At 45.8% G+C, this 129,649-nt stretch overlaps 11 protein-coding genes and 1 long non-coding RNA gene across 24 annotated transcripts in view; 5 read left to right on the top strand and 7 right to left on the bottom strand.

Annotated features, from left to right (window-relative positions):
- Positions 1–5,630, bottom strand: part of LOC114867987 (uncharacterized) — a 9,418-nt gene extending 3,788 nt beyond the window's left edge. The window contains exons 1-5 of one of the 2 annotated variants that reach the window (XM_029171214.3): positions 4,338–5,630; positions 3,412–3,645; positions 2,778–2,934; positions 1,622–1,751; positions 515–1,406 (exon numbers count right to left, since the gene is read on the bottom strand). In XM_029171214.3, coding sequence (XP_029027047.3) covers positions 1,216–1,406; positions 1,622–1,751; positions 2,778–2,934; positions 3,412–3,645; positions 4,338–5,608 — 1,983 coding nt within the window. In that variant the 5' untranslated portion in view covers positions 5,609–5,630 and the 3' untranslated portion in view covers positions 515–1,215. Of the gene's footprint in view, positions 1–514; positions 1,407–1,621; positions 1,752–2,777; positions 2,935–3,411; positions 3,646–4,337 lie in introns of those variants that run through there. The other variant, XM_055514105.1, reaches the window with a different exon arrangement.
- A 3,544-nt stretch (positions 5,631–9,174) lies between these two features.
- On the bottom strand, positions 9,175–27,173 carry ttc12 (tetratricopeptide repeat domain 12). The gene is made up of 21 exons (XM_029171213.3): positions 27,013–27,173; positions 26,425–26,579; positions 26,076–26,097; positions 25,016–25,093; positions 24,788–24,909; positions 20,999–21,058; positions 20,843–20,914; positions 20,408–20,468; positions 19,340–19,528; positions 17,384–17,453; positions 16,494–16,582; positions 16,112–16,280; positions 15,789–15,884; positions 15,121–15,184; positions 14,797–14,931; positions 14,592–14,684; positions 14,248–14,316; positions 13,618–13,719; positions 12,703–12,802; positions 12,256–12,484; positions 9,175–12,047 (listed from the first exon to the last, which is right to left on the bottom strand). Exons 1-21 carry the CDS (start codon positions 27,062–27,064, stop codon positions 11,978–11,980), a joined length of 2,097 nt encoding a protein of 698 aa, XP_029027046.1. The 5' UTR covers positions 27,065–27,173; the 3' UTR covers positions 9,175–11,977.
- Positions 27,174–37,097: 9,924 nt separating this feature from the next.
- On the top strand, positions 37,098–38,499 carry LOC121202686 (uncharacterized). The gene is made up of 2 exons (XR_005898512.2): positions 37,098–37,360; positions 37,556–38,499. It is a non-coding gene; the product is annotated as an uncharacterized LOC121202686 (long non-coding RNA).
- On the bottom strand, positions 38,487–51,237 carry si:dkey-103g5.4 (uncharacterized). Of its 8 annotated transcripts, none has more exons than XM_041073542.2 (33): positions 50,695–51,232; positions 50,397–50,620; positions 49,860–50,021; positions 49,352–49,531; positions 49,028–49,136; positions 48,857–48,949; positions 48,566–48,773; positions 48,313–48,475; positions 47,981–48,169; positions 47,734–47,908; positions 47,248–47,390; positions 46,558–46,734; positions 46,302–46,432; positions 46,065–46,222; positions 45,704–45,931; positions 45,294–45,632; positions 45,071–45,219; positions 44,637–44,898; positions 43,492–43,662; positions 43,251–43,408; positions 43,017–43,157; positions 42,622–42,763; positions 42,382–42,518; positions 42,182–42,307; positions 41,883–42,060; positions 41,605–41,703; positions 41,083–41,211; positions 40,741–40,893; positions 40,326–40,477; positions 40,003–40,089; positions 39,050–39,196; positions 38,746–38,925; positions 38,487–38,590 (listed from the first exon to the last, which is right to left on the bottom strand). In XM_041073542.2, the coding sequence occupies exons 1-33, from the start codon at positions 50,807–50,809 to the stop codon at positions 38,501–38,503; spliced, it is 5,295 nt and encodes a 1,764-aa protein (XP_040929476.2). In that variant the 5' UTR covers positions 50,810–51,232; the 3' UTR covers positions 38,487–38,500. The 8 variants fall into 8 exon arrangements, 7 of the variants coding, with proteins under 7 accessions (XP_040929476.2, XP_029027514.3, XP_040929477.2 ...); XM_029171681.3 differs by having other exon boundaries at positions 41,605–41,724; positions 50,695–51,231; XM_041073543.2 differs by lacking the exon at positions 38,487–38,590 and having other exon boundaries at positions 38,754–38,953; positions 41,605–41,724; positions 50,695–51,236.
- Positions 51,238–52,172: 935 nt separating this feature from the next.
- Positions 52,173–53,686, top strand: zgc:162608 (uncharacterized protein LOC100037332 homolog). Its single transcript, XM_029172392.3, has 4 exons — positions 52,173–52,265; positions 52,390–52,450; positions 52,535–52,628; positions 52,736–53,686. The coding sequence occupies exons 1-4, from the start codon at positions 52,227–52,229 to the stop codon at positions 53,595–53,597; spliced, it is 1,056 nt and encodes a 351-aa protein (XP_029028225.1). The 5' UTR covers positions 52,173–52,226; the 3' UTR covers positions 53,598–53,686.
- A 145-nt stretch (positions 53,687–53,831) lies between these two features.
- Positions 53,832–57,614, bottom strand: LOC114868629 (zona pellucida-like domain-containing protein 1). 2 transcript variants are annotated; one of them, XM_029172391.3, is made up of 11 exons: positions 56,222–57,614; positions 56,007–56,125; positions 55,697–55,923; positions 55,399–55,586; positions 55,249–55,321; positions 55,053–55,150; positions 54,835–54,918; positions 54,580–54,748; positions 54,357–54,456; positions 54,242–54,268; positions 53,832–54,152 (listed from the first exon to the last, which is right to left on the bottom strand). In XM_029172391.3, the coding sequence occupies exons 2-11, from the start codon at positions 56,098–56,100 to the stop codon at positions 54,025–54,027; spliced, it is 1,188 nt and encodes a 395-aa protein (XP_029028224.1). In that variant the 5' UTR covers positions 56,101–56,125; positions 56,222–57,614; the 3' UTR covers positions 53,832–54,024. The 2 variants fall into 2 exon arrangements, with proteins under 2 accessions (XP_029028224.1, XP_029028223.1); XM_029172390.3 differs by having other exon boundaries at positions 56,007–57,614.
- Positions 57,615–58,550: 936 nt separating this feature from the next.
- Positions 58,551–63,663, top strand: laynb (layilin b). Of its 2 annotated transcripts, none has more exons than XM_029171126.3 (7): positions 58,551–59,043; positions 60,978–61,284; positions 61,489–61,643; positions 62,223–62,267; positions 62,351–62,428; positions 62,538–62,643; positions 62,732–63,663. In XM_029171126.3, exons 1-7 carry the CDS (start codon positions 58,914–58,916, stop codon positions 63,024–63,026), a joined length of 1,116 nt encoding a protein of 371 aa, XP_029026959.1. In that variant the 5' UTR covers positions 58,551–58,913; the 3' UTR covers positions 63,027–63,663. The 2 variants fall into 2 exon arrangements, with proteins under 2 accessions (XP_029026959.1, XP_029026958.1); XM_029171125.3 differs by lacking the exon at positions 58,551–59,043 and adding an exon at positions 59,076–60,224.
- An 851-nt stretch (positions 63,664–64,514) lies between these two features.
- On the top strand, positions 64,515–94,276 carry sik2b (salt-inducible kinase 2b). Of its 2 annotated transcripts, XM_029171120.3 has the most exons (15): positions 64,515–65,030; positions 68,097–68,213; positions 70,720–70,783; positions 77,070–77,231; positions 81,700–81,824; positions 82,045–82,168; positions 84,363–84,589; positions 84,674–84,826; positions 85,230–85,388; positions 86,919–87,150; positions 87,231–87,524; positions 88,718–88,875; positions 89,645–89,758; positions 89,904–89,992; positions 90,187–94,276. In XM_029171120.3, the coding sequence occupies exons 1-15, from the start codon at positions 64,893–64,895 to the stop codon at positions 90,809–90,811; spliced, it is 2,781 nt and encodes a 926-aa protein (XP_029026953.1). In that variant the 5' UTR covers positions 64,515–64,892; the 3' UTR covers positions 90,812–94,276. The 2 variants fall into 2 exon arrangements, with proteins under 2 accessions (XP_029026953.1, XP_029026955.1); XM_029171122.3 differs by lacking the exons at positions 89,645–89,758; positions 89,904–89,992 and having other exon boundaries at positions 90,187–90,457.
- Positions 94,277–98,184: 3,908 nt separating this feature from the next.
- On the bottom strand, positions 98,185–107,347 carry ppp2r1bb (protein phosphatase 2, regulatory subunit A, beta b). The gene is made up of 15 exons (XM_029171124.3): positions 107,188–107,347; positions 106,527–106,617; positions 106,263–106,363; positions 105,709–105,941; positions 105,438–105,585; positions 105,193–105,348; positions 103,866–103,980; positions 103,685–103,755; positions 102,548–102,682; positions 101,825–101,998; positions 101,579–101,639; positions 100,137–100,291; positions 99,916–100,058; positions 99,715–99,806; positions 98,185–99,602 (listed from the first exon to the last, which is right to left on the bottom strand). Exons 1-15 carry the CDS (start codon positions 107,263–107,265, stop codon positions 99,586–99,588), a joined length of 1,770 nt encoding a protein of 589 aa, XP_029026957.1. The 5' UTR covers positions 107,266–107,347; the 3' UTR covers positions 98,185–99,585.
- A 398-nt stretch (positions 107,348–107,745) lies between these two features.
- Positions 107,746–109,088, top strand: med29 (mediator complex subunit 29). Its single transcript, XM_029171130.3, has 4 exons — positions 107,746–107,942; positions 108,055–108,113; positions 108,252–108,336; positions 108,564–109,088. Exons 1-4 carry the CDS (start codon positions 107,781–107,783, stop codon positions 108,789–108,791), a joined length of 534 nt encoding a protein of 177 aa, XP_029026963.1. The 5' UTR covers positions 107,746–107,780; the 3' UTR covers positions 108,792–109,088.
- A 1,525-nt stretch (positions 109,089–110,613) lies between these two features.
- Positions 110,614–116,088, bottom strand: mlf1 (myeloid leukemia factor 1). Its single transcript, XM_029171128.2, has 7 exons — positions 115,869–116,088; positions 114,993–115,155; positions 111,774–111,857; positions 111,566–111,694; positions 111,274–111,433; positions 111,000–111,138; positions 110,614–110,715 (listed from the first exon to the last, which is right to left on the bottom strand). Exons 1-7 carry the CDS (start codon positions 115,913–115,915, stop codon positions 110,649–110,651), a joined length of 789 nt encoding a protein of 262 aa, XP_029026961.1. The 5' UTR covers positions 115,916–116,088; the 3' UTR covers positions 110,614–110,648.
- A 788-nt stretch (positions 116,089–116,876) lies between these two features.
- The window catches only part of rsrc1 (arginine/serine-rich coiled-coil 1), an 86,591-nt gene continuing 73,818 nt past the window's right edge, over positions 116,877–129,649 (bottom strand). The window contains exons 8-10 of one of the 2 annotated variants that reach the window (XM_029171127.3): positions 120,556–120,662; positions 118,449–118,556; positions 116,877–117,206 (exon numbers count right to left, since the gene is read on the bottom strand). In XM_029171127.3, the coding sequence (XP_029026960.1) occupies positions 117,114–117,206; positions 118,449–118,556; positions 120,556–120,662 (308 nt within the window). In that variant the 3' untranslated portion in view covers positions 116,877–117,113. The other variant, XM_055514255.1, reaches the window with a different exon arrangement.

Genomic DNA, 129,649 nt, shown 5'->3' with positions numbered 1-129,649 from the left:
AAGCCTAAAAACGGAGCTGGTTGAGCTGCATATATTACTCACTGAAATAGAAGTGATAAATCTTGGATCCAAAAAACATTTTATTGGATCAGTTTTTTTTACAAAAGCCCAGTAGAGAAAACGATGTGTTCCAGGACCAGTATGCCCACACTCGCTGTTTATGAGTTTCTCCCAACATCACTGCTGGTGAGCTGAGCGTACAAACAGTCAGGGTTCCGGTCTCGTCTCCTCCCAGACGGTGATTGGCAGGTTCACTATATGTGACAAACTCTTGACTAGTCTGTCATTACAAATATGTGACGGCATGCAATTCAGACCGGTGCCGTATTGAAAGTGATACAGAAGTGTTACTGGGTCCAACCTATTAAGATTTCCACCATGAGTTGCTTCTCACTCAGACATGAAGCTGACACGTTTGGATACCGTCAGATTAATGGAAGCGAGCAAACGCCTGAAAGGTGCTCATGCAAGTTTTGATATTTCACTCCAGTGGGACACAAATACTCAAAAGGGAACTGCTGCATTCAACTTTTATTAGGTAAAGCTTTGATTCTACTATGAGCTGCGCACCTAAAGCAGCAAAAGTCATGGGTTCAAAGGAGGAACTGAAGTCAGAGTTAGTAACAGTTTCATTTAAAATGAAAGAAGATGATTATATGTTTTGTATAATTCATAAAATCATAGTAATGGCCCATTTATGCGCTGGCATTGGTTCAAACTAACATCGCAGGAGGTTCTTATGTGTTTCTATTAATAATAAATGGGATTAAACTCTCCTAAGCCATTTGATACATAATGTCTACACAGTTTACTGCAGGGGCTCATAAAACTGCCAAGGCACAAATATACACATTATATTAAACCACTATTAACAGTATCAATCTCAAAGGTGGATACAAAGAGTATTGATTTGTTGCCACTCATGGTAAATAAAGGGATCAGAGCAGCTTTCCTATGTGGGGGTGGTGTTTATTTCCAGAGGATGGTAATAGACTGCTCTTGGTTAAGTGTGAAATTTGCCTGCAACAGCTGTGTCACCTATGAGAGGAGGTGTGAATTGGATTTCTCTTCATCGCCTAGTCTGGCCCATGCCGGCCGCCCCCTGCTCTGTGGCTAATGCGATCGACTGCTCTACTGTCTGCTGACTAATGCAATTGTCTGCGGCTATTTCGCGGAGGACGTGATCGGCGGAGTCGCCGGGCAGCTCCTCCGCGGTCACGGCAGGACGCGCTCGCCCCCCGGGCGCATGCAGCTGCAGCAGGCGGCCGGCGGTGCAGCCGCGGGGCGGAGGGGCCAGATGGCCCGGCGCCGGTAGGCCAGCCAGACCAGCAGCAGCGCGGCGGTGACGAGGCCGGAGCCCACCACCAGGCTGACGATGACCAGAGCCAGGTCCAGCTCGGACGGCCCTGGAAATAGGACAGAGGTGTGCAACTGCGCGTACTGTCGCTGTGGAGGCGGCCCCGTACGCTATATTTGCACAGACATGGCTCTTTTTCACTATGCTATAGATAGACATGATCTAGCTCTCATTTCCTGCCCTGCAGCACTTCCCATGGTCGCCCTGCTATCACAGATGGATCTTTTTTTTTTTGTTTTGTGTTGAGGCCCGGCTAATAATTACCTATCTCCTCCAGGAAGGTGGCATTCCTCACTTCTTTCAACATGGGACCGAAGGATATGCGATTTCTGAGATTGGTAACAATAGCATCTGGACCCTCCGCGGGAAACGCACTGCGCCGCTCGGGGCACTCCTGTAAAACGGAGAATATGTAGCGAGGAACATGAAAAATGACGGAGACGCTAATAAGTAATTAACTTTTTAGAAGGAAGGATGGTTTCTCATCAAAGATAGCAAGAACAATGCACAGAGACGGTCCTTTAAAGGCAGCAGGTGCACCTCTCTGATAAATGTGCCTCTTTGTGGAATAAAAGTCCTAGAGAACTGGAAATAAAACTTTAGGTTAAGAGCAGCAGTCCTTCACTCTGAGCTGAGCTGTTCCAACAAGGTAGGTGACATATTGCAGCATTTCTATAACATATAAACAACTAATAGATTAACCCCAAGAGGACCGTATAATGACTTTTAACTGTCTGCTCCAGGAGAAAATGAATAAATAATTGAAGAGGAAAAAAACCTCTGGTCTTTGAAGTGGTGGAAGAGACGGCGGCTGCTGCAGAAGCTCCTCGGAGGCAGACATCAATATCTGCAGAGTGTGTCCTGCGTCTCACCTCCGTCCTCTAGCAGCGCGCTTGTCAGGCGTCTCGCTTTTTGTGGCGTCATTAAATCAGAGGCGGCAGTTAGGTTGAGCATCCCCTGCTACTCTGAAAGTGTTGTGCAACTTCTGTACAGACCTTATCTGACCTTTAAAGAGCACACCAACGTGACAGATGTTTAGGCTGTGTGTGTTTTGGCTGTCAGCCGCAGCCATTACATCTCTCTCTCTCTCTCTGCATTTGGAAAGTGGTTCTCTATAACTGTGGCAGGATATTTTAATCAGACTACACCCTCCCTTTTCACTGCTAAATCGGGAAAAAAACCCTTATCCTCCTCCTTTCAAATACTCCTTTGCTTCCTCTTGGTTCCTGGATCCTATTCTGCCAAACACTCATTTACCCGTTCACCGGTTTCCTGCTCACCTTGGTCTCCTTGTTTGCTTTGTTCCTCGGCATATTCGCATCAGCCTGTCTCGCCTCTTTTTCATCGTGTTTCACTTCACGTCACCAAATTGAAATCGCCCCCATCCTCCCATACTCTCGCATGCGTTACGCCGCCTTACCCTTTCGCAGTCGGAGCGGTTCCTCAGGCAGACGCTCAGATCGCAGTGTAAGTACACCGCCGAGTAATTAATCATTTGGAAGAGACTGATGGTGAAGCTGGCACTGGTTGACAAGGCGCTGGGCAGCAGCGTGATCCCCACTGGCTCGGCTGCTAACCTGAGGCAGCAACACAAACACGCGGTCCAACCTTAGCAGAGTAATTTCCTTTGAAAGAAAATGGGAAGTGTCTAAGGAGAAGCAGTAAAAAGTGAGATTGTGCTGCAGGGAAACGTTCCTTCCTGTGTCTACAAGCAGACCAGCAGTCAGTATTTTATACTCAGCTGCACTGAAAGCAGCTATTGGACAGACTCGGAATTCAGCATCACTATCTAGATACACTTCACCGGCATTAGGATTTTCTACAGCCTGACTCAGCACTTACGCAGCCAATTATTCCAGGTGTAAATACTTTTATACGTGTTCCTTTCAGATACAGAGTAATGGGCAGCATGTTCCTTAGAGTGTCTGCATTCATGCCGTCGCTAAGTGAGCATCCAGCCTAGCGACGCCGGCTAACAGCAATGACTGCGTCGGTCAGATTTCTATCAGACGACACAGAGCCCGATGAGTAGCATTTACGCTAGGGGGAAAAACCTGGAGAAGAGGCAGCAGGTGGAGCTGGTGAGGTCAGGCTGCACGGTCGGGGACAGGCAGCAGGAGGTGACCTCCAGGTTGATCAGGCTGCTGTTGGTCTTCAGGTTGATGCTGACTCGGAGGTTCCCCAGAACCGGCACAGCGTCGCCGGGTTCCACGTCTCTGCCCAGGTTCAGACTCATCTCCGCTGTGTAGTTTCCACTGCCACACAGGTCCTCTGTAACCTCTGTCACACTGGGCAGACGAATGCAATTTGCTTAGCGGCACGTTAGGAAGGAGGAATTAGGAATTATTAGCTGTTTTAGGTCGGGAAATTAGCGATCAATCAAGCAATTACCAAACTGCTCGATCTCAGTTCGCTTTTATCAAATAGTCGCTCTGCCCTGCAATGAAAATCATCTTCCCCTTTAAAACCTGCTTGAACCACATGCTCTCATCCATCACAATGAGTGATTCCACTGCTTGAGTGCTTTGACAAATAATGAGCAGGCTCCATTCTGCCCTGTTGCAGCACAAAAAGGCTTTGAAAATTCAAGTTACAATGCAATTTGGATTATGCTCATAATATTCACCTGTGATGTCCAGTATGGATCAAAGGTCGTGACCCTACCATGATGACCTCCTCCTTTATTTGGTGCTTTAGCATGCTAACGTTCGAGAAGTAGCATGAGATGCAAACGTTTATAATTCTGCAGGTGTTTGTCATAAATCACAGCACCTGCTATTTAAATATTGGATTTAAAAGTAGCCTAAATGCACCTTCAGGAACATCTTTCATCACTGCCCGACAACATAAATCCATGGAAAAGATAAAGCAGACCTCTCTGATGGATTATCTTATTCGCACCATAACGTCTCCCCCTCTAATTCATTAATGCATGATTAATAGATAATGCTAGAATAACACAGTTACACAGTGAAATTACCCAGAGAGATACAGATGAGGTGGGGTCCGTCTCCTGTGCTTCAGTGCTGGCAGCTCCGGCTCAGGTCCTGGCTCCAGTAACAGCCTGCGCCCAGACTCTTGAACTGGTGTCGCGTTCACTGACCTCACGGCGCTTTGGGCGCCGTCACCCTCTTCCGCCCCCACCCTTGTTTGTGTTTCCCCGTTGGTCTCGGTGAGCGGAGTCCAGTCGAGCAGTGTCGCCTCCGTTGTATTAAACCTTTGAGCTTCTGTGTGAGAGCGTCTTTGTCTAGTTTTCTCTGCGGTCTCGCGTGTCAAACGGCCCACATCAACAAAGGCCCCCAGTGTTTTTGCTGAAGGTTTATCTGTCGTCCTCGTGGCATTTTCTCTCGTAAACCTATCAACAGTGGCGACATCAGATGTCCTGGTGACCGGTGAAACCGCGGCACCGCTGACTTTGGCAGATGGTGGTGTCCCCTTTCCAGGTTCTGCATGTTTCCCGTCCTGTGGCCCACCGTTGAACCGATGCACAGTAACAGGATGTGTCGCTGCCGGGGCGCCGGGTGGGGCAGATGTTCTGTGCCCAGGCCCAGATGTTCTATTGATCCATACCCTACGCTCAGCACGTCCAACCGGGAAAGACTTCCCAGTAGCTTTCTCACTCGTCAGCTCTAATTCCTGAGATTCTCTGGGTTTGGGACCATCTATCCGAGCGGCCAGAGACACAAAGTCATTGTCCGTGGTAGTGATTATCTGAAGTTCAGATGCAGCGTCCGATACCTGGTTGCCAGGCTGCTGTGTGGACGTATTGGAAACCTTTAGATCACTTCTGGAACCACTCTGTGGAACAGCAACAGCGCTGTCGCCAACGTTTTGCCTTCCAGGTATTTCCGCTGCAACGCTCCCTGCCTCCAAATAAGCACGGGTCATCGCGTAATTAGCATTTATTTGGGGCATTTCAGGCACCAAGTCATCTGGCTCAGGAAATGCTGCGCTCTCAGCGCCATCATTTGGATCGGGCTCAAACGAGGCCAAGTCGCTGGGAACAGGCAGGAGCGGCTGAGCCTGTTCAGTCCTGTGGGTGGGCTGAGTGCTTCTTTCATTATGGCCTCCTAACTGGGATAGATGGTTATTGCTCAGGGTTGATTTCACCTCTTTGTCCGCAGCGTCGGGCCGATCTATGTTAAATGGGTTATTGTGGTCTTTGTCATTAACGCTTTCTGCTGCTAGTTCGTCAGTCTGGCTCGCTGACACGGGGCTGAAGTCGTCAGCGCCGTCCGTGCTTGGCTTCATTTGCTTTGTCACCACATCTGGATGTTCGGCCGCCGCGGACGCGCTTGATTGCGCGCCGACGTTCTTCTCTGTGTGATTTGTGTCCCAAGCGTGGCTTAGACGCGACTCCGCATGGCCGCTCCCATTGTTTGCATACCCGTCCTCCAGCGTCTCCTCCTCGGAGCCTGATCCTGTTATCGCTGTCAGGCTGTAGGCGCCAGGTGAGCCGTCAGCTCCTAACAGCGAGGAATTAAGGCGGACGGACGCGCTGCTGGGAGATAATTGATCGTGCTTCGCTTTAGGGCTCATTGTTGCCATTAGGGTCCGTGCAGGTCGCTGCCTGTTATCATCAACAGGAGGATGCCGAGCATGTGAATGAGCTGACAGCTGAAATGAGCACTTGTGGCCTGGAGTCATGTGGAAGGGGGGGGCGGGGGAGGTCTGAGCGGCAGGCTGCCCTTGACGAGGCCGACCCGCGGAGACGCGGGCCTCCGATGACGAGGTCTCGGCCGCGAGTGGCCGGGTGGATGAGGCGCTGTACATGTGCTGAGGCGCAGCAGGGTTCACGGACGTAGATGCATTTACATCGTGAGTCAAGTTAGAGGTTAAAGGCTCCTTGACTCTAGATTCATATATATGCTCTAGTCCATTCATGGCCTGTATGAGTGAATCTGACTCAGAGACCGGCAACCTGAATTCACGCCTATGATTCGAGATGCTGTGAATGATTGATGAGCTGAGAGCAGAACTATTCACCGTAATGTGGGGCTGAGCTTTCAGGAACCCAGCTGCGAGCGACGTCATATTACTGAAACTGTTTGGCACCGGATCAGCCGGTTCCGTTGGCTCCCACGCATCAACGAGCTTTAAAGCCCCGGCTCCTGACGCGCGTTTTGGGACCGTTTTGTGGACGGTGGCGACGGAGAAAGTATCTTGAGGAACTTTGTTCTGAGCGCTCGCAGTGAGTGCAGACGTGTCTCCGGGCTTTGCAATCACAGCCCCGTGGGGGGGCGGACGGGCGTCGAACCGGGCCGTCGGTCTTGATCTCAGACTTGAGGCTAGTTGCGCGTGATTGCTTGTCACTTTGTAGGAAAATGCCTTATTTTTCATTTCCACGTTCCGTGCCGTGTTTCCAGCCAGATAAATGCCCTTTTGCTCCGTGGCCTCCAACCGTTTAATCAAACCGTGGCAGGGAGAAGAGTTTATAACAGTGTGCCCTTTGTCTCTGTTAAGTTCCTCAGAATCAGTATTAGCCCCTGGGGGAACATTTGTCACATCCTCTCTCCCAATTTTCCCGTTATGTAGAAGGTCTTTCTCTGTTGCTGTTTCCTCTCGTCTGGCGTCTGCTCCTCCTTTTGTCAAACACCCTCCCGGGTTTGCAGCAGCAGCAGCAGCAGCAGCAGCAGCAGAATGGTTTCCTGTGAGGTTTCCAGTGTTTATCATAGTGGTGTCTTTTCTTTCAGCATCCTCTTCTATGTTCTGCCTCTCCCTGTCCTCACTTCCTCTTTCTAACTTGTCCAAGTTGAATAATTCCTCTGTCCTGTTCCTTGACTCATTATCCTCCTCACTCTGTGACTCCTGCCTCTCTCTGCTGTCTGTCATTCCCTCCCCGTGCTCGATAACGTCCTGATCTTCTGTAGCTAAATTCCAAACCCGCTCGCTCTTATCTCCCAGCTTCAGATTGTGGACTATTTGCGACTCTCTGCCTAAACCTGTGTTGTGTCGTGCAAAAAACGGGGGTGTTGTCACATCTAAAGTTTTCTCCTGAGTGATTTTTGACTGAGCCTCAGAAAATCTATGCATTGTCAATCTCCCAGAGGATGACTTTCTTAATACCGGGGTTAGTGTCAACATGGATGCGACATCATCTGGCTCCTGTCTTGATCCTGAGAGGAGTGTCACAGGCGCGTCGCTTTCTGGGGTTGTAAAGGTTGGAAATTGTGGTTCTTCCATCGTTGTTTTTTCCGCAGGGCCTGAGGGATAAACACTGGGCTGTTGAACAATGCTGTTTAAAGTGGTAAATGTGGGCGAGTCCTGCGTCTTTGTGGCTGCGGATGTAAACTGGATGGCAGCATCCTTTGGTAAGAAAGTCAGCGTGAGCTCTTTGGTGTGAGCGCTTGGTTTAGCAGGCGTTTGGCTCCTCAATGCGGAGATCAAAGACGCAGCTCCTCCTGTCAGAGAGTGAGACTCAGGGTCTTTGACTGCAGAAGTGGTCGGCTCGCCGAAGCTAAAGGCTACTGCTGTCCTATGAGCTTCAATCAAGCTCATTCGCGCGGTTGGTTGTGATGCAGCGCTGTGATCACCGCCGCGGTGGAAAACACTTTTCTGAGAGCTGAGGGCGGCTGCAGCGATGACAGGTGTGTTACTCACTGACCCGCCGCTGACCTCCAAAGGTCGGTGAAGAAGAAATGTGGTTTTGAAGTTTGCTGTGAGACTAGGATGCGATTTCAAATGTGGGGGCACGGTGCTCACTTGTTTTACAGATGTCTCTTGTTCCCTGTTTCTCTCCGGTTTCATTTCGGTAACGGTCAGGGTTTCTTCTTGTTTTCTGCCTGATTTTGCACGTAGACCCTGATATGAGGCCGTAAACTCCTGGAAATCGGACGTGAGCCCCTCACTAAGAGAGCTGGAGGAGACAGTAGGTGAAAGCGCGGGCTGGTGGATAATGGATTGCACTGTGGCAGGCGGAGACTTGTTCCTTTTCGGGGTTGAAATCTCCTTTTCATCCTTGCCTTGAGCTTGTTTGTCAGCGTTGTCATGCGGCAGCGCCGCCAAGTTATCAATTACATGGGGATGAGATGCAGATAGGACTGGAAGCCCTCTGTCAGCAGATGCGAGAGGAATAGAGTCGCTGCCACTCTGACTTCTGTTAACATGCGGTGAGTGGAGCCAAAGAGAGGATTTCACTGCATCTGTGGATAAATTGACTCCTGGCTCAGAGGTGTTATTCATCATTGATTCAAATGCAGCTTGAGCAGCAGAGAGGAGGGTCCTCTCGTTATTAGGGATCAGCGGCATCTCTGCCTGTGCGTGAGCCCTGGTAGCTGTTGGCCTGCCTTTCTGCGCCGGGAGCAGCTTCGGCGGCTGTTTGCGCGGCGAGGCGGTCACAGTCACCGCCTCTGTCGTTTGTATTCTCTCCCGACGCGGCGTCGGACTGGTGGCGGGCGAGGCCTCCTCTGGAATCTTGGCAGCGACTGCCGCCACGTGTCGATACGCGTTTTGTGTTGGCGGCGCTTCGGTGCCATGACCAATCGTGTTCTCCTTTCTCCAAATGCGATCCTTTGTGACAGTTGAGCCTTTTGTTTGTTCTGTGTGATAACCTTGGGAATCTTTTTCTGCCCTGACTACAAAGAAAAAGAAAACAACACGTCACTCAGGTTTCGTTGCCAAAGTCCGTCCTTGCTGCAAACCACCATGTAGAAAAATATTTCATAAGATATTTTAGAGTCGTGGATCAATGATGTGCTGTCACTTGGCACTACATTTAAAGAGTTTTTTAAATGAGTAATTGATTGAAGCTTATTTCAGCAATTTAAAGTGATTAAAGTGGTGTTAACATTGTTTGTTGCAAGATTGAATGAACTACATTCATCAATTCACAGAATTATTATGCCAATATTACATCAATGTCTACATTTAAGACATACTGTATTAACCAAGGTCAAAATAACAGCCATTGTGTGCCGACAGTATTGAAGTAGAGCCATTTAGATTTAACACCAGCAGGAGTTCTCCGTTCTCATGATTAACAGGTCAAACCTACAATACAAAATATTGATTCAGTTCCATTCACCCTCATGCTGACTGCAATGAATCATATATATTATCACATTATTATAGTCAACAACAATACACAAAGATTGACTGACTTTTTGGACTTGGCTTAAGTTTATGTCTCTATAATTAAGAAAACCTATTCAGGTTTTAAACACTGGAGGTGATATGAGGAATATTTTGATTAATGGGTCCATTTAATAATAATAATAATACCACATATTGTCTCCAATGTGTCCAAGGACACATCCTTGCAATGACAATGCAGTTAAAATGATTCATTTCCGCCGTCTGCAGAACTTCGTAATAGTCACACTATGATCAGGGAACATTACGGATGGATTTATGCCTTTCTGTCAACGGGCCCTAGTGAGCTCTGGAGCTGATGTATAGTTCAGCGTTCAATTTTTGCTTGGCATAGATCATAGATTGGCGCATCGTGAGATCTGTGTACCATACATTATCTGACAGGTTCAGTAATAGTGATCATCTTCACCTTCTTATGCCTCAAAATATAAATTTGCTCAAAGCTGCAGCAGAACTCACAATAAACCGCTGAATGTTCTGAGTGTCCAAACAGAAAAAATGTGGACACATTAGCTTGGACTGTGATCGATATTTGCTTTCTGATTTAGATGCACTAATGTTTATTCAAACACTTAATTCAGGTCTCGTTATTAATTTATATGATAAACAAGAACAGGAATGAAAACATTGGTGTCAAGTGCACAGAATAAATGATCAGACAGCGTGGGAGGTGAACAGATTAATCCACGTTGACACTGCTGTTTGTAGCAGGGTTTTTACATCATACACTAATTACACAACATATTGTAGTATGTCTGGCAACGAGGCAGAACTGTTGAATGAACTGAAAATGTAGGTGTAACCAGCTAAATAGTAAATGTAAAATGTAAACACAAGTCACAATGTATACTTTTCTGACACAAATATTTAGTAGCAGTGACACAAATGAGCAACACAACAAAAGAGCACATACCAGTAAGCAGGACAAGTCCCAGTGTGACAGAATAAACGCTCCTCATTTCTCTTGAGTCCTGTTTATAATACTGTACCCCAGGTCCATGTGAAAAACCTGTTCTTATAGCAGCTTAGTCCCACTGAGCAGAAGGTATCAGGTGTTATCAGAGCATCATCCTGTACAAGGAGCTTTTGTCTTCATTAGTTTTCATGGATTACATTTCCTTTTTGTACATGCGCTGTATAGTTGTAAAGGATGCATTTATTTCTTAATTGAACTGAGCTATTTGAATTAATACTCTAGCATAAGTTTCTGTCTTTTAAGCGCATGATGTTCCCATTAACCTTTTTTTCACATCTTTAAAAACTGCTAAAACACCAAATATAATTGGCTTCAAATATCACCAAGGTTTGTATTTTTGCATGTAATGTACTGTACTGTTACACTGGTCTCTCCCTGCACAAGTACAATCTGAGTTCACTACCAGTTAATAAGTAAATCTTTAATAGTAATTGTAGTTTTGCTGCTCTAGTAAAGCTGTGACATAGACAGTGACTGTGGGAAGCACATAAACCACGCCTCTCTGCAGGGGACATGCAGCAGACGGGCAGACCAAGCTCAGAATTTTGTGCCATCAATGTGCCCGGCAGCAAACGACACCACTCACACACTGTGCTTGAAATTACTTCTAACTAGATAAAACTTAAAAAGAATGTGCGATAACTTTGCTGTGGATGGGTTTGCCAGAGGCCAGTTGCACTTCACAATGTATTGGAAAAGGGAGGTGGGGTACAGTGGGGAGATGAGGGCAGGCCATTGTTGTCTATAAATATTGCATTTAACATATATAGTATAATATATACAGTATATATTACTATAGGAACTCACAGTATAATACTGTAAGATGGATGCAGTACTGTACCTTGTGGATGTCATTGACACATTGACAGAAGCAGAAGCATCAGAGCCTCATCAGACCAAAGGACAAAGGAGGCTGTTTTTTGGCTGGGAGCAATAGTTTATAACGTCTGGGACTTTACAAGCCTATAAGACATCACAGTGGGTAAGCTAGCCAAGTTATTGCTCTGACCTTCACGCGAAGGTTGGTTCAACATTCGAGGAGTGAGCGCGGAGACATGCAGATGGCCGAGTTCAAACTCAGCCCTGCTCTCTGGAAAGGCTCTAAATGAGGAAAATGTGAAAGGCCAGCACAAAATAAAATGTCCTTTAGGACATCTAACTTAGAAGAATGGGATATTAATGTGAGATAGAGTTGTTTTAGCTGGAGCTACAGCTCTGTCGCAAACAAATTTGTAGAAGTGAACTTTTCAGTGGTTTCTTGTTACTTGTATTCAGTATCCATTAAAAATTCACATAGGCAATAGAAAAGAAGCCAATACTGGTGCTGATGTTTATGGCTTTATGTAGATTAGGTAATTAGAAGCAGAATTTTATCCAAATGAATTAAATGAACAGACTTAACTCTAACTTCCCTACCAAACAACATACTTCTGAAAAATGCTGGAATAGTAATTACTGAGCTACAAAGAGAAAAACGTCTATTAGTACCGACATTGTATTGCCACTAAGCATACAACAGACAACTATGCTGAAACGTGTCATTGTCACGAGGGTCAGGCGATGAGCTTCAAACAGGAGTGCAGAATCTCAATTCCATGCAGTTCCCTAAGTTTCTTCATGTGTCTGGAAATTAAGAGAAGTCATTTTAATGTGGTTCTATACAGCAGTTATAGCTATTACCATGAAAAAGCATATTTATCCAATTACCCCATGCCCAGAATGTAATAAGTGCGGTGATTATAATATTAAACTAGTCTATCAATGCTCCTTCAGATTAGTTTGTGCACTGTAATCAACAGCAGGTGGTTCATAGCGTGGTGTGAGGGGGCACCTGGGCTCAGATTGACACAGCTTCCCCAGAGCAATCGCCGCGTTTCGCTGCACAGCTGTCCTCTCCGCATCCCCTGCAGCGCGGCGCAGCAGCAGCAGCACAATATCAGTTCCCAGCAGGTTGCTTGCAGTTCCCTCCAGCTGTAGGCAGTGAGCCAAGCACAGGGCTGCGTTTCCTGACACCGTTTCATCACAGCCGGAGCTCAGCAAGCGACGTAAAATGGACAGTTCTGTGAAGAATGATAAAGGAACAGCGGATAAGGAGCATAATGTAATACCAAACATGAGAACCACCACTGCACTCAATCACATGAATACGAAACAACAAAAAACTGTACCCACACACACACAAGCACTTGATTTGCATATTAGGTCAACCCTCAATTTTTATTCATGGACTAATAGAGGAGCTAGTAAAGGTTATGCTAACATGCCAGTCATTTCTCACTTTTATCAGACTTCACCAGCTCCTCTCGTGCCAAATGACTGGCAGCGGTGCACACTGTCAGAGTCTTAATGGCATACTTAGTGGCAGTTTGCCCTGTTCCCTGGGAGGAGACAAAAATAACAGCAACATGTTAAAAAGTAGCACATGTGGCTGTAAAACTCCACCGTGTTGACAACCGTATACCATGTTGTGTGAAACTCGATCCGTTGTTTATGTTTTGTTATTGTTATTCATAGGGTTCAGGATTATAGTAGAATAATAGTTTTGATTTTGATATATGTTTATCCCTGTGAGGAAATGGTTTCTTTCAGTTTGGTTTTGTGTTACAATGATAATGAATGATTAATAATAATTGCCGTGCTCCTTGAAATGGATTTGTTTATAAAAGAATGGCTGTTATTCCTGAATAGTTAATGTCAGAGCACCTCATTTAAAGCTGAAAGTATTGACTCTTTCACATCATTGAGTGTTTCATTTTAAATGTAATGTGGCAGTTTACAAAAGGACTAAGTTTGTGAAAACTGTTTAGTTTTTCATTATTTGTGGCACCTGTAGCACAAAACACAGTACATGCATGTAGGCTGTGAGAACAGCTGATAAAATGTTTTAAAAGAATCCTGTTTTACACCAGATTCAGCATGCAGCGACTGGACAGGCAGACAGACAGACCACGGCCCCTCCTTACAGTGCTAACGCGGACATGGACAATGATTATGCGGTCTTTGTGGAAAATATCGATGTGGAGATCTGTTCTCTCCAGCTCCAAATACAAAGTGTCTTATGTAGATGACATTTGACTTTTTAGAATTTAGAAAGCCAACAAAACAGGCGGCAGGGAAATAAAATAGTGTAAAAGTATAATACAAAAGTGTTATTTATATTCACAAACTGTGGTATGTCAAAGTTATACAGTACCTTCAGCAACCGACGCATGGTTTGGACAACATCCCCCTGAATAGCACGCCTAACAGCCTCGGAGGACTGCGGGAGGACAGTGCTCAGCACGCCTGTGGCTCTCTGAAGGACAGGCAGAAATACTGGTATTAGAAACAGGGAAAATACTGTAGAAAACAAAGAAAAGTAGAACAAGAAGGAAACAGCAAAGAATCAGTTGCCATAGCATAGAATCAAGAGATATGGAAAGAACGTTAGTAAAGAGAAAAGACAACAAAGTCTCCTACTGGAGACAAAGAGAATGATACAGAATGGTAGGAAACAGTGGAAGCTAGAACCAAATTCAGAAAATCTGAAGGTGCAAACAAGACTAAGAATAAAGCTTACTGTGAAAGTGACAATATGCTGTAGTTATGCGAAAAGTGGTCTGAGTAAGATTTAGTGGAGTGAGGACAAACTACATGAGAGGTTCATGGCTAAGAATAAATCAGCTTTAAAAGGTCACAGACTGTAGGTGTAGGCTTTGTTTTAGGGGCACAAAGGAAAACCTTGGGCTAATACACAACTTTCATTTGTCAGCAGACATCGCTTTAGATCATACTGTAGCATAATGCTACTGTAGATAGTAGTACCAGTAGCAGTTTTACTCACTGTTATAACTCTTCCATCACTATCCTTCAGCAGGCTCAGACAACAGTCACACAGTGAGACAGCATGCTCCTACAAACAGGCATGGACAGACAGATTGGCAAAACCCTGAACTATAATTCAGCTAGACCTTGTCTCAGAAATATAATCGCCATCTATCAAATAATACAGTAAACAAGAAGAAATAGGCAGGTTTTACACAACATTTTTTTAGGAACTGAGACCATAGTGCATGTGAAAAAAAACTGGTTCAAGTGTACAGCGGGAGACGGTACTTTTAATGATGTACTGTAGTTGAGTGAAAATCCATAGTTTAGGTAATCAGGGCCACACATCTCCTTCCTTACCCTGATGACAGAAGTGGTTATGGAAGAAAGGATGATGATCAAGCCGAGCATGGGGTAGAGAATGTCTTTGTATTCATTAGAAATGCAATGCTTCTGCAATGACAACCCACAGGTTAGAATATGAACAAAGTTCATACAGTGAGCGCACATATGTCAGCAATTTGTATTTCTCCATTCATTCAAAATAGCATGCAATCGTACTAACCACAGCTTCCAGAAAGGCATCCCAGCACCCTGGATCATGAGCAAGAGTGTGGAGGATGACATCATCCCGAGCCAGATGGCCAATAGCTGATATCAGTGGTGGAAGGAGATGCTGATTGGACTTACTGATATTACCCTGAAAATCAGAAACAGATGTTGGTTCAGATATACACACACACACACACACACACACACACACACACACACACACACACACACACACACACACACACACACACACACAAACACACACACACACACACACACACACACACACACAAACACACACACACACACACACACAAACACAAAACACTTATCTTACCATTACTGTTGTAAATGGCACAGTGACTGTGTCTGTCAGCTCTTTTCTTAACTGAATGCAAAATCTGTGTAAGGAAAAAAAACACATTTTAACATATTGTTTATGAAAGAATGTTGCATGCTTTCATGAAAATACTGTAAGTGCTACTGCTTAAGAGAAATGTTTAAGATTTAAAATGTTTGAAATTTGTTTTGAACAGCTTATTTTAAGTTATACATATTTAGCACTGAAAGTTAAACTCTGATGGAGTGAAGTGTTGTAAATTTAGGATATAGCACATTTTTGTTGAGAAACTCTCACTGTGACATAGAAAAAGCTCTCCCAGTTCACTGTTTGACACCTTGACTTATTTCATGCTGTGCTCGACAGCCAGGGTTGTCCTTTCATGTCTATTTTCATGAGCCATCAGAGAGGGAAACAGGTTGAGAATGGCCTTTTGCCATCAAGTGACATTAACACTTAGGTAGCACTTGCTGATTTATTAAAATATGCCACACTTCCTATGTCACAGAGGACCTTTCCAGAAGTGTTTCTAATACACACATGTGATCTTATCTTGTTAATTAGTCTGAATCATTAATCATCTAAAATTACTGTACTGTATGTATCTCCTTTTCCAGAAACGTGAAAATGGTTTAAGGACATTTGTTTTGGCACTGTATTAGTACCTCTTTTCTCCTGCAAAAGTCTCCAGGATCTTGCCTGCTGAGTTCTCCTGTAGTTGCTCGATCTTTGAAATGGACGTTATGAGGTTCCGCACTAATCTTAAGGTCCAGTATACACGCAGAGTGACAAAGAATGAGAGAAAGTACTAAAATGAATAAAAAGTAATAAAGCCAAACTTGATAAAGTAATTCCACTCATTTGAAATGCACTTTAAACAAATGTGTAAAAAATTAAAGAGATGTGATCTTGTTTTCTGATTTCACGGTATTCATTTTGGCATTGTGCCTCTTCTAACGAGTTAATTACTGTTCAATAAAGAACTTACATGTGAACATCCAGGTTGTCAGTTGCCAAACATCTGCCGTGTGGCGTCTGTGAGTACAGAGACAGCAGCGTTAAGCATTCCTTCTGTACCGCAACATGTTCTGACGTTACCAGGCGAACAATGGCGTGTCTGAAGACTGGACATCGCATCAGCAGCTTTTGGTTTTCGTCTGAAAGCACAGCGAGGGGGGCAGGTGAAAAAAAAAAAAAAGAGTTTTGATGGAAATTACATGGTTTGTTTGTAATAACAATTCACAAGAGATGACATATTTTTAGTTAGATGAATGAATAAAATAAATGAATCTATTTAATGTTTATTCCTTTCAGCTGATGAAGTTAAATCGCTATTTAGAAACTGAAGTTGTTGTAAATGATCCACATACCATTACTGCAACAAATAACTGTCCATAACTTCAGGACAGACAAACATAACTCCTGGCTGCTTGGATCCTCAGATTTCTGCAACAGACAACTGTGAAAAAACAAACTTTGTTTTTAGTCCCCTTGAGTTTTTTCATATAAAGAACATCTTGTACTAATCAGTTGTTTGTATCCAAATGCTAAGTATTCACTCTGTGTTCCTGAGCTTATGGTAAGACCAGGTAGACAGCACTGATAGGAGATCTACCGTGTCACATTTCTGTTCTGTGCTGTGCCTTTTGCCAGCTGAAGCTTGATTTTACTGTACAGTATATATAAAGTTTGACCCTTTTTGTAGTGATATTAGTCGCTCTCCTACCTGAAGCACTTTGCAATAAAAGAGGAACTTATTTGAGGTTTTCTCTATGATAATGCCTCTTCAGATTATAATCACACTGGCCTTCTCTGATACTCCATTCACAAGCTGTAGCTTTCAGTTGGTGTGGGGCTTAACAGAAGTATCCCTGGCTATTTTCATCAAGCTCAGACTGTAATTTCTTCTCAGACAACTTGAATAATGACAGTGCTAACAATGGACTAGATGGAAAGTATGAGACAAGTTAATAATAACCCTACTGATCTGACATGAGGGAGTCATAATTTGTATCTTGTGCTAAACACACCCTCTTTCTGGGACAAAACACAGGGCCTTTGCTCGTTTCAGCATCCACTTCAATCTCCAGCGTGATCACGGTTTCCTCTTTGGGCTATCACATGAACAACCAAAGGGACAGAGGGCGGACAATAATCTCTGTAGTTTAAGCCATCATTGTCTCTGTGTATCCTTTCTCTGGATCCATCTGTCAAAGCCCCTCCGAGGGCTGACAGCCACCTCTCCCTCTGGTCTCCTTACCTCCTCACTGTGTCATTGGTGCTGATGATACTAAAGCCATTGTTTAGCCTGAAAAGGGTCTGGCCTGTACCTGTTAAAAGAGAACAGCAGATACCGTACAGGACTTTAAAAAGGCCACACTGTAAATAGTATCATCACCAGTTAGTCTCAAGGTTTTAGAGAAACACATGGTCACATTTTAGTTGGGCTTGCCTTATTGACCGGTGTACTGTCAAGGGACAGTGAGTCAGAAAGCAATAAATAAAACAAACTGAGAGAGTAAAGTAAGGGATGGGTGATGTTCTGTGTACAGAAAGAGGAGAAAGCAGAGCTTTAGGGGAGAACAATTGTCAGCTCTGTTGATATTCTTTTATTTTGTACCACTGAATGGATTGTCAGATGGTCTGACCTTCATCCACTTGTTTCTTCAAAATGCTTCTGTTGAAAACCAATGGCCAATTTTCATTTGTTATTTTCCAGAATATATAAATGTATTTTTACTTTTGTGAGTTTCAAGACATTTCAGGGAGCATTTAGGATTGTCTTTACAATGTCTTTGAGAGTACCTAAAAAAACCCCGATGCAAACGATAGAAGAGAAAGAAAGAAGGGTTCATTTATGCTATTCTGTGGGGGCCATTGAATGTCTTAATAAATAAAAAATAAACATTTAACATTACGATATGGTGCAGTGCACGGTAAAGCTTTTTGGTTGTGGACAAAAATGTTCACAGTCATTCCATCCATAAATCCATTCAGCCTTTCCACTGTGTTACCAGTACGCTGTGTGAAAGGCAAAGGGTTGTAACATGTCAGAAGTACTTTAAAAAACGACTACTCTTCAGGGGACCATCGCCACTGACTATCATTTATATCATCATTTATGCTGCTCGTGGCCGGTGTTAAAAAAGGAGAGCTGAGTCAAAGTCATTTCTTGGGTCAAAAACATTCGCAAAAATATCCACAGCTGACAGATGAGAGGTGGACAAGCTGGTAAAGAGGAACTGCTGCCTGCCCCACTTTTCACGCAGGTTTAACTAAACTTTTTATCTGAATTATTAAAGACTTCTCTAGTTTTTAGCATCTCCCTGGATTTTGCATTACTGTAGAAAATAAGCTCTGTGACAAAACATGCCTTTGATCCCTAAATATTTATTGTGAATACATATATATAAACTGCATATACTGTATACAGTACTAATAATCCCTGTCCATCTAGAGAACCTCTGCTACACTGTCAGCAATCTACAGAGCTCATAGACAGGTACCACCGTTCATTTACTGACAGGGGCTGAGTGCCACCAAGCTTATGGAAGGGAGACCTGCTATCACGGGTGTTTCATTAAATTGCACCCAGACAGGTCCATCAGGTTGTAACAGTGGTTTCTGCCATCCCAACACACCCCTGCTATATCTACCTTTTGACAGCAAATACTGCTAACATTGCCTGCAAAGCATGTACTTTACACTTTCTAACGTATAAATAGTCATTATGCCGTACTTCAGCTAACTAATGGAATTTCTGGCTTAGAAAAGCCAACTCTGCAATTCAGCGAGCACATTACATCAGCATTGACAGGCTTTGGGAATGTCTAATTCTGCAAGTTGAAATGATGAGATCACAGATCAAATAAAACATCCACTTTATGAAACACTTTAAATGTGGTTTCATTGTGGCACATGGTGCAATAAAATACAATGTATTACCTCCTTCCACAAAGTGACCTATGAGGTAGCACTGACATTTTGCTCTTTCACACTGCTTTTATAGTCTAGATTGAAAATTTGCTCACTGTGACAAGCAAATGGAGCAAGGAATTTGGTGATGGATGGTGCTGAGCTGCACATCTTCCACTAAAGAACAACTGATAAAAACGTGTTTGTTGCAGGTTATCTTGAGCTGATGCAGAGCACTTATTTACTTACAGAAACAAACCAACAAACTAAAGCAATTGTGCAAACCTAGAAGGACACTCACAGTCAGTAATGGTGTGTGAAAGGATTTCCAGTCCTCCACAGTAAAATAAAGGCATCTGACCAGGACTTGAAAGCTTCTCCAGCAGTAGAGGTACTGTTGTGGAGTTCCCTTCCCCTTTTTCAAACGTCTTCCTGGCATTCATCTCCTGAGTTTCTCTGTCTTCTTCCAAATCCACCTGGATCAGGTATTCTGAATCGAGAAAGAAAAAGGGTAAAAGAGGGAAGCAGAGAAATTGGACCATAACAGAAAACAACGTTATTCTACAGTACCTGACCCTTGCCTGTTGGTCTGAATACATGTAAATTATAGGCAGATTTCAGATGATACGTAAACGTAATGGCAAGTTTTATGACCTACAATAAAAATCACAATTTCTGTAAATCACAGTAAAAGGTGATGTCATAGCCACAAAGCAAAGGATGGACAGGTTCTATAAGAAACTTCTTTTCAAGGTATTTTTTAATTAAAATCTATAGCACTAAACACAATTTCACTGCTAAGAAAACCAAGTTAGATCAAGGTTTGTTTGTTGTAGGTCAACTTTATAACTGCAATAAGGAATAATTGCATTAGAGAAGATGCTGCCTGGTGATAGTCAGTGTGTGAGGGGTCACAAAGGCCATGATAATGACAGTAAAAACCTCTCTAATGTCTAGCTTTGTGGTCACTCAGTCCAACTGACTGAAAAACAGAAAAAATACTGTGTTTGTTCCATTCGAATCAATTGTGCCTTCATTTGCAAGTGTATATCAGAAATGTACCTAGACTAGACTTTTGTGTTGCCTCACATTGCCTTTGCCTGGATAACACAAAAAACAAAGAGGGAAAACAGAAGAAGCCCCATAATGGAACTAAAGCCAGACAACAATTATCCCAGCACTTTTACTCCCTGCAGTCTGTATTTACCATTTACAGTACAGCCTTCTTATGCTTTATGTACTGTAATATTATTAAAACTGAATCGTGTGAGAGAGTAAAATGACGCACGACACCTAAGATGTCAATACAAAAGTTGACACATACAAAACTTTAAGCTTTCTAAACCAATCTCACAAAGACTGTAGTTACCTTTCGCCATTTTCTCCTTCCCAGGTTCAATTTCCATTATGTTTTTAAAGCAGTTTCTAGCCTGAAAAAGAAGGTTTCATTTGTAACATATTATATGGTACAGCCACTGAATGTGTCTCTTACACACAATAGAAATCAATATCTTTGTACAATATACAGTATAAATACAAAGGTGTGGGATATGAAAAAGTATGATGCATTTTTCAAAAATTGTTTTTGAGATAGGTACAAGGTGTCAAGGCAATGGATTGTTGTAAAACACTGATTACTTTGTATGCTACTTTTATAGCGTATACAAATATCCCTTTTAACCTGTTGCAGTCATACAATTTTTCTTTCTGCTGGTTAGAATACTTTTTGTAAGAAGAACAAGAAAGGTGTACAAAAGGCAGGTGTGAATAGCTATAATCACACCCGATAAGCACTTATGCTCACCTCATCATATTTCTTCAATATCAAATATGCTTTGCCCATGTGTACATAAGCCTTTATGCATCTATCATTACACTGAGAGAGAAAGAAAGAATGTGATCAGCAGCACATCTTCAAATGATCTTTACTATTTTTCTGTTGACCAGCACTAGGCCTTACCTTCAGAGCCCATTCACAGTCAGCTATGGCCTCCTCGTACTTTTTCAGCTTTATGTAGGCCTGAATGGATTACAAACATGGGACAGGTACAGTGTAGTAACTCCGCACAAAAAACATCTCAACCACTCTTTCCAAAAATAAACTAGGGCAGCATTCTGAGTCGCTAATATGCTTTCAGTCATTTTCAACTGAGCTTTGTGAACTATGAATTGGCCTTGAGGTTTTGCTGTTACAGTACAAACATTACAGTGAGTAGAGGCCACAAATCAGTGTTTTTATCCATCCATCCATCCATCCATTTTCATCCGCTTATCCGGGGCCGGGTCGCGGGGGCAGCAGTCTAAGCAGAGAGTTCCAGACTTCCCTCTCCCTGGACACTTCCTCCAGCTCTTCCGGTGGGACCCCAAGACGTTCCCAGGCCAGCCGAGAGACGTAGTCTCTCCAGCGAGTCCTAGGTCTTCCTCGGGGCCTCCTACCGGTGGGACATGCCCGGAACACCTCCCCAGGGAGGCGTCCAGGAGGCATCCGAACTAGATGCCCGAGCCACCTCAGCTGGCTCCTCTCGATGTGGAGGAGCAGCGACTCTACTCCGAGCTCCTCCCGGGTGACAGAGCTCCTCACCTTATCTCTAAGGGAGCGCCCAGCCACCCTGCGGAGGAAGCTCATTTCAGCCGCTTGTATCCTTGACCTTGCCCTTTCGGTCATGACCCAAAGCTCATGACCATAGGTGAGGGTAGGAACGTAGATTGACCGGTAAATTGAGAGCTTTGCCTTTCGGCTCAGCTCCCTCTTCACCACGACGGACCGATACACCGACCGCATTACTGCAGCCGCCGTACCGATCCGTCTGTCAAACTCACGCTCCCTCCTTCCCTCACTCGTGAACAAGACCCCAAGATACTTAAACTCCTCCACTTGAGGCAGGAACTCTTCTCCAACCTGGAGAGAGCAAACCACCTTTTTCCGGTCGAGAACCATGGCCTCAGATTTGGAGGAACTGATTCTCATCCCAGCCGCTTCACACTCAGCTGCAAACCGCACCAGCGCACGCTGGAGGTCCTGGCCTGATGAAGCCAACAGGACAACATCATCTGCAAAAAGCAGAGATGCAATCCTGTGGTCCCCAAACCAGACCCCCTCCGGCCCCTGGCTGCGCCTAGAAATTCTGTCCATAAAAATAATGAACAGAACCGGTGACAAAGGGCAGCCCTGCCGAAGTCCAACATGCACCGGGAACAGGTCTGACTTATTGCTGGCAATGCGAACCAAGCTCCTGCTCCGGTTGTACAGAGACCGAACAGCCCTTAGCAAAGGGCCCTGGACTCCATACTCCCGGAGCACCCCCCACAGGATGTCACGAGGGACGCGGTCGAATGCCTTCTCCAGATCCACAAAGCACATGTAGACTGGTTGGGCAAACTCCCACAAACCCTCAAGCACCCTGCTGAGGGTATAAAGCTGGTCCAGCGTTCCACGACCAGGCCGAAAACCACATTGTTCCTCCTGTATCCGAGGTTCGACTATCGGCCGAATTCTCCTCTCCAGTACCCTGGCATAGACTTTCCCAGGGAGGCTGAGAAGTGTGATCCCCCTATAGTTGGAACACACTCTCCTGTCCCCCTTTTTGTAAAGAGGGACAACCACCCCGGTTGTCCAGTCCAGAGGAACTGTCCCCCTCCTCCACGCGATGTTGCAGAGGCGTGTCACCCAAGACAGCCCCACAACATCCAGAGACTTGAGGTACTCAGGACGGATCTCATCCACCCCCGCTGCTCTGCCACCGAGGAGCTTACTAACTACCTCGGTGACCTCAGCCTGGGTGATGGGCGAGTCCGCCTCTGAGTCCCCTGCCTCTGCTTCCTCAGCAGAAGGCATGTCGGAGGGGTTGAGGAGATCCTCAAAGTACTCCTTCCACCGTCCGATAACATCCCCAGTTGAGGTCAACAGCTCCCCACCTCCACTGAAAACAGAGTTGGTAAAGAACTGCTTCCCCCTCCTGAGGCGCCGGACGGTTTGCCAGAATCTCTTTGAGGCCGAGCGACAGTCCTCCTCCATGGCCTCCCCGAACTCCTCCCAAGCCCGAGTTTTTGCCTCCGCAACGGCACGGGCTGCAGCACGCTTGGCCTGCCGGTACCCATCAGCTGCCTCAGGAGTCCTACAGGTCAACCATACCTGGTAGGACTCCTTCTTCAGCTTGATGGCGTCCCTTACCTCCGGCGTCCACCACCGGGTTCGGGGATTACCACCACGACAGGCACCGGAGACCCTGCGTCCACAGCTCCGAACGGCCGCGTTGACAATGGAGACGGAGAACATGGTCCACTCGGACTCTATGTCTCCCACCTCCCTCGGAATCTGGTCGAAGCTCTCCCGGAGGTGTGAGTTAAAGGTCCGTCTGACAGAGGGTTCAGCCAGGCGTTCCCAACAGACCCTCACAATACATTTGGGCCTGCCAAGTCGTTCCAGCCTCCTTCTCTGCCAGCGGATCCTACTCACCACCAGGTGGTGATCAGTTGACAGCTCAGCCCCTCTCTTCACCCGAGTATCCAAAACATATGGCCGAAGGTCAGGTGAAACGACTACAAAGTCTATCATCGACCTCCGGCCTAGGGTGTCCTGGTGCCATGTGCACTGATGGACACCGTTATGTTCGAACATGGTGTTAGTAATGGCCAAACTGTGCCTAGCACAGAAGTCAAATAACATAACACCATTCGGGTTCAGATCAGGGAGGCCGTTCCTCCCAATCACGCCTCTCCAGGTATCACTGTCGTTACCTACGTGGGCATTGAAATCTCCCAGAAGAACGATGGGGTCCCCAGTTGGAGCGCTTTCCAACACTCCCTCCAGGGACCCCAAGAAGGCCGGGTACTCCACACTGCCATTCGGCCTGTAAGCACGAATGACGGTGAGTGACCTATCCCCCACCCGAAGGCGCAGGGAAGCGACCCTCTCGTCCACCGGGGAAAACTCCAACACATGGCGACTAAGCTGGGGAGCTATGAGCAAGCCCACACCAGCCCGCCGCCTCTCACCGCAGGCAACTCCAGAGTAGAAAAGGGTCCAGCCCCTCTCAAGGAGTTGGGTTCCAGAGCCCAGGCTGTGTGTGGAGGTGAGCCCGACTATTTCTAGCCGGTACCGCTCGACCTCCTGCACAAGCTCAGGCTCCTTTCCCCCCAGTGACGTGACATTCCATGTCCCAATAACCAGATTGGTTATCCAGGGATTGGGGCGCCCAGGCTCCCGCCTTCGACTGCCGCCCAATCCACTCTGCACCGGCCCCCTACGGTTCCTCCCGCGGATGGTGGGTCCACTTGAGGACGGCCCCACGTCGCTCTTTCGGGCTGTGCCCGGCCGGGCCCCGTGGGAATAGGCCCGGCCACCAGGCGCTCGCATACGAGCCCCAACCCCGGGCCTGGCTCCAGGGTGGGGCCCCGGCTGCGCCATACCGGGCGACGTCTCTGGCCTTGGTGGTTTGTCTTTCATAGGGGGGTTGTGAACCGCTCTTAGTCTGGCCCGTCGCCCAGGACCTGTTTGCCTTGGGAGACCCTACCAGGGGCATTTAGCCCCCGACAACATAGCTCCCGGGGTCATTCGGGCACACAAACTCCTCCACCACGGTAAGGCAGCGGTTCAGGGAGGTGTTTTTAAACAACTGTAATTTATTATTGGCATAATAAAGAATAAAAAAAGAGATGAATTCACAGGATTAGACTTTCCTACAATGTGTGTTTTTGTTCTAAAACATTTAAAAGACAGACACAGGAAACATAAGAAAAAGATATTCACTTGTGCACGGTTTGTGTATAATGTCTGCATGTCCCGTAGCTCTGCCAAACCATCACTGTAATACTTCACAGCTGTTTCATAGTCTTCTTGAGCATAAGCCTCATTCCCCTTGTCTTTAAGTGCTACAGTAACACAAACAGAAGAACATTTTAAATGCATTGTGCCAGTTCAACAAGGCGCAAAATGCAACAAGCTATTTGGCTCCAAAGGGAACAAAACATCACAGACCAACAGCCTTTTTCTCTTTAGCAATCCTCCTCACTCTCCTTTCTTCAGCATCTTTCTCCATGGTTGTCATGAAATGCTCTTGTAAGAATGAAAAAAAATAAATGCTTGGAATGAGTTCAGAAAAAAAAAAAAAAAAAATATATATATATATATATATATATATATATATATATATATATATATATATATATATATATATATATATATATATATATCCCTCTTTAGTGCTTAAATGTGCTTCTTAAGACACGCGCTCTAAGGTCAATGTAATAAATATAATTAAAGGAGAAACTAAAAGGAACTTGTGGTATAATAATTCTTCTAGTGTATGCCAAATTTAAGGCTCTAAATCAAACCAAGTCAACTACTGCTATTTATCAAAGTTTTTATGTCGTACATTTACTCAATTATGTACTGGACACTAAGTAAACTAGGTGTTTTTGTAGAAATATAACACCTTTGTGACCTAAACAATTATCAATTGACAGAGACATTTTAATTTAGATTCCTTATACAATGAAATCAATACTAGATATAAGTCATGCCCAATAATTTATATCCAGTAATATGGCAATGCCCTCCTCAATATGACAGTTTGACAGTTTAATATGCAAGTGAAGAGCTGAAGAGTCCAACCTCTGCCAAGTGAACTGAAAAAAGAACAGGTGCCTGAATGGGTCTCATGGCAGATATTGCAAAACATAGCCCTATCAATATGAAAATTTCAGAAGGCACTTTCCTATCAAGGACATACAATATACTGTACCATCTATCTCTCCTTATACTATAGTGCCACCAATCTCCAGGCAAGTCTGCAGCCTCCATCCTGTTTTTCCATGATGCATGGGAACCTTGTTAGAAGTTAAGGCTGCTGCTGTTCACTCCAGACAGCAGAAATCTCAAGTGAAGCAAACTGCATGTCTTACAGTTGCATTTGTTCAGGCAGGCGGTTGGAAAAGGGCTCATCTCATCTGAACTATTCCCCTTAATTTGTCATAGGAAATATCTGCTTGAACAGAGGATCAATTAATGCAAAGGACACTCAGAGATTGCCACTTACCTGGATTTTCATTGTGTGAACCCTGTAAATCAAGAAAGAAATAATTAAAACATTATTTACAAAAACTCCTCCTTCCTTGTTATAACTGACTACATATTTACAACAAGAGAAAACATGCCCGTGTAATTAGCTATTAGATCACACACCTCGATTAAAATGCCAATACAATCTCTTTCTTATAAAGTGACATATAGAAAGCATGCATCATGCAGCAATAAGGGGCAAAAAGAACAGAACCAGCAAGAGAAAGACAGACTGGGTCACAGACAACATGATCGAGACTGAGAGTGACAGAGTGCAAAAGCAGGAGTACAATTGTGTGCGGGTGACCTTGCATGCATGTCTTTACCAAGGAAGGCTGGAGTGGTGGGTTCGAGTTGATTGTAGTCTTGTTGACTTTGGTCCTGCAGGGTTCATCCAAGGCAGCGATGTAGCAATCAGCCTCTTTTATTGCCTTTTGCTGGAGTTCAACATCAGGGGATTTTAAATGCCCCACTAGCTCAGCTGAAATAATATAGTGATATATTGTATAATCAGAATATGTACGATGCATCCCATATACTTTGCCTAAAAAACATTCTTATTTACACAATTGTGCTTTCACGCTACACATTACAATGTGACCTAGTTATGCTATAAGGGCCAAAACACACTTCATATACAGCCAAATACAGATTAATTGAATGGTCGCTGCTTGGCTAATGACGACATAACATCTTAGCTAGTTTTGACTACATACTGTAGCAACTGTAGCAATTAGTAACAATAATTTGACAATGTACCACAACAAATTAATTGTGGGTTAGCAAATTAACTATAGTTAATTATAGCAGCACTAGCTAACTAAAATAACTCGCTAACAATTAGCTACAGAGAATATTCGTGGATATGAGGTTAATGTTAATGATTGCTGATGTTCATGGCACGTGTTACTTACTTATTATGTCAACGTTGTTCAAAAAGCGATCGAGGTCTTCAAGCTTTTCCATACTGGCTTCGTCCTCTGCTAAGCAGAACTTTGTTTCATAAGCTACTAATGTTATATAGCCGACTTTCCCCACAGGCGTCTCAGCGTGGAGTTACCATAGAGACTGGATGCCTTCACGGACGCTCGTAATCCCCGCGTTTGAATCTTTGACGCTCATGTCTACTAGTTAAATGCGCTTTAGATATGATCGGAAAATGTACGAACATGTGCAAAACAAAATTTTCCGGATGAAACTTACTCAAGATATGTAAGAAAATTTATTTTTACGTTTGTCAGGAGAGGAACCGGTCAAGACACAGCTGGCACAGTGGAGTGGCAGGTGTGTCCTGAACGCCTCTTCTATTTAACAGTGCATATCACTTGCTACATAATTTCTGTGTTCACTTTTACATTGTTATCATTGTGTAACACAAATAGGCTAGATTCATGCTCCTTAATAACTGCTGTGCTCACAGCTTTGGATCCAATCTAAACAACACCCCTGTCAAAGGTGCAGTGTTTATTGATGTGCTGTGAGCTCAGTACCGAGAGGCCAGAGAAACGTCCACCCATAAATCTCCAGACTTCCGTGAAACCGCTGTGCATGTTGGCATAAGAGCATATTACACTTTGAACTGCAACAGATCAATAGTGCCTCCCTGTGGCTAAAACTCATGAAGAGACACAACACACGTACTGTAAACTCAACTTGAAATATTTGTTAGCATGGCAGAAAAAATTTAGAGGTCTTTGAAACATCCAGAAAAACAAACAGGGCAAATATGTGCAGGCAAAGGCCAAACACCGGCAACAAGTAAGAAACAAGGGCACAATTAAAGAGAAAATAGATGCGGCAAGATCTGTGCTCTGGGACCACAGAGGAGCTAATAAAAGTAATGTTTCTACACTAGTTTATGTAGAAACATGTACAGTGGCTGTCAGTCAGGGCTGAATGGCAGGACAGGTGTGCAGACAGACCAGGAAAGTGGCAGAGGAACAGCCTGGAAAAGGTTTATTGAAACTGCACATTCTGAAAGTTGAGATATTTTCAAATCAGGGAACTTGTGCGCACACAGCAAGTGCGTCTCACATACAATAACAGCTCAAACGACGTACACGCTGCGCATAGATAGACATTGTTTATAGATGTATGTGACCGGATATGGGTTTAGGGGGAGTGTGAGAGGATCTAGCTCTCCCACAATGAGTTCACTCCCCCACAGCAATCAGTAGCAGGCCTCTCCTAAATGACATACTGCATCACATGCCATCATTGATTAAATGGTTTCCGCTTTGTCTATCTGTAGTCAGTATATCGGCTCATAACTCCACTTTGTCTTTTGAGGTTGTCAAGTAAAATGAACACAGTATCATAAAAACACAGGATTTCCCAGCAAATGTGTTTTTATAGTGTACATTAAAATGAAAACCTAAAAGTGAGTACGTGTGTTTACTAAGTCCTGGAATGTGGGTGTGGCTTCAGAGCTTGTGTGGCTGTGGCATCAATAGAGGTTTTCTCTGCAGCACAGTTACGCAACAGGAAACAGGCAAGAATGCTCTGGTTAGTCTGAAATACTTTTTCCACATATCTTGTGAAAATGCTCATCATGAACTAGTGTCTTCTATCTGAACTATTTCAAAGTTGCAGATGAAAATTGCAATTATCGTATATGAAAAAGCAAGGCTTTCCTTTTTTAAACAGTGCTTGTTTACTTAGTCTGTTAATAGTGGAGAACATGAAACATGAGGGCTGGACTGATTTCCTGAATAAGTAAAACTCACAAAATCATTCTCTCTTATATAAAAAGCATTTACTTGCCTATTCCAATTAGTTAGAAGAAGCTAACAGTAAAATTTGGCATTTACTATACAACAAACTGTTGTGTGAACAAATCTAAACAGGAAATAAAGTGATGTGTTTAGAGAGCTGTAGATTTCAAAAGGATGTTTTAGAAAAGTGGATGTTTTAAAATTTTAACAGTTGATGTTGATTTGCTTAATATGTTGACTGAGGTGTTTGCTTAAGCATTAATTTAACATTTAATAGCCAGATAGGATATACTTTTAGAAAGAACCTGGGTCACAATTACAATACTTCACCTTTCATGCACTTTCGATTTGCTCAAATATTTCAATAGAATGAATCTGCTAAGCTGTCCAGTGAGTTCCCAGAAAGAGTGCCTTCTAAATGTCATACGCCCACACATGTGTGGTTTCAAGACGTCTTCTATTACATGCTTTTTATTCTACTGTTTGAATCATCCATTCATAAAAGTGTATGATGATCTATTACACTGTCTGTATTACACTGTTAGTCTAGATAAGTTAAGTTTACTTAAAACTTAGAAAACTTAAGTGAACTCAACTTTAAAAATTAGGAGACTGATATGTTTATTTTGAAGCTAATACAGTACATTAAATGCAATGTTCATTTAACTTAAACTCTTTACAGTTTTTCTCAGTCGCTTTAGTACAATTCTCAGATCAGAATGAAATTCTCAAAACTATTTGTTCAATCTTCACATCACATCATGATGTCACGTGTGCACATCATATAAGCAGTTTCTCACTACTTTGAACAAGTTGCAAATGCTTTGGTATATTCATGCAAATGATTATGTACAATTCTCTGCTCTTTGCTACATTATCAATTGTTTATGTCATGTTGATCAAAATGTATTATATAGTTCACTTTGCAATAGTCTTACTCCTCAAAACATCTAGTCATTAGTTCATCGTATAAGTCTATAACTGCAAAATGGTTGACCAAGTTGTCATAATGTGACAAACATATTTCTATACATCTCTATTATATGTTTTTTTCTAAATCCTGTCATGTCCTGATTTGGTCAATTGCTCTCAGGTGACTTAACTTTCTCTAACAAAGGTGCATCTCAATAATCATCAACTGGCAAGTATATATATGTCAGAGAGCGGCAATGAACGGACCCACATGCACAGCGATGAGACGATAGACAAGGAGATGCGGTCAGACTGATATTTAATCCAAAACTCAGGTCACAACGGTCCGGGGTCATACACAGGTAACAGTAGATAATCCAGACAGCCGTGGCAGGCAGGGATAAGGCAGGCTCAGAGTCAACGAACTGGAACAACGGTAACATACAAACAACGATCTGGCAACTGGAGTCTGTGAGGGGTGGATGCTATATACCGGTGTGATTAGTTAACTGCTAACAGGTGTGTCATGATCCGGGGACTGAACTGAGAAAACAGGAAGTACTTTCAGTATAAAAGCGGAAGCTAACACAATGACCAGGAGCCGGAGGTGTTACACAAAGTGAAAACAGGAGCTACTGCGTTGAACAGGAAACAATAAACAAAACCAAAACCCAGATCGTGACAATATATATATATATATGGCTGGAGCACAACACAATGTTCTATCTCTGACCATGGTGTGCTTACACATATTCCCATAATTGGTCCATACAACACAGAGCATCTTATATCCTGAAGAAGAGAGGGGTCAGAGTGGAGATCACCTGCCAAAGTATTTGATAGTTTGGGACAATGTGAGTTTTCATCACTCCAATATCATCAGCCATTGGAATGGAAAGTTTATGATCACCAGCCACATAAACAAATGACCCTCCTGGCTGCCATTGTCCAGTCTCTTGCAATCAAACAAAAAGGTGTAACTTACATTTTACAGTAATTGTCATCTAAACTTTAGCCATATGTCAGAACCTCCCTCCAAAGTACACAGTAATATTGACAACATGACTAAGTATTTTGACTGGCTTGTTCATAGACAATGACACAAGGACTTGATGTTCTGACGCCACTGACACATTCAATGACATAAACATTTAGTTTTGAGAGATGAACTAAAGATTTTGAGCAAGTTACAGGCTTTTGCAAGAAATCCACAGTGTTTTGCTGTTTGTACAAATTGTTTTGAGAAATGCACACACATATTTGCAAACTTCAATTCTCATCCGAGAATTGTACTAAAGCGACTGAGAAAAACTGTATTTCTGACCATGCTGTGCTTACACATATTCCCATAACTGGTCCATACAACATAGAGCATCTTATCACCTTTTTAGAAACTCTCTACAGAGATCTCATCCCTGAAGAAGAGAGGGGTCAGAGTGGAGATCACCTGCCAAAATATGTGATAGTTTGGTACAATGTGAGTTCTCATCACTCCACCACCACCATTAGGCATCAGGATGGAAAGTTATGATCACCAGCCACAAAAACAAATGACCCTCCTGGCTGCCATTGTCCAGTCTCTTGGTGTAAAAAAAAGGTGTAACTTACATTTTACAGTAATTGTCATCAAAATCATAGCTATGGTTTACATCAGAACCTCTCTCCAAAATACACAGTTATATTGACAACATGATTAAGTAATTTGACTGTCTTGTTCGTAGACAAGACAGAAGGACTTGACATTCTGATGGCACTGACATGTTCAGTGACATAGAGCCTTAGTTTTGAGAGATGAACTAAAGATTTTGAGCATTAGACAGACTTTTGCAAGAAATCCATAGTGTTTTTTCTGTTTGTACAAATTGTTTTGAGAAATGCACACACATATTTGCAAACTTCAATTCTGATCTGAGAATTGTACTAAAGCGACTAAGATAAACTGTAATATTATCAACTCATCTGCAAGACTACTCCCCTTAAAACTTTACATTCAGTGCAATAATTATCAAATTGATTTAATTTAATTTAAATCATTTAACCAGGCCACTGTTCATCCATCCATCCATCCATCCATCTTCATCCGCTTATCCGGAGCTGGGTCACGGGGCAGTAGTCTAAGAAGAGAGCTCCAGGCATCCCTCTCCCTGAACACTTCCCTAAGCTCTTCTGGTGGGATCCCAAAGCATTGAGCCAGCCAAAAGACATAGTGCCTACAGTGTGTTCTGTGTCTTCCCAGGGGTCCCCTACCGGTGGACGCTGTGGACAGTGCCTCTGGACTGGTTAAAGGGGGGTTTTGTCCCTCTTTATAAAAAGGACAGTACATAGGGTGAGGAGCTCTGTCACCTGGGAAGAGCTTGGAGTACAGTCGCTGCTCCTCCACATCGGGAGGAGCCCGCTGAGGTGGTTCCTGGATGCCTCCCCTGGGAAGTGTTCTGGGCATGTCCCACCAGTAGGAGGCCCCAGGATTAGACCACTGAAATTGTCATAGTTGGGGTTTTGTCATGCATTTCCTTTTTTATTTTGTAGTTATTTCTGGTTTCTGTTCAGTCATGTCTTTTTCTGCTTTACGTTTTAGTCACGTGATCACACAGCTGTTTACCATCCGGTCATTTACTCCAGTACTTAAGCACCTGCACTTACCTTAGTTTCCTGCCAGATCATCAGAGTTTTGTTCCGTGCTTGCTATCGTTCTGCCTGTCTGACCACGTCAAGTTTTTGGATCATCCATACCGGTACCGTAGCCGGAGCCTGTATGTGTTTTGGCCAGTTGCCTGCCACTGCCATTAAACATCCTTTTATTGAGCTGAACGTCTCCTGAAGCTGTGCGTGTGGGCCTGCCATCTACAATCACATCGTTCCCGTGACAGAAATCATAAAAAACAGAACACAATCAAAATAAATGTATTCTTCTTCTTCTGAAAAGACTAGCATATGTCACTCATTTAAATATAATAAACTGAAGCCCCCCTTGTAATGTAATTCTCAACCAGACATACTGTAACTATACTATACAATATACTATGTATGCAGTACCAAACAGATGAGTAAGATCACAAACTAAGAACTGAAATTTGTAGCATTATTTTCTATTCTAGTTGGTTTTATTAACTAGTTGGTTTTGAATTTTAGGAGAAAGTTTACTTCTACCCAGCTTGAGCATTACAGCAGCTGTTTTCACGTATTTAGGGTAGTCCAGGATGAGGGCAAGTTGGCCAGTTCACCAATCACCACAGGATGAATCCCACTCTGAATGGGTTGATCTGGGGATTTTTTGGCTCCCAGTGGTGGTTCACTGTACGAGTCCTTGTCTATCACATCCTAAAAGGTCTTCAAGAACACAGAATGATCATCCCCCAAGATGAGTGGAAGTCCACTAAGTCAAAGGCATCTAATGTCTGTTGGCTCAGGAGTCTGAAACACACAACACAGCAACTTAAAGGAAATCGTCACCGATTTTCAATGGGGGTTAACCAAAACGATGTTGCAGTAATATTTAAGAATGAAGAGACGCACTATTAATTCTATGCAGAGAATTTATCATTTACTCCTCCGGTAAGACGCCTCGCAGATGGTTTGCCGTGTGCTCAAAATCTATAACTAGTGCTTCCTGGTTTTCTCTGTACTGTACCTGCCTCAGTCAGACTGAAAGGGGGCGGGCCAGGCTGAGAGGGGGCGGGGCCAGCCTGCTGGATCAAAACTGCTCTGTCCACCATTGTTGTTCCTCATGTGCGTGTACAGCACTAATATTCAATGAGCGGAGGTGCCGCTGTAGATTATTTCCAAGACAGTGAGTTCTTCAGCACAGTCTTATGTTCGTGGTTAGTTGTATAAGCCAGAGTACCCCGCCCCCGGTTTCCCTTTTTCCTATTTCGTTTTGAAAGTGGAGAAAAGCAGAATGAGTAAATCAGTAAATGGCAAATGTGTTTTACCGATTTACGGAAACGAAACACAGCATAAAAAGACGTTATTCAATTTTCATTTTACAAATGAAAAATGAATTGCGCTTCATACACCCTAAACGTTTGTAGATTCAGTTGTGCTTCTTTCAGAGTAAAAACATGATGCATCTGACTCTAGGCTGCTGCAGCATGTCAGGGCAGCTTTGTGCGGTGAACTCTGGCTCATACAACTAACCACAAATACCAGGCTGCTGAAGTACTCGCTGTGTATATGCAAATTAGGCCTTAATAATTGATTGGTAAATCATTGTGTTGTTGTATCCACTTAGTTTCAGTACATACATACAGTACAGTTTCAGTTTTTCCTCCATAGATTATGAAATCTTACTACTAACTAAAAGCAAGTATTGTACTAAAAGAAAGTATTGTACTTCAGTAGAATTAGAAAGTAGAAAAAAAGTAGATGCCTTTTTCCAATCTAATAAATCAAAATGTTCAGAACGTTAAAAATCAAAACAAAGGTTTTCTTATTTATTTGATGTATTTACATTTTCTGTTTCTCCACAGGTGTTCACCTATTCAAAGAGACTGTATTTGAGAAGGGACATTTCAGTTGGGACCATCGTTCAGTTATCAATATTCATAGAGCATCCCTACTAATCTGGCTAAAATTACTACCTTTATTACACAAAAATGTGTTGCACTGACCCTCTGGTCTCAAAAGCCCCGCCCCACAGGCCCAGCTCCTCAGCTGTTGCGCCACCTCTTTCAACACCTAGAGTGCAGGGGAGAATTGGGAAATTGAAGCAACACAAAGAATAAGGAATTGGGTCACACCGACACACGTTCCGTATGCATGTAAAAAGAGGTAATTGGTATAAGCATCCTGTCATTGGATGCTGAAAAGTTAATTCATGCATCAACAAATGACTGCTTACTAACAAGCTGTCCCAAAAGGTCCAGTCACTTCTTAATAATGCACGCAGGGCTTCAAACATTCCTTTGCTGAGAGATGAGCTGATTTGTTAAGCTGCTACTTTTAGACTGCTGAGGAACCTCCTCGTCATTTTCCTACACACTGTTGTCCTGTGCTGCTCGAGTGGGGCTTGGGGGGTCAAACCTGACTTTGTAAAGCGTCTTGCAATGACTTTTGTTGTGAATTGACAGTTCTGTATAATAGCAAACTGGAAGGCATCCAATTTTTTTTCTAAAGCCTCCTCCCTTATATCCTGTTGCTGCCCACTCTGTAAAAAAAACAAAGTTGGAGACGCCCTGGGAGCCCATTTGCTGGCTTCGCAGTGATAATGTGTTTTTTTCTCTCGCTCTCTAAAGTGACTGCCTCTCGTCCTCAGAAAAACATGAAACCACACCCATGAAACATAAAGGCGCCATGAGCCACTGAACATGCACTGTAGCCAAGCAAGCAGGACTCCCATCCACTTGACGAGAGACAGAGAGCCACTATGGAAGGAGGCCAGATTCGCTCTAACGTCCCATCTTACCTAGGATGGTCCATCTTCAACACTCTGTGTTGCTGTCTGCCTTTGGGCATCGCTGCTATCGTCTATTCCTGTAATGTAGGTATCTTTGTTTTTCTTTTTATATTATTCAATTCTGTTTACATTCTCAGTTTAGGTAAAGAGGCTTGTGTTTTCCTAAATGTCTGCAAAATGTTACCAGTTAGGTCAGTCCTGCTGAAAACCTAAAAGGTTTATCTGGAAGCTGATAAACTGCCTGAATAAACACCGTGGACCTATTTTTGTCCACTCCAGGTTCAAAATGCTAACACCATCGGAGCAGTGGCCAATGCTGAGAGCGCATCCAGCACTGCCAAGAAGCTGAACATCATCGCGACTGTCTTAGGACTAATTCTCCTCATCATTATCATCGTCCTCCAATTCACTCTCGCGCCCAAACATTAAAAATCTGTGGTTTCCCTTTTCGCCAGTAATCGTGATGGACTCGAAAAAAGCTATTTCTTACTGTGGGCCTCCCCTCACCCACCTACTAAACAGAATCAGATGTGGAGCACCCCTTGACACGCATGTGTTTTTCTTTGAAATGATAATAATCAGAAAAGAACATTGTTGCGACATTGTGCAACGGGATTAAGGCATTTAAAAACCATATTCATATGATAACTTGTGCTTCTTAGTTGCTTTCTTTGGGTGATTCGTATGTACAAAAGCTAAATAACTGTGTTTTATTTTGTGATGCAAAATAAAATTGTTCAAAATTTGAGTTTAAATGATGTGGTTTGTTAAAATCTTTTAAAATGCAGCTGATAACTGTGTTATGGTGATTTACCAATGTTATTGAGTATATTGCATTTAGAAGTTGCTGCATCATCTATCTGATAATATTTAAAACATTTAACACCTTTTTGCATCAGCTGTTTATGAACTGACATAGTAATCTTAAAACACAAGATTTCCCAGCAGTTGTGGTAATGGTTTATTTAGTTGTAAACTGTTTTCATAACTGGATTTTTTTTACAGCGTACACAAAATTAGAAACAACAAAAAAAAGCCATTACATGTGTTTACTCAATCTGGTCTTTGCATGTTGTTGTGGCTTCAGAGCGTTTCTGTCTCAAAAGTCCCTCAAGCTGCTCAGACAGAGGCGCTTCTCTCTGCCTCTCGTGAAGTTCTAGAAAATTCCTGGGCCCCTTAATGGCAAGCAGACATGTAACAGGATCCCACACACTAGTAAAACGCTAGCTCCCATACATTCTACTGAAACGTTAGCTCTGTTACACACTACAGAAAACGTTTCACTAGTATGTATGACAGGATTTCACTAGTGTGCATGAGAGCTAACTTTTCACTTGCGTGTGTGCGAGGATAATTCTGAATTATGTCCCACACGGCACCTCAAAGGGGAGAATTGGGAAATGAAAGCAACACAAAGAATAAGGAATTGGGTCACTCCGACACACGTTCCGTATGCATGTAAAAAGAGCTAATTGGTATAAGCATCCTGTCATTGGATGCTGAAAAGTCAATTCATCCATCTGAGGCTGGACCACTGACTGCTCCAGTCACTTCTTAATAATGCACGCGGGGCTTCAAACATTCCTTTGCTGAGAGATGAGCTGATTTGTTAAGCTGCTACTTTTAGACTGCTGGGGAACCTCTTTTTCCTCCCCTCTGTTGTCTTGTGCTGCTCAAGTGGGGGTTGGGGGGTTAAACCTGACTTTGTAAAGCGTCTTGCAATGACTTTTGGTGTATATTGGCACTTCTGTATAATAGCAAACTAAGTACGACGTAAAGTCAATAAAATACAAACTTTACTTCCAGGTTACAATTTATCAACAATAAAAAAGCTTTTACTGTATGTGACTCGTGGAAGGCATCCAATTTTTTTCTAAAGCCTCCTCCCTTATATCCTGTTGCTGCCCACTCCGTAAAAAAAACAAAGTTGGAGACGCCCTGGGAGCCCATTTGCTGGCTTCGCAGTGATAATGTGTTTTTTTTCTCCCGCTCTCTAAAGTGACTGCCTCTCGTCCTCAGAAAAACATGAAACCACACCCATGAAACATAAAGGCGCCATGAGCCACTGAACATGCACTGTAGCCAAGCAAGCAGGACTCCCATCCACTTGACGAGAGACAGAGAGCCACTATGGAAGGAGGCCAGATTCGCTCTAATGTCCCATCCCACCTAGGATGGTCCATCTTCAACACTCTGTGTTGCTGTCTGCCTTTGGGCATCGCTGCTATCGTCTATTCCTGTAATGTAGGTATCTTTGTTTTTCTTTTTATATTATTTAATTCTGTTTACATTTTCAGTTTAGGTAAAGTGGCTTACGTTTTCCTAAATGTCTGCAAAATGTTACCAGTTAGGTCAGTCCTGCTGAAAACCTAAAAGGTTTATCTGGAAGCTGATAAACTGCCTGAATAAACACCGTGGACCTATTTTTGCCCACTCCAGGTTCAGAATGCTAACACCATTGGAGCAGTGGCCAATGCTGAGAGCGCATCCAGGACTGCCAAGAAGCTGAACATCATCGCGACTGTCTTAGGACTAATTCTCCTCATCATTATCATGGTGATCAAATTCACTCTCGGGAATAGTCAGTAAAAATCTGAGGTTCCTCTTTTTGCCAGTAATTGTGATGGACTCGGAGAAAAATATTTCTTACTGTGTGCCTCCCCTCACCCACCTACTAAACAGAAGCAGATGTGGAACACCCCTCGCATGCGTTTGTCTTTGAAATGATAATAATCAGATAAAAAAATTCGTTGCAACATTGTGCAACCAGATTAAGGCATTTAAAAACCGTATTCATATGATAACTCGTGCTTCTTAGTTGCTTTCTTTGGGTGATTTCTATGTAAAAAAGCTAAATAACTGTGCCGACACTTAAGCTTGCGTTTATGTAATGGAAACAAACAAATTTTTTAAATTTTTTGATGCAAAATAACAGTGTTCAAAATTTGAGTTTAAATGAAGGATGTGGTTTATATGTTGGCTGTGGGCTTCCCCTCACCCACCTCACAAGGGGAAGCAGATGTTTAGCACACCTCGCACGTACGTGCAACAAGATTAAGGCATTTGAAAACCACTTTCTTATGATAACTCCTGCTTCTTAGTTGCTTTCTTTGTGTGATTTGTATCTACAAAAGCTAAACAACTGTGCAGACACTTAAGCTTGCATTTATATAATGTAACCAACCAAAGTGCAAATATAAACTTGTTCAAAATTTGAGTTTAAATGAAGGATGTGGTTTATATGTTGACATCTTTTAAAATGCAGCTGATAATTGTGTAATGGTGATTTGCCAATGTAATTCAGTGTATTGTATATTGTAGAGTATATTCACAATGTACTGTACACTAAATTAGAAAAAACAAAATAAAAGCCAGTACATGTGTTTAATCGATCTTCTCTCTCAAAAGTCCCTCAAGCTCAGACAGAGAGACCGCACTGTGCTTCTTGTGAAGTTCCGCAAATTCCTGGGCCCCCTAATAGCAAGCAGACACACAACAGGAAACAGGCAACGACAATACCATAAGTCACGTGTTTCTCAAGTTACAACTGCAGAGTGTTTCGAGAAATGAACATACAGTCAAAGTAATCCGCTATAAATGTGCAGTTATGGAGAGTGGTTTGCGCTTACGTGTTCAAACAGCCCTCCTCTACTTAGTCTGGTGAGCCTGGAGGCTAGAGAGGCTGTGGTCCCTTTTAGGTCCCCTGAATGATCTTGGTCTTGAAAGCAACTGCTGAAATTGGACTCCAGTCCGGAGGGAATTATGCCGAGCCTGGCCTCAAACAGCTCCTCCAAACTGGCCTGCAGTAACTGGGACGCGAAATGAACCATACTGGATCTAAATGATCGTCAAAGTTCTGCTTCATTTAAAATTTCATGTCTTTTTTGCGCTGATGGCTAATGATTCATGCATACTTTCGCTATTTGCGTGTACCTTGAAGAAAAGCCTGCGGAAGGCAGGACGGGAGTCGGAGCACATGTCCTTACTTGCGATATGGGACAGACAATGGATGAGCAGCAGAGAGAAGCCGCCCACCGACTGGAGCCTGTGGCGCCGCACGAAGAGGGTCTCTTCTGCCTCCTGTCAGGCGCAATCGGCAACACTCATTTCAAGGCTACTTGCACTCATTAAAATTGATTAAGACACATGACCTTGTGTTGTTCAGACTTGAACCACTGGATGAACAGATATGATTCACTGTCCAGGAAAACCAAACGCTTGCCATTTCCCTCGCGATTAGAAATGAGCAGAGCTGAAAAGCCCTGTATGTGACAGGAAATGCGTTCTTCCAGAATAGAACATGTAAACAGTAAAAGGAAATAGCAGGCAGTTATCAGATGCATTCTAGTTTGACCTTCTACTGTCAAAACTGCAGCCCCTCATTTGTTAATGAACTGGCGCTGGACAAGCAGTGGAACAAAAGGAGGGAGGTATGTGCAGCAAAAGTGCAGGCGGGCCTCACAAAGCTGGGTAGGAAAAACATTCCAGGAGGAGTTTTTCTCTCAAATTTTTGTTCCTATTACAGATTACAAGCACTTTTCACTCATAACATTTGATCTTCTGTGTCAACGTGTGCAGAAATCATGAGTGATCACTAACACGCATCTGTGTGTTGGTACACATCTCTCTGCCATTACACAATGCTGCCCTGCCAGTAAAAAGAGACTGAAAAGACACAAGGAGGTGTGTCTTTAAGTGCGAGTGGAAAATCTGGAGGCGATTCCAGTAAAAAATCTGTCACAAGAGGCTGCTGACGTTTGGGAAGCTGAGCAAAGTTACTGGACACGCGTTTACAGTTTAATAGTCTTTACAATCCAGAAACTCTAGTCTTTGAGCAAACTGGAGATGGCTAAAGAACTGAAATATCTGCATCTTGCTGAGGTTACCTGAAAGAAGAAGGAATTTCTGAAGGCGTTGCTGTAGTAGTTGTTGATCGGGAGGCTAGAAGCTATTTGAAGCGAGATGATTGGAGTCTGGAAAACATGCACACGGGCACACGGTCAAACGCTGAACAAGTCAAAGTCCAAGCTTCTCTCCTGTTTCTCAGGCTGCACAGAGTCTCACAGGAAAACAGGATGATTCAATTAGGACTGAGATATGATGCGATTAAAGGATCGCCAAGGACCAGGCCCCTCAGTACACAGTACAAGAGTAAACAGTCACAGCTGTTACATATTCTATAGATGACGTCGTCAGTCTTGACACCAACCAGCTTGAGATGATGTAATGCATGCATGAGATAGAGTCCGTGCTGGTACACCAGGAACTCTCTGGGGCTGAGGACCGACGGGTCCAAAGGGATCAGCTCTCCCTCACACTCCCACTGAGCATCAAGGATGTCCATGAAAGTATTGCATCTGTCTGGATAAGAAAATACAAACTTAACTGTCAACATTTCAGACCTTTACACTGTTTTTCCACTCAAATAAAGCTCCACTAGGGTCCGGAGAATCCTCCACCTGTATGGACTGTAGTCAATCTGTTTGTTTTCCTTTGAGGGTCCCTAGAGGTTAATCCTCTGGCGACCACAAATGTGTAGTCATGACATTTTCTATTTCAAACACCCCCTGGAGTTGTTAAAAGTGGGGCTGTTAAAAATAGACAACACAATGCGATGCACCGACCGTCTGGTCTGAGAAGCCCCGTCCCACAGGCCCAGGTCTTCAGCTGTTGCTCCACCGCTTTCAGCACTTGGAACGCAGGCGAGAGCTGGAGCAGCTTAGCCCAGTCCTCTGCAGGGTTGTGTGCAGGGCGAGGCTCCTTCACAGACTGGCTCTCTGTCACCAAATTCAGGATTATTCTACTGCCGATTATCAGTAAGATAGAAGTTCAAAACGCATCAAGCGTCTTTTGTCTTCCTGCTGAGAGCAAAAATCAATACTAATTTCGAATCTGTCTGTTCGGAGTAAAGCTTTAGCGGCCACTGGGATTTAACGTTCGCTAATATAATTTGTGTTCAGCTTCACCTTGTGAGTAAATGCCAGAGGATGCAGTGTGTCTTTGTGAGCTGCGCGTCTGTGCAGAGCTGGGCTCCAGAGCGGGGTCCGGGGCCTGGGCTACGTTTACAGGCTCGCGTAAGGTCTGGGTGGAGATCCCTTAATGGAAATAAATGAAACTATCAGAAGAAACATCCCCTCGAGCAACTGCAGGTTTTCCTTTATCAGCGGATCAGAGATTATATCTGCTGCGTTTCCTCTGTTGCCGACTGCTTCACTGCCGTACAGGCAACATTGTGTATTAACACTTGTCAGAATCAAAATTCATTCATGTTCATTCAGCCTCATTTATAATTGATCTGTTTCATGCTTCCACTCTATCGCTTATTTCCTGAGATTGAAGACACAGAAAAACAAATTTCTGGTACCATAACAAATGAAATATTTAACTCCAGGACACGTGAGCGACACTGAAAGAATGCAGATGTTTCCGCCTCTACGTGTGTCGCGTGTCTGCGGTCCGCGCTATCACGAGGCTGGAGTGCTGTATACCTTTCACCACAGGCACGGAGACAGTCCAGACTCCAGAGGCCGCCTCCAGTCCACACGTCTGCTTTGTTGGTGGAACCGCAGCATGTCCAAAATCGAAACCTTTAAAGTCAACAGGCTTTACTGAAAAGAACAAACCACATCAAAACGGCCTTCGAGTGAGAACAGACAACAGTCATTTAAAATACTAGAAGTGAAAAGTATAGTTACAAAATAATTAATTAGTACAAACTAAACGTGTTAGTGGTGATGGTGATGTAGTGATTGTAGTGGTTTGATACCAGAGATTTGCTGATGGGATGGGCTGGAGGGCAATTTGTCTTCCAGAAGCTGTTTCAGTGTCTCCAAAAGAGGCAGCGTTTTCTGCTTGAGAAAACCCATGACCTTTGCTGCCGTTACGTGCCCACTGCTCTGAACTAGACCATACTCCTTGTACCAGAAGTTCCCACACAGTACAGCCTAGACACACACACACACACACACACACACACACACACACACACACACACACACACACACACCTCTCATTGTTACCTGCGTCCCATATTAGGCTTTATCTAGCATTCTGTGTTTGTCTGACCTGAGCCGTGTCTGCACGGAGCTGAGAGAGTTGCCTGACAAAGTGCAGCATGCTGAGAGCGGTCTCCAGTTCTGTCTGTCTGGAACTCGTCTGCTCCCACAACTCCTTCAGCCTCAGTTTTCTCGCCTGGACGCCAGAGAATTCATCAGTTTGTTCGAGAATAAACCCCTCACCTCGGACCGAGGTGGAATTTTTCCCACCGATGCCTGGGCTCTTTCCTGCGTTGGCCATTTTTCTTGCTCTTGCTGCAGCTGCTCTACGCACACGTCCAGCTTATCAAGGCCCGACACGAGCTCCGAGTGCCAAACCCACTGCTGATCCCACTCGTCCTTATCACCTGCACGCAAAGACAATGCAATCTGTATCAAGCATCCGGCTTTGGTGCTGTCATTTTCTCTGTGCTCCCCCTCTTCGTCCGGCCAACTCATCGGTAACTTTACCCTGCGTGAGGATGTGGACCACATGGCCTGGCAGGATCACAGCCAAGTGGGAGTGCTGGCCCGCTCTCCTCTGGGCCTCGGCCTGCGCCGAATCCTGCAGCTCCGCGGCCGCCTCCCTCAGCTGCCTCCCCGACCACTGGACCTGCAGCGGACACGTGCTTAGATGCAAGAACCAGCACACAAACACACAAGCACACAAATACACAAACGCACAAGCACACAGGGCTTGTGGGTTTTCAGTTCAGCAGTATGGCTGAACTGGACATGAAGGGGTTACCAGGACTCCTGTCCAACGCCCACATTCACAGCTTCATGCTGTAAAAAGGCTCAACCTCCTTAAGTTTCTCCTCCTCAAAAGCGAGTGCTTGGAAGTTACCTAAATCAAAGCGTCTGACCTGTGAAGAGTCGGCTTTCGTGACTTGAAAGAGACCCTGGAACAAAGCAGCATCCAGATCCGAGAGCACGTCCTCCTCCCGCTGCCGCTGCTGCTGCCAGTAAGTGTTCCGCGCGCACACCTCCCTCTGCAGAGCCTCCACCTGTCATTCGACAGCAGCAACAACAGCATCGCATCGCACAATTCTCGCCTCGTCCTTCAGGTCACACAAAAATAAAACCCGTCGCATCTCCACCTGGATGCTATCGGTTCGATCCACCACCGTTAGCCAGTAGCAGGCTGTGAGGGGCACGATGCTTTTCCTGGACACATCCAGCCTGGCTCCGACCACCGGGGCCAACACACCTGTCACTGGGTCCACAGTGTGGGCGCCGTAACGGATCGGCACCAGGCCTGTGAGGAAAAGGGAACAAGCGTCTTATTGGGTATTTGTAAAAAAGCAAAGTGGGTTTGCAATAAGTTGTGTTAGACTTTACCTTTTCCTTCAGGGTCCTGCATGGTCCCTGCCAGTGGCACCGTGCTCCCAGAGATTGGATCAGTCTGAGACCCCAGCACAGGTACACTAAGACCAGAACCCACCGGGTCGGGGTACTCCATCCCCAGCAGAGCCGGGACGCACACATCTGAGCCTGGGAGACGGATCTCCCCTGGTTTAAACAGCGCAGGAGAAATTATGAGTGATTTCAAAAACACGTTGCATGTGCATGTCAAGTTCATTTAAAACTCTTGATCTGCAGGGTTTTGAACGTTGCCTAGGCAAAAGAGACCGTTCGCCTCAGTGCAGACTGCATAATCATATCCAGATGTGACCCGCAGCCTCGCTAGCAATCAGCCTTTGTTTGCGTTAGGAGTGGATGGAGCCAGTGAGAAGCTGTAAGCTGTGAGGAACATGTCAAAATGAAGGCTCAGCTAACAATAACACATGAAGCCGTTGCATGCCAGGAGCGTGAGCGCGCCTCAAACTGGAGACCGCCTGTGATACAGTGAAGCAAGTGAGCTGAAATCTCTCTCCAACTACATTTACAGGCGTTGCTAAATTCAAAAAGGCTAAACGAAAGACGAGGTAGACATAAAGTAATATGACTGTAAATGTTTGGGAGGTCTAGCAAGACAAACGTAAAGCTAAACGAACAGCAGATTAACCAGGAGAGCACACGGGATCGTACGACAACAATAAGCCTGAGAACTGACGCGCTGCCATCACTGCAGCCAAACAACCAGGAAGGCGGAGACATAAACACAAGAACGTTTTGGAGCCACTTGCATATAAACATCCTTCATTTTCTCAGGGTACAGAGATGCTGCATTGACTATAAGGCCCTTATCTTGCTGGAATTTTGTGGGTAAAGCAGCTCGGTTATAAAATGTGATATAGTGTGTGTTGTGTGGGAGAAACAGGTCAAACACTAAGCTTATGCAGCTGCTGGTAACAAATAAAGGTCCTATGAAAATGTAGGAAATGCCTTTGTCCTTGGGCTCAGGGACACTTTCCAAGGCCTGTCCAGAGCTAAGGGAAAAATATGAGTCAGTCATTGTTAGTGGAGGCAGTTGATTTAGGGACAACACCTGATGCTTAAAAGAAGTTTAGAAGTCGCGGCGTTATAAAAGAAACCTGTCTCACCCAGCGCCCCTCCGTCCTGCTGCACACCCGCAGCCCAGTCCAGCAGCATCTCCAGCCTGGCCTGCAGCTGCAGCAGGCCGTGCAGGCTCCGCCCCCAGGCCTGCTGCAGCTCCTGGGCGGCGGCGCCGAGGCCGTCCCGCCGCCTGCTCCCTCGGTCGCCCACCGAGCCGCGGGGCGGCTGGTGCCGCAGCGAGGGGTCCGAGCCCCACTCGCCAGTCAGCGGTTTGAGGAGCTGCAACACTTTGAACATTGCTGCCAGAACCTGAGGAGATCCAACAGAGCGAGCTTTTATTTTGACTTGTAAACATCTAGATGAGTTAGTTGATGGGAACTGGTCTGTTCAGCATAATCAGGTCAGTTGTTGAATGTCACCTCATACATATATTTTTGAATATGCATCTTATTATTATGTAACCCGGTGTCCAGTGGAGCACCTTGCTGTCTAGTAAAGCCTGGTATCCTCCTGCATTAGGCACCACTGTTGCACCACTCATGCTGGCCCCTCCTACTCTCAGCATACGCCCACTCAGAGGATCCACGAAGGACTCGTACAGCAGCAGGCCCCCTACTGGCAACACAGCTCCTACCACAAAGGAAAATAGGACTCAGGGGTTCTGAGAAACCTCTTGCCATAGTTACATTAGATCTGACTGGTACCTGTTACTGGATCTAGAGCGACACCAACGGTGAGCACGACGTTGCCCGTCCGGGGATCCAGCATGGGGTAACCGATCTGTATGGGCTGCGGCAGGCGGGTGATGGGGCAGACGTGGAGTCCTCCCAGCGGGTAAAGCTGCCCAGTCTGGGGGTGGATGGTTACACCCAGCGTGGGCACTGGGACCCCTGTGTCTGGATCGGCCATGGGAGCTCCGAGCTGCGGCCTATGGCCGGGCCTCAGGCCTCGGAGTCGAGTGGTGGGCAGAGGCTGGTCCGACTGGCAGCGGACTGGGTAAGGAATGAATGGAAGCAATGGGCTGTCCCACTTCCTGCTGTCGTCTGGGGTCAAGAATGACACAGAACAATCATAGCTGCCCTGGGACTCAAAGCACACACACCCGTTCTTTTACCTGTACACAGGTCAGTGGTGAACACTAGAGCAGAGCTTGCAGGGTCGTAGGCCAGGTTGCCGGCGATGGGCACGATGCGGCCAGTCTGTGGGTGGAGGACGTACTCCGGGGGCACGGCCAAGGCGTGGCCACTGTTCAGCAGCATGAGGCTTTGAGGGTTGGCTCTTATGAGACCCGTGACTGGGTCCTGATGAAGGGCCTGACCGGCACGCAGGCCCCCATCAGGACCTGGAGGGAGGCAGAGGAGATCAGACGGATATCATTCTACTGTTTATAGTTTTGTTGTGACAGTTCACATTTTTATCAATAGGTGGTGTTGTTTCTTTACATTTCAGTGCATGAACTGTGTAACTGAACTCACCAAAGATGTCGCCTTTGTTCAGCACAGTTCCGGTGTTGGGGCACAGCAGCTTGGCCCCTGTGCCCTCACCCATGAACCCCCAGGCCCCCTGACGCTGACACTCCCCTGAGACCAGCTCTCCCATCTCATCCACCAGGGCCGTCAGCCTCTGGAGCAAACTGGACACAGAAAGCAGCACACGCAGTGGAAGGTTTATTCTCCATTCCTGCTTGTGAATACAGTAGATGATGGCTTTACTTTTGCTGCTCTAGTTCACAGGATGTGTGGTCATGATCATAAACCGTGGACACTAGTCTGGTGCACTGTTTGAGATGAGTGGTGAACAAGCTGTGGGCTCTTTGTTGGGCCTGCTGCTCCTGTCTTACAACCTGGAATTAAACAGCACACAGTTTTGGGGGTTTCTTGACATTTTAGGAGATTGCGATAAGCAGCTTCACTACACGTTACATAACATTTCCATTTCGACCTGTCTGTTTAGAAATGTAAAGTCGACCTGTAGCTGCCGGTCCAGCAGGGTCCTCAGCTGTGAGGCCAGGGTCTTTCGTCGGAACGCCTCTCTCTCCACCTCCCTCCTCATCCTCTCATTTCTCTCCCCCACCCTCTCCTCGGCGATCAGGCAGGGATGGAGCAGCTGCAGCTTCCCCAGCACGCCCTGGTACAGCTCCTTTACCTGGATACGCACAGTTTACAAACAGAAGCAAATATCCGCACAAATGTCACCGGATAGTAGTAATTAGATTACCCGCGTCGTCCCCGCAGCGAAAACTCTGAGATGAGCGTCTCTCCTTACGTCTTTATTTAATCAGTGTCCTAAAGGTTGTAACAAGCTGGAGTTTCTACTCTGCAGCAATTGGACAAGAACAATAAAAGAAGCAAGACAACACAACACCCAGTCTGGATCAAACAACGTCAAGCAGTATCTTAATGAGATCACCGCACGGAAAACAGTAAGGATACAGTAAGGAGAAAAAGTGAGATGTGAACTGCAAATCCCCATCATGTTCTCATAACCTTAGGCTACAACCAACAAAACAGCACTGTGTTGACAAATCCTAACTTGTCACCTCAACTTGTTGCCGGTTGCCCTCGAGGAACGAATTCCTGTGGCTCATGGCTGAAACCACAAATGCAGTACTGTGGGACAAGCTAATCTGACACACAGAGGTGTAGGGTAGATGCAGACCTCTGCGGTTAGCTGTCCCAGGCGCATGGTGACGGACAGGCTCTGTTTGAGCAGGAGGCTGTAGAAGGTGTTGCTGCTGAAGGCCTCCAGGTCCACCTGATGTTCATAATCCCAGAAGTCCTCCGAGGCATCTGTGCAGACTCCTGCCAACAGAGTGAAGGGCAAGTGGACAGAAAGAGAAAGGGAGGAAGGATGTAATAAGCTCAAAGCTCACTGGCTAGGAGACAGTCGGTGAGCCAACACGATGCGGTACCTGAGCACTTTCAAAGACTTTAAAAGACTGTGACTTTCCAGGGGCCTGAGGAAAGGACTGCTACTCACTGTACAGTATGTGATATGAGGAGGGCTTGACAAAAGCTTTTTCAAACTGCCGGTTGGGTACGAGTAGCACCCAAGGCACAGTGTTACAAAAGGATCAAAGGACCAACAAATGTCATTGTAACTGGGCTGCCAGGGTACCGCTGGGGTTCAGGTACAGCACAGCACCTGCTTGGATGGAGTCTTGCGTCAGTCTGGTTTGCTGGTTCCTGTGAGTCTTCCTGAGCGACACCACCCTCGACCCTTTAGACGAGTAGTCGTCCATGTGGTAGGCCAACTGCTGCGAGCGGTACCGCGGCCTGACCGGCCCTTTCTCCGGCCACCCATACTCCCGGAACAGGATCTGAAGGTGGGACGGTGTTAGTCCTGTAATGAGCGCGTGCAGTGAGCAGCGTGTACTTGTCTATGGACTAACCAGCAGGGTAACGCATAAACAGAGGATGACCACAGCTCCGAAGAGCAGACCTCCTGTCACCAGCCAGTCAGGCCGCAGCAACAGGTTGCGTCTCCTTCTGATCCCCATCCTGGTCATGTGATGAGGTATTGCTGGGAAAAAGGGGCCAGGCTCGTAACACTGGGCACCCGCGGGCATCACCCTCACATACTGAGGAAGGACAAAGTAAGACCTTGTGATGATCGGTGCATATATTCATCACAGGATCTAAAATGCTGCAGTCCCAAAGCTGATGCAAATCTACTGTCATGGTAACAGGAAGCTGACAGATGGGCTATAAAAACAGCAATTACCAAGTGTTTGTGCTGATTGCTGCTCAGGGTGAAAACGTAAACTCCAGGTTGGGTTAAGGGGAATGAGAAGAGGCTGGGAGGCGTCCAAGACAGAGTCAGCTCCTCCTCCAGCTGCCGGAACGCACCCCAGTCGAAGTCTGCGTTAGTGTTGTACAGGTTGTCACTGGAAGGGAGCAGGAGGCGGTTGTCAAGGCAGTGCAAGTTTGACGTGAGCAGCACAGCAGTAAATATGGACTCCCAGCGTACGACTTACAGATCATACTGAGGGTAATGACGTGCATTGACAGTGAACATTATAACGTCACCCATATGGAGACACGCTGTCGGGTTCAGTATTCCGGTTACACTCCTCATGTCTTCCTGCAGATTATACCGACTGCCCCTCATGTTGCTGGAAGTCTTCTCTCCATCACTGATGTTTTTAACCACTGCCTCCAACCAGACGTCAGAATCTGGAATGTCTAATCCCCAGGAAATTTCGTTATTGTGTTTGCAGCTAAAACTACAAACTCAAAATGAAACCAATAGCTTTGTTGTGACGAACCGGCCGAGCTCTGAGCATCCGGCTGCGTGGAGGCAGGATGCGGCTGCTGGAGCTCCGTTGGGAGGCCGTCCAGAAGGCCGAGGAAGCCTGCCTCTGCCACCCGACGGAGAGACGGGAGAGATCAGACAAGCTACTGTGTGCCTTCAGCCGTGTCTGGAAGTGTTACTGCACCTGTTGTTTGGACGATGTAGACAAGATGTGAGGAATCATGACGGCTGCACGGAGGAGAATCCCACTTGTTGAGGAGCTTGACGTGAATGAGGTCGGAGACGCCCAGCACCTGCACGCGACGAAGGGAGAAGGTCAGTGGAACACGAGAGACGCCGGTGCTAAGCTTTCAACCCCGGGCAATAAAGACGTGATTGTGGGAAGGTTTGTATGCATTGTTTGGCAAGTGCAGCAGAGTCGTGGGTGTTTATTCTACGGTGGGAGCGGATGATGGGCTTCACCTCCAGCATCTCGTGCACGTGCATCGATGTCAACCCGTTTGCTCACCTGACCGCCGCTGCTCCACGCCAGCTCCGCCTCCCCGTCCGACCGGCACCGGAGCGTCAGCTCGGTGGCCGCTCGGTTGGGACACAGGCCTCGGCACGCAGCTCGTCCAGGGGGCTCGCTGCACACGCACAGGCCCAGCTCTGTGTCGTAACCCCGGTAGTCTGCTGCCGACTCACACACCTACAGGAAGCCATGACTTTAGGAAGCTCTGCATGAACTGCGCCATGTAGGTGAGGGGTCATTTGTACGAAAGACCACCACAGCATCACAGGATGCTGTTAACTATTAACTGGGACTAATACGCCCATGTGTAGATAAACTACTGTCTGTTTCATGGAGAAAAGGTCAATCCAGGTTGCCCCCGTTGGCCTTGGTGTGATCGTGGAGTTCACCACCCAGCTCTCCTTCAAACCCCACTCATTCAAACCCATCCTCACTATCCTGCGACTTGTTGTTTTCGTCCGCTACCTTTGCTCCACTTGTGTCGCCTGCTTACGCAAGCTCTCACCTGCCGGCTGCAGTGAAGCGACCACTGCCGGCGGTCCAGGCAGTCCCCGTGCTGCGTGCGCGCCTCTCCGTCTGCGCAGACGTCGTAGAGTCTGCGCATGCACGCGTCTCCCCTGCCGGTGGGCTGGTAGCCGATGGTGCAGTGGCAGCGCCCATCGCTGGCCTGCAGAAAAATAGACGTGCTCCTTTGTTCTTTGACTCCTTTATCTGTTTTCACTGCCTTATTTCGTTATTGATCACTGCATGTTTTTCACAATCTCATTGACTTTCATCGACTGACTCGTTTTCCTCATTTTTTATTCATTACAATTAATTATTATCACGTTAATACCTATAAGGTCTCCTCCTGGGGGGGACAGACTAGGAAACAAAACCCCGCCGTGAGGGAACATGATCTACACTTCATTCAGCAGGAGCTACAGATTCTTCAGTCTAGTGTTTCTGAGCAGTGAGGAAGCTCATGTGACTTTTTTAATGCTTGCACTGCATCATGAGGTTTTGTTATATGGCTTAAACCATTTAAAAAAACACATGTGACCTGGAAACGCTGCCCCTCCCCCGGGCAGATGCAGGCGTCCTGACCAGGAAGAGGCTGCACGGCCTCAGGGCCGCAAGGCGAGAAGGCGGACAGGCCGGCTCGAGGACAGTAATGGTGAGGGGGACACGTAAGGCAGCCGTCAACGGACACGGCCTCGGCGGTCGGCCCGTAGGTTCCCTCAGGACAGGGGACCGGACTGGAGCTGCCCGCTGGGCAGTAGAAACCTGAGAGACACACGGTTACAACAGTGATGAGCAGGTGTGAGGTGGATCTTCTGCTGAATAAAATCAATGTCTACCTGGTTGGCAGGGGGGCCTCTCCTGATTATAGTCGCCGGCGTGCCCATGAGCTGGACTCAGCAGCACAGAGGCAGAAATCCAGCACAAGCACCAGCAGCTGCGTGTCCTCAGCATGGTTGTGTTCCTGCTGAGCACAGCTCTGGTCCAGACTCCCAAGGAGGACTGTAAATCTTCATGCAGGTCCTGGTTTTATATTGTTTTTCCTGGTTGCCAGGTTCTGCTTTCCCGTACACACGCACTCACGACCTGACGTGGGTTAGTCTGCGCGACTTCCAGCCACTTGCTGCATTATTCATGAGGCCGGGGAGCTTGGGTGACAGTGACAGTGGGGGACTGGAGCGCGGCCGGCCGGTGCCGCCGGATCGCGTTGCCGCGTTTGTTCGTCCTAATCCTACCGTGAAACTGATTAACGGTCTGGCTCGCTTTGCTTTGGAGGAGCCGCGCATCCCGGCAGCTGCTCCGTTCACTCCCAGACTCCCATGTAAGGGAGCCATGAGGCCGGCTGCGACCCGGAGGTCAGGATAGGAATGAAAAAACACGGTTCGGCTGTTAGTCATCTTTATTGCTCCATATTTCTTTTGTCTTGAAGCATAAGCAGACACGTCACATCAGCTGCTCTGTTGTTGCGCGCAGCATCAGTCGCTCCGCACCGCGCGCTGCTAAATACACGCTGGACTTTGCTTCGGTGGAATAACCTACATATTTCATTGCGGCAGCCGTGGACTATGATCCTCCACTCGCGACTCATAACTTACCTAACGGAGCTGGGTTCAACTTTCACCCACATAATCTTCCACTCAGATCACTGGGCTTATGAAGTCATTCAATGCGCCCTGAGGGGACGCTCAATGCAGAAAGTCCCGCTGTTTCCACATGTGACGCATGAACATGTGATTAATAGCCTTGGAAACAGGACGAACGCGTTGCTTGAGCTGATTCAAACGAATCAACACCCGACTCTCCGTCATTCAAAACAAACGCACGGGATTCACTCAATCCGTGCGCAATTTCAAACTCCAACTTTCAAACACAATTACAATTCTTGCACAATATTTAAAAAAGGCACCGACAAATACGCGATTGTTGATTTAGTTCTGGCTCCCAGCAGAGTTTGCCTTTGACGTAAAAGCCCAGGAATCCGGCAAAAAGTCTTATCTGACTGTGGACATGTAAACTTGAACTTGTTGAACTCCGGGTCTGAACACTGTTTAAAAGTGTTTGTTTAGCTTGTTACTTGCAGTCCCAGCTTTTTATCTCATTACTACAAAGACGTGTGAAGGTCATTATTTCTTTATTAACCGCATCACTAAAACCAGTGCATTCTTATTATATGACATCATTTCCTTAAGCTGGTGCTGCAAAACTGCTATAAAGTCTTATCAGTGTGTGTGTGTGTGTGTGTGTGTGTGTGTGTGTGTGTGTGCGTGCGTGTGTGTGTTTAGGAGCTTGTTGTGTTCTGTCGTCACTGTGACCCTCCACGTGTTGCCTGTTGACACAGCAGAGCTTGATAACAAGGATCTTTATAAGTCGGATGGGCGAAGAGGTCGCTCTGCAGACGCCTGATCCTGAGGTAGAGGCCAGCTACTTTTTCCGATATTGATTTTGTTGTCTCATTTCTTAGATTCTATTGTATATTGCAAAGTAGTTTTAGCTGATATATTTTAATGTTTTCTTTCTTTTCTGTTTCTCCACAGAAAAAAACAAGCATGATTCTTAAAGTTCTAATCTTTTTCCTGTCATTCTTGACAACAGCAGGTAAATGTTAGACCTTCGTTTTTAATGAATACCTTCGATTGCGAAATGCTTCGTTTTTTTCATGGGTGATTTCTTTGTCTGTAGCGTTCCCAGTTCATTTTGAAAGTAGGGAGGCGACGTGGAAGGATCCAAATGCCAACCAGGCGCACGACAAAACAGAGCTCACCAAGGACCTGGAGTAAGTTGACCGTCGACTACTAGACCTAGATTTAAACTAGACTACGTTAAACTTTAAACTTGAATTGGTAAAACGTTTTACAATGGAGCGCACGTGTCTGTGCACAGGAAGATCTACAAGAGCCACATAGAAAGCAGTGACCTTTACAGCCAAGAAGATGCAGACAACAGAAACCCCATGGCAGAGGAGATGCAGCGCAAGCTCAACATGGAGTCCGAGCGTCTGCGCAGCCGGCTGCGCCACGAGCTCGCCGAGCTCCGGGAGCGGCTGGCCCCCTCCCCGGCCCGCCTCCGCCCCGCCGTGGCCGGCCTGAGGGAGCGCCTGGCTCCCCTCACCCAGCAGCTCCAGAGCTCCCTCAGCAGCGGCACCCAGGATCTGTGTGGCCAGCTGAGGCTTTACCTGCAGGGCCTGGAGCTGGCCGAGGCTCAGGCGGAGGCCGGTCCTGAGCTCTACCAGGAGGCCTTCCTGTGGATGAGCCAAAGTCTGGATCACAGCAGCTCCAAGGTGGCCGACATCATCAGTGACTTCCAGAGAAAATTTAATGTGGTGATGGAGGAAGATCTGAGGGAGATCAATGCCAGTGAGAAAGAGGGAGCCGATTCAGGTTTCCTGCAGAGAGCGAAGTTCCAGGTGGAACAGGAATCGAGCGAGCTGAGAACAGCGGCGCAGAACGGGATGGGAGCCCTCAGAGCAGAGCTCGCCGCCCTTCTGGCGTCAACGCAGCCCGTCCGGGCTGAAGTGGCGGCCAGCGTGGAGCGGTTCTGCCAGAACGCGGCCCTGCAGAGCCAAGCGCTGCACAGCCGCATGGAGAGGCTGCTCCAGGGGCGGCAGGCGGAGCCGGAGGAGCCGGAGGAGCCGGAGGAGCCCAGCGCCTCGTCCCCGGCCGCGAGGCCCGTCGGCTCCTTGCGAGGCGACTTCTCCGTTAAACTCTCCGCCCTCATCCAGGACATTCTGCACTCGGTGCAGTGACGGAGCTCCGTTTTAGTGATTTATGGGAGCCACAAGCTTGTAAATATACCTGTACATACGCTCGCTTAAAGTATTTGTTTCGTTCCGTGTGTGAATGTGTTTGTAATTGTCAGAATAGCTCATTCGCTGCAACATGTTCAATGATGAAACTTTATTTTGTCCACAACATATATTTAATATGTGATCTCAGTCAAACAATGTGAGTCAGATTCTGTGCAACACATCAGGCATCACCAAAGACAACAGTTATTAAATATGAAAATGACTTCCTTCATGCAAAGCCCGGGTTTGTTTGATGATTCATAACCACCAGATGAAGATGCAACACACACATGGTGCCACGGTGTGTCCCTGGTTCTACAGTCCACTGACATAGTGACACTATCAGGTTTTATGGCGTCACAATAAACATAACGCCAGGCGATATTTAAATGAACTTCTTCAGGGCAAAGCAGCCGCCCACGGTGAGCGCGACGGCGGCGGCTGAGCCGAACACCACGCCCACCGCCAGTCCTGCGAGGTTCACACCGTTGCTCCTCCCTGACTCACTGTCACCTGACACACACGGGGGAATTAAAGCGAGGCCACGTTTCATGATTCTTCAAAAACATTTTTACATTTTAATCGCTTTAACAAATACTCACCGGTGGCGGCGGCCGCAACAGGTGTGTCTGAATGGGGAGAAATAAGAGAGAGGGTCAGAGTGAGTCATCAAGGTCTGAAGCCTCAGCTGAACAGTAGATTAGAAATGGACCCGACCTTCTGGACCGGTGTAAAGAGGTCCGAGGGAAACCACGGCACTGTCCCTGCTTTGTCCCCCCAAAGACGCCTCGGAGCGTCTCCTTCTGCTTCCACAAGCCTGAAAAAAGACGCAGCACTTTGTATGTACTGAGTTTACAATCCAACCTCAGCAGCTGGTTTGAATCCCATTAAAGATTATTTATCACTTGGTCTGCGTTGGCTCTTGCTCTTTTGGACCCACCAGCTGCTGTTGACAGGTGCTGGGCTCACACAGCCTCAGTATGCAGTGCACGTAGATGCTGGACTTGGTCTGGTCGCGGTGCGATACGAAGCGGAAGGCCTCGAAGTTGAACCGGGCAAACTTGGACGCTCCGTTGGTCATCACTGCCGTCTTTGGGTCATTTGAACAGCTGGTGGGGAAAAAGGATTAATAATGCAAATGACAGACAAAATTAGAGGCGCTGAGGGCACGTTTTTAGTGGTCACCGTCCCGTACGTGGTGAGGAAGTCGTGCTTCTCGGTGCTGGTCATGTTGTAGGGACTGGGAGTCCCGAAGCAGTGATCCAGGAGCACGTTGAAGCTGAAAATAGCACAGCGCACCAGTGAGCTACTGTTTGTCGTGAGAACACACCTTGTCCAGCTTTATTCCAACGTTGCTTTTCTGATAATCAATCATCAGTCACTATGAGCTTTATACAGATGTGCTTCACTTGCTTTCCCGTGAAGTTCACAGTCTTGACCTCCACGTAGACCTTTTTCCGTAGCTCGAGGCCCGTGGAGGGAACGACCAACGGATAGGCAAAGTCGGAGTCCTGGGGAGGAAACATCAGCACCAAATCAGTTTGAGGAAATTCTCTACATCATACGTGTGCAGAGCAGGTGAGCGTCAGTGAGCGTAAGATGAACTTACGTTATAAACGGCCATTTTTAGATAATTAATGAAGGTTCCGTTGTTTTCTTGAGCCGCCACCGAAGACGAAGAGCTGAAAAGCCCAAATTCAAATCAGTCCTATTTCACACACGCTTAAACACCAATATGCTTTGCTTCCCAGCTACTCACGCCACAATCTGCGTGTTGTTGAGCAGATACTCCAGCGGGTAGCGGCAGGTGAACTGGTAGTAGATGTCTGTGGCGTAGCTGATGAAGCCCTGGGCAGACTTGGGTGCATCAATAAACCCTGTGATGATCATGGACTGGACCGATGAGAAGGAGGTGAGGGTACCTTGAGGGACATTTTCATCCACGATCTAAACAACATATCAATTTTTTATTATTATTCTTATTTTTGTTTATATTTATTTCTGTGCTAAACAGATTCATCCAACCGTACTTGCACTTTTATCAGACACATCCTGACCTGCAGAGTCTGGCGACAGGGGTTACCCTGGCTGCTGTTCACAGGCAGCTGGAAGCGGATGATGGGAGGGTCCGTGCCGGCGACGACGGAGCCCTGGCAGTCCGTGTTGGTGTGGTTCCCGTTCAGAGCCAGGTCCGTGACGTTGAAGCCGGCCCACTGAGCCGTGCACTGATTGACGTCCACGGTGATCACGGACGTGCCACAGTCAACGCTCAGGTCCGAGTTGTCTTAGGGAAGAAGCACAGGTGATTTGTACTTAGAGTGTGGAGCAGTTTTGTGTTTTACACAATGCACCAAACCACCAATCTACCTGGAGTCCTCTGATAAACGGTGGAGCAGTTATAGGCACACAGAACGGGCTGCAGCAGCACGACCAGCAGAGGGAGAGAAATATAAAGAGACATGCTGCCTGGTGGAGATTCACACAAACTGACAGAATGAAACATGAAATGAATAATTAACAACATTTAAGACAGGGCAAACACATGGAATGAGCTTTAAAGAGAGGCCTGAGGAGGGTCTCACCTCGCCGGTACCTGAGCAGGTGTCTGGCACCAAGCAGTCAGTCAGTGGCCTTTTTATAGTGATGGACAGCATCACGTCACCTAAAACCCCCGCGTGCAACACTCACGCCCTGCGATCGGATCATCCTGGACCCTCTGGTGCACACGCACACGCAGCGACACAAGTGAAAGCGCGTCCTCCGTGTAATTAAGAAGCCGCAGCAGCTTCTGGCAGTGATCGTCATTATATCACCGAGCAGATAGCGTGAACGTGGGTTTGTTACATCTCCTGTTTCACAAATAGCCTCTATCAGACAATTACAGTATTAGTGGGATTTGAGGTGTAGTAATTCGAGGCCAATAAAGGTTCCAAGTTAATATGTAACATTCATAAGTACAATAAACTTTTCGATGGTTCTGGGAATGAAACCTTTTGCTGAGTGAATAACTCAATAACTGGACTGGATCATATATGTGAGCGACACAGTAGTGCAGTGGTTAACACAGTTGCTAAAAGCTCGGTTTTGATCCGGATATGTTTTGTACACTCGGGTGAAGAGAGGGGCCAAGCTGTCAACTGATCACCACCTGGTGGTGAGTAGGACACGCTGTCAGGGAAGGAGGCTGGCAGGACCACACGTATCGCGAGGGTCTGTTGGGAACGCTTGGCTGAACCCTCTGTCAGACGGACCTTTAACTCACACCTCCGGGAGAGCTTCGACCAGATTCCGAGGGAGGTTGGACACATGGAGTCTGAGTGGACCATGTTCTCTGAGTCAAAAACACGGACCTGGGAGGTTTGGGGAGGCCTTAGAGAAGAACTATCCCTCCGCCTCAAAGAGATTCTGCCAAACCATCCAAGCCTCAGGAGGGGGAGAAAGTCCTTCACCAACTCTGTTTTCAGTGGAGGTGGGGAGCTGTTGACCTCGACTGGGGATTTTTTTGGACGGTGGAAGGAGTACTTTGAGGATCACCTCAACCCCTTCGACATGCCTTCTGCTGAGGGAGCAGAGGCACTATTACTGAACCAATGGGAAGTGAGCAGAAACCACAGCGGAAACTATTGTCTATTTACTGCAGTGAATCTTCTCTAATACACAGGAAAAACACAAATGATGCTGAACCCAAAACACAAAGACAGTCTGGTCATGTCACGTATTGTAAGTACATGGACTTATTTACATTATTTACATTCATTGCAGATCTACAGGAAACCAGAATTTTAGTGTAGAATGTAGTTTATATTTATCACCTGCTAAATACGATTTAACTGTCTCTGTGAAAAGAATGGTTCTGACTGACTGGTTTATGTTTCAGATTCACCTGTGTGTGTGTGTGTGTGTGTGTGTGTGTGTGTGTGTGTGTGTGTGTGTGTGTGTGTGTGTGTGTGTGTGTGTGTGTGCGTGCGTGTGTGCGTGTGTGTGTGCGTGTGTGTGTGTGTGTGTGTGTGTGTGTGTAGTCTCGTGTGAGAGAGTGCACTGTAAACAGCAAATGTCCGTTTGGAAACAAAGAACCTGCTGAAAATGGAAACATTCCAGCAGCATTGTGTAAATGCTCCTTGTCTTGGACGGGGGAGTCTTAAGAATGAAGAGCCCTCTGGGCTTGCAAGCTGATCATACTCGCCCCGAGCTGTGATGTACCACCCAGGATTAGGCTTTGTTAACGTTCCACCACATACCGGGCCTCATCTCTTGATGTGTGTGTAGCCACAGGCCAAGACTTTTACTGCTTACCTGAGAAGATTCATTGTTTTCCACAGACACTTAGAATAAGAAGTAGCTTCACTGATTTTACCTCAGTGCCCATGGTGAGTGAAACCAGTAACACAAGCCACGGTGGTGTGACTAATCTCTTCCGTCCTTGTAAGTATCCAAGGATTCCCTTTGATTATCCCTCGAGCGACAGAACTCAGGTTATGTAAAGTTCCCTGGACACGATGTTCCCTCTGTTTTGGTCAATAGATGATGCACTTTATGGATTAAAGAACTACATTATTATTATTAATTGAAGAATTAAATCTTCATGGGGTCACATAAAATACAGCTCCGATAAGCAAAGCACAAACCTGCAATATTTACTAGGTATTTGTACCTAAAGCAACAATCGAAACTGACAATATCACAGAAAGTCACATAAAAAAATGAAAACAAGACTTAAGAAAGGCAACACAAGGGAGCAGATCATTAGTTTGACTCCTCGTGATCTTTGATGATGTTAGTGACACACTAACAGCTTTGGTTCTTTAAATGACTTTAAATGTGTTTAGTCAAAGTAGCAATAGTGTTTATAATAAGTTAAAACAGGGTTATTTCTGCTTATATATTCAAAATAATTTATGAAAATAGTAAAAAAAACGCAGTTCATTCCTTGTTACACAGTAGCACAAACGCAAGCACTAACACAAATTTTTTCTCCAACATGAGACTGTGTATTGTTGGGCCTGTGGAACGTCTTAATACAACGTTTCCTGACCCGGGGTCGTTCAGAAACACTAACTCCAAATGAGTAAAATAGAAAACCTCAAGTCCTTCAGTCCTTCATCTTAACAGCTGTGAGTTTAGAACTTACAAAGTGTTAAGGCCAAGCGGAGTCCTCCAGATGTTAAGTTTCTGTTGTGGCCTGTCACGAGTAGTTGAGTGCCACCTGCTGGCCACACCTCGACAGAGCTCTCCACGCGACCTCCAAACGACACGTGATTCACTATTACTGAACCAATGGGAAGTGAGCAGAAACCACAGCGGAAACTATTGTCTATTTACTGCAGTGAATCTTCTCTAATACACAGGAAAAACACAAATGATGCTGAACCCAAAACACAAAGACAGTCTGGTCATGTCACGTATTGTAAGTACATGGACTTATTTACATTATTTACATTCATTGCAGATCTACAGGAAACCAGAATTTTAGTGTAGAATGTAGTTTATATTTATCACCTGCTAAATACGATTTAACTGTCTCTGTGAAAATAACTTGAATAAAGCTTCTACTTGTTCTGACTGGTTTATGTTTACTAAATAAAAACAAAAGGAAAACAACCCTTGGAATTCAAACAGTTTTGCAGACTGAGCAGCTCTGGGTCATGTTGGGAAACAACAACAGGACTGTTTTATTATAGGATGCTCGAGTACAACTGAAACTGTTGGTTGTTGCTGCTGCTGTAGATCCCTCGTTGTGGAATGAGTCATTTTGTGGCATAAGCAACGTTGCCGCTCCAGATTTTCACTACATCCTGGAAATGAAGCTGCGATGACTGGAAACCAAGCCCAAACTACGAGCAGGAAGTAGGGGAGTGGATGAAGAAACCCTTCCTCTTCCTCCGCTGCCTGTTTTTCTGCCCCACAGTCACTCCTGCTTCCTCCCCACTCTGTCCCACGCCACGCTGGCCTCTCCTTGCGTGGTGTTTTCACAGCCACTTACCCTATCAGCATTTTGGATAAGGTGGATGTTTTTGTAGGCACGTCCCACAAATACGATTAACGGAGCTTTGCTGAATCACCTCAGCGGAGCCTGACTTTTACTTTTAGAGCTCTGCTCAGCTTTCAGACGTGCTTTTTAATACGGGGTGCATGACACATAATGTGTGCACAAAGGCGAGCCTTCATTGCCTTATAATGACATTATAATAGCTTATACAGGATGTGAAGGGGATTTTGCTCATTCAGTTACACGGAGGAAAAGGCTGCGAACCTACTCCGCCGATGTTTTTAAAAAAGAACCACTGAAAAACAAGTTTTTTTTCCAAAGCAGATTCGTGGACCGTCTCTCCCTTGTTGTTTTTCTCCCAACCCTTCAGTCAGACGCCATATGCACGCCTTCGCCAGTCGACCCACTTCTGTCCGGACGCACCGCTGCTCCGCTCCGCTCCGGTCTTTGCTCCGCGTTTGCGACCGTTATGAAGCAGCTGGCGCCGCGTCGCAGCGCGCATCGCTATTCAAGGGAACATGTGGAGATGGAGTTCATGACGCTGCTCGGCGCCGTTCTCGCCGTTCTGTTCCACCCTGGGTCCGCTTCTAAAATAAATGGTAAGACTGTGCCACGGAAAACCGATCCCGCGTGACGTAATATGGACCAAATCGCATTCATCTCAGCAGCGGGGCTTTTTTTTACGTCGTTAGAAATAAACAACCAAGCGCTTATAAGTTGCAAGTTTTGTTAGAGGTTTCGCAGCTCCGATGGGATGAGGCCGTGTCACCATGTTGAAAGGTGGGCACACGGTTCGGACCCGTCTCTGGAGACTCCTCCCTCCCACAGGTAGACAGGTGATACTTAAAGAATATGTTCATCTGTTCACGTCAACAGCGAATAGTTTTATACTGACTGTTTTGTCCAAGTTTGAAGTTTTTCTTTTTCAATTTTCTTCGGGTTGACCTTGTTTATCCAGTTCAGTGGGCCGTAAACCCACGCGGGGCTCCCCCTCCCACCCATTACCTGCATCAGGTGTGTTCAGTCGCTGAGGTGCTGGAGGACACCAAGACAAATCATCACCTGATGCAAAACAGGGACGTGAGGAGCCACTGACCTGCTGCAGCTCTAGGTGGAGCTGATGTTCAGGCGTTTAGAGACAGTGTCTGTAACACATGTCCTTCAACAATCACTGCACTTTCATTGGGTCCAGATGTGTCCTGCCTGTCACCTCTACATTAAAATTATTTTCAGCTTTTATATTGTTTATTTGCTTTACCAGTGAGCTGTAGGACTGTGGGTTGTCATCGTCCTTTGCGACTGCCAATCGCTCACCATGACGATGTCGCCCCCCTGTGTCTCGCTGTGTCCAGGCCAAACCATCTGCCGGAGCGGGACACAGCGGCCGTGCTACAAGGTGTCCTACATCCAGGACAGCAGGTGGAGGCTGACGTTCGAGGACGCCAGGGAGGCCTGCAGGTCAGACGGGGGCGAGCTGCTCAGCATCGAAACAGAGAGCGAGCAGAGGCTGATAGAGCGCTTCATACAGTGGCTGCAGCCTGGAGACGGGGACTTCTGGATCGGCCTCTACCGCAGCCCACGGCACCACGCAACAGGGGCCACGAGCCCAGGCTGCCCCTCGCAGTACTATTGGCTGGACGGGAGCAAAGCCAAGTTCAGGTATCTGTGGTTCACAGCATTATGGGAGTGTATTATTTTCTATGGGATGCAGCACAGCCAGATAGAGTTTGAGTCAAATAGGTGTAAGTGGCGTTAATGATGCACGTGTGTAACTGAGGGAATGTGTGCGTTGCTTTGGATTGATCGGTGAACTTGAAATGGGAACATGACTCTGGTCAAAACTAAAGACACGATGTGCTTTAGGAACTGGCATCCGGGGGAGCCGCAGTGCAAGCGAGGCGTGTGCGTGGTGCTGTACCACCAGCCGTCCGCAGCGCCTGAAAGAGGCCGCTTCCTGTTTCAGTGGGACGAGGACAGCTGCGGATCCAAGAACAACTTTGTCTGCAAATATCGAGAGGGTGAGTCCAGTGAATAGTGAGTCCAGTGAAGCGAGAGTACAGTGAAGGGTGAGTCCAGTGAATGCTGAGTCCAGTGACGGTTGAGTCCAGTGACGGTTGAGTCCAGTGAAGGTTGAGTCCAGTGAAGGTTGTATCTAGTGAAGGTTGTGTCCAGTGAAGGGTGATTCCAGTGAATGCTGAGTCCAGTGAAGGTTGAGTCCAGTGAAGGTTGTATCCAGTGAAGGTTGTGTCCAGTGGAGGGTGAATCCAGTGAAGGGTGAGTCCAGTGAAGGGTGAATCCAGTGAAGGGTGAGTCCAGTGATGGGTCAGTCCAGTGAAGGCTGAGTGCAGTGAAGGGTGAGTCCAGTGGAGGGTGAATCCAGTGAAGGTTGAGTCCAGTAAAGGCTGGGTCCAGTGAAGCCCCCCCCCCCCCCCCCCCCCCCCCCCCCCTCCCTGTATCTGAATGTCAACTGCTAGGATGCAGTAACGTCTGGAATTCTTACATTTATTTAGATCTGTCTCTTTTTACATTTGCTTTAAAGCTAGACTCGAACGTCTGGTTAAGTTGTTAACTTTGCATGTGTTTCCTGTCTTTTTAAGAAAAAGCACCACAATTGGCTGATGAAGGAAAGACTGCAAACACAGGTACAACATGCACTGGCTGCACCACACACACTACGCACCCTCTCCATTTTACTAAATGAAAACTCCTTTTCCGATTGCTCCAGTTCCGTCTCTGACTCCGCCGTTACTTCCTACTACAAAAAGTGACGAAAGGATAAAAATAGAACCCCCTGAATCGTCATGTAAGACAAGAAAAATGACGTCATCTTTTATTATTTTTCTAATGAAACGATGCACGAGTTACGGTCATGTTAAAGGTTGCTCTCCAAAGGCATGTGTTGTCTTTCTCAGACAACAACGTGTATGTGTCCTACATCCTGTATGCAACGGTTCCTGCTCTGCTGTTGCTGATGTTTGCAGCTGCTGGGTTCCTCTGCTACAAACACCACGCTAAGAGGTAACAGGTCATATAACCTGCAAAGAAGAAGTATCAGATTTTAGAAGTAACATCACTTTACCCATAATGCCTTGCCTTTTAAATTCAGGAGAAAGACAGACGCAGACGCCTGTCCGAACAGGTTGGACCCCCGGACGACGACAGTGGTTCCACCTTGTCCTGTACAGGGACCCTACGCCTTCAGTGACATAACCAAACTGCCTCTCGCGGCTCCGGGCGACAGCACGCCGGTAAAGTACGCGGTCCCTTCCTCCCAGATCCCTCAGTGTGACCATTACGAGAACGTTTCCTGCACGAACGGGGAGAGCGGCTTCGTAACCAACGACATCTACGAGGCCTGCAGGCCCCAGGCCGGCTGGGTGGAGAATGAGATCTATGGATGACGCTGCTGTCGGTGACACGAATGCCAAAGAACATGACTCCTGCACGCGCAGATGCATCTGTAGTTCATGGACGTTGTCCCATCCATGAACTACGGTGACCTTTGCTCTGTAAAGCTGTGTCAGCCACAGGCTTCCTGTTTTGGCTGTGATGTCAGCGAACAGGACAGTGCGCACGGAAACACTGATGACAGAACTGTGCTGACCCCAGTGAGCCACTAAGCTGTGTGCATGATCGCCACCTGACTATGACAGAAACTGAGGCCGCTGAGCTGAGGTGTTTTGGGAGGGAACAGTTTGGAACATTGGTCATGTATTTATCAGGTTCATTGTCAAAACATACACCTGTCTTGGAGTATATATAGATGTATGTGTAATGTACAGGCTGTTGGTTCTGTGTCTGTGTTGGAGAGACGTAGCACTCCCACCTAGGAGAGACTGAGCGTGTTCTTGGAGAATGTTAGACAGGAAATGCCAAAAGCACATCTGGATCTCTTACATTCAGGAAGTGTGCGCGTGACAGTGCAGGCCTTCGGAGCCACAGCCTTCTGTCAGACCATACAGTACGTGCTGAAGTGCACATACCCTGATGCCTGTCAAACATGATGATGGGTGACAAATAAAAGTGGGTTACAGTGTACCATGGTGCCCTTTGTGACATACGCACTGGAATGTGTTTGTATTTGCAGAAATGCAGATCAACTTTAGGGTTTATGTAAATTTAAAATGCCTGTTGCTGTAAAGGATCTCAATGTTAAAGGAATGGTAAACGTTAACCCTTAACGATGATGGAACAGCTGATATCCTGGGACCAAATAGGTGTTTTGGGGAAACGTATCAACAGAGAAACTTCCCCTTAAATATGCCTAAAAACTTACGCCAAGCGTCAGTTTCCTGCTTTTACCAACAGATGGCGGTGTTGTGTAGCTGACCGTAGCGTCTTTGTGCCTGTGTCTAGGTTTCTTTGACTTCCTGCACAAGCGTCTATATTATGAATAGGTGTTAATTTGACAGTAGTGGTGAGCGAATTTTTTTTCTACATTATATGCTTAAAAGCAGACACGATGGGAAGTATGCTTTTATTTTTGTATATTTAGTGCTGACGTATTATTTTGTTAAAGAAATGATTATTTAATATTTCCCATTCATTCTTGCAAAGCTTATTATAAGTGACAGTTTAACGCCGATGTGGAGGCAATGTAGCTCTTTTCTCTGCATGTTTTTTTATATGTCTTTGCGGCAAATGACAAAGAGGTAGGCGAGCACCTGCGTGGCCGAACTTCAAAGTTACCTATGCGTGCGATCAAGGGGAGCCGACAAGCAAACAGATTTCAGAATAGCAATATTACCGGTTGACGTAAGAGGTGGGTCTGGTTGTCGTGGCAACCAATTGGCACTGAAGTGTGGAGCGGCTCCGAGGCCCCGCCCCCGGTACAAATACCCCCATGGCTTTGACGTCAATACACGTCAACCGGAGAACATGATGCCTCTTTGCGAGTCAACTCGTGTGCTCTCGAGCTGATAGAGGCGCCGCGCGCTGCAATATCGGCGCTCCATTGTATTGGCGAACGTGGCGTGACAGCCCCCGGCCTCAGCAAATGGCCTGCTTCGTGTCGCCGCGCTGACGGGGAGCGTCGCAAAATCGGCGTCCAAGCTGGCAGCGCGACACCGACGTCAACTTTTGTCTGCTTTTAATGGACGCACCGCGAGCGGCAGCGGCGGCGGCGGCGGCGGGCGGTTTGTTTTCCTTTCGTCTTTATCTGTAGCTGGCCAAACAAGCGAGCGAGCCCGTGCGAGCCCCCCGCGTGCGTCCCATTCGCTCGCCTAGCTACCTCCTACTCGTCCACGAGCAGTCCCATTTGGAACAGCATGGTCATGGCTGACAGTGTCCAGAAACCGCTGATCCGGGGTCCGGTCCGTGTGGGCTTCTACGACATCGAGCGCACCCTGGGAAAGGGCAATTTCGCCGTGGTGAAGCTAGCCCGACACCGCATAACGAAGACCGAGGTGAGTGTCCTGTTGAACTTGTTAGCCTCCATGCTAACTCCATGCTACTAAGTTACATAACTTTTCTGCACTAGTTGACACCCGAGGCATTCATGCGGCGAGATGCCGGCCACGTCACGCGCCGATAGGAACTTGGGTCGCGTAACTAGGTGGTGGCCGCTCCGGGACGAGCGGCAGCTGGTGCGGTCCAGTCCCGCGGGTACGGGAGCGGGGACGGGCTGCGCGTTCGCCCGCCTGTAGTAGCATCACCGCGGGTATGAGGTCCAAACTCAGCTGCTGGGAGCGCGCGCGCTGCTGTTAGTCTGGCGAGGGACGTGCACCTGTGGTCCGCCCGGTGCCGGTGCGGACCCCACGCGGTGCCACCGTCTCGCCCACCCGCCGAATCTGGGCCATGCAGCACGGGTCGCTGGTCCCATTATATATAATGCAAACGATGATGATGATGTGATTCGGGCGTTCCTTGTTTGCGAGGGGTGAGAGGTGAAGGGTCCATGATTGCAAAGCGGAGCGGGTTTAGTGCTCTGGGGGGTTCTTGCATCGTTTGGAGAGGGTTGGATGCGACAAACACTGTCTCTGTCAGGCCGATCCTGCACGATCTCGGGGAGAACAGGGCTCGGATTTGCCTGGGCTTTACTCGCCGGGCCTTTCGTGAGCAGTCCCATCATGACTGACTGGTGAGGTGACGCACACACTGGGATTTACTGGAAGTGTCCAGCCTGTGTGCGCTTGAGACACAGTGGGAGGTGATGTGGGTCAGAAACACTGTTGCGCATATTGGTCTTTGATCTGAACCTCCTCCAGATTGGATGGTAGTTAACACAGTAAACATTTATAGCATCCAGACCCGCAATAAAATGGATCCTGACACCGTTATGTTAATCTGTATCTCGGCGTGTGACGCGGAGCGGTGATAGTCTAGACAGGTAATCTGCAACCGCGTAACACTAACGGCCACGTAGATGCAGGTGTTGGTTTCAGCCGGCGTGAATGAGGACGTGGCTCGGCGGAGGTCGCCCGGCGCTCGCTGGTGCAGGGACCAGACGTCGGGCCGGCGTGTCCAGAGTCGGCTGCAGCGCGTGTCCGTTTGATGACGGAGAGCGCGCTACGTGGGCGCATGTGTGCCAGGAGATGTGTGTGTGTGTGGGGGGGGTGTTCATAGGTCCTCCATTACCTTTATGTTCATTAGAAGCCTTGTCCTGCTGCCTTTGTGCTGCCTTTGAGCCAAAGTCACCTTTTAGTCAAAGGACTTTGCGCCTGCAGAGTTTACAAGGTGACGATGATGATGGTGTGCGTGCGCTTTGCTGTCGGTGTCATTGTTTAGCTCATTTTGTGATGCTAATGTCTTTAATCTCTCTACTGGGCCAATTCGACTCCCTAGATTTCGAGTGTCATTAAAAGATCTGGATTTCTCGGTAGGAGTTGATGCTAAATCATTTCGCTATCTCTGTGTCATGAAGGATTCACTCTTGGTTGCCAGGGAGGTGGCGGTGTCACGCGTCTTCTTTAATAAACCCAAATTTAAGCCAAAGGTCAAAGTCAACACTACAATAAAAACAAAACGCAGGCCCTCTTGTTTATTCAGCGCTTCCACTGCGTTTATGCAGCAGGAATGCCAGCACAGAAACGGCAGCATCCTCCGGCCAGCAGGAACTGTTGGACCTGGCTTGACCTTTGCTCCAACGCACTGATGTCAGCAGGTAACGCGCCGTAATGGCCGCTTAAAAGCCTGCAGTCACACGTTCCTGGTGAAATATTTTACCGTAGCATGAGCAGGGTCGCTCTTGTGTTCATCTGACGATTGGCCAGATAAAGGATAATATGATATGATGTCACTTTGCGTTTTCAGTGGAAGCCCCTGTGCAGCGTTTTGAAATCAGAAAAATCTGTTATTTCACCTGTCTCTCTGGTTCTTGTTGTATTGTGTCACCAAGGGCTACAGATAATGATTATTTTCATTATTCATTAGTTTCTCCAGGAACTCTGTTATTTTCCATATTAAGTTTTAGGATGTACACAAATTCTTTCACACAAAAACAGACCTACCTGCAGACCCGTTTGACCATTAGAAAGTACAGATAAGATCCCATTACTCATAGAAGTAGAAAACCAGCCAATATTCACACTGATGGATGTCAAAGCTGCTGGATATTTCTGCATTATACCGTTATATCATTGATTAGTGGGTTATCACAGCATCCATCTATCCATCCTAACTGCCTGTCCTTGAATGCTTTGTAAGGGTTGCAGGGTGCAGGTTGCCAGTCCATCATTAGGTCAACACGTAATAACAGACAAGCGTTTACAGCCAGAGGCGATTTAAGATTAGGATAAATGAACCTAACCGCGTGCGTTTGAGTGGTGGGAGGACGTCAGAGAAGCTGGAGAAGTCAGCAGTTAGAACCACACCATTAAAGATCAATATGTGCATATAATAAGACGGATGATTTGAGCTCGGGTATCGGAGCCTAAACCAGCATCGCTGCTGTGTGCAGCGATGTGTGTGTCAGTGTCCCTGTGCGTGAGACTGGTACATTCTTTTCTGTTTAAACTGCCCTGTTTTCCTTCTTCCAGCAGTTGCGATTGCCGAGCCTGGAGCTGGGGTCTCCTGTTGTTTACTCCTCGCGCTTGGCTTGCAGGCGCTCGGAACACTTCAGATTACACTGATGAAATGTTGTTTATGAGACAGTTTGAGGGAAAGATGTTAATATTGAGTTGTTACCTAGTGAACATCATCAATCAAACTCGAGACTGTGGAGTTTGTGAGCGTACGTTTTACACGTGTCATTGCGGGTGTGTATACCCAACTAGGTATGTGTTTGCCTGTGATGTTCTTTAATATGGTATTTCAACAGAGCTTTATTTAAAGACTATTTTTGAAGCTGTTAAGCTGCTAATAATTTATGTTGTGCTTCTGGAGAATAACTTTTCTGTTCTCAGAGCTGCATAGAAGACACACACACACAGACATTTCCTTGTTGTGTCCTGGGCCACAACAGTGTTTTTTCTGTATGTTTTGGAGAATGTCACGGAGGAGAGTTGTAATTCCGATGCTTGGTGCTTCTACAGGTGGCCATTAAGATCATCGACAAGACCCAGCTGGATGCTGTGAACCTGGAGAAGATCTACCGGGAGGTTCAGATCATGAAAATGCTTGACCACCCACACATCATCAAGCTCTACCAGGTGAGTCCGTAGCTTCAGTGCAACACTATGAATCTCAAAACCAAGACCCACAAAGGTCCTTACTGTTGGTCAGTGTCACATCTGGATGCTCATCTGTGAGGAAATCAGTTTAGTCGAGTGGATTTCTCCGCTGATCATCAGGCGCTTTAGCCGTCAGGATCTTGAAGCACTGGACCAACCTAATGCATTAGCAAACAACTGGTGCTCAGCAGAAAGCACAGAATGGTTTAAGATACGGGAGCTGGGTTAATGACTGACTGACACACTCTCTGTATGTGCACAGCACTTTGTGAAGGTGCTGCTGACGTGACACTAATGATAGTAGCTGGAGATGATATATAATAAATGTTTTATTATTCTGCTTAATTGTAGGGGCTGGTATGTTTAAATCTGTGGTAGAGGTATTTAATGACAGCCCTTTTATACTGGCAGTCAATTTATGTATAAATTAACCAACTCTGGCCTGAATTGATTAATGGCTGGGTTTATTTATCACAACATACCTCAAATGAAAGTGATCACCAGGGTCCTGGATCTTCTTGAGAGAAATGTTTCACCTTGTTACCACGATGTCCACTGTCTTGCCACCATTTCCTCGACAGCTCTGGCGATCCAGTCGCATTACATAAGCCTCTGGGTCGTGTTTTTTTGTTTAGGTAAAATAAATGAGTGTTAATTATCATTACACAACCGTGTGGCACTGCTCCAGCATTCTGCTGTTATTTCGGTGTGTATCATTATTTCCAGTGGTCACCTCAGTTTAATTGGTGATTTCCGTTCCCTTTTTTTTTTTTTTTTTTTATAACCTGGATTTGGCCCTGTGGCCGAGAGGGAGGTCCCAGCTACTAAAGGCTCAGACAACCTGACTGTAGACCCCGCTCTGGTTTATCAGTACATCATGACCTCTTGTCCGTTCATCTTGCCCAAGTCTCTTGGTTTTAATGTCTTCTCCAGTTTGGAGTTCAATGTGACGAAGTCTCTTTACAGTACAAAAGTCTTCAACAGTTATAGCTGTCACTGGATGATGAATTTCAGTTTTTTTTAAATACGGGTTTTCCAGGAAATTCTTGAATAACCATTATGATCCTTATATCTTCTACACTACAATTAAAGCCCACATTGTTGAAACCCTCAAAATAATTACATTGTAGTGAAAAGGCCTGAGCTGCATGCAGCATGCTATTCATGCAATAGTAGAAAAATGTGTTGGTGATCAGTGATCCTGAGTAGATCATCTTACCTAGAAGGGTACTATGTTAGTGAAACCTGGTAGGACTCGGTATCTGGAATCACCGGCCACTTATGACTCGTAACATGCCTGGGCCCAGCGCTGCAGTAGTGTCTAACACCGATATTAAGATCCTTAATCTTTAGTCATGTTACACAAGGCATGTGGCATTGTATTGGCCTCGCTTGTGGCCTTGGCATTAGGGCAGCGTGTCACATGTCAGACTACTATCAAAAGTCTGCGATTTAATGTCAGGTCACAGTAAATGTCTTGTTTACTTCCTCGTGAACAAGATGAGATTCAAAGTGCACTTTTTAAAAAATGTAGACAGGTAATATTGTTCCTCGTCAAACACAATCACCACTAAAAACGTGAATGTCTGCCTTCCACTCAGATGGGACAGTGCCAGGGCCTAACTATTGTACTGTACATGCTGCTTTATTGGCACCCCTAAAGGAAACAGAGCCATCATTAATACTGCTAGTCATACCTGTGCTTTTCCCACAGTGTCTGCGGTTTGTATGTCCCTGATTGTTGGCCAACAATAGAAATTTCCTTTCACTAAACTTTACTTACATTTTATATTACATACATACATACATAAAAGTATGGAAGCCTTAATTCATCCTTGAGTTGTATTCTACTGCCGCAATACAGAGAGGACAAAATGAATCTGTTGCACAACCGAGGCCAACCAACAAAAACAAAAAAAATACTGGCTTTCATTTTCAAAATCCATGAATCGGTCGGTCATTGTAACAGATGGAAAATTGATCATAAACAATAAGCGTGGGATTTCTAGTGTGAATGTCTGGCTCGCTGCGTCTGATTCATCCTTCCCTCTCCATCTGATTCTACCCTCCGCATTTAGTTCTATTCATCTCCCAAGTGTTTTTGCTTCTAAATCGGTTCTCCTCCTCCTACACAACACAGCGCTGTGTGAGGAATGAAGGATTTTAAGTACCATTCACATACACTCAGCCACACCAACGTCCACCTCCATTCTCTTACATGGTTACCATATTTAGACCCTGTGCCATTCATGTCCTTTGTTTTGCTCATGACTTCGTGGGTGCCAGACGCTGTAAATTTACCACAAAAATCAGCCTAGTGCACTTTGCTTTAGTTCTTAAATTTGCTATTTTGTTTGTTATTTTTAGCTTGTGTAGTTCTTGTTACACCTTTACTGCTGCTGAAAAGGTGTCCTCTGACCGAAGCTGTGCATTCACCTTCGCTCTTTCCTCCTCTCCCTGTTTCTTTGTCCTCTCCCTCTCGCAGGTAATGGAGACGAAGAACATGCTTTACTTAGTCACGGAGTATGCCAAGAATGGGGAGATATTTGGTGAGTGATCTTTTCAAGTACGACGTCGCTGTGCCTTCAGTACAAACACTGTCCCACCCAGTTTATTTGCATCCTTTCCATGTCAGTTGCACCAAAAAGGTCTTCTCCGTTGCATCAGTAATGATTTGACAAACAAGGAAGTGTCAAAGTCTCTGTGAGTTTGCAGTGCTCTTAGAGTTATCTCAACCTTAATCTCAAAGGCCATGTGATTGATGCAAATGAATATCCCAACGTGGCCCTTGTCATGTGCCTGTGGTAATTGCAGAGCAAAATGTGCTGATATTGTTCTCTTGTCATATAAAATGACCTCACTGATCGCAGAGAGGCAACCTCAAAGACAAGAAGATGGATTTATTACTGTACTGATCTCTGGTTTACTGCGTTAGACTTTCGATCGTTCAAGATACCAACTTGGCAAACAAAACCGACGTGGAACCTGCAAGGAGAGGTCACGTAACTGTAGCTTCATACAGTCCACAAAACAATAATTTTATAAGCTTTAAAAACCTTAAAACAATAAAAGTCTGATTAATACACATCCTTCAAGTTCTCCGGTCTTAAGAGATGCTCTGGTAAAGTACTGCTCTGGTTAGGAGGTCATCCTAATATGGTGCTTTTTTATTTGCTTAATATTTTTAATATTTGCTCTACTGCACAGGTAGAACCTTTCTGTATGTTCATGCAGTCATCAAAATTTTCATGGTTTGGTTTATGTCCTGGCTTGCAGTAGAAATTGTGTTTTAACTTTGCATCATAGGAAATGTTATTTTAACTGAGCATCAAAATAGCAAGAAATAGGTGCTAAGCCTAAATAAATGTCAAAGCACCTGATTTATCCTGGAAGCCGGAAGGAGTTTCGTAATAATGTTTGCTGTGACTAAAAGACCAAATGTTAGCTTCTCTGACTCATTTTGCAACACACGACAAGCAACTTTGCCCCAATTTGCCATGTAACTAATTCAAAGTTCCCTACGGACCACTGACTACAAATAAAGACACTTATGCTCGAAAGAACAGACAAATACGAGTACAGCAAGAATAGTACATAGATAGCGTGTTATCTTAGTGTGTCACTGCACCACATGTGCCCTGTCGATACCATCACACATACGCACACACTCAGCTGTACGCTGTGTACACACTGCAATCTCCAATCATGTACGCTGGACAGTAAGACAGTAAGAACACGTTTCATAGCCAGACTAAATGGTGGGATCCAATACTGCAGGATTATGCTTTGAAAGATATGAAATTCCTAGAACTAAATCAGACTCGCAATAATTTATATTAGTGTAGACCAGTCAGATGTAGATCCGCTCAGATTATTGGCCTCACCTATTAGACAGTCTGAGAATGTTTGCACGTTTGCACTTTAGCCTACTTTCAGACACAGGATTGTGTGTGTGTGTGTGTGTGTGTGTGTGTGTGTGTGTGTGTGTGTGTGTGTGTGTGTGTGTGTGTGTGTGTGTGTGTGTGTGTGTGTGTGTGTGTGTGTGTGTGTGTGTGTGTGTGTGTGTGTGTGTGTGTGTGTGTGTGTGTGTGTGTGTGTGTGTGTGTGTGTGTGTGTGTGTGTGTGTGTGTGTGTGTGTGTGTGTGTGTGTGTGTCATTCTGAGGCCAGTGTTCCACTTGTGATGTTGACTCAGCAGCTGCTCCTGTGACCCAAAGACATCTGTGGAGCACACACCAGAAAGAATGACTTGAAAAGTGCGTGGTACCAATGTAAAGGAAGTACGAGCATGGAGGCACAAGTTAGAATCCGTATACACGCTGTAGCCAATTCAGCTTATTGCGGTTAAACCCAGCAGCAGTCTGTATTTGTTACACAAAAAAAGGAACATCACAGTTCCCTCAATTTGATGAGCTCAGCCTAATTGATAGTCTAGGCCTAATAGTAGTCTATAGTATAAGGTTAGGTCTGAGCAGGGGGCAGCAAACGTGCAGTCGGTGGGGACGTCGTCCTCTAACCACAAAGCGTAAGGACTGCGAGCGGATGCCAGTAAATTTTGCTTTGTTCAAGGGATCAACTTTAAGAAATATATTGTATTCTTCTGTCCAGACTACTTTTAGCTATTTATGTTTGCAGTTGTTTTTCAGTTTAAGCTTGTGTCATTTTGTTGTACTATGTTTTTATATCTACAGTAGTTTCAATTTGACCTTTTTTATTTAAAAGTTAAATGTATAGTAAAATCAGTGTTAAAAGCAATAGTTCAGTGTTTCAGCTCTTGCCATAGTGAATGATGAATCTATAGATTGTGATGATCATCTCAGTGTTATAAAACCATTGTGTCCTGATTCTTCAGACCACTCTGACCCTATTGCACAATGTAATGTAGTTATGTAAGACATTTATGTCACCGTCAGCTGTGGCAACACACACACGTTTAGCAGAAAGCGACTGGCAACTGCAGCGCTTCACTAATATGACAGTCTTCAATTACGCAAAATTGAACAATCTTTACTGATTTGCCAATGTGTTTCTGGAGATGGATGATGTCATCTGGTCATAATGGACAGATAAGTAAGCTGCCAGTCCAGATTCTAGACTTCATCCTGCACTGCCACTCTCCAGGGAGAGCTTGTTGAATGAAGAACATTTCTAGTCCTACGTTACAGTAGCAGAGGTGGCGTTTTTGTAGATTAGTGAGGCAATGGAGGAGGCTCCACATCATTCTCCTAATAGTAAATTGTGACATGCGCGTGCGTGTTTGTGCGCGCATCTAGATCCATAAAGACAAAGAAATGGAGCTGGGTTTGGCACAAAGAGGCGGAGAGTGATGGGTTCATTCTCCAAAAGGGGTGGGTGGGCACAGTAATGGGCACCGCAGAGGCATCCGTGCCAGCTTGCTGATGTGCCTCTCAGTCTGCCTCGACACCGTAGGATGGAACAAACCTGGAAATTGGGTCAACCACAAATAAAACCGAGATGCAGAGAGCATAGGCACGAGTAGAGAGGAGGTAGAAGAGAAAACGAACGAGAGTAAGGGACATCCATTTTCATTTGGAAGGTGGTGGGGAAATGTAGGGCATGCATATTTAAGAAAGCATTGCTGGAGAGAAGGGAGTATAATAGCTGGCAGTGAGTGGAATCACTCATGCAGATCTTCTGTCTGTCTGATGGGAAGGGAATGAGACGAGGGACACTGTCGACTTCAAAGGACCACTATTTTTGAGGTGTATTCTTATTTACTTAGGCTGTCAGTTTCTATTCCACCATAGACCATCCTTCATATTACTGGGTCACTTTCCTGTAGCTCCTGTCAGCAGCCAGGGTGTGACAGCTGTGACTTTGATGAGAGGAGAGAGGCATGCATTTATAGAGGGAGGGCTGGCCAAAGTAGGACCTGCTGTCTGGGAGCAGATGCAAAGCTGTGATATCCTGACCACAGCTTTGTGGGAACACGACACACGTGTACAGTGCTGCACAGAAATAATTACACTAGCATTTGACCTTGTGCAAGGTCACGCCTCTAAAGCTGCTGAAGTAGCTACCTTACTGCGTAGCGTTTAGGTGATGCTTGAATGGAGCAAGTTCCTTCTCTTCAATATAAACAACATGTGTTTACAGCTATGTGACAGGCAGCTTTGGGGGTTTCACCTGCTAATAATGCACTTCCAGAAGTTTGCATGTTTTTCTATATTTCAACTTGGGTCGATAATTGTATTTCCCACTACTTTAAGGTTACACACAACTATATTGGTGTAGATTTCAATAAAAACAAAGATGCTGGTAGATGAAGGGAAGATTAACACTTTGTAGGGTTCAGGTGTGGATAGAAAAGGAGTGACAGGTGAACATCCAAGGTATCCATTAGAATTAAACGTCACCCTCACGTCCAGGTGCTGCAGCATGTGATGACATTGGATAAAGCTGCTCTTAGCTTAGTTTAACTCCTGAGGGTGCCCGCGTTAAATCAGCGGCGGCGTCCATCGCCGCGCATGTTAATGTGACTTTAATGTGGCAGCTGTATTTAAGTGGTCTGAGTATCGGTTACTCAATTGGAAACAGACCTCGTGTTTGCCTCTCGCCCGCTGCATACACAGTCTACATACTTGGCCCACGATGTTATCTGAAGTCCAGCCAGAGGTCTGACCGACAACCCAGTTTGTACCCATGGTGTTTGTCCCCTCCAAACCTGAGCAGCTGCTAAGAGACATAGCTCCTCACTCAGCTCTCAGCAGAAGTGGAACATAGTGGTTGTTGAACTGTGCCCTAATACCCCTATGATTCATACTTCTTCTGTTCGCTTTCCCAGAATGCAGCTCTGCGTGCCTCACTGTGCGCTCGCTGACATTGTACCGGTGGATTACTCATCCCTCCACTGGGGCAGCATACCACACTGTGCATGTGTGTGCGTGTGTGCGTGTGTGCGTGTGTGTGTGTGTGTGTGTGTGAGTGCAGGGCGGCTGCATGGCGTTGATTGCTCAAACACTAAATGGCTTGTTTTTCAAGTGGTACTGCAACACAGTGCTGCTGTTTATAACAATACTAAGATTAGCTGTGGTGTTCATGTGGTTTGTTGAGCATTGGGTAAAAGGTTAAAAGTCTCAGTTAAATCTTAAATATTTGTGCTTTATGGAAGAACATGTATGAGCTGTGATATCAGTTAAATTTGGACTGAAGCAACAGCTTGGTCCTGTCTGATCGGCTGACGAGCACATCTGGTCGAATCAATAGCAGGTGCATACTTGGATCTCCTCAACACATTCCCCTTCTCACTGCGTTTTTTGATTAGCAGCATTGCATGAAACCCGCCTCGGTGGAAAAAATGACAGCGTCTATGGAATTTGCCAGCTACTGACTAATTAGGTTCCCTTCCCTCTGTTGGATGTTGGCTACATATGAGCGACACTGTTCATGATGACCTGCATCATCCCATGAAATCTGATGATCTGAAGTGGAAAGAAAGGTTCTTGCAGTACAGTATTTATTTTGTCTGATCAGCCCTAACCTCAGACAACCCCCAGTTGTTGGAATGAGGTGTTTACATGTGTCCTAAGATCGATGGCTTTAGGACATTCTGTTGCTCTTCTTTGAAATATCGCCTGTTTAGTTGGCGGTACAGTATTTTTGATGTTAACGCACTGTGAAATTGACTTACTGGAGCTCCTCTGTCTGTCTTGATACAAGATTAGATTTCATATTCTGATCTTGAGGGTGCAAGAGAATCGAGGCAATATTTCATGTTTCAAAAAGCAGAATCACGAGTATTTGCAGACTTGCCTGCGAGTCGGAGTCTGCTTTCTGCTCTTTTTATAACAGCGTCCGTGTGGGTCTCCCCGTCTTCGCTCCTGTATGAGGTTTTGTTGGTGAGGTTTCTTGTGGTGGTGCATTGTTGTCGGGTTTGGTTGGTGGTCTGTACACTTGCCAGCTGAAGGCAAAGCCAACACAGAGTGTCCTATCTTGTTTGCCGCCGAGTGTGAATTGAAGAGGTAGCAAGCTATCTGGACAGAGAGGTGCGAAGAGGAGCCCCGCCGACAGCAACAAACACCACACTTTCCAAAGTTCACGGAGCTGCGAGGGAACGCATGCGTCCTGCGAAACACTCTGTCAAGTCAACAGAATGAAAAATAGCGAACACGGAGTATGAAAGGTTAAAAACAATGGCCACACTATGGGAGCAGACGGTGAGAGAAGGGCAGTGATCTGTATGAAGGAAGACAGAGACAGCGAAGCCTTTGGTTTCGTGCTTTCCAAACAACCACAAACTTTAGCCTGATAAACAGATAAATCACATGCTCCTGTTACTTGGATTCATATTTACATCAGTAGCTTCATTTGTTCCACACATTGTCAAGTGTGTTTGTGTCTCTGTGCTCTGCATCGGCGTCCTGACAAACACTCCCCCCCCCCCCCCCCTCCCCTCCACTTGCACCCTGTTCCAACTTGCTCTAGTGTCGACATTCTCAGCAATACCTTCCTCCCCTTCCCTTCGTCAGCGGTGACTATGCAGGACTATGCAGTTAACTCTCCGCTGTCAACTTATGCAACCGTGCAAACGCGCACACAGGAAACCTTTATTTCATTTGCACTGAATCATTTCACAAAGCCGCTGTAAATCACTGTTGGCACCGAGCCTGCACCTCATCAAAAGTAACATCCTTTAAACACATCCCCCCACCACTCAGGAATAAAAGAATTTGGCTTCACTTCAGTTTTTTTTACACTGTACAGTGGAACCTTACAGGTTTTGAAAGGCCTGCACAGTCACGCCATGAAAGTCAATGTGAAAATGTCTTTTACGTACACTTCCTCGATTCCACATCACCTCTATTTGTTTCTTGCAGACTACCTGGCGAAGCACGGGCGCCTCAGCGAGCTGGAGGCCAGGAGGAAGTTCTGGCAGATCCTTTCAGCAGTGGAGTATTGTCACAACCGTAACATTGTCCACAGGGACCTGAAGGCAGAGAATTTGCTGTTGGACGGCCACATGAACATTAAGATTGCAGGTACTGTAAAAGCAGTCCACAGGGACCCACAAACTCACAGGAGATGAAGCACAGCATGTCTGCAAGGAGTTGTTTAGATTTGCTCTTTTGTCTGCAGCGATGTCAGTGCTGACGTTTAGTTTTAGATGCTGTGGTTGGAAGGAGGAGTTGGCTAAACGTATCCGAGCTGATCGAGTACCCCTGCACAGTGACATACAGATTTAACATTGAAGTGGAAAAATTAAATATTTTGGACAAAAACAGAGCCAGACCTAGAGGGGCCCCAGAGACTTAGCAGGAGGTATGTAGTACAAGCTTCAAAGCATGCTTCTTAAGGAATTGGCATTTAGAGTTAGCCAGTAAGAATGTCTCCCCACGGTACAGACGAAGGTGGGGGATGGCAGGAGGGTGACACTGGGTACCTGGGAAGAGTTGGAAGCTTAGGGGGACGGAGGAGAATATTGTTATGAAAGGGTCCTGATAATTAAAAAAAAAATCCTCAACTGTGACATCATGGGCTTCGAAAAATCCAAATATTGTATCTTTTGATTTGTGAGTTTATTAATCTGATAAATGTTACCCCACTGAGCACAATAGTCAGGCTTTCTTTCCAATGTTTTAAAGAAATATTACATGGTAAAATAGGATGAGAACAAATTAGAAAAAGACAATTACTGCAAGACTGCATCATTACTCCCATTCTCTTGTCCACTGTTTCTCAGAAGGGTCCAAGATGTTATTACCCCAGCAGTAATTTTCAAAAACATGTCTGACTCACAGCCGATTGTCCACGCGGCAGATTAGATTTGAAGGAGGAAAACAATGAGCAGAACATTACCTGGCTTATGATTAGAGAAAATGTCTCTGGGGAGGACATCAGCAGCAGGGTACATGCTGTACTCCTGTTACCCACCGTAAGTGACAAGTTTGGCGGCTGGCACAAAGTTTAGAGGAGGAAACGTGACGGCGTGTACTGTACACAAGGAGGACGGGCCTTGTCCCCCGTGCATTAGTAATATTAGCAGTGATTCAGCAGGAGCACTTATTCAATTATGATGAGAGGGAGAGACTGTACAGATGTGCTCATCGTGTACTAATCTGCATCTAATGATCCTTTTCATTATGAATTTATGTATGTATGCCATGAATGTTTTAAAGTTTTATTTGCTCGTACTGGATCCCTAGTAATGTAAAATCTATCGATTTGTCAATTTATGCTGTCTTCCTGAGTCTTTAATCAGTTAGCACAACATGTGTCCGCACAGAGCATCTGTGCCTGTGGGATTTTCCTAGAAGCCGGTGATGTGTCCCTGCTTCTCAAAGGCCGCCTCTGGTCAGTCTGTGTGAAGCTTAACTAGGCAGCAGTCAGTCAAAGAAAGGTCACGCTCACGGTGGCTGTGAAGGAAGGGGAGACGGCGACAGCGGGGGTGCCCTTCATGTTTTCACTCCAGCAGCCCCTATACATTGAAGGTGACAGATTGAAGGGGATGAAAGGAGAATAACACAGCATTGAGTTGCTGGATCAGAGCAGCGGAAGCAACGGAAACCTGACTTACTGCAAAAATATTAATTTAGTGTCATCAGTAGTGTTTAGTTTATATGGTTTTATTCAATTTGCTGGCTTATTGCAAAAATGTGATTAAAGACTTTGATATATTCACTTTATTGCATTACAAACCTTCTAGATCGGTGCATCTCAAGGCCCAGAGTAGCTGCTCTGGAACCTTTGATCATCTGAGGTGGCCTCATTAGAAGAGGCCACATTATGCAGCAGTTCAGCCTGATGTTTTTATTCTGGGGTTTCTACTGAAATCATTCTGATCAATTCCGTTAATTTTCACATAATGAGCCCTTCATGAAGTGCCTCCTCACGCGCAAAGGAAATCAGAGGAGCCTCAGGATATTGTTTCCAACAGACCAGACAGAGACACAAGATTAGTTTCCCCCCCTGAACTTTGATGTTGTGTAACACGGACACTAACATAACTTGGTTGCTACAACCTAATGTGACCTCCTAAAGCCCTGAACAATTGGATTTAAATGAGTGAAATCCCTATTTTTGTAATTATTTGACCTTCACTCTAGAAGCAGGGATTTAGGACCATGTAGAGATAAAGTAGATACAAGGTATATTTGAGGTAAATAGTAAATATAAATGAGGTGAACAACCTATCAAGGCTGTTGGATCATTTCATACAGATGTGTTCTAACTAAAATTTCATATACAGTATAGTGAGCTGATACAGCTTTACGTGGCTACTGTGTGAGAAGGTACAGTATACAGTTTAAGAGATCTAGAATAAAGTTCAGTAGAGGTGAGGGTTTCTAATCTGGCTAAATGGCTTAGTAACATCTGGTTTGCAGGACTCCCGTCTAATGCTTGCAGAAAATGTGCCACCGTGAATTATGAATTACTGCTCACGAGCATGTTTGTGTTATATTGGGCATAACTATACGTTTTCTTAAGCGGATCGCTGTGGTGTTTTCGGTTGCATGTTACCCAATGCAAGAGAGAGTGAGAGGAAGGAGCACAGACAGAAAGGAAGAGTAAATCCAGAGCAATCCATCCTCAGTTGCAGCCATAACCGTATCAACGTGTTATTAGAAACAGGCCATTTTTGTCTGGATGCTGTCGTCTTACTACACAACGATGATATCACGTCTGTCATCACAATCAAACGGGCACAGACCGACCAGTGCGTCCAGTGTGACATAGAGAAGTTAATTTCATGCCAATACTGTCTGATGACACACACGCACACAGACCCCGCCCGTCTGTTTCAGCTGTAAGTGCTGTTGGTAGCCTGCAGCTTTCTGGAGTGTTTGACGTCAACCAGTCTGCTCAGTATTCAGCTCCATGAAATGGGTCACAGCTTCTGACGATAAACCGACTGCACCGCTCCGCTCCGCCTGCATCTCGCGTCTCGCCTTCACAGCAGCATCAGACAGTCAACATACTTGTAACCAACCCCGCCGCCGCTGTATCCCAGCCACACCTGCCACTGTACCTGCATGGCAGCAATTAGTCCAACACGCACACGCACACACACACACACACACACACACGCTCGTCTGCACGGCGTCTGTGGTGCTTGCACCGCGCTAATCTCTCACACGTCATTCCACGTATTTCCCATTGAACTAGAAGCCGCTTCTCTTTTCTTCTGTCAGCACAGTCGGCTCTAAATTTAGCTCGTGAGGAAACAGTGGCAACCTTTTGAAACGTTTCATTAATTACGCGGCGTAATGTTCAGAGCTTTTCGGTGGCAAAGATGAGCTGCTTGTGAAGCGAGCGACGTGAAGATGACACCTCGTGCTCTGGGAAATGTCACGTTATGCAAAGTGGGATTGTGTGCGTCCATAGGTGGCGCGTGTCTGTCTAAATATGAATTAAAGGATCACGAAGCAAAGTTAATAATTGTTTTTGTGTGCATGTGCGTGCGTGAACCCACATCACCTCACAGGCCCATTACGTAAGCCCACAGATAAAAAAAAAAATCAATCTTATTTATTGTTGTTTTGCAATGCATTTTTTTTCTGTTTATGTAACCGTTTCAAATTCTGGAAAAAGGGTGGGGGTGGAGGGTTAAATGATTCTGATTGTCTATTCGTGCAGCTCTCATGCCCCTATGATGCCATCACAGGGCCCAGCTCATAATGAACCAGCTCAGCTTAGAATTTGTTATCTGATTTATCATTTGTGGCTGTTTTTATGGAAGGGATTAAAAGTTCATAGATGGCAATCTATGCCTGTCACAAGACGCGCTGTCCCCACTAATACTTATAACACTTGTTGATTGACTAATAGATTAATCACTTCAGCGCTCAACATAAGCACTGGTAGCAAAAAGACAAACAAGAGGAGGAGACAAAGGGTCATTTACTGGAGAAAGTTTGAGAAGGAGGGAGGTTGGAACCGAGCGAGAAAGAATAATATGAACAAATAGAATGAAAGGGGTTGGCTGAGTGATTGCAGGCATGCAACTTGGCTCAGTGCGATCTGGCTGATATTACTGCAATCTTCAGTTGGGTTTTAATGAAAGGCAGACATGTGCTCCTTGGAGTTTAGCGTTTGCATTGGGCTTCTTTGTCTCACTCCTGTTAGTCACTGTACAGACATAAGACCAGAGCACAGCAGTGTTGACCTTGTGTCTCCCGGGGGGGGTACCACCTCACGCGGAGGCCCATTTCATCAGTCTATAAGTATGTGGCTCACATACAGTGTTATGCAAAACCAGCAGACCCCATGGAGAAACACATAAACTCGAAGCCTTTTCAACTTTTTCTAAACACTACAGCACGAGTCACCACAGCTTTACTGTACGTGTGCACCACATGTCTAACCACTTCTCCTTTTAGAGTCACAGGACTCTAAAACTTTTTTTTACCCTGAAGCTATTGTACGACCCTGTGATTAATTATCTGACTTGAGAGGGGAGGGTTACAGTTTCTGCGAACTTCTCACCTTCTGGCCTTTGACCCTGTGCAGACTTTGGATTCGGGAACTTCTTCCAGCCTGGGGAACCTCTGGCCACATGGTGTGGCAGCCCGCCTTATGCTGCTCCAGAGGTCTTTGAGGGACAACAGTATGAAGGGCCACAGCTGGATATCTGGGTGAGAATTACAGATAATGCACTAGTGTTTTGGTTGGTTACATACAGTATATCTGTTAAAAAAAAGTGTCATTGTTTGTTGTTGCTGTCGTCATTTTGAATGTTCTTTCCCAATTAAAGGCCATTTCCTTCTGTATATTTAGCCATCTCATACTGCCTTATTGACTAATGGCTCCTGTTCTGACTGGCTTCTCTGCCTGTGCATCATTTCATGTTTCCAGAGTATGGGGGTGGTGCTGTATGTGCTGGTGTGTGGGGCTTTGCCCTTTGATGGCCCCACGCTGCCTGTGCTCCGACAGAGAGTCCTAGAGGGGAGGTTTCGCATCCCCTACTTTATGACTGAAGGTAAGAATAGCTCATTCTCTCTGGGATATTGAGCACAGTATAAGGCGGCAGGCAGCATATGTCAGATGCCTATAGATTTATACACATGCGGTGTATTTGTGAGACACCTGCAGTCAGACAGAGGCGGTTAGGGACACTGATGCTCCAATCCAATCCAATCCAATCCAGCGTGTAGCAATCAGGGGGTTATCCGCATTACAGCGCCACAGTATTACACTCATTCGAAAGGGAATTCAGTCATTGTGCCCTGTAACGCGGCAGGCTGCTGTGTGATTCAGGCCTCTAAGGGTCTCAGAGCAGCCCTGCTGTTAGTCCATGTGCTGGCTGACCGGCAACAGATTAAGTCCAGCGCTGGAGCTGTTTATGTAACCTGGGGAAGAGCCAGTGAAACCTTCCAGCAGCTCGCCTGTCTGTCTCTCTGAGGAGACGGTCTGCGTTTAAGGCTGTCTGACTCATGCCTGCTATCTGTGAGACATTAGCCCTGTCTGTTTCTCTTGTTTTGCTACTCTGTATCCCATCTGCAAGTCTCTAGCACTTTCTCCGCAGGGGGCGTGGTGAGAGAGAGTGAGAGAGAGAGACCTCCATATTTTCCTCCCCCAGTTAAGGACCTTGAAACAATTAGCGTGAGGGTAATGTTCGACAGTAATATCAGCTCCGTGGCTAGACTGAGCCTCAAACCCACCCCCTCACCTCGGGTCCTGCCCCTGTTCTCTGAACCAGGGGAACAGAGTGTGCTGATTCCTTCATCCAGAAACAGTCCCTCTCATCTCCTTTTGTTTCCCTCACCAGGCAGAGCTGCGGTACAGCGCACCGCCTGGCGCCACACACACCTCCTCAGCACTGCTATGAATTACTGATACCCACACCAAAACTTAAAGCAGGCTGTGGTAATGTGTTGTAGCTTTTTTATATAGGTCACAGTATGTTGGTTCAGATGGAATGGACAAGTCTGCCTCACTACCTGCTCTCTGCTCTTCAGCGTCCTGCAGCAGCGTTTAGTCTCCTTCACTCGGGGACTTGGTGAAACTCTACACCTCTGGGACATTGCAAGTGTTAACTGGCGTGATTCTGTGGTTAGATCATGGTAGTGTAATGTACTGGCTCAGAACAGTGTGTCAATCAGCCAGCCACCGGGCAGGACCGCCGCATGGTTATGCACTGCACATAGTTCAGCCTTCCCCCGGTGGTTAGTAGTTTTTAAAAAATGTGCACAGCCTCAACTGTTGCTATAAACACGGCCGTAGCAACGAATGGAGCCCGAGTACGTTCTGGGTCAAACAAAATGTAATATGCACTTCGCTGTGCTGTGTTTGACACAGACTGTAACTTAGCAGCTGCCTCAACTGTGTAGATGCCACAACACCGGGTAAATGTGGCTAAATGTGCACTGGTTAAGCACACAGTTGATTTGTTTTCAGAACAAGACACAAGGTAAAAAATTGAGGTGATGTAAGCAGACGTTAGTAAATTGGCAGTGCACCTGGGAAGAATGTGGAGCCAAGTCCTTGGGCTGTCGTTTATGAGCCATTAAGCATTTTCTCCTAACAGCGTGATGTAAGACAGGATGTCTATGGATCACTGGTATAAGGGAAGACGCTGCAGAAGGCTGCATGTCGAGAACTGAATTATATTGCAAAGATCACAGTATTTACCAGTGACGTGAGAGTCATGTGACCTGCCTTTCAACTATCCACATATAGATCATTATTGGCTTGATCTTTAGCGGCTGATTCACTGAAATAATGGGTATATTTGTTGAATATCTAGACTATAGCAGCAGGGCGGGTTGGTGGGGGGGGGGCTGTGTGGCAGACAGGCATTCAGGGCAGACGGTGGGGGTGCAGGCAGGCCAGAGCATCATAGCTAGGGGAGCTGTAATCTCGTTAAGAACCCAGCTGTGTCTGACGTCAAACTCATCCAGCCATTAACTGGAGGTGAGGAGCGCTCATTAGGATGGACCGGGAGTAGAGGAAAAAGTGTGGACGGCAAAAGCGAAGACTTTAGCAGATTTAAGCTCCTATGTTGATTCTGCTCCAATTCACCTGGGATTCTGCGTGGCTTAATTTGCTTGGCCATAAATTAAACATAAATGCTCAGCGTTGTGTGAACACAACGTCTCCCCACTTAAGACGCTGTGATCCCAGACATGAGAGGCTGTTAAAACCCCGTTACTGTTCCTTCCGCCCCCTTGCAGACTGCGAGCACCTGATCCGCAGGATGCTGGTCCTGGACCCGTCCAAGCGTCTGTCGGTGGCCCAGATCAAGGAGCACAAGTGGATGGCTCTGGACGTCCCCGTGCAGAGGCCCGTCCTGTACCAGCAGCCGCTGTCGGCCGAGGGCGAGGCGGGCGTGGGCGAGTACAGCGAGCAGGTCCTCCGTCTGATGCACAGCCTGGGCATCGACCAGCACAAGACTATAGAGGTGAGGGCAGAGGCGGAGGAGGAGCTGGCTTGACTGGGTATATGACTTCAGTTACACATGCCACCCTTCCTGTTTGTCCTCTAGTCCCTGCAGAACAAAAGCTACAACCACTTCGCTGCCATCTACTACCTGCTGGTGGAGCGGCTCAAGGCGCACCGCTGCAGCTTCCCCGTCGAACAGCGGCTGGACGCCCGGCAGCGGCGGCCCAGCACCATCGCGGAGCAGACCGTCGTTAAGGTAACCGCCGGCGCCGCGAGGCGCTTCTGAGCAACGTGTACGGAGATCAAAGCGCAGCAGCACCCAGCAACAGACGAAGGAGCAGAGCCTCTTATTTGTTTATCCAGCCACGTTCAGACTTCTGTTTACCTCCTCTAGCCTTGATTCTAATGTTTCTCCCCACCTACATTATTATAGTTATTTTTTTCTTTTATTGTTGTATTTATGACTCTGGACTTTATCTGATTGCCGCACCATTTAGGATCCGGACCATTTGTGTCTTTTGTATTATAAAATTCCCTGAAGCTGCTTGTCGTAATTACAATAATATGAATCGATGTCGGTGAAGGCCATGAAGTGGTGGAGGGCCTGTGATGTTGTGCCAAAGCGCCTCCCTCACTGTTTGTTTTCTCCCGCTCTGCAGTCGACCAGTGGTTCGGCCCAGGTGGGTTTGCTCCCTCAGGGAGTCCGTCTGATGCGCTCCCCAGCTGTGCCCCAGGCCTCCTCCGAGGCGTTCACCTTCCCTCAGACCGCGTGTCCCCTGGAGCAGAATTTCATGGTGGAGGACGTCAACACACCAAAAGTAGGTGCAACACCAGCAGGAGCAGGTCGATGGGGACGAGGACGCGCCGTTGCCTGTTTGTGTGTTCCGTCCTATCTTCTCACATGACGGCTCACTCGCATCTGTCCCTTTGGCTGTGGAGGCTGAGCTCTAGTTATTACGTTAATTATCGGGTTGCACAAGCGTGTCCTGAAAATGTATTCCGATGAGCTTGACACTGATTTGCTTTGATAAACATACACACTCACTGTGAATCAGCAATATGTGCGTGCGTGCGTGCGTGCGTGCGTGCGTGCCTGCGTGCGTGCCTGCGTGCGTGCGTGCCTGCGTGCGTGCCTGCGTGCGCATGGCAGACTCTGTTTAGGTTTCAACTGTCAGTTTGCTCTGTCAGACTGCCAGAGTGCAGCTAACTTGTTCTTTTATATAACCACTCAGCACTAACATCAGACAGGACAGCTGCCTGTCCCGCGTGGCACACACACACACACACACACACACTGTGTCTTCTCTGTTTATCTGTGCCAACCAGCAACCTTCTCCTTCAGGCCTGTCGTTGCGCTGACCGACTGTTACATGACTCAACCGAAGCCTCGCATACCTGCAGGGCTGTGCACACATACATGCTATATCATTCCTTAAGATTTCTTTTTTCCATCCAACACCTTTTGCTGGCTCCAGTAAAGAGCAATGTGTGTGTACTGTGCGTGCGTGTGTGTGTGGTAAGCAGAGCAGAGCAGAACAGAACTGGGAGAGACACAGTGCGCGTTATCTGCGTGAATGGAACCTGGTTATGTAAGCGGTCCTGTGATGATGTGACCTAATGCAGAGCTGAGTGAACACACATGGACAGGAAGCCCCAGCGTTCATGCTCCCTCGGCTTCCTAGCCATCAGCCAGCAGTTCATCGCTTCAGTTTTAGCTTTTTTGCCTTTTCAATTTTCTATTTAGCTTTATTTTCTCACTCTTCATCCCTTAAAAGCCCCCACAACCCCTTCATTGTCTGTTTCTCAGTATCTTTTTTCTGTGTACTGTATGTGTGTGTCGGTTGAGTAAGAGCATTCCTGTCCCGGCACACTACAGAAAGCAGATGGGGAACTGGGCAAAGTTGCTCTTTGTAGACCAACACCAGGCTTCTGGTAACTGTGGCAACTCACACAGACGATGCGTGTACTTACGTGTATGTGTGTGTGTGTGTGTGCGTGCGTATGCGTGTGTGCCTTTCGGTTAGTCACTCAATACCTTCAGTCAAAGCTTCCACTTCCTGGCCCTGCATTCCTTTATCCCCACCCTCCACCTCTGCCCCCGCACACACAGGACCGTATGCTGCAGCAAACACACACACTCGAGACGAGAATGGAGGGAAAAGGGAGGAGGGTAACTAATGAGCACCCATCCTCAGCATGGTGCTTGTAGCTAAGTGGTCTATTAAAAATTAGGCCTTTTAAATGGCTGTTCTTTAATTTTGTTAATCTCCGTATGAATGTGTGCAGCATTCTTCGGAGCCAGTCAAGTCTAAGGTTCCCGTTCCTTTTCGATCTCTCCCTCCGTCAAGGTGAACGGCTGCCTGCTGGACCCCCTGCCTCCTCCCACTGTCCTCCGTAAGTCTTCCACTTCAACGCTGAGCAACATGATGGAGACATCGATCGATGAGGGGATTGAGACGGAGGAGCCCGACACAGAGGACGACCCGCCGCACATGCTCTCAGCCTTCCAGACGTCACGGTTTGGCCAGCGGCGGCACACGCTGTCCGAGGTCACCAACCAGCCTGGGCCTTCCAACCAAGGTGAGCCGTCACCTCATCACCCACGGATGAGTCATGGTCCCTAATGGCGTCTGTGAAACTGTTGACATCTGTGTTCGCAGGCAAACTGTTCACTCTCGGCCACAACCCCTCCATGGGCAGCATGGACTCGGACATTGGCCATGACATGGGCTCCATGCACAGCGACCTTGGGCTGCTGGAGGACGCTCCCTCCCTCAGTGAAATGATACCGGCCAACAGCCCTCCCCCCGGCATCAGCCCCACGCCTTTTCTGAGCGCCCGACCTGCTAACCCAGCAATGGCCGCCCTGACTTCCCAGCACAGAGAGACGCACAACCGCTCACCTATCAGCTTCAGAGAAGGACGCCGTGCCTCTGACACCTCCCTCACCCAAGGTCAGAACCATAATTAGTCTTTTCTTGCTTCAGTGTTACCCACGGGTTCTTTCCGCCCTCTTTGGGGGGTTCTGTGTTGTGCCTTTCACAAGATTTTGGGTCAGTAGACACTCCTAGGGAAAGTAACCACTGTACCAGAGCATTTCTATGTTAGAGCACGTGGACTCATTTGAGCGGATGGAGGAATTGAGACATTTTGAGACCCTGTTCAGCTGCATCACCTACTCCTGATCGAAGGCTGCCTTTGAGCTTGTGTTGCAAGGCTCATGACTGTTTTTACTGTTGACTGAATACATACAGGATTCCAGTGCCTCAGTCTCACCCTCTCATCTGTTCCCATCCTCTTTCACACCATTCTTTCCTTCTCTTCCTCTTCTACCTTCCCTTCTCATCCTCTCCAGTCCCTTTGACGACTGCGACCATGATGATTCATCTTATGAATCACTGGCAGATATTTGAAGGCTTCAGCCCACATTCCTCCTCTCTTTCCCCTTTTCTCTATATACACTGTATGTGCCTTTGTCTGTTTCTCGTTTTTGCTTTGCTTTTTGTTTTTCATTCTCTTTCCCAAGTTTTGGTTTGTGCCAGATAGGATTTGTCTCTTCTCCACATCAGAGAGTAAGGGACAAAATATCAGGAGTGTTAAAACCTTCAGACGTCTGTATTTTTAATTCGGCTGTTTGTAAATCACCTGTGCTTTAACCAAGTAGGAACTCTAATTACAGCTTAAAATGTGCCTCACTTCCCTGTGCGTCTGTGCTTCCAGTTGACATTTGTTCTTGTTTATTTATTTATTTTTCATAATCCTCTTTGGAGAGTGTTGATGCGGTGGATTCTTTTGCGTCAGACTGCTGACTCCGGTTTAAAATAACTCCCACCGCCAGTGAGTCAGGTCCTATCGTTCACAGCCACAGCTCGTCACCACTGGATGGGTCTTATCTTCTTACTGTTGCAGGCACACACGGACATTGTTGCGTGTGTGCACACAAACACACACCTACAGAGGCTCATGACGTACATCCAGCCACACTGTCAGCAGGAGCAGTGAAGAGTGCTAAGTGGTTGACTGGTTTGATAATGTTAGTGCAGGTTAAGGCCTAACAAGACGAAACCTTCACCGTCCTGTTACGATGACAAAGCAATGGAATCGGTACTGACTGTGTTTTTTTGTGCGGGGGGGCTCTTTCTCTCAGGTCTGGTTGCATTTCGACAGCACCTCCAGAATCTGGCGAGGACCAAAGGCATCCTAGACCTGAACAAAGTCCAGATGCTGGTGGAGCAGATGGGCTCCAGGGAGGAGGCTGCCATGGGCCCCCCGGGACCTCAGCACCACTTGCACAACCTTCTGGAAGTTAGTGCGGCTGCCTTATCACACAAATACACGCACACACACACACTCAAGTGAAACCAATTTAAGAGCTGCCTCTTCCCAAACCCTTTCTGAGCCTCAGTCTCTCTGCAATAGTTATTGCATGTTGTTCAGAAAAAAATATCTAACAGACACCCAGGCAGTTGTGTAACCCCAAGAGAGGCAGCCAACTGTGGTTTGTTTACTGTCTCCTCTCCCCGGGGGCCCGGAGCCTGGAGCCTAGGCCAAAGTGAATGCAACCATTGTTGAAGGCCGTCAGACTTCCCCATAGTACTGACTGGTACTCAATAGACCCAGGCTGCAATCACACACCGGGTGGACACACACAGACACACAGCAATGAGGAGCAAGTTAATAACAAGCCCAAAAAAAATATATGAATTAGTTGTAGAGGCAGACATGATCTAGGCCTCTTTTGTCTATTCCTTGTAATGCAATAACACGGCTCTTTGTTTGTTATGATGCATGCAGCCTATCATCCATTTAATTTGCTTTCATTTCATTTAGCTAATGTGTAATCCCTGTGGCACATGCCATTTAGAGAAAGGCATCTGGCTGATCAGGAGCCGCACGGACATTTAGGCAGGGCACAGTGTGGCTAATGCAGTTAGGCCTCACGATGAAGCACCCGGACCCTGACACAGCTCTATTAATTGACAGGACAGGGGGTCTGGGATACTGGTGCCCCTTGGCCTGTTCCTGCCTGGGCTTAAACGGCGCTTGTTCTAATGCTTGGTGTTTTCGGTTGAAGGGTGAGGCATCCAGGCAGCAGGAGGGCCTAGCTTTATACCAGGGTGGGCCACAGCCGCCTCTCCTGTCCCGCAGACAGAGTTTGGAGACACAATACCTCACTCATAGAATACAGGTACAGTCCAACAGCACCTCAGTAATATCACCTGGGAATTTAGGAGCAATCAGCTCAGCCCCAACCATGAAACAGTGTGTGGCTGGTTACCGTGGCAATTATCCCGAACTCAGTAATCAGTCCCAGTCTCTCTTCTGCCCACAAGGCTAATGTCTTGGCTAACAGTCCCGCTAGCTGCCAACTTTTCTGTAAGGAGACTCCTCGAAGTTTAGAGCAACAGCTGCAGGAGCACAGGTAAATGCTGTTCTTTGTTTGTTTTGCCTTTACTGTCTTTGTAGTTAATTTGAATGTAAGGATTCAGCGTTTTGTTCATCTTCATTCTAAACTTTGCTCACCGGTGCTTATGCATGACGTCTGCAAGCTTGTCGTTGTCATACGCGCCGACCCGTTGATCGACCGCTAAGCCGCCTCCACTGCTGCTCCCGCAGACTGAACCAGAAGAGGATGTACCTGCAGCAGCAGCCGCCGCAGGGCATGGGGCTGCAGGCCTACTTCAACCAGATGCAGATAGCGGAGGGATCCTACCTGGCGGGAAACCCCGCTCTTGATCCAGCAGCATCTCAAGGTTCCCCTCAGGGTGCCGCCGCCCAGCAGCAGGGCAGTCCTCAGGCATCGCCTCCCTACACCCACCCTCACAGCTTGAGCCCTTTGATGGAACCCGGCGAGGGCCTGCTTTATGATCCATACATGAGCCACCACCACTACACCCAACACCTGCCCACCGGATCCCACCTCCACCACCAGCTCCACCACCCCCAGCCTCACGAAGCCTCTGCCGGTGGCCTGGGCTTCAGCTACCCCACAGGCTGCGAGCAGCAGGCCCTGGGGCCCTCCACTGAGGCTCTTCACACAGAGCAGTACGAGTTCCCTCTGGACCCCATCTCACTGCCCCTGCCTGCTGCCGGGGAGGCCGAGTCCGGAGCTGTGGCCAGGGTTATGGCGGGTCCGGGGCATTCAGATGGCCTGAGGCTCCCCGAGCTGCAGAGCTCTCTCCTCGACAGTGAGATGATGGAGACCGTGGACTCCCAGCACGGCTTTGTACTGGTCAATTAAAGCTGGCTGAGGGGCTTAATAGAAACCAGTATTAAGCAATGAGAACCTACACAGCATTGAGAGTAGGGAGATGTAAGTGGAGGCCACAAGCGTAGCAACAGGGAAGAAAAGTGTAAATTTTTGTACACGTAATACAAACTTAATTTCTTAGTCGTCATGAACCTCAGACCTTTTTACCAAATTCCTCCCTTAGCCCGCCTCCCTTTCTCCCTCTCCTCCCCTGTTCTCGTTCTCATCCGCTCCGTGAGGCAGGGACGGGTTCAGCGCCGACTTGGCCGGGTCGGCCGGTGCCGTGGATGCCCTGCCGCCTGTCAGGACTGTGCCGCGCAGCCCAGAGGCAGCATCTGAGGCTGCCGGCGGGCAGCGCTTCACAGAAATGCTTTGAGAGCGAAGGGATTCTAGAAGTGACTTGCGAAAGCGCGACGGCTAGAAGTGCTTTTTGTAAGTGGGACAGTGTTGATGGAAATAGACTGATCCTCATGGTCTGAACAAGAGCGATTGGCCCTCATTTATCACAGTCGCCACAAAGTCAAGTGTTAAAGGTGCATTTTGTAGAAATAGTTTTATACAGTCATGTAAAAGCAAAGTGTCCAACACTAATCCACCGTTCATCCAAATCAATAACCGTTGCTTTGTTAACTGCCTTAACGAACCCTACATGTGCTGGATGAAGACTGATTAATGCATTTGTGCTTTTAAAGTTTAGGCTAATTGACTAATGATTAGAATAAACGTAGCTGCAGGCTTATGTGTGACATCAACATTTATTTTCCCTTGTGCTTTTGAAACTTGTAACTACTGATGTTGATTCATTTCTTACACTACTGAACTGTAACTTCACCTCTTGGTCGGACTGCACATACATGCCAGGTTTTCGTTATGCTCATGCTAACAAAAGGATAATTACTGGTTGTTTTTAAGCAAATCGGCCACGCGTCGTTTTAACAGTTGAATCGTGGCTCCTGTGTTTGTGTGATAAATGAGGGCCTACCTAATCAGCGCGTGTTTGATTGCGAGGTTGCAGTGTTAGACAGTCGATGTTATTCTATTTTTGTGGCAATACTGAAGCAATATTCATCCATAATGTTGAAGGACAATGAATGGAAGCCTCACCTGTACAGATAACTCTGATCGGTTCCTCAGAGGGACCTCCGAGTCCTCGACAGTGACATCACTGCTGAGCTGATGATGTAACCAGGACACGTGTGTGTGTGTGTGTGTGTGTGTGTGTGTGTGTGTGTGTGTGTGTGTGTGTGTGTGTGTGTGTGTGTGTGTGTGTGTGTGTGTGTGTGTGTGTGTGTGTGTGTGTGTGAGAGATTGTTTGCACAATTCTTTGGTTTTAAATTTGAAATCAATTTGTTGTCATTGCTGAAAAAGACAACCACTGTACTGACGTCTGTCTGCATCCACAGTACCACAAGCTGTGCAGTTGGCCCACCGTTGTAGCTTTCCGATGGACTCTGGTTTACATCCTCAGTGCTCCAGTCATGCCGCTGTGTTTTAATGACGAACGTGTTGATAATGATGTAACAACCCCTTCAAGATCCCCTGCTTTAGTTTTCACTAAAGAATGTTTTCTCTGATGTTGTGGCTGCTGTGAGATGAAGATCGGCCCGACATCAGTCGCCTCACACTGGATTTGAACTATCGGCTCACCACCACTCTGACTGACAGCAGGCGAACGGGAAGAGAGACCTTTTTTTTTTTTCTTGATATAAAACACTTGGACTGTGTTCAATATACTTGAAGCACACTGATGTATCTTCTGACACATGACATTGATTTAAAAGAGGAAAAAAAACAGTGGAAAAACGAGGCAGAACGTCTGAGGCGGTGAGATGCGATTACTGGACTGTGACCATCAGTTAGACTGTGTGACCTTCAGGGGCTGTGGGTTAAACTGTAGGAGCCTTGTAGCAGACGAGGCGGCCGACGAGCGTGACCTGAACGGATGCTCCGCCGCGCTGTCAAAGAGAGCTGGAGTTGCAGTGTTGGATGGCGGCTGGAGGAGTTGGGCCAAGCGTGGCTGCTGCCCTGTGCAAGGCCGAAAGGACAAATCCACCCCGAATGCCTCTGAGCGCGTTTCACAACGCATGGCGGCTGCATCTAATCGGAATTATCCACCCATTACTTACTTTACTACATTAATAAATGAGCTCTTTGATCTCTAAAACATTAGAAAATGCCAGTCAGAACCCACTTTTATTGACTCCTCATGAATCAAAGTCTGTATGCATGCCCTGTATCCAGGTCTGACATTAGTAATGTACCTGGCGTTGTTTACACCAGCGCTTTCATGTCGCTTCCTCTGGATCGGAGAGCAGATCGTCACGCTCACACTTCACAGCCTCTCACTCAGTGACCTCTTTAGACCAGAGTGCAATCCAGCCTCAAGACATGTTGCAAAACCGGTCTTGTGGCTGTGAACAGTTCCACCCTGAGATTTACCAACCACTCTGTTTAGCTGGAGATGTTTATATGCTCATGCACCCCCATTCATTATAACCGCCGGGGCTGCGGGTCACACTGGAACGTGTGCAGGACAACAGGGAGGCAGGTTCATCGCGTGACAGCATTCAAGGGTGGATTTCGCCTTCCTCTCGGTTCCTCTCCTTCGTTCGTGGGCGGTCAGACTGGAGGAGCAACAGGACGATCTGTGGAAGTCAAATACTGGAGCACTTTTACCACGAGGAGAAGAGATGTAGCGGAAGAGGAGGAGGCTGGCGACACAGTCCGCAGGAAGCGCTCCTCTCCTCTCTCCTCCTCACCAATAATGGACTCGAAGCACGTTTCTTTCAAAGAAAGACCAGACACAGACACACTTTATCAGATTGTTGCTTTGTGATCCGGACGGTGTGACACTTCTCCGTTTACGACGAGTGTTCTTTGTACAAAGTAGGGGTGTAGTGAGTCTCCAGTTGCACCGAGGGGAACTTTGTGTTGAAAGTGACTAGTGTTCAGTGTGCCTTTTTTCTTTTCATGATTTCCATCTAAACTAAGGTTTTTGAATAGCACCGTTGCTGGTTGGACCCTTGTATTATTTGTTTTACTCTGATTCTTTTTTTTTTTTCCTTCTCTGTATTTTCTCTTCTGGAAGTAAGTAGAGCCAGGTTTTACAAAGGTACAAAACCAAAGTCCCTCAGAAGTTTCCCTGTACGACCCACCGTGTGGAGTTTCGGAGCTTCTCTCACAGCTTCTCTGCCGTTTTTTTTTTTTGTTTTTTTTTTTTTCTCGTCGGTCCATCAGTGTATGCCATTTAAAAGTATTATAGCAATATTTCTCTAGTTGAAGACTAAAGTCATGACGATAATAGTGGACGTGTTTCCAAGTATCATAATTTCACCTCCTGCTGATAAAACAAAAAACATCAATCTATCTATAGAAGTCCAGTTTTATATTTACCCTCATTGATGTTGACCACACATAAGCTAACTTGCTGTTGAGATTAAAGGTTTATTGAACGGACTAGTGTACACTTGTTGTGTATTGATGAGTCATTTACTTGTGACAGCACATCGACGCGACTGCTTATTCAAACGGCACACGCCCCACTTTCTTCCTCACACAATCCAGTCGTCCTTAGTCATGAGCTGCGAATACATAAGCACGGACGCCGGTTTCAGTCGCAGGCGTCGAGGTCAAACGTCCCACCCTTCGACAGGAAGTGACCGACGTGTAGCTGTGCAGTCACGGCCTGAGTAAGCGGCGCGTGTTGAGCCGGTGATGAACACAAGTCATCTGGTCTGATGGGGACAGAGGGATGAGGCGTGTGTTACCAAAGGGGAGGTCACGTTGCATAAAGTGATGTTACGCAGCAGAGTTAAGACACGGTCCTTATCTTTAGAAAGGAGCATCTACTGGATATGATGCTGTAATGGCTCCTGACTCCTCTAAAGGTCACTGGCAGGCCGCCCTCTGAGGCCTGTGAGCCCACGGCTTTTCATGCTCCGCGTGGGCATTTAATAGTTTTTCCGTTCGGGTTACGTGGCTGCCTTCCAACGGCTCATGCATCGGATACGGCCACCCGGCTGCACGGAAGGGGGCTTTCAAGGACGTCCAGCCAGCGTTAAGCAGGGATCCTGCGTTACGCGGCGCCGACGGCCGCTCGTACGCGGACCGGTGCCTCCGATCCGTGGTCCTGATGTTCTGTCAGAACTGGATGGAGAAGATGGAAGAAGGACACACAGCTGGAGATCCTCACCCTGGTTCCAAATCAACTTTGCACGTCTAATATATGATAAGTTTTTACATAAGAAGACTGTGAGTTCACTGTTAACCTCTGGATTTGTGAAATTACTTTGCCAGATGTGTAAACCTACAGCTCTACAGCAAACTGCGACCCGCTGCAGGACTTAGAAACTCGCCAGGCACCATCAATATTTACTGAGCTCCAATAGGTGAAACTCAAACACCTCCTCTGATAGCGGAGAGCGGCTGAAGGGGGCCTGTCCGGAGCCGCGCTCTGATTGGCCGACCTCGGCCCCCGGCTCCGACCGCAGCCGCGGCCCCTCGAACGCGGCCCCTCGAACGCGCCGTGGCTCCGGAACGTGAAGACGCCGAGCGCCGCGGCTCCGGCGCCGACAGGCTCGTGCACGGAGAACATGTCAATCCAATCGGCCCACTCAGACCGAGAACAGCTAATCCTGCTGCTACGCCATCGGCCGTGGGGGGGGGTCAATCTGTTCATGGAAACCCGGGTCTCACCTCTTTTCCCGGGAGCCGAGCGCGTGCGCCAACTGATTAGCGGGAAACGGGTCGCCATCTGACCTGCGTCGCCCTCTGGATGACGATCAGATTTCAGGTGACGCATCTTCGCAGTTTGCATCCGTTCCCAGCGTTCATTTGACTGACTGGGGCGAAAAGAAGCGTGATGCAAAGCACACCGACGGTGCATTTAGAGGTTTCCTATTAGTTCTATTTAAATGATCACATGTCAGAATATTCTTGCTCTGGCACCACGGAATCAATATTGACACCTGATAAATCTTAAAGGTTACTCTGAGTCGACCTCATTCTAAATATCAGAACCACAATCATGCAGTAAAATCCCACTTAGTTGTTATTAATAGTCCACATTCACTGTTATCTCCATTGGAGACCTCCAGGAGGTCGTCTGTCACAGAAGGAAAGCCGGTACAAGGACACAACAGTATTCTCCCCCCCTCGCGCTAAAATATCACAATATCAGACGCCTATTCACTCATCAGACCAAAGTATGCTGTGATGACATCAATGGTTGCCAAGACAACGGGAGGAGGGTGGATGACAACATCCTACTGCGTCTTTTAGCGCAGGAGATCACAGCAGTGTTCAGGATTAGAGGTGTGCGCGCACACACACACACACACAGGCACAGAGATAAATGACCAAGCCTCAGAATGCAGAGGAGAACAATCTGCCTCTGTAACGAGCTGCACCTCCGTGCAACCCTCCAGAAATGATGGTAAAGCTGCAGCGGTGCAGCCAGGGAGCGGAACAAAGACCCTCTCACTCCAGAGCGGCTCATCATCAAAGGTCACGCTGCACTTCTACGCACGCGTCCTCCATTATTCACCCCCGGCCCGTCGTCTCTGAGCACACAGATGGACAGATGGACAGGGTCTGAAGTCCCAGTGTGGGTGACCCAGTGGCGGCTGCAAAAGGAACCGGCTCCAGCAGGTTCCATAAAGTCACACACGCCCCGTCTGCAGCCGCTCTGACATCACACAGGGAGGAAAGTTCAGACAGTTTATGGAGCTGTGCATCGCTGAGAGATTACAGAGGAGGGGGGAGGAGGGGGGGGGGCTCTGAAGCGACAAGGTGACTTGAGGAAAACGAGTGGGCCAGCGCTTCCCCGCTCCCTGACTGATGCGTGTCATTCGTCAGCCTGAGAGCGTCTGACCTCGCCGCCGCGTGTGCGCGTGCTTGCGCGCGCGCGCTGTGCGTGGGGGGGCTCTGCTCGACTCCTTTCATTATAAATGACACAGTCCTGGGAGGCAGCTGCATTGACGTCAGGGCTCTCAGCGCTGTCAAGGGCTCCGGCTGATGAAAATCCCCTCAAATAACAGGATCCGAGTAGAAAGAAATAGGTTGCTGCTGTTTCATTACTGCCTCGTGAACCTAAGTGGATTTAGAGGGCGGCTTAGCCCCTCGTCCTCAAGTAATCGCGCTTTAATGAAGATTTTCAGCTGTTGCGTCGACGCCTGGCAACTTCTGCCTCCAGGAAATCAGAGCGGTGCCGTGTACGTGAGGGACGGTCCAAAGTCGAGACGGGCTCGTTCCTAAAATGGCAGAACGTGCCGCCGACACGCGGCCGCTCCGCCAAGCTGCGCGTCGCTCTGCACGCGCGCGCTCTGCCGTCGCGCGCCGAGGATTGGGCGGGAACTCGGCTCCGAGGAGGCTGGTGGGAGATTTGAAGGGATTAAAAAAAAGAAGGTCGAGATTCTCATAAAGATCTGCGCCATGTGATTCATTGCCCTAATCCTGTCCGCTGGTTGCTCATTTGATGGCGCGGAACCCGCAGCACATGAAAACGTACAGCCGTGCAACATGGCCTCAAGATGGAAACGTGTTTTTCTCTGAATTCGGCGAATTCTTGGCGGCCCGGCCCTCATGTTGCAGCAGTAGTCGGGGTGAGGCCAGGTGTCAGCTGCAGATCCCGCCCCGCTGCGTGGCTCCCTGCGGCCCGAGCCTTTCATGTCCGCAGCAGCTGCTGCGCCGGGTCACCGCTGACCAAACGCGAGCGCAGGAACGCGGGAAATGAGCGCCACGTTTGCGCCGGTCCGTTCCAGGCGACGTCTGCCGCCTCCTCGCTACTAAACCCCCAAAGAGCGGTTGAACGGCAAAACGGAGTAGAATCAGACATTCGAGATGTGGTGCAAAACAAACTCAAGCTTCTTACAATAGGTTTGATAAAAAGGGCCAAATGTTTGGAGGAAATACTGAACACTGCAGGAAAAACTGCACATTTAATAGGACTAGTTTTCAAGGAAAAAGGACACACAGCTTTAATGTCAAGGCCCATGGACGGCCCATTATAGGACTTTGGCACAGAACCATGAACCAGAAAAAGTTTTGAAAAGCCTAAATTTGCAGCTCAAGATGATCTGCTGTCTTTAAATATGGATTTGGTAAACGGTGGTTTTACTCAAGATTTGAGAAAAACCTTAATTTTTTTATTAATATTAAGCATTATCTTAAGCATTTTTCTAGTCAACCATTATATGACACACTGCATGTTTACCTTTCAATCGAAATATGAATAGTGGATTTCGACACTTGGCAAAAAATAAAATTCAAAAGGGATAATTTTCTGATTTTGATAATTGTTGATTACAGTAATAAGGCCCCAATTTAACAGAGCAGTGAGTGGCTAAAGAAGAAGGTGACACCAGTTCCTTTGTGTTACTTTATTCAGATCAAGATACAGTAGTACAGCATCCCAATTGTAGAGATATTTCAAAATAAAAATAAAAGCACAGTTTGTGATACAAGACAATCAATGTTTACGCAAAAGAACAAAATGAGGAGGAGGGAGCGGTTCAGGGAAAGACTAAGGTTTCCTTTATCAACAGTTCATACATTTATTCCACCTGCCCATAACCACCCAAGCCCCCACCCCATAAAACCTTATGTGGCCTTACATACATGCTTCAGCCACTCCACTTTCTCTAAAAGCCTGCGCCTGTTCTCCATGGTGCTGAGATTTAGAAGCATTGACTTCAGTGGTTCACTTTAAATCTCAACGTGATGAAGTTGGCACAGACTGAAGGGGAGCTGACTGGGAACGCCTGGGTTTCGTCAACCCCCGTGACCACGATAGGTGCAGTCGATTTAATTTACCATCCGGGGAATAAAGTATCCTTATCAGGTAAGAACAAGGTCTCTATACAGAGGACAGGCAAAACAGGAAAATTAAGAGCAATGTCGAGAAATTACTGCAGAATACAACAGGCTACCCATTCTGCACCATCAACGAAAACCACTGAGGATTTGGAGGAGGTTAATTATGTGCAACACTTTACGACTGAGCTGGTCCATATTAGACTGGGAGTTAATTCATCAGTTTAACCAATTTATCTGCTGCTGTAGAGAAGGGTCAAAAGGTTACAGGTAGCAATAAACACCCCCACACCCATTTCTTTGTCAGAGTATTGAGCAGAACAGACATGACAGGTTAGTCTGGTTGAGAAAAACAAAGGGAGCCTAATTGACCTGCTTCTGATCACTTCTCCACACAAGCGTTCCCGGTTAAAAGTGAGCATTCCGAGGACAGATTTGGGACGAAGCTCAGCAGAATCAACATCTTGTTGCACCATCTGCTGCTCAAAGGTTGTGTCTAGCACCACAACAAATGTGCAGCCGCACAGAGTTAGCACAGCCCTGGGTGCTAGGTAGCGAACACGGACGTGTGGTATGCTGCAATGACTCTGGCTCAAGTACAACAGTGTCCAAGGATGATAGAGGGAGGAATGTGAGGGGTCCTGGTTAGCGATGCCTAGCTAGTACAGTAGCACATTTGTCAGCATGCACCACTTGCAATGCAAACTCATTACACTTTGCTTTTATTAAAGCACCAATGTACAGCAAAGAGGAAGGTTAAAGAAGCCTGTGCAATGCCTGGACATGGACTACTACTACTACTAGACAGTAAAGAAAAAAACAGAACGGATAAAACAATAACAGCCTTCTTTATACATTAACCAGTTGTTCCTTAACATCAATAAATTATCTTGTAAAAGTGTTTGCGTTGTTGGTTCGGGTGGTTGTTGGGTTTAGCCTTGATGGTTGGTTGGTTATGCTAGGGCCAGAACTGAGTACAGAAGAAAATAGAGATTTTAACCACAGCATTCACTTCTTGGACCGGTCTTATAACGATTTATTTTTCAAGTTTGTAGAGTGCAACAGAACAGAGAAATACTCACCACTGATTGCCTCCTGGGCAAAGTACTTGACATCCATGTCTGTGTCTGAGGCCAGCTTCTCCAGCACTGGCTTCACTTCTGTCTGCAGGGCACTGTGGGAGACAGACAAAGGCTTTCAATGTCATCCTAGGGTTATGATCATTTCTTTTCTTTCCACCAGGGTAGACAGCATTAAATGCTCAAACAACAAAGACGACATACTTGCTATCAAGGACCGGGCCGATCTTCTGAAGGGATTTCGCCACGTTGAAGCGTACGTTGGCCACTTGGTCGTTGGACATCTTGAGGACCACTGGTAGCATTTGCTTAGTGGTTATCTCCTGGCCGCATGCCTCTGACAAAGCCTAGGACACGACACAGCCGTCACTGTCAAGACTATTCAGCATAAGTATGAAGAACTAAACAATATACTGTCGACTCACATTGATGCAGAAGAGAGTGGTCATCCTGTGGAGGTAATTAGGGTCGTTGGCCATGCCCAGCACTTTGGGTACAATGGTGTTCTGAGCCCATTCAGCCCCAAACTTCTCCACCAGCTTCATGAGATTACAGGTGGCTGCCTCACGGATGGCGTACACTATTAAAAACAAATAGAAAATAATGTGAATGTTGCGTTTCCCTCCTATTTTGGTGTCTGTATGGCAGCTCCTGCCTCATTATGGTTTCAGTATTTCAAAGCACTCCTATTGCTACCCAGCCATACATAGCACCTGAGTTCAGACACCTGTCAATCAAGGCTAGGATTTCATTTGTCCTATGTGGCTGGTCAGTGTAGTATGAGACAAAATTCTCAGAACAGAATGAGCAAGTCAGAAATGTGATTTAGTCCGTTTTAATCCGTTTGTCATGTGAGTAGATGACCCGATAGAACCAGATCTGTGTATAATCAGAGAGGCTGATTTCCCCGGGCTGTCTCTTTGAAGGGCTTACGTAAGGGTGGCACAGCCCTAACCCTGGCCACAGCCAAACACACTAGCAGCATTCCAATGATGTAACCCAGCTGGCCCTTTGTCCTCAGTGGCGAGCATGTGTCTCCAATTAGAGAACTCCATAAAAATAAGATGTGAAAACTACTTTGTATTATTGTTTTTTTCAATATTACACCTATTTCATAAAAGCTGTTGATGTTAAAAGTTACAAAGATAGAGCAGGGTGTGTTTTTGAACAGCATCTCCAACTTCTGTATATAGGATTGTTCAAGAACATGTTTTTGCACAATGAGATTAGAGTTTAAACCAAGCAAATAAACACATCTAGAACATAAACTACAGGTTGGGCTCTGGAAATAAACAGCTATGCTAAACCAGTATTACATCAATAGTATTTTTAATCACCTTAATACCTCCCAATGAGAGTACAATTTAATAATTTGATTATCATTTAATCCCAATAAGAGCATCATAAGTTCTGATTCTGCGTTACTAATTCCAGATATCGCACACTATTGAAGAGAGAGAGGTCTCCTATTTAGACTTTTAGTCAGAGGTACAAGGTGGTGGACACTTCAAGCCTGTCACATCTCACCATGTCTATAGCTGCCTCTTTGATTAAACAAGTGATGCAAACAAAAACTAAAAACAAGAGAAATATAAAGGAAACAGAGCTAGTGGAACCAGAGTTGTGTAATAGAAGACTTCAGGAAAAAGTTAAATTTATAACATTTATAAATGCATCGCTTCAAACCATGCTAAACTATTGGTTGGCATTTTTGCCACAGGAAAAACAAAACAAACACTAAACACAGGAAGATCCTGTGTTGAGATTATTGGGCCGGTGGACAGTGTGTGTATGAAATAGGACACGTGCTTAGTGAATTTAACTTGTTCACGTCTGGAATGTCTACTTGAAAAACTCCAAATCTTACCGTGGTCAATAAGCCAGGCCATACAAAGGGTGTTGAGTTTCTCATCAAAGAATTCCACTCCCTGAGGAAACACAGACAGCGTAATTAGAGCCATTTCCTGGATGCTTACATGCAAAGCAAGGCTGATAAACTATGTTTGTGTGCACATTGTTAACAATTCTGGTACTATGCATGGTACTAATTAGAAGGGCTTTTAAAGCATATTTTATATGGGTTTCTGCTGTCTTGCCAGACTCCATGACTCACCAGTTGTCCTGCCAAAAGAGGCATGTACTCTATGATGGCGAGGCGGACTCTCCACTTTGCATCCTCTGCCAGCTCCACAATGGCCGGCAGCAGAGACTGGGAGAGCTGACGGATACCGATCACCTCGTTCACACAGTCCAGGTTGGAGATGATGTTGAGACGCACCTCAGGGCACTGTTTTATTGGAAACATTTTTTTAAACGTTAGGTTTGTGTGTTGTAACACACGTGACATTTTATTCACTCTACATTTAATCAGGACAGATCACGTAAAGTAAAAAGCAGTGCCTTGCTATAATGATCTCTAAACAGCAAATTGAATTAAGTGGGCAAGTAAAAACCATTTATCCAAATACAATAGCATTCAGAAGAAACTTTGAATCTACAAAATGCTATTTGCACAGCACCTATTGAAGATCTGCCGACAGATTTAAAAAAAAGGAAGGCATTTTGAACTATAATCTACTTTGAGACTGTTGATCTTGTGTGTGATGTGAGGAAATTGGGCCAGCTTTTAATAGGATCAAGCAAAGCAGTGACACGAAAGTCTCAAGTCTTCCAAAAGATTCATATACTGTTCAAACTCAAGTCCGCACTGACAGCCTCAAATAACTAAAATCATGAAAAAAATGACTAACTTGTTATTTGCTACTGTACATATGAAATCAATTTGTTAAATATTAAAGAACTAGGGCAAATAGTGACAAGTCAGCATTTCCTTTACCTCATCCTTGAGCTGAGCAAGGAAGAGAGGCAGCAAGTGCTCTATTGTGTTGTCCTTGCCCAGGATGGTGGAAAGGCCCATAATGACGGAGGCCAGGGCTGACTTCACATGCTGATTGGTGTCTGACACAAGTTCCTGGTCAGAGAAGGGACACACATGAGACACAAAGGTCAGCACAAACAAATACCTAAAATTAATACAAATAAACATGACTCCAACTTATATTCACAGAATACTACAGAGGCAAGCTGTAATTGGCTTGAGTAAATACAGGGAGGTGAATTTAATACTAGTGCGGACACAGGAACTACAGTTAACTACTATAATTGTAAATATCATGTAGACATAAAACAAAATATAAATATGGGCCAGAATCTGCCTTATCTAATACACAAACAGAAACACCACATACAAGAACTGTAGTAAAATGTTAAACTACAGCAAATAGACATTATACTACAATATATAAATTGATTAGTAACAAGAGTAATATTTTACTATACACCTAATTTTTAGTAATTTTAGTGCAGGCCTAAATACACTTCTACCAACAGTAAAATATACTGTCAATGACACAAATTTGAGAACATCAACTGTTGCTGAGCACAATGGTGCCACCTGCTGTTTAGATCTAACCAACACACACAATCTTTCCCTACGGTCTAGACCAGTGTTTCTTAACCTAAGTTCGATCAAGTGTGAGTCAGTCTCAGGGGTTCGGTGGAGGTCAAGACACAAGACGCTACATGATTCGTGATGACACGCCCCGCTTGGCGAAACGTTTGCTGCAGATGATCCCGCTACATTTCTTTATACGAGTTTTAGGATCTGTATGATCTACAATATCATAGAGCCAATACACAATAGTTTTGACACTGCTGTTCATCATGTTTTGATTTTGTTTTGATTGACTCAGCCCTGCTGATTAGTTCGATGATCTACTCGCACGTTTGTTTGCACAATTGCACCTTTCATCCAGCATCATGACAAGAGCAAAAATAAGCCAACGAGTGAGTTCAAGCATTGCATTGGTTTTGTTCTTTGAACACTGATGTTAATGCAAAATTCAGTGAACCAGTAAAACATGAATGTGTGTTAAATAAAAAAACAAACAAAAAAAAAAAAAAACTTTTTTACCTTGACACAGGGGAGAATGTGAGTCATGATGATTTGTTCACGATTGTCCTCTGGAAGGTTCTCGCAAAACTCTACAAAAATATCAAGCATCAAACAAGGTTATGCCATGAAAATTTTAATCCAAATTTTACCCATGTAGAAGATGTTTCCCTGAAGACTACCTAGGGCACAGTACACTGACCTTTGACCTTATTTGCTGCAGCAGCTCGAACTTCAGCCTCACAGTCCTTCAACAGATTCTGAAAGGCTGGGACCAGATCATTCTTGGTTATCTCAGGCCCAACTGCTTTTTGGAGCTGCAAGGAGAGAAATAATCATTGTAATATTCAAATAATTCACAACATTTCAACAGGTAACAATTACCTCTGGTGACCTGCCACATCATAAAATTTTGTTACTATGGGAAAAATTATACAACTTAATCTAATATATTGCCAACTCTTGTAGAAAAGCACTAATAGGTTATGATAGGTCATTAAAGATGTACCCTACAAGTTTGGAGAAAATGTCAATGCAAAACCACAGACTGGCCTAACCACTAGCAGCAATGTTTGCTATTACAGTGCTTAAGTCTATTAAAAGTCATGTTGCCAAAACACACTGAAGTCTAATGTGTTTAAGGAACGACAGTGTAGGCTACTAAACAAAACAAATAGCACATCCCAGTACAGAATTGTCCAGGTAAGAACCAAAATGCTAAAGATGCCCAGTATGACCCAGTATTACTTGAATGTTAAATAGGTTACAGTTCATTTCAGGAATTCCTTGCAATTTTATCGAACGTCGCCTAATATCGATCACAGGTCTGAGCTACTGGCTTAAACTAAGCACAAATGTGAGCCTTAGCCTCAGCTATCATATTTCATACGATACCTTGCAGTCAGTTCAGGTAGAAGTCTATTGTATACGTTTTAACAAATATGCAGTGCAGTAATGTTCAATCAGTGCAATTTTCTTGGAACTCAAACAAGTAGACACACATCAGTTTATTACATCATCACAATCATAACAGCAATGTTGAAGTCCCAGCATGTAAAAGACTGCGTGCAGTTAGAGCCCAGAGGCTGTTAAAACATGGCTCTTGATAGTGTTTGCATGCAGGAGACAGTGGTATGATTTCACCAATGAATGCATGTTTGACTATTCATGAGTGAGCCTACAAAAACATAGCTTCACACAAATTGTTGCTACTACACAAAGTCATTGTTGTACTAAGTAAAATGTCAGCTTTACTTTCTCACACTCACTTGAGCATGTGTGGTAGTGGTTTAAATGTAACAGTGGCAAAACCAAAATTTTTTATAAAGGCAATCCAAATACTGATGTAGGAACGTTACAGAACTAAATTTGTACTTGCTGCATCTTATGTTTGGTTTAAGCATTGTGGGACTGGGATTAAATGTTTGCCTACGCCACTTCTAAGTACGACATCCACATTCTAAAAAAAAAAAAAAAAAGGTAATAAATTAAAAATAAAAATGTGGATGTTGGGGGGGGGGGTCGCTTACCTCAGAAAACTTGTCAGCCACCATGTAACGAACCCTCCAAGACTTGTCCTCTGCAGCTTGGCGCAAGGTTGGCATCACCAAGGTTTCTAAGTCTTCCTGAGGCAGTAGAGTAGCAATGCTGACACATGCCTCCACTGCGAGCAGCCGCACAGAGTCCTGACAGAAGAAAGTGACAGTATGAGTTTGGCCATGCCTTGATTTACCAGATAGTTAGGAAGGCACAGCATAACACAAAGTGAACTTACCTGCTCGTCAGAGGCCAGAGCAGTGAAAAGGGAAATTATGTCAGTTTTTACATAATCCAATTCAAGAACTTTGGCAAACTCCCCAAGCTTAGATGCTGCAGCACGACGAACCATAGGAGTGTCATCTGAACACAACGTGCGAAAATGCCTAAAGATAAGAACAAACGCTTGAGGCTTGTAGCAAAAACAAATCAGGTTAGAATAAAAGGATCCTCAAATTACATCTTAGTGTGAACACGGTCTGTTTACTTTTCTTGGAGAAGTTACTTACTGCCGAATCTCAGCCTTGACGGTGCTGGAGACACGAGGATAACACACACTAAAAAGACCACAGGCAGATGTGCGAGAAGTGAACCAGTCACCACTGGCCAGCCGCTTGACCAAAGGCTCAAAATGGACCTCCAGGTCAACTGGAGAATGCTCCTGAGAGATCTTTCGCAGGGACTCCACAGCTTTGTCTCTGACTACTGTCTCTTCCACTGTAGCGAGACTCTCCAGAGGAGGCTGTGAAACAAGAGAAGGTATTGGTCACCAACAGAATTATTTTATGCATTGTTAAAGAAATTCATTTGGTAAGAGTGGTTAATCAAGATCAATAAAACGTCACATCATTCATTTCCACCCCAACAGGCAAATGCTTTTCACAAGTGGTGGGTTTGCAATACAAACACACGTTCCATAATAAGCAGAAACGTGTTAATACAAATACAAAAACATTTTACTTCTCAACTGATTTGAAGTTCTACATTTCTCCGAATTGAGGAAAAAGGCTCACACAGTAAGCATAAATGCAGGCCATCTCTGGTCGCTTGTTTCTAAACTTACCAGGAGACAGTGGACGTACTCTGGCCCTCCCACCAACACAGTGAAATTGCCAAGCTGTTCTGCCAAGGCCAAGAGGACCTCATCTTCATCATAGATGGTGTCTACGAGAGACAGAGCGGTGAGAACGTGCATTTGGGTTCAGAAATGCAACGTCGTGGTTGCAAGATAACACGTCGAGCTAATTTCAACGCAACATATAAACGGGTTATTTTATAGTAGATTTATCTGTATTCTAGAGAGAAAATTATTGACTTTTTCATTTACCTGTGAGGAAAGGTAAGAGTTCAGTGCGAGTCCTCTCTACTCCTAAGGCCAGAGCAATAGTAGAGAGTTTCTTGATGCTGTTCAGCCGTAACTGCACATTAAAAGAACAGTCAGTAACAGAAGAGCCTAAAACAACGTTAAACCACATGCATCTTTGCAAACTAACGAAAGCCAGCAATTATTAGAGATGCAACGTTACAAACGAGGTGGACTTAAGACTGTTAAACAGAAACAGACGCCAACAACACCGAGCACGGCGGCCTTGAACGCTAAGCTGTTGTGGTTCAGTCATTTAGCTAGCTAGCATATTGCGGATGCTAGCTTAACGCTAGGGGCTAGCTAATGACCTGTTTAGCCTAACGCTAGGCAGACGTGACCGCTTGACTTCACCTTTATATTTCAGTTAGAACTATAATATCCAAACTATATTAACCGACACTTCGGATAAACGGTTGTACGACTTAGCTACATTTAATAGGTACTGGTGCGACAGGGTGCGCCCGGCAGAAAATTCCTGATTGGGCCTGGCCGGGAACGCTAGCTACCATTTTTGATAGTTTGCTAGCTAGGAATCAAACGCGCGCCTAAATAATACATTCAACTCGCTTTATTGTTCTGTACAAAAACATATGCCGATTCAAGGCGAAACCGTTGTTGTTACCTGAACATCCTCATTTCGCAGTTCATCAATGAGAACGGCGATAGGGTAAAGAGAGTCGTCTCCATCAGCTCCAGCCATTTTGGATACTGTTGCAGTTACCGAATGGCGCTGCTGTGCTGCACTACGGGGTTTCTGCCAGAGACAGCGGCTGCAGGGCCCTCCCACCTCCGCTGCTGGTGCCTTCAGGAGACCACGAGAAAAACGCTTACGACAACAAAGATCGTTAAGAGGCTAGATCGTTAAAACAAGCAATGCAAATAAACGTACGTCAGCAATTGTTAAATAAGACAAACTGTTTCATGACACACGATTTTGTTATGAAAATAAACATAACAAGCTATTTACGACTTGAACAAAATCTGGACATATTGAAGGCGCAGATATTTAAAATTGTAGTAAATTCTACATGCATATTTAAAAAAAAACACATATGCAAAAAATACGTGTAATGAACGATCAATCTTAGTCCACGATTTATATGGGTTGCCAATAAATGATAAAAGCTGCGTAGTTCAAATGAGGATTTTATTTAGTGAAGCCACCAAACCGGATGTTGTATTATTTTTCCGGCTTGTTCATCGTAACCGGTCAAGATGGCGTCTCAGCAGCCGCCGCCGATGTCCCAACCTGGTTTACAGCAGCCTGCTTCAATACAACAACAACAACAGCAGCAGCAGCAGCTGAGTCAGCAACAAGATTTCGATCCAGTTCATAGGTTTAAGATGCTTATTCCACAGCTGAAAGAGAGTTTACAGGTAACGTAGCTGAAATCCTTAATAACATGCTGGCACAATGGCTGAAGCCGATAGGCTTTAAAAGCAACTCTCTATAAACGTGTTTTCAACTTTTCCATAATTTAATGTTTAGAACCTGATGAAGATCGCATCGCTGAATTTGGCCCACAACACGGCAATAGACAACGGCATGTAAGTAGTCTAAATGAGGCGTTCAGGGTCGTGTGGTGTGTTCACGTACCAGTTAAGCGAACCTTTAACTTGATAAGTGTATGTGACGGTGTCATCTGCAGGTTACTGCATTTTTAAATATTTTTTTTCTCTTTTTAGTAAAAGCAGCGACACCACTGTTCAGCGCTTTGACAAAAGCTTAGAGGAGTTTTATGCCCTCTGTGACCAGCTGGAACTGTGTTTGGTAAGAGTCAGAACGCATCACTGGCACTCACTTTAACAGTTCACATAAGTAATGATACATTTAAATTAATTAGTTCCAAAAGAAACATCTTTTTGTGTTTTGTACGTGAAACCGTTCCATTTTCTAATCTCTAGCCTACTTACAGCCACTGTGATCCACATACTGTACCTGGTCTGGATGAAGTGACATTTTGTCTCCTTTGTGTCTCCTTTGTGTCTCCTTTGTAGCGGCTTGCTTATGAGTGCCTCTCCCAGAGCATTGACAGCGCCAAGCATTCACCCAACCTGGTCCCAACAGCCACCAAACCAGACACGGTGCAGACGGAGTCCATGTCTTACGCCCAGTACCTTGGCATGATCAAGTCTCAGATCTCCTGTGCCAAGGATATCCACAATGCTTTGCTGGAGTGTTCCAAGAAAATTGCAGGCAAAGTACAGCCTCAGGGACTCATGTAGACTGGAACTCTCTTTCCTTACGTTGCCATTTGGGCAGGAGTCATTTTCACATCGTTCACATCTTTTTTTTTTTATTTACTTTGGTGGGATGCTTTTTCATTTCTCAAGAGCCTGTATATACTGTTCTGATGTTTTTTTTGCTATTATGTTGTGTTTTTCATAAGCTGTAAATATTCTTGACAGAAAGGCCTGTTCTAAATTGACCAGCAGGTGGTGGCAGAGCTGTAACTGCCAGCTCCATACCTGCAGGTCTTTCGTAGCCAGTTTGTATTAAATAATAAAACCTTTCTACTGAAATGTCTGTATTTGATCATTATTCAAAAAGCATAAAGGAACACCTCCCAGTAACGCGATGAGGAAAAGTTAATGTTAAAGCATGATTTCTAATAGCATATGTACTGACAACAATTTATCATTACAACCTAAAAGACTTGATGATTTGTTTAACTGCACGATGCATAGTTTACTACTGCTTTTTAATAGTCTTTCTCCTCTAAATCTCTGATATCACATGAATATAAGAAACAGTAATTGCACTATTGCACTGTGGTCTTCATAATCTGACTGAATGAGAACATAGCCTACAGTCGGGTATCGATTCCTTCCTATCATATCTCATACATAAGGGAATAATGAAGTCTGCAACAAAAAAAGGAGGGGGGGGGTGCTGGCCTTGCAGCTGTGTAACATCTCAAACCAATATGACTTACTGACAAGTGCTTAGATCCAAAAATACTACCCTGGGTCACTTCCAGACAACCACAGGGACAGGAGTTGCTCAGTCACAATACTGGCTCATGGAACCTCTGCAGGTTTACTAGAGGTGCACGTAACTAATGTACAGGTTTTTTAGTGCATTAAAATGGACCAATTAAATAGATGTTTTTCATTTGATTAATAATTTTTAACCCTTATTTACAAATGGGATCAAATCTGGATTAAAAACACATTCATGTTATCATCACGGAGTGTTAAAATATTGTTATTTTTATTAGTATGGCAGTCAGTTTTAAGATTAAAGAAGTGACATTGTTTAGAATATGTTTGTGTACGTCTGTCACCTCTGAGCCCTACATCAAACCATTATTCAGTGGAAGCATTGTCGTGTTAGTAAATATATACTGCCACATGTTCAGAGACTAATAAAAAAAAAACAACACCTTAAAAACATTTCTTAAATTATATTTTCACCTTTTTATTTTTAGTTATCAGTCTGTGTATACACAGAAGCCGTTCATATCTTGAAAAAAAATATACATGCTTAAAATATTGAGAATAATCCAGATGAAGAGTTGGAGTCTATCAGATGAAAAATGAAAGGATCCAAGGTAACAGTATAAAAAAGGGTAACGTATTATTTTTCAATTTACAAAGATTACAGCAGATAAAATACATACAACCTAGAACAGTAGGTACTAGACAATATAATTACAAAAAAGCAAGACATTGTCTAAGTGCACTAGTGGAGTTCAAAGAGCCAACAATGCCAATGTGATAGAGAACGTCATACTAAGATCAGTTACTTTGTCCTAGTGCTGTGAGCAGAGCCTGTGGTCTGACACATTCATTTATCCCCTGCAGTTTATTTAGTTCAAGGATTTATTTTGGGGAAATTATGAGTATTATTACTGCAAATCCAAAAACAACGCTGTGGGTTTGGTTTGTTCTTTAGCCAGCACACTTATATTTATGTTTAATAGTTAGCAATGTGCAGTGTGTAGTACATTGAGGAAAATGCCCAGGCGTTCCCTGGCATACAGTCATACTCTCTGGTTCTGTCTACCTTGTTGCTGTGTGTTTGTGCAAAGCACCAAGGTACAAGTTCTCTCTGATGCTTCATTGACTTTAATGTTGATATTAATGCTTTTTCGAGCCTGAAGCTTTTATGTTGCTTTTGCCGTCATTCTTGCTCTTAGATTGGTCACTGTGGAAAATCCAAAAATACAAAAGTGAGGTTCCAATATCCGCAATATGATCACATAATGAGAAAAAACCCGGAGCATACATGAGGACAAGACTCTTGGCAGTTAGTCATATTTGTTGTAGTATTTGTCATATTTGTAGTTATAAGTTATTTCAGGCCATCTGAGTTTTTCTTTCTTTAGCAGAAGGGTCCAGTTTTGTCCATGTCTGTGTTTGCAATCAGGATCTCATTATCTAGAACAGTAGACTTTGGCCTCTTGTCAACACTACGTGTGTAACACTGACCTGTGCGCTTGTTCAGGACCAGTGAGGGCTGCTCGGTGGACAGCGCGTGCTCGGGAATCCTTCAGGCGAGGTGTGGGGCCTGACGCCTGAAAGCTGGACACCTTCTGCTGCCACTCATCATCAAAAGACTGCGCCTCAGCTGGGATCAGAGGATCAGGATGATGTTAAACATTCTGATGATAGACGATGATGGAACAAATACGCACAGTGCTTCTAAACCCACAGAGAAGCTGTGCAGAGCTACTGGCTCATTGTACCCAATTATTTAACGTACTTTCATCCATATTCTGAAAGTCCTGGATGAACTCCTTCTCTCCTGTTTTCTTGTTGTATTTCTTCTCAACAACATGTCCCCTGTCCTGGATGTGATGACCAATTGCCATCTTCTCTAGACCACTCTCTGAGTCTTTAATTGCTTTCCGGGTCTCCATGATCTGATAATGAAACGTGATTAAACCTATTCAGATATTTAATTCTTAAAGGCACCGGCTCAATCAGAAACTAGGACTTTCACATAATGTCCAGCATAGTTTTACTAGGTTTACACATATATTACTGGTACTGACCCCTCCAGGCGCCTGGCGTGTGGAAGAGGTTGCCTGGAAGACCTTGGGAGGCTCATTTCCAACTTTTGAATATGTCATGACTGACGAAGAGCTGAATGAATGTGTGTTTACATCTGTGGGCATGTTCCCCTGAAACACAAAGATCACACTATTAGTTAATGTAAAACTGAAGGAAAACAACACAAAATCACCGCACACGTAGACTCACAAAATTTTGGTTCATCTCCTCAATCCTGTTTCTCATACCAGCCATGACGTTGTCAAACATCCCGAAAGGGTTCCCCATCAGGTCCTGTATAAATAAATGGTTAACAGACATGCTGAAATGTAAACTACTCATGTACAAACTAACATTAACAGAGAACAGCGTTCTTATTCTTCTATCTTATCTATTAGATAGGCACCGTAAGGCACAATAGCAAAGTGTAACTAGTGAATTCATAATAGGACTAGAACCAATTCTCGAGTGCAAACACACATATTAAATCATTGGTTTTACTGCATAGAGAAAAGATAAAGGAGGCCAAAGTGATGAAATTCTGTTCCGCTAGTTTAAAGTCATGCAAGTGAGAGAAGGACACGGTCAAGCACCAGGTTCTTGACATTATGCAGTCACATTTAGCATTAAACTTTTCAGGATCTGCTTTATGATGACTGGTAAAATGTTTTGCTTGTGCCTACTCTATTCCTATAATGAATATTTTGGAGATGAAGAGGTGAAGATTAAGCACAGAAATCATAATAGTAATGATTTTTTTATCCTTTCGTCATCATTCTTCATTCCTAAGATGTACATAGAAAATGTAAAAGAAACACTGCGACCGTTGAGCATGCATTTGACCCGTGCAGGATTAAATGGGACGCGCAGCAGACGACTCTTCACTGACCGTGCGGTCATCGCTGCCATAAGGCAACAATGACTGGCTCACCTCGTGCAGAGCCAAACAATAATGCTTCAGCAGCATACAAGTAGTATCACAATACGTACGTACAACAAAGCAGACACACACAAACACCTTTGTGGTTGTTTGTTGAGATTGTTGCCTCGTATACAGTCACTAAGCCGCATTCTATGCACTGGGAGCCTCCAGCCATCAGTCAAAGCCCCACGTTCTCTGGGCTAAAACCGCAGGTGTTTATGGCCGTACGGGCCTGAATAAGTATCGCAACAGTCGTCCCGGTGCGTGTGTGCGTGAATTTCCTGAGGGTGTGATGCGCGAGGGGCATTGTGCAAACTCAGTGAGGTGTTGAATGACTTGTGTTCTGTGTGTAATTGGGCCACATTGCTAGAGATTAGCAGGGGTTTAACGGTGAAACCGGGCTTGGTTCTAGGAAGGCGGCAGCGGGCCGGGCGCTCCAGGCAGGACAGGGAGCTAACAGGAGGTTAAAGAGGCCAAGGCTGCGCGCTCAGCTCATTTCAAATGTCAAGCTGATGTAAAGTGCTCCTCGCCAATATGTATGAAGTCTAATTTTATGCCAGAGTGGCATCTATAACCTAATAAATGCCAGGTACTTATGTGCCAGCTTTATATTTAGAGTCGAACTGAGTGAAGATTATGAAACCTAAACGCACTTGTTTGCAACAGACTAGACTACTGCAGATTGACAGTCTCTTTTCTATCTCTGTCTCAGTCTGATATTGGACCTGTCACTGTACTCCCCGAGAACGCCTCCTGATCCTCGGGGACGGATTTGTTACACTACAGGGGACACGTATTTCAAATGCAATTCATATTTAAAAGAATAAGCACACAACGAAGCAGATATCGGCTCTGCCTATTCTAGTTACAGCGTCTTCACCACCAACTGTGCAATTGTCATTTAACAGTACATTCGTAAACAGTTGCCCAGATGAATGAGTGCTTTGAAAGGTGATCTGAGGCAGCTCCTGAATATTGGCAAGACACTGGGAAATGTGAGAGTGCGGAGCTGGCTTGGGGGGAAGACGGGGTTTGTTTTCCCACCGGGGGTGGGAGCATTATGTAGCAAGCACACGTACACGCTGCCTGTGTACGTGCGTGTCAGCATTCTGCTGAGGGGTCCTTTGCAAGCTGTGGCAGCGTGTGATGGCGTCTGCGAGCATGACTTAATGAACTGTGTGTTTACTGTATGTGCTTGTGCGTGCACATTCGTGCCTGTGATATCGGGGAGCAGTGTGAGAGCGAAATGTCTGTCATCTAGGAGCTAATGGAGCAGCAGTGCCAAGGCACGTCCTGCCAAGCAGATGGGCTAACAGAGCAACAATAAGAAAACAGAGTGTCCATGACATCCGCACAAATGCCTTCATAAATCCCATGACTGCGCGCCGGAGCATCGGCCCTCCTACCACCGGTTGGCACCACAGGACGCATCATTCTCCTCAGATAAATCAGCGTGTATGAGTTTTACCTACTTATCTGATAAAACCAGTGGATCCTCGCAGTAACTCAGTTAGCCGCCTTCCTATGCATCTTAGCATTCAGCAGGTAATATGATAAAGAGTGACATCACCCATTATTAACTTCTTTCCTATAGACCCTCTTCAATGCATATGTATGATGGGTATTTCAATTCTTTATATGAAAATATAGCTTCTAGCTGAAAAGCTCCAGTCTAGTCCTGGATCCATAAAGGACTGCCCTGTTTTTTTTAACACAGATTGTACATTATACAGAAGAATATATATACAATAAATAGCAGTTATAAAGAAATAAATAATAAATGATTTCTGCATAATTAAATTATTACACAATTCCACAAAAAGCAGAACGCTGTCTATTGAAGCTAGGCTTTAGATGAAAGTAATTATCAAGGATAAAAATACAGACTCTCATGAGGCAGTGGGATTAGAGCAGGTGACAGGGACAAAGTTTGACTTAGCACAGACAGATAAGCAGCTGACGGGTGAATTGGGAAAGGGTAACGAGTGCAATGCAGTGGACAAAAACATTAACCTGTGGTACTTTATTATTAGTATTTTTTAATAAAAGTGTCCAACTCTTACATTGAGAAAAAGTAAATCACTAATACCTGATGTGACCTTGCAACACAAGGTCACAGACTTAGAGGGAAAGGGATATATTTGATCTCAAATGACATTAAAATCAAGTTGTTCTGTGCAGCAGATCACCTCACGAGTCCTAATAATGTGAATTTTAAAGACGTTACTGTGAACATGTGCAAGAAAGTAGTGTGTTAGTGGAACAATGTGCTATAAATAGGGCTTTCGAGGGCTAGATATAACTGTCTAGAGAGGCCAAGGGGGTTGCCTTTCAACTAAACCAGACACTCACATTTCCATATCCCCGTGAGTGGTTCAGTTAAGCTGCCAGTGGTCTGCCAGTCACTAAAACCTTTGCAAACTCTCCCCACCACAGACAAGGGATCTTTCTTCCTGATACTTCAATAGATAAAATAAACACAAGCGTAGAGGACAGCGTGTTCTCACCCTGTGTTCATTCCTCAGTGCGATGGATGAGCTGGGGTGTTGTGTCATGCCTCGACCATGGCTCCTTCCATCCATTATGCTGGGCATCAAGGAGCTGCCAAAAGGCTCTGAGAAGCTGCGCATCATCTGTCGCATGTGATCCCTGTGAGCTCGGAGAGGATCCCTGTCAGAGAGGATGGGGATGAGACTGCTGCGGTCTGGTGGAACATCTTATCCCCATGTACTTTGTTGCTTTATTTGAGAATGAGTCTCGTCAAGTGCTTCAGCTTGATGCACTAGACAAAGTTACCTGTGATGTTACCAGGTACTTTCCTCATGCAACAAGATGTATTATGATGTACTAAAATAATGCAAAGCTCAGTTAGCAAGTGGAAACAACAGCGTGGATCCGAAACTTCATTTATTATTATAACAATATGAAGGTTTATGCTTAAACTTCAGCCACGTGCCATTGCAGTCGTTGCTAGGTAACGGTTTCCTTAAACTGAAATGGATAAAATACAACTGAAGTTTGAATTCAATTTACTGAAGTTTATAAATGTGTTTATAAAAGTGCTACGAATAAGCTCGGTTAATATTAGTGCTACATAACATGACGGAGCAAAACAAACCCAACAAAACAAGTTGTTTTCCAAAATAAAACCATGTTATCTCCTTCAAATTAAAGCTTTGCTACTGCAATAGAAACAAGGACCACCGTTAACACGGTAGGTTAAGAGCCAGGATTTTACGCCAGACTTCGTCCGTTAACATTTTAACATGAGGGGAACAAATGCTTTTGGTTTTCGCTGTAAAGTGCCTTTTATTCACAATGAGGACGAACATTGTGACAATAACCAATATAAATCTATTTACTGTAACAGCCGAGCAACTCACGAGAAGAACGGGTCCTCGTCAAAGTCCCTCATTGCACTATTGAACATTTCCGCAGACCGTGAAGCTCCGAACGGAACCACTATGAAGAACCGGCTCCTGTGCGCCACAGGTGACCCCGCTGGACCTCTCAGCCTCGGTACAACTTCAAACTGAAGACGGCTCGACTACGGTTTAGAAGCGCCCCGACACCGGCCACGTGACCCGGACCCTGCCCTCGGATTGGCTGGTTATTTGGAGCTTCGAACAGGTTCCATCCGCGGGCTCCGTGTTGTGCGTTGCTGCCATGGCAACGGCATTCTAGTAATTTCTTGAAAACTCATATTGCTTTATCTTGCTTACACGGGTCGGCAGCTACTTGCTTATCTAACTGACCCAAATAGACGCCCCCGCTGGGGCAGTTAGCAGCCTCTATGCAGCTAGGTGTTATAACTAAACAGCAGAAATATAAATCTTAAAGCCAAGAATAAATGAGGTGAGCAAAGTCACAGGGTTCGGTTACTGCACTGCTTTACCTCATCGCTTGCTAATAGCGGCATGGAGGAGCACTTACATAAGCCCACTCACTCATCGGGGTTTAATTTGTGTCCTTGCATCGGCAAATCATTTGTATATTCTTATTTATTACTTAATTACAAGACTATTATTGAGCGACACACTGTGTCCTCAGCTCAGTATGGCTTCACCATCTGGCTGCTCCACAAATAGGCCTGAGCGCGCTCTCTGCGCTGCCTGGAATACCTGCTCAAAACAGCAACACAACACTGGATGAACACCAACATAAGTCAATGAAAACTATATATACGTAAGAGAAGAGCAAAGTTGAGAGCAGGTGAGAGGCAGCGTGTCGCAGTTAGACGAGGTTGGCTCAGGGTGAGTCAGGTTTCTGAATGCTGGGCTGACTCACTTTTCACCATCTCTAAACACAACGTGTCACAAAGATCTGATCAAAGCAAGAAATTCAGTAGATTTAACGTGCATAATATATATATAACAAAAGCTCAAGACAGGTTTGACTCAAAAACATGACAGCGATCTTTATTTGGGTTTATCACAAAAGACAAAAATATATCTACATGGTAAAAGATTTCATCATCGCACTGCAAAAGAAACAAAGCCAAACATATCACAGCCCTTTACACAGGGTAAAACCAAATGGTTCCGCTAAATCCAAACCACCATGGATTCAGTAAGAACAAACTGGAGACTGGGCTCTGGATGGAGGCTGCTCTGGGTTTGTGGTATCCTTCAGATCACAGGACTTCCCATGAGCCTCTCCTGCCGTAGCGAGATCAGTCTGTTGAGCCACAGCTCCTCCGCCTTCTCTTTGTCCATGAACAACTGCAAGAACATGAAACCCCATAGGTGTTTAGGAAGAAGTACAGATAAATTCAGGCACCACAGGATTAAAAAGGCGGAATTCAGGAATATTTTTATTAGACTGTATAAGCATGAAGACGATCATTTCATTTATTGATTTAATACAGGTGCCCAGACACCCAGTACACCTCAGTACAGGGCCTTGTGGATAACGATGATGCCGTCTACCATGGTAACGACTGTGGTATTTCACATGTCTCACTCACTTCCTGCAGGCAGACTTATATTCATTACATCATCAGCAGCATAGATATTGATTGTAGACGGGCTGCGCAACTGCTGCCGCGCGTGTCTGATGAATGAAGGCGCCCGTTTATTAGGTCGCAACATAATGACTGAGGCCGAGGAGCAAGGCAGCGAGACACAGGGGAAGACTGGAAGATCGTTTCTACAGCCGGCGTGCGTGTTTGTGTGCGGCATAATGTTGACACGCTCACTATGTGTCTATGCTATACATCTGTGTGATGATGCGCGTATTATTATGCAGATTGCAGAGCAGCCCCTGCCACGTCAATCCGTCATTCCTCACCAAGGGCGCGAACAGCGACACCGCATGTTATCTGTGTGTTCGATTCAACACAAGTGAGTTCTTGTCTGTCGGCCGTGCACCGGTGTCACGGTGCTAATGAGGCTGTGTGTGTGGGATGACAGTATCTGGGCTGGGCTAATGGGACTCATCTGTTCTAATTGGAAGGGGAGCCGGCGCTGAGGCTGGGGCCGGGGCCCGCCTGGGGCATATTGCTGCCATAGATCAGCCTGTCTGAGGATGTGCGTGCGTCCGTGTGTGTGTGTGTGTGTGTGTGTGTGTGTGGAAGCGCGTCTTTGTGTGTATGTGAGCGGGTTATCTGCATACGTCAGGGCATAACTTAGTTTCCCCAGCGGAGATAGATGACTGGGAAGCCCCCGGGAGCGTTATTGGAGTTTAAAGTTTTCCTTCTCGTTTTTCATCACGGCTCTGCAGACGCAGGAGGCGTTGGGAGGCGGCTGGAGGCGGCTGCACTTTGCTGATGCGTTTCACAATATGCAGAAGTGTTGGCGAAAGCGGTGGTGGTGTTAGTGGCGGCAGAAGAACCCCGTCCTAAAGTTTGTCCCCCGTTCAGTAAAGGCGGGCTCCGTAATCATAAAACCAGCGCTGTAATAAAACGAGCCCTCGGTTGCTCAGATGCGGTCGATAGATGCGACTCATGAAAGTTTGGGACTTACGCAGCCGTGGGCCAGTGTGTCGCTGTCGTTGTACACTATTGACATGGGGAAAGAGATGTCGTGAGGATCTGCTCTCTCCGACTCCTGCTTCACCTCAGCTGGCTCACTCTGTAATCAGAAATATGCAAGACAGAAAAATGAGCATGTTCAAATGTATGAATAGATTCCAGCGGGTTCTCGTTTCTATAGGGATCAGCATGTACAGCATTACATAGATAGTATGTGGAAGTTGGACATGGTACAAATTGACATGCAATTTTACATCTGTCCAGCAGATGGGAGTAAATGATTGGCCAACACAGTCATCTGTACTTTTTTAATGTGGCTTACGTGTCATTAATCTATGGAAGAATGCATTAATAAAGACTGAATACAGATATTAATCAAGACTAACACCAATACTGTCGGATTGTCATGTAAATGAGTTCACTGTGTTCAACGAACAACTCAATGTGAGAGCTCAGGCTCCAGATCAGCTGTGAGGTACCAGGTCCTTTTAATGCTGACAATTATTAAAAATATTCAAAAAAGAAAATGCTCTGTGACAGGCGAACGTATGCACATTGTGTTACTGTCACAGCAAAAGGAATTTTTGTGAAAGACCATTTTAAGGACGAAGGCTCTCTGTCCCCCTCACGTCGCCATCTGTTGGGTTCAAGCCGATGGAAGGGATTATGATAATGAGAAGGCAACTTCCTCCACCCCGAGAGCTTTTACCTAAAGTTATAATAAGCCCTATACCTGGTGGCCTTGTTGTACCTGATGAAGAGGACACATCAGAATAATGCTCTGCCAAGTCCTTCATGTATCAAACACTTCTAATACCAGGCCCAGAGCAAATGTTTACCCGGTTGGAAACATCTTTTTTTAAATATTTTGGCAGGACAGAAAAAGTATAAGGGATATAAAACACACTGGTTAATGAGTATAATGATGAGCCAAATATTAAAAGCATACCTGGTCATTACAGTTCTTTGGAATGATGCTTACTCAAAGCTGTACTGTTCATCATTAAGAGTTCCCCATAATCAATCCATATTAATAAAACGAAATAAGTTTACACAAATCAACAAATATATATTTGCGTTATTTTAGTATGACTTAGTTTGAAGATAAGATATATCCGTTAAATAGTAGTAAGTTTTAGTAGGTTTATTTCTCTTTTGTTTAGTTAAATGTGTTGTACATGATGATAATTCATCTTTATCGGAAAGATTATTTGTTCTAAATAATATTTTACTAATGACAAGAAAGAATAATCCTCAAACCAGGACAAAGCTGCTCTAAAAAAATGTTGATGTCTTGAATTTGTATTTCGTTGAAGTATTTCGAGTCTATTTTGAGTCTATTTCCTGTGAAGTGAGTTTATATTTGAGTGAGGGAGTTACAGACGTGCTGGAGCTGAACCAAAGCGAACTGCACTGGACCAAAGCCTGCGCACACGCTGAACAGACAGGCAGAAGGTCGAGTGTCACCTGTTCGGCTCTGAAAGGCTTCAAGTTTCATTTGGACTGCGATGAGCCGACTGCGTGATTGGATGTGGTGACGTGGGGATCGCTGTGCGAACAACTTTGGAAAAGGACATGTTTACTGCATTACAGTGTGCAATCTGTGCTCCGTGTCCAGACCAGGGCCCACTGCCTCAGAGCAGCCACGTGGGCCTCGACCTTTGTCATGCTCACCAAGATGCGTCCAGAAACTCTGTAGCTTTGGTGCCATTATCTTTTCAAAACAGCCATGAGCCCCAACAAATCGAATTCCTGCTCCTTCAGAGAGAGGAACATTTCAATAATGACTCCTGTGTTTGTCTTCATCTACACAACCAGGGGGGGAGAGAGGGAGGGAGAGAGAGAGCGGGAGGCAGAGGATGGCTGGTGCCTGCTGTGGCTTTTGTGTGGGTGCTGCCGCTTTGGAGGCGGTGAACAGTGGAGCGCCTGATGAAACCGTCTCAGGTTGGAACAAATGGAGCTGAATGGGAATGTTTGATTTGGTCTGGGCTGTCTCTGGACAGACGGCCCAGCACTGCAGAGAGGGGAAATTCAATAAGAGACGGAGTGAAAAGACAGAGAGAGTGAGGGGCACGAGGAGAAGGAGAGACAGAACGCACCTTTATATCATCCCTGGATGATTTGAAAGCCTGAGGAACAAAGGAATCACTCTCGATGGCCTCAATGTCCTTTATCCTTCGCACTTGTTCCTCCAGAGAAGTTCCCTCTGAAACACGTTAGACAGAGGGGAGACTATGAACAAAAGCACAGGCACAAGAACACTACACGCACACACACGGAGGGTCAGCTGCTGCAGGGTCCACTTGGACTGGGCTTAGCTGATTGTATGTTACCTGTCTGTATAATGCTCTCCGACACTTACTACATAACATATCGGCTATTCCTCTATTTTAATCTCCCGTGAAAACGGCTCCTGCTTTGCCAAGGGCACAGACGAGCAACCAAAGGCAGGTAGAAAAAACACTAACTAGATAATAGCCAGACAGTGAATTACACTCACATAATGCATTCTAAAATAATCAAAAACATGAACACAAACTCACTGCAATAGAATTTCATTATGGAGACTAAATATGATTAGGTTTCGTGCAGTTTTCATGTATCAGAAAGTATTTCGCTCTGGGTTGCCCAATCAAACAAAGAGACAGAAAGGGTTTCCGGTAAATTAGTTTTGGATATAAACACATCAAGATTCTGCATATCAGATAATAAATCATTTCAAGAATTCAAGAGCAGTCCTCAGAGCGTAGGAGGGCAAAAATAGGTGTGCCAGGAAAGTTAGCAACAGGGGGAAAAAAAGGAAAGTCTGAATGCTCCCATTATTCTCTGGCTGTCAATCTTTCCACTGATCAGTCAATATTCATCCCTTTCTCCCTCATCCATCCGTCCTCTCCTGCACTCTCCCATCTCTCGATCTGTCAATCCAGCAGACAGCCATGTTTCTCTGCTCCACTGATGTAGGCTGTGTCATGAAAGCAAGCGCGCGCACGCACGCACGCACGCACGCACGCACGCACACAGTTTATGTGTTTGCAAACTTACGTACTTTGCAGTCATACTCATGGATATGTGGACTAATCTGAACATGGGCTATACCACACACACACACACACACACACACACACACACACACACACACACACACACACACACACACACACACACACACACACACACACACACACACACACACACACACACACACACACACACACACACACACACACGGCGCTAATAGTGGAAAATAATTCAGTCCATTAGTGGCTACAGAGAAGGTGTCACAACAAATCTTCATGGCATTGGTGTTTAATGAATAAATGAATATTTGTTTCGGCTTTTATAGCGACGCATCACATGCTATATTAAGCTCACGCGCACGCACACACACACACAACCCATTATAGTTCACAATAGCACTCGAACGCGCTCCGTTTTGATGTAAATGCGCTGCAGAACGGGACAACTGAGTGACGCGCAGAATTAAGCCGACCAATATGACAGACTATCAGCTTGTCATCCGGTGCCGGAAGATGTGAGCAAAGATGCATCACAGCCGCAGCTCCAAAAATAGTCATTACCTTGACTGGGCTGCAAGATGAAGTCTGAACACTCGCCCAATATCCTCCGCGAGACTGTGGCCTGTCCTTCACACCACTATCACCATCACGCCGCACGGCTCCGTGTTCTCATGAAAACCAATAGCCGGGACTGGCTGATAATTAATTCAGCACAATTCATTTACTTGTCTAATTACACCTTCTCTGTTGGGCTTTGAACATTGGACACTCTACATAAAGTCCTACCACACAAACCAGCACACGTCCACGTACCCCCCCCCCCTCCTCCCATATCTGCTAGCATCTCCTTGGCAGGCCCGTCTGTTCCCGGGGTTGTCCGCGTGTGCCGCAGGAATCCATTAAGACCTCAGACTTTTTGACAAACACATTATTGGTAGATAAAATGACTTCCATATGCTGTTTGTCAGATGTCAACAGGAAAAGATATGTATTTCATGAGAAAATCAAAAATAATGGACTCTGAGTGCGGGTGTAGCAGGCTCAGAAAGAGACAAAAATCAATACTCGAGCTGGGCGAGCGCACTCTGCAGCTCCGAGAGGTCAAAGTTGATATTTAATATTGACACATTATCTGGCAAATTAATTTAACAGGTCGACTCAATTGTCACGACATTATGGAGCGCGTCTCGGTCAGTGATGAGAGGAGGATAGAGTGAAAGTCTAAATAAAGGAAGCCGAACGCGATATACTGGAACTTCAATAAAAGACTTATAAACAGCGGGCACTGCTGTAAATCTGATAACGGCTGAGCATCGTATGTCATCGTCCACATTCACAGCTCGCCTGCGCTCGTGTCACGACGGCCAGAGTCAGAAAACTCACTCGCCGTTTCATTATTGAAATTAGTCGGACAGACAGCGGCGAGGACGAGTGGCTCTGGATCAATACGCTATTGTTCTCTCTAAATAGCAGTTTGTCCACTTCATTGATTACGACCTGACGACGGGGAGAGAAAATCAAAGCAGCCAATGGAAGCTCATCTTCTTCAGCCGTGAAGCGCCGGTTGCGCCGCCCTGCCAGAAGAGGGCGCTGTTTAACAAGACATGCCTGTCTGGACCACGGGCCTCCAGCTCCAGCCTTTGTAAGCCCGACTTTGGTCTACAGTTTGTCAATCAAGAGCAGCCGAGTTGAATATATCGCTGCTGCTGATTAATTCCAGTAATTGAGTGCACCGGCGTGCCAACTAAATTACCGCAGCACTTCTTGTTGTTGTGTGTGTGTGTGGGGGAGCGGAAATATATAAAAAGCAAACTAACTGCTTGTTTTATTGAGGTCTAGCAAATTGTGGCAAATCTTTGACGGCGTTTTAGAATTTCACGGCCAGCGCAGAGCTCGAAGGGATTTAATGAATGCATTAAAAATGGAGCTCGCTGGAAAGAACGGGCGAACTGTGATGCAGCGCATGCAGAGGCTGGTGTGACTTCACCACAGCTCAGAACAAGGACCACAATCAGGAGGCAGCGTGGCGCCTCCCCTTTTAATTTGCCCAGTTTAATCAAATAATATACTTTTACTCTGTTTGATAAAGAAAATCATTAAGCTCCATAAAAAGCGAATTGTCTCCGAATCTCGGTCGCAGTCTTTCATTTGTTGGAGTCGATGGGCGTTTAGCGGAGTTTGTAAGTCACGCTTGCACAGTAACGTCTGTGTTTCCCAGGTCTGCTCGACGTTCACTCCCCTCTTCTACTCCCCCGCCTCCCCCCCAGCTCTCTCCCTGCACCGCAGCAAAGATGTGTAATTCAACGCTCAATTTAGGCCCATCTCAGTGGAGATTTTTTTGCCTGCTAATTGATAGAAATTAAGCCATTAATCAAGCCACTAGCCATCATTCAACCCAGGGAAGATGAATACAAACTTTCATAATAACCACCTTCCCCATTTTAGCCCTCATTAGCATTAATTTTTAATGTAATTATGCTATTCTTTTACACTGAGCTCATAAATTACTGCTCTTTTGTTGCTGGCTGGCCTTGTAAAATCCAAAGTAATGCTTTGTAGTCTGATCTTTAAGGCAATTACTGGCTTCTTCACTCTTTTATCTCCCTGCATTTCCAATAACCTGCTCTCTAATGATTTATCTCCGTTGTATGCCCCCTCCCCATCCCCGCTCTGCCTCTCTCTCCACCGGCGGCCAACTGCCCCGCTGCCAGCCTCCGCCTCCGATCCCCATCCGCCCACATTCTCCCCATCTCTTCACAACAGCCCCAGACGCATCAGGGATGCTCGCAAACGCAGGCGCGGATGCCTCCACCAACTTCCTCTAACAACATTAACACATGTGTCTGAGTGTGTGTGTGCGTGCGCAGTAATTTTGTTTAGCATCTCCTTTAGTCATTTTCCAGCTTGCCACTCATTAGTGTATATTCAGCATTGGCGACAGCGCCTGGGGAACGCCAAGGTAAGAGCCCGGCGCTGCATCTCGCTGCCTTTCTCCAGCCTGGTCTCCTGTGGGTCTTACCTGTAGGCTAGCTGCTCTTGTTTATGTAACCCCTGAGCTGAGTGAACACACACACACGCACGTACGCACGCACGCAGGCAGGCACGCACTCGCGGAGCTCGGCATCAAACAGCTGAGCTGGGCTTAGCGGGGCCGTGCGCTAGGAGCGATGGAGCGGCTCCAGACGGGCCACAGCATCCTGGCTGCATCAAAGTCCTCGCTGTAGCGTTCTCCGGGCCTAAACAACAGACTGCTGCCGAGCACGCCTGGGAAACGGACTGACCAACTACAGGAAGGAAATGGCACCGCACTGTAGGTCACTTATTAAACAATGACTGATGAGATTTCATTATCAGCAATAACTGACTCTCTGTGAGACATCTTGCTTTAAGGACTTCTATTGGACAAAGAAAGAAAGAAAACATGTTTGTGTGTCTGTTTGTTGCCTGGACACATTGCTACTGGTTAGTTTCATCCCATCATACTTAGGCCCCAATCCAAGGATCTACACCAGTGGCACACTTCAGTGAAGCGAAGCTAGAGAGCCAACTTCTTTTATTAAAAAGGTGTCTGGTGCTGGCCTTGCTGTGGTAATACTTTTAGACCGTATTGATCAGGAGCTGCTGACAGGTTCTGATGTTAGCCCTGGAAATGCATCAAGTGGCTAATGAGCAGCTATTAGGGCCATCGATTTGCTGATTTCAGTTGATAGCTAGCAGGACAAAGCTGCGCATCAATATTAGCATAACTAATACCCTGCAGCCTAAGGCATTGAAAAATGAGACCGCACAAAGTGGGGGTGACAGGGAAAAAAAGAGAAACGCATTCAGGAAGCGAAGGAGGAGAGGGAGGAAATGAATAGACAAGCGAATGTGGGAACCCAGAGGTACGAGGAAGAGGGCAAACACCTGGACTGGCGAAAACGATCCGAAGCCAAGAAAAGCAGAACTAATGTGAACTTGCTCTCGTCACGTGTGTAAACCCGAACGTTCTGTGTGAGACAGAGTCAGCGCCACCAACAACAGCGTTGCCTCACGGGTCACACAGAATGGAGGTTCTGACGGGCTGCGCCAGGCGTCCCGTGTATGGGCCGCTCCCACATGACCACACACACATACACAGAGTTACACACAACCCTCATCACCCCAAAACCTGCTATAGGAGCACCAACGCCTCAGCTTATGAACAATAACACATAAGACCCTACATTAATAAAGCAGCCGTGCACATTATCTGACCTTTGCATATGCGGCGTGTGATGTGTTTATGCGGTATCTATTTGGCATCAGGAAATGAAGCAGCAGCTGGTAACTCGGGTGTCTCCTGCACACAGTCCTTCGGTGCGATAGCGATCTCCCACTCTCGAGTCAATAAAGGTCTGAATGATGAATTAAAGACCCAAACAAGGCGCTAATGACAGGATGACACGCCAGCCACGCGCCGCTATCTCCTCCCACATCTCTGCGCTCTCCATGCACCTCTGTCCTGCCAGTCAAGCCCATTGTGCTCCTGTCCTCCCAGGCCTCTCCCCAGCTGACCCCAGTGGAACCAGCCTACATTATTCTCACCCTTTGCACCGAAGGACGCGCTACCACGATTACGTGGACGCATTTGATCACTTTTGTCTGCACCTGTAATAGAATCACGGGGGGGGGGGGGACCAGCGGTTTGGCCTCGGTCTGTCCGAGCATCCGCCATGGATAGTATCTGAGGCCGCTGGCTGTGTACGCCAGAAATCGCCATGCATGTAATTGTTTGATTCTGCAATCATAACTGCACTGATTGAGCGAAAGCATTTCTGCGGAATATGTTTGGTGCATGTGTGTCATGCAAACCTCAGACGTGACTTATGAGACTTTGATGAGATGAATTTTAGGGAAAGCGATACAACACACGCGGCCCAGTATTTACTTGCAACTGGCTCTGACCGTGAATTTGCCATTTATGAGGGCTGACATGTTTACTGATGCCTTGTTGATACTGTACCTATCACGATCATGGGAATAAATATGCAGTCATTTTCAAAAACAAAAGTCTATCTTTCAGTAAACTAGTTCATGCAAAGTTTAAAGACATACTGTAAATCAGATATTTAACTGAAATCGTAGCTAAGGCCTGAACGCTCCTACTGACCTGACGTCAAGAGGCTGACTGCAAACATTAGGGTCTAAGTAAAACCAGGTGATTGTGTTTCTCTCTGCTCAGTTGTGCGTGCGTGCATGCGTGTGTGTGTGTGAGACAGGGGAAGAGAGCGGCGTGAGTGTTTGCCGATGTCCTGGGTCTGGGCAGCGTCACGGAGTCCCATTAAACTGCAACGCTTTCACAGGCTGAGTGGTGAGATCTTCAAGATCACAACTTTCTCTGTCCACAGGCATGAAAGGCACTGCCAGCACTTTTCATTAAATTCAGTGTTCTAGTGTTTTAGCAAATTACCAAAAGGGATCATGTTTATTTGTATTTATTTAATTTACTAGTAATTTACTTGCCACTAGAGTAGTTAGGATCATCATTGGCATGTTTTTATGTGGATACTTATTACTAATTAAATACTTCTAATTATACAAATGTTAATATTAAACAGTTTGCAGAAACCTTAAATGTCCTCATATGGCTCACCAACCAATCACCTGTCTGAGACTCCAGATGCTCTTTATTAAGCACAGTGGTGTTTTACTGTGATTAGAATATAGAGTCCTGCCCTTTACCAGAAATAACAAGCATTTGACTGCATTAGGCTCAGCACGTGTGTGTGTGTGTGTGTGTGTGTGTGTGTGTGTGTGTGTGTGTGTGTGTGTGTGTGGAAAGGGAAAAACTGCAGCGGTCTCCATTTTTCGATCCCAGGCTTGTCAGCAGCTCTTTTATGAACAACTCTATAATTAGAGAAAACACCAAGCAACTAATTACTTAATTGGAGAAAGCTCTTTAAAATGAAAATGATGTAATCTGAATCCAGGAAACGGGCTCAAGTTTCACGCGCACTATCACATGAACCTCAACACACAAGCAGACACGCGCACCTTGTGACCTACAGTCGTCTTGACGTGAAGCCATCAAGCAGCCAACTCTTTCCCCTTAGTTGGGCTGTAATTGATTCTCTCTTTCGGTCGGTGAGCTCCTGACAGGGCATGTGTGTGTGTGTGTGTGTGTGTGTGTGTGTGTGCGTGCGTGCGTGCGTGTGTGTGTGTGTGTGTGTGCTGGCAGAAAAGGAGAAAGGACAGGGCCAGAATGACTCCTGTTTGTGTGGCCAGTTACAAACTATATTAGTAAAGGTCAGGGCCATGTGTGGATGTGTGCGAGTGTGTCTGAGTAGTAATTAATTAGGCAAATGCCCTCCACGTAGTCATCGTCTAACCTCAGTTGTACACTATTAACCTTGGCACGGTGTGATACATTAGACTCTGTTCTTCTGGTGCATTTCCACTTATTGAAGGGAAACATGCCCAAGAAATAGCCTAACAAAAACAGCATAACAAAACTGGAGTGTTACATAAAACCCAATGTCTCCCACATTCTCCTGACACCAACCGACCTTGCGCCAAACTTGCACCTGAAGCGCAGAAATAAGGACGCGTGAGCTATGTGCGATGTGTGATCCACGTCTGAACGGACTCAGGCAGCTAATCCCAGAGTGCTCCTTACTTTGGGGGAATGCTTTGCTCACACTAACTGTACCAGTGACAGTGAATTGTAAGTCTTGATCCTGACTTGTTTTTCTGTTTGCAAGTTAACATATAAAATAATACACAGATAGCAATTTGTCAAGAACAGTTGATTAAAACATGTCCTGTAGCAAACAGGCTTTTATAAACCAAGGTTTTTAATCAATAATAATAATTTTAAAAAATTGCATTTAGCATCTAATATTCGGCAAATCTGCCCGATGACAGACGGATCCCAAAACTAAACAGATGCACGGGAAATCTGGAAACTGTATCAGCCTGGTGAGTCAACGTAAGGTTAGCGGCTGAATGTACATCGGTCCAGTGGCAGCGGGTTAATTGATAAGGGTGACCCACGGAACGATTACCAATCACGGAGGGTAAAAGGTTGCTGTCAATCATCCGTCCACTTGACCCGAATGAAAACTGCCTGCAAGCTTGCATAGTCAATTCCTGTGTAATCTAGCCCATGGCAGAGATAGCTGCGCTGCTATCGTGTCAAACATGTCATTCCATAGATTCATGTATAGAAATTATGAAGCTACAGGCTCCGCAGCTGCAGCAGTGACAGCCAGACTGGGGAGCATCCTATTACCTCAGGACAACAACGGGTCACGCAGGGTTAGCAGAATTCAGCATTCGCCTACATTCATTCCGGGGACCTGCAGCTCCTGGGACGGGAGGTCACCTAATCACCTTAGCGGGCCGTCTCCGGGGGAGGGAAGGTGAAGCAGGAGGCAGGGGGAAAAAATCAACTTTAAATTTGCCGTGATGAAAAATCAATAAAGCAGTAATTGCTTGGCTTATCACCGTGCAATGAAACAAATTGAGAGGAAGAGGAAGGCGACGAGAGGGCTGGCGTCCACGCCGCATGCTGGGGCTTTCTGGCTGCAACGCGTGAAGCTGAGCATAGCGCGGCAGAGAGAGAGAGAGGGGAGGGGGGGCGATGGAGGGGAGAGGAGTTTGGGCTTCAGTGGGCCAAGACAGGGAAAAAAGGTCTCCTCGTGATAATTAAATCTTCTCACACTGATTTTCTGCCAAATTTATTTCCCCGGGGACCATAACTCTGATTCAGTGCTTACAAGCCCTGCATAACTAATCATTTCAATGTGGGGGGAACCACAGACCTGAATGAACAGGGAGGAGAGAGGAGAAAATAAAGAGAGCGATGGCGCGGCTGAATCTGTGGCACTATTCATCTTCAAATCAATCACTAAATAGGCAGGCGAAAAAAAAAAGAACAATTGTAGAGCGTTGGGTTTGAAGCGGGCTTAAAGTCGTAGGTGTGATTCTTTGTCAGCGTGCTCTCGTTTACACTTTTTTATTTTTTTCTGCAGGGCTAAGTGACAGAACACCTCCTTTAATTCCGCCAGCAAATGGAGCTCGTGAAGCCAGTGAAATGTTGGTTCAATACTCCTCTGACTGTTCCTGGCGTGATTGTGTTGAACATAATAACACAACAAATAAGGCCATTTATCTGAAGTAACGACAGGAGATGAGGCTAACTCCGCTAATCAAT

This window comes from Betta splendens, chromosome 13 (assembly GCF_900634795.4).
Source record: "Betta splendens chromosome 13, fBetSpl5.4, whole genome shotgun sequence".
NCBI lineage: Eukaryota > Metazoa > Chordata > Actinopteri > Anabantiformes > Osphronemidae > Betta > Betta splendens.
The sequence above is the reverse complement of the archived record's forward strand: the minus strand, read 5'-3'. Positions and strand labels throughout refer to the sequence as shown.

Excerpts from the sequence above, each read along its gene's own strand:
- zgc:162608 (XM_029172392.3), top strand. The coding sequence starts at position 52,227 with ATGGGCGAAGAGGTCGCTCTGCAGACGCCTGATCCTGAG. Across the intron at positions 52,451-52,534 it reads GTCATTCTTGACAACAGCAG|CGTTCCCAGTTCATTTTGAA; the intron begins GTAAATGTTAGA and ends CTTTGTCTGTAG. Across the intron at positions 52,629-52,735 it reads GAGCTCACCAAGGACCTGGA|GAAGATCTACAAGAGCCACA; the intron begins GTAAGTTGACCG and ends GTCTGTGCACAG.
- si:dkey-103g5.4 (XM_029171681.3), bottom strand. The coding sequence starts at position 50,809 with ATGCTGAGGACACGCAGCTGCTGGTGCTTGTGCTGGATTTCTGCCTCT. Across the intron at positions 42,764-43,016 it reads CGAAAGCCGACTCTTCACAG|GTCCAGTGGTCGGGGAGGCA; the intron begins GTCAGACGCTTT and ends TGTCCGCTGCAG. Across the intron at positions 38,591-38,745 it reads GAGGAGGGCTGTTTGAACAC|GGGGCCCAGGAATTTGCGGA; the intron begins GTAAGCGCAAAC and ends GCTTGCTATTAG.
- med29 (XM_029171130.3), top strand. The coding sequence starts at position 107,781 with ATGGCGTCTCAGCAGCCGCCGCCGATGTCCCAACCTGGTTTACAGCAG. Across the intron at positions 107,943-108,054 it reads AGCTGAAAGAGAGTTTACAG|AACCTGATGAAGATCGCATC; the intron begins GTAACGTAGCTG and ends TTTAATGTTTAG. Across the intron at positions 108,337-108,563 it reads ACCAGCTGGAACTGTGTTTG|CGGCTTGCTTATGAGTGCCT; the intron begins GTAAGAGTCAGA and ends TCTCCTTTGTAG.
- sik2b (XM_029171120.3), top strand. The coding sequence starts at position 64,893 with ATGGTCATGGCTGACAGTGTCCAGAAACCGCTGATCCGGGGTCCGGTC. Across the intron at positions 70,784-77,069 it reads CAAGAATGGGGAGATATTTG|ACTACCTGGCGAAGCACGGG; the intron begins GTGAGTGATCTT and ends TGTTTCTTGCAG. Across the intron at positions 87,151-87,230 it reads GCCTGGGCCTTCCAACCAAG|GCAAACTGTTCACTCTCGGC; the intron begins GTGAGCCGTCAC and ends CTGTGTTCGCAG.
- LOC114868629 (XM_029172390.3), bottom strand. The coding sequence starts at position 56,163 with ATGTTGTTAATTATTCATTTCATGTTTCATTCTGTCAGTTTGTGTGAA. Across the intron at positions 55,322-55,398 it reads AACAACACGCAGATTGTGGC|CTCTTCGTCTTCGGTGGCGG; the intron begins GTGAGTAGCTGG and ends TGGGCTTTTCAG. Across the intron at positions 54,919-55,052 it reads ACTGTGAACTTCACGGGAAA|CTTCAACGTGCTCCTGGATC; the intron begins GCAAGTGAAGCA and ends TGCTATTTTCAG.
- mlf1 (XM_029171128.2), bottom strand. The coding sequence starts at position 115,915 with ATGTTCAATAGTGCAATGAGGGACTTTGACGAGGACCCGTTCTTCTC. Across the intron at positions 115,156-115,868 it reads GACGAGGACCCGTTCTTCTC|GGATCCTCTCCGAGCTCACA; the intron begins GTGAGTTGCTCG and ends CCTCTCTGACAG. Across the intron at positions 111,434-111,565 it reads CACGCCAGGCGCCTGGAGGG|ATCATGGAGACCCGGAAAGC; the intron begins GTCAGTACCAGT and ends TTTCATTATCAG.
- ppp2r1bb (XM_029171124.3), bottom strand. The coding sequence starts at position 107,265 with ATGGCTGGAGCTGATGGAGACGACTCTCTTTACCCTATCGCCGTTCTC. Across the intron at positions 101,999-102,547 it reads TTGCTCAGCTCAAGGATGAG|TGCCCTGAGGTGCGTCTCAA; the intron begins GTAAAGGAAATG and ends CCAATAAAACAG. Across the intron at positions 99,807-99,915 it reads GGCCCGGTCCTTGATAGCAA|TGCCCTGCAGACAGAAGTGA; the intron begins GTATGTCGTCTT and ends TGTCTCCCACAG.
- ttc12 (XM_029171213.3), bottom strand. The coding sequence starts at position 27,064 with ATGGAAAAGCTTGAAGACCTCGATCGCTTTTTGAACAACGTTGACATA. Across the intron at positions 24,910-25,015 it reads TAAAGAGAAAAAGGCTGTTG|CACTTAAAGACAAGGGGAAT; the intron begins GTCTGTGATGTT and ends GTGTTACTGTAG. Across the intron at positions 16,583-17,383 it reads ACCAATGACACAGTGAGGAG|TTGTCTGTTGCAGAAATCTG; the intron begins GTAAGGAGACCA and ends GTTTTTTCACAG.
- laynb (XM_029171126.3), top strand. The coding sequence starts at position 58,914 with ATGGGAAGTGAGCAGAAACCACAGCGGAAACTATTGTCTATTTACTGC. Across the intron at positions 61,644-62,222 it reads TGTCTGCAAATATCGAGAGG|AAAAAGCACCACAATTGGCT; the intron begins GTGAGTCCAGTG and ends TGTCTTTTTAAG. Across the intron at positions 62,644-62,731 it reads TACAAACACCACGCTAAGAG|GAGAAAGACAGACGCAGACG; the intron begins GTAACAGGTCAT and ends TTTTAAATTCAG.